This window comes from Oryx dammah, unplaced genomic scaffold, assembly GCF_014754425.2.
Source record: "Oryx dammah isolate SB20612 unplaced genomic scaffold, SCBI_Odam_1.1 HiC_scaffold_23, whole genome shotgun sequence".
Taxonomy (NCBI): Eukaryota; Metazoa; Chordata; class Mammalia; order Artiodactyla; family Bovidae; genus Oryx; species Oryx dammah.
The window spans coordinates 78,464,893-78,607,021 of record NW_024070207.1 but is presented as its reverse complement, the minus strand read 5'-3'; the positions used below and the strand labels follow the sequence as shown (position 1 = coordinate 78,607,021).

The 142,129-nt window shown below is 44.9% G+C and overlaps 6 protein-coding genes and 1 pseudogene across 10 annotated transcripts; 5 read left to right on the top strand and 2 right to left on the bottom strand.

Annotated features, from left to right (window-relative positions):
- The first annotated feature begins 2,476 nt into the window (after positions 1–2,476).
- LOC120882076 lies at positions 2,477–3,383 on the top strand (annotated as a pseudogene).
- A 19,762-nt stretch (positions 3,384–23,145) lies between these two features.
- On the top strand, positions 23,146–30,085 carry UXT (ubiquitously expressed prefoldin like chaperone). Its single transcript, XM_040265854.1, has 7 exons — positions 23,146–23,342; positions 23,529–23,635; positions 24,623–24,704; positions 24,838–24,905; positions 25,172–25,279; positions 29,711–29,774; positions 29,990–30,085. The coding sequence occupies exons 2-7, from the start codon at positions 23,538–23,540 to the stop codon at positions 30,038–30,040; spliced, it is 471 nt and encodes a 156-aa protein (XP_040121788.1). The 5' UTR covers positions 23,146–23,342; positions 23,529–23,537; the 3' UTR covers positions 30,041–30,085.
- A 1,081-nt stretch (positions 30,086–31,166) lies between these two features.
- ELK1 (ETS transcription factor ELK1) lies at positions 31,167–47,104 on the top strand. The gene is made up of 6 exons (XM_040265853.1): positions 31,167–31,396; positions 40,374–40,617; positions 42,983–43,426; positions 44,083–44,550; positions 45,509–45,610; positions 45,695–47,104. Exons 2-6 carry the CDS (start codon positions 40,408–40,410, stop codon positions 45,791–45,793), a joined length of 1,323 nt encoding a protein of 440 aa, XP_040121787.1. The 5' UTR covers positions 31,167–31,396; positions 40,374–40,407; the 3' UTR covers positions 45,794–47,104.
- Positions 47,105–50,916: 3,812 nt separating this feature from the next.
- On the top strand, positions 50,917–56,815 carry LOC120882073 (complement factor properdin). Its single transcript, XM_040265852.1, has 9 exons — positions 50,917–51,588; positions 51,671–51,821; positions 52,988–53,166; positions 53,640–53,810; positions 53,948–54,139; positions 54,323–54,496; positions 54,748–54,939; positions 55,096–55,207; positions 56,584–56,815. The coding sequence occupies exons 1-9, from the start codon at positions 51,516–51,518 to the stop codon at positions 56,732–56,734; spliced, it is 1,395 nt and encodes a 464-aa protein (XP_040121786.1). The 5' UTR covers positions 50,917–51,515; the 3' UTR covers positions 56,735–56,815.
- A 4,280-nt stretch (positions 56,816–61,095) lies between these two features.
- SYN1 (synapsin I) lies at positions 61,096–114,235 on the top strand. Of its 2 annotated transcripts, none has more exons than XM_040265846.1 (13): positions 61,096–61,716; positions 77,180–77,237; positions 77,342–77,433; positions 79,264–79,420; positions 79,593–79,682; positions 108,001–108,063; positions 109,116–109,258; positions 109,358–109,432; positions 109,533–109,635; positions 110,901–111,047; positions 111,425–111,512; positions 111,612–112,203; positions 113,193–114,235. In XM_040265846.1, exons 1-13 carry the CDS (start codon positions 61,340–61,342, stop codon positions 113,218–113,220), a joined length of 2,013 nt encoding a protein of 670 aa, XP_040121780.1. In that variant the 5' UTR covers positions 61,096–61,339; the 3' UTR covers positions 113,221–114,235. The 2 variants fall into 2 exon arrangements, with proteins under 2 accessions (XP_040121780.1, XP_040121779.1); XM_040265845.1 differs by having other exon boundaries at positions 61,206–61,716; positions 113,155–114,235.
- TIMP1 (TIMP metallopeptidase inhibitor 1) lies at positions 100,431–104,118 on the bottom strand. Its single transcript, XM_040265851.1, has 6 exons — positions 103,878–104,118; positions 102,874–103,002; positions 102,042–102,121; positions 101,733–101,859; positions 101,361–101,485; positions 100,431–100,695 (listed from the first exon to the last, which is right to left on the bottom strand). Exons 1-6 carry the CDS (start codon positions 104,011–104,013, stop codon positions 100,525–100,527), a joined length of 768 nt encoding a protein of 255 aa, XP_040121785.1. The 5' UTR covers positions 104,014–104,118; the 3' UTR covers positions 100,431–100,524.
- ARAF (A-Raf proto-oncogene, serine/threonine kinase) lies at positions 114,230–124,817 on the bottom strand. Of its 4 annotated transcripts, none has more exons than XM_040265847.1 (16): positions 124,636–124,809; positions 122,780–122,934; positions 122,533–122,636; positions 121,653–121,755; positions 121,415–121,569; positions 121,204–121,302; positions 119,665–119,821; positions 119,533–119,560; positions 119,308–119,453; positions 119,011–119,213; positions 117,202–117,378; positions 117,054–117,100; positions 116,450–116,568; positions 116,083–116,214; positions 114,983–115,117; positions 114,230–114,793 (listed from the first exon to the last, which is right to left on the bottom strand). In XM_040265847.1, exons 2-16 carry the CDS (start codon positions 122,873–122,875, stop codon positions 114,659–114,661), a joined length of 1,836 nt encoding a protein of 611 aa, XP_040121781.1. In that variant the 5' UTR covers positions 122,876–122,934; positions 124,636–124,809; the 3' UTR covers positions 114,230–114,658. The 4 variants fall into 4 exon arrangements, with proteins under 4 accessions (XP_040121781.1, XP_040121783.1, XP_040121782.1 ...); XM_040265849.1 differs by having other exon boundaries at positions 119,665–119,806; XM_040265848.1 differs by lacking the exon at positions 124,636–124,809 and adding an exon at positions 124,299–124,317.
- Positions 124,818–142,129: the final 17,312 nt, after the last annotated feature.

Here is a 142,129-nt window from a genome sequence, read left to right as displayed (position 1 = left end):
CAGAGTACATCATGAGAAACGCTGGGCTGGAAGAAGCACAAGCTGGAATCAAGATTGCCAGGAAAAATATCAATAACCTCAGATTTGCAGATGACACCACCTTATGGCAGAAAGTGAAGAGGAGCTAAAAAGCCTCTTGATGAAAGTGAGAGAGGAGAGTGAAAAAGTTGGCTTAAAGCTAAACATTCAGAAAACGAAGATCATGGCATCTGGTCCCATCACTTCATGGGAAATAGATGGGGAAACAGTGGAAACAGTGTCAGACTTTATTTTTCTGGGCTCCAAAATCACTGCAGATTGTGATTGCAGCCATGAAATTAAAAGATGCTTACTCCTTGGAAGGAAAGTTATGACCAACCTAGATAGCATATTAAAAAGCAGAGGCATTACTTTGCCAACAAAGGTCTGTCTAGTCAAGGCTATGGTTTTTCCAGTGGTCATGTATGGATGAGAGAGTTGGACTGTGAAGAAAGCTGAGTGCCGAAGAACTGATGCTTTTGAACTGTGGTGTTGGAGAAGACTCTTGAGAGTCCCTTGGATTGCAGAGATCCAACCAATCCATCCTAAAGGAGACCAGTCCTGGGTGTTCATTGGAAGGACTGATGCTGAGGCTGAAACTCCAATACTTTGGCCACCTCATGTGAAGAGTTGACTCATTGGAAAAGACTCTGATGCTGGGAGGGACTGGGGGCAAGAGGAGAAGTGGACGACAGAAGATGAGATGGCTGGATGGCATCACTGACTTGATGGAGGTGAGTTTGAGTGAACTCCGGGAGTTGGTGATGGACAGGGAGGCCTGTCGTGCTGCGATTCATGGGGTCACAAAGAGTCGGACATGACTGAGCAACCGAACTGAACTGAACTGATATTTGCACTTAGTAGACAAAGACTTCAAAACAGCTATTATAAATGAAAGAAACTATGTTTAGAGAATTAAAGGTAAGTTTGATGGCAACAATTTATCAAATAAAGAATATCCATGAGGAAAGATAGTTATTTTTTAAAGCACCAAATGAAAATTTTGGAGCTAAAAAGTACAACTGAAATGAAAATTTCACTGTAGGATCTCAACAGCAAACTTGACTTGGTAGAAAAACGAGTCAGTGAATTTGAAGATAGACCAAAGAAGAATGAAGAAAAATGAAGACAGAACCAGAGACCTATAGGACAACATCAAATGTACCAATATACATACAACAGGAGTCTCAGAAAGAGAAGAGAATGAATAAGGAAGAAAAAATATTTGGAAAATTATGTCCACTAACTTTCTAAATTGGATGAAAAACATTAACTTACTCATCCAACAAGCTCAACAAACTCTAAGAAGGGAACACCCAAGCAGACCCACACTTTTTATATACACCATAGTTAAATTGCTGAAGGAGGAAAACCAGGAAACTGTAAAGAAAAAAACAACAGCACAGAAAAAAATGAACCACAATGAAATTAAAGCTAATGTCATCAGAAACAATGCAGGGCAGAAGGCAATGGAGTAATATTAAAAGTGCTGAAAGAAAAACACTGTCAATCAATAACTGTATCAAGTTTTGTGCTTCAAAACAAAGGCAAAACTGTAGTTTCAGGGCAAGTTGTATGGGAAACCAGGATTTTCATGCCTGCCCTGAAGTAATGAGACTGCATCTCCTTATAATGCTAGCAGACACCTAGACACTCTGCCAAGGAACCTGGACTTCACACCCAGCAGTAACAAAGATCCTACCCACGGGTGTCAGTGGAGGCCACATGGGAAGCAGCAATGAGACCCTGACCCCTTCCTAGCCAGGACAGTGTCTGCAGAGGCTTAGTGGTTAGTATTAACTCCCATCTCTACCCAGCAGTAATGAGGTACCCCCATCCAGAGTATCAACAGAGGCTATGGGGTAACTGGGACTTTGACCACAACCTGGTTGTAATGAAGTAATACTCCCTTTTTGCTATCTCCATAGTGTCTCATACCATAATACCAGAAAGTGAAGGATGCAATGGAAAATCACTAGGAATACTAGGAAAGAGGAAAATCTTAAGTTGAATGAAGAAAAATAATCAACAGATGCCAACATCAAGATGATATAGATGTTAAAACTGTCTGACAAAAATTTTAAAGCATCCACCATAAAAATGCTTCAATTATGAACACACTTTGAAACAAGTGAAAAAAAAATAGAGAATCTAAGCATAGGTAAAGAAACAAAAGATACAGATAAAAACCAAACAAATTTTATAACTGAAAAATACAAATTGTGGAGAAATTGAACCTCTTCTGGGTATTTATCCACATTAAATGTGTAAATTGTATCTCAATAAAACTATGACCAAAAAAGAAAAATACAATAACTGACTTAAAAAAGAAAAATAAAACAACTCAAGGGGCTTTCACCGTTGCTGCTGCGGAGCAGAGCTGAGCCCATCAGATCAAGGAGCACGGTAACCGGGCTGGCTGGGTCTAAGGGTCGCTCTGTGGGCTGCTCAGCCGGCTGGTGCTTTTTTATCAGGCCAAGCTGTGTACCATGGCGGGGAAATTTAGGCAGAGCTCACACTATTTGCAATGGATTTTGGATAAACAAGATCTGCTGAAGGAACATCAAAAGGAGTTAAAGTTTCTCTCAGTAGAAGAGTTAAAAATTACAGATATTTTTTACAAATGTTATCCAAGCATTAGGTGAACATCTTAAATTAAGACAAGTTATTGCCACTGCTACGGTCTATTTCAAGAGATTCTATGTAAGGTATTCTCTGAAAAGTATGGATCCTGTATTAATGGCTCCTACCTATGTGCTTTTGGCATCCAAAGTAGAGGAATTTGGAGTAGTCTCAAACACAAGATTGATTTCTGCTGCTACTTCTGTTTTGAAAACTAGATTTTCATATGCTTTTCCAAAGGAATTTCCTTATAAGATGAACCATATATTAGAATGTGAATTCTGTCTTTTAGAATTAATGGATTGTTGTTTGATAGTGTATCATCTTTATAGACCTTTGCTCCCGTATGTGCAGGACATGGGCCAAGAAGACATTTTGCTTCGCCTTGCATGGAGGATAGTGAACAATACCTACAGACGGGATCTTTGCCTTCTGTATCCTCCTTTCATGATAGCTTTAGCTTGCCAGCATGTAGCCTGTGTTCTACAGCAGAAAGATGCCAGACAGTGGCTTGCTAAGCTTTCTGTGGATATGGAGAAGATTTTGGAAATAATCAGGGTTATTTTAAAACTGAGCAGTGTAAAAATTTTGATGAGAGAAAAGAGATGGCAACTATTCTTAGTAAGATACTGAAACCAAAAACTCCCCCAAACAGTGAAGGAGAACAGGGTCCAAATGGAAGTCAGAACTCTAGCTACAGCCAATCTTAAAACATTCTGAAGAATTTCATAGTGGACCAGTTGGAAATAAACCACTGGACAGATTTCAGTGGTTTCAATGGAACACAAATGAATAGCTTGTTTCTGTCAAGCATGTTGGGAAGTTATTTTATTTTGGCAAAATGTTTTTCTTACCTAATTTGATTCTAGTACATAATTGATTAAAATCTATTGTTTATGAAAGTTTGGAAAGGTTCTAAGGGGACCTACAGAGAGACATACATAGACTTTTGAAAATTAATAGCTTCTGATTAGTAAAATTTTTCTTAATTTGGATAATAGAGATCGTAGCTTTTTGTTAAGCCAGAAAATATGAAGCATAATTTGTTTAAATTTTGAAATGCTGGGCAAACATTTTTAAAAATTGCATTTAATTCAGTTAATCAGGAATTTTGAAAGCTAATTGGAGAAAAACTGTAATATGGTTGAAATTTGATAACATTTTAATGTTATTTTTACTGTGGAGTTTTTTATGTGATATACAAACCCTAGTTTATTTTTGTGTCTTAATGTGGACTTACAGGGCTTACCTGATAGTTCAGTTGGTAAAGAATCTGCCTGCAATGCAGGAGACACCAGTTCGATTCCTGGGTTGGGAACAGATTTACTACCGGAATCCTGAGCCAGGAACACAATCAGGTTTCAGGCCAGTTAGATACTGGCTGTTTTTAATTCTCATCTGAGTGTAGGACTTCAGACTAAATGTTACATCAGTGGGACCTTGCTGCCTGTAGAAGTTATTAAATTACATGATTGTTTTCTTCAGACTTGAAGGAGAGTGATAAATAAAATTTGGAGTCATAGGATATTGATATACAATTTTAAGGATTAAAGTTTTTCATAAATCAACTGTGAAAATGGATTATTAAATTAAATGTTGACTTCCTAGTATAAAACTGCAAGAATAAAAGTAAATTCTCCAGCTTAAAAAAGAAAAAACAATGGATGGGGTAAAAAACAGAATAGAGAAGACAGAAGAAAGAATCAGTGAACCCAAAAATAGAACAATAGAAAATACCCAGTCTGAAAATAGGGAAAAAATAGATTAAAAACAATGAGTAGAGCCTCAGGAACTAATAGAACTCCAACATTTGTGTCATCAAAGTCCTGGAAGGAGAGGTGAAAGAGGGAAGCTCTGAAAAACTAAACACAAAAATTATTGAAAGCACAGAGAGAGAAACAATACTTTATATACATGGGGAAACAATTTGAATGGCAGTGAATCTCATCAGAAAACATGGGGACCAGAATGAATTGGCATAGCATTTTTAAAGTGATGAAGTAAAAGAAATCTCAACCAAGAAGTCTTTAACCAGCAAAAAATATCCTTTAGGAATAAAAGGGAAATTGAGACATTTTCGGATGAAAAAAAATCTAAGAAAATTTGTAACCAGCAGACCTGTTTTGAAAATATGGCTAAAGGAAATCCTTGTAACACAAAAGTAATGATTAAAAAAAAGAAATCTTGGAGCACAGGAATGGAAGTCAGAACAACTGAAGGAATAAAAACAGGATAAATAAAATAGATTTGACATCTTTTGAGTTTTCTAAATCATGTTTGAAGCAAAAATTATAACATTGTTTGATGTGGTTTTCTATATGTGTAGAGGAAACACTTAATATTGTAAAAGGAGTAGTATAAAGAAATAAATGGAGATAAGGACTTTACATTTTACTATACTGGCAAAGTAGGGGAAAAGCATGGTACATACACACAATGGAATATTATTTAGCCATAAAAAGGAATAAAATACAAATAAATATTAAAACATGGATGAATGAACCTTGGAAACATGATAAGTGAAATAAACTAGATACAAAAGGTCACATATCACATGTTTCCATTTATATGAACTGTCTAGAATATGCATCTCTATAGAAACAGGAAATAAATTTGTGCTTGCTTAGGGCTGGAGTGGCCTGAAGACTGGGCGCAACAGTTCAATTTGGGGTGTTGAAAATTAGATTGTAGTGATGTTGCACAACTCTATGAATATACTAAAAACCATTGAATTGTACACTTCAAATGTATGGATTTTATGGCATGTGAATTATATCTCAGAAAGGCTGTTTCTAAAAACATTGTGAACTTAAGTGTAAAACATAACACTACACAACTTTTAGAATAAAACACAAGAAAAATTCTTTGGGAGCTAGGCTTGTGAAGACGTACATCAAAAGCATAATCCAAAAAGAAAAATAATCAATAACTTGAACTTCAAAAATTAAAAACTTTTGCTCCGTGGAAGACTCCATTAAGAGCACAAAAAGAGAGATGGAGAAAATATTTGCAAACCATATAAATTACAAAGGATTTGTATCAAGAATGTCTAAAGAACTCTGAAAACTGAAAAGTTGGAAAAAAAATATCTAATTAGAAAATGAGCAAAGGATGTGAAAAGACATTTCACCAGAGAGGATATATGAATGAGAAACAAGCACCGGACAAAATGTTCCACATCTTCAGCTATCAGGGAAATGCAAACCAAAGCCACAATGAGATTAACAGACAACTATTAGAATGGCTAAAATTTTTTTTAATAGTGACAACACCAAATGCTGGCTTCCTTGGTAGCTCAGATGGTAAAGAGTCTGCCTGCAATGCAGGAGGCCCAGGTTTGATGCCTGTGTCGGGAAGATCCCCTGGAGAAGGAAATGGCAACCCACTCCAGTATTCTTGCCTGGAGAATCCCATGGACGGAGGAACCTGACAGACTTGGCGGGCTACAGTCCATGGGGTCGCAAAGAGTCGGACACGACTGACCAGCTAACACTTTCACTTCCAGCACCAAATGCTAGAGAGGGTGCAGATAAACTGGGTCATTCATATATTGCTGGTGGGACTATGAAATGATACAGCCACTCTGGAAACACAGTTTGGCAGTTTCTTAAATAAGTTGAACATATACTACCATGCAATCCAACAATTGTATCCCTGGACATTTATCCTAGAGTCATGAAAACTTAAATCTACACAAAAACCTGTATGCAATTGCTCACAGCAGCCTTATTGGTTATAGACAAAAATAGGAAACAACCTAAATGTCCCTCAATAGGTGAATGAATGTTGTTTTTGTTGTCCAGTTACTAGCTCGTGTCTGACTCTTTGCTACCCCATGGACTGCAGCACACCAGGCTCCTCTGTCCTCACGATCTCCCTGAGTTTGCTCAGATTCATGTCCATTGAGTCAGCGATGCTATCTAACCATCTCATCCTCTGCCACCCACTTCTGCTTTTGCCTTCAATCTTTCCTAGCATCAGAGTCTTTTCCAGTGAGTTGACTCTTCCCATCAGGTGGCCAAAGTACTAGATCTTCAGTTTCAGCAACAGTCCTCCCAATGAATATTCAAGGTTAATTTCCTTTAGGATTGACTGGTTTGATCTCCTTGTTGTCCAAGGGACTCTATGAGTCTTCTCCAGCACCACAGTTCGAAAGCATCAACTCTTCAGTGCTCAGCCTTCTTTAGGGTCCAACTCACACATCCATAAATGTCTACTGGGAAAACCATAGCCTTGACTAGATGGACCTTTGTCAACAAAGTGGTGTCTCTGGTTTTTAATATGTTGTCTAGGTTTCTCATAGCTTTTCTTCCAAGGAGCAAGTGTCTTAATTTCATGGCTGCAGTCACCATCTGCAGTGATTTTGGAGCCCAAGAAAATAAAATCTGTCACTGCTTCCACTTTTCCCCCTTCTATTTTCCATGAAATGATGGGACCAGATGCCATGATCTTATTTTTCTGAAAACTTTTTTCTGAAAAAGTGAAGGGTTAACACACTGTAATACATCCAGACCAGAGAATATTACTCAACAACAAAAGAAAGGAAGTATTGATACCAGCAACTACTTGGATGGATCTCAAGGACATTACATTGAGTATATAATTCCATTTATAAGACATTCTCAAAATGAAAAAAAAATTATAGAAATGGAAAACAGTTTAGTGGTTGCCAGGAGTAAACAGATACTAGGGAGAGAGGTGGATGCAACTGGGAAAGGGTGACATGAGGCAGATAATTTCAACAAGAGGATATTTCTGTATCCTGGTTGTAGTAGAGGTTATTGAATCTGCACATGTAATAAAATAGCATAGAACTATATACACACATCATAGTGATGTCAGTTTCCTCTGTTTGATATCATACTATAGTTACATAAGGTTTAACCATTGCAGGAAACTGGATGAATGTGCACAAGACCTCTCTGTGCTATTTTTGAAAATTCTAGTAAATCTACAATTGTTTTAACATTTAAAAAATTTAACAAAGACAAAATACATTTCTAGAGAAAGAGAGACCAAGAGAATTCTTTGCTGGGTGATCTGGCTCACAAGAAATCATAAAAGAAGTTTTAGAATTTTATTTTTATACTTTATTATTTTGAGGCCATGTTGTTGAGTACATACAGGCCCTGGATTATAATTTTCTGGTTAATTGTTCATGTTCTGTTATATAGATGTACCTTAATTAGACCCATCCTCCACTGATGGGCACTTAGGTTGTTTCTAATATTTCTCTAATACACACAATGCTGCTATGCATGTTTTGACTATATTTAAATACATAATAGTGCTAATATATCTGTGAGATAAATTCCTAGAATTGGAATTGCTGGGTCAAAGAGTTACATGTGCTTTAAAGTTGTTAAAGATGTTCTAAATGAAAAAGTTCTGGAGATGGATAGTGGTGATGGTTGTAGAACAATGTGAATGTACTTAATGCCACTGAAGTACATTTTTAAATAGTTAAAATGGTAAATTTTATGTATATTTTACCTCAATAAACAAAATAAAATGTTAACATTAAATATATATATAATAATATATAATATATATATTATATAATATAATTATATATATATATGCATATATCCTGGACTTCCCTGGTGGCTCAGTGGTAAAAGAATCCACTTGCCAATGCAGAAGACAAGGGTTCTATCCCTGGTTGGGGAAGATCCCACATGTCACAGAGCAACTAAGCCTATTCACAACAACTACTGAAGAAGAACTAAAGAGTTTTTGATGAGAGTGAAAGAGGAGAGCAAAAAAGTTGGCTTAACGCTCAACATTCAGAAAACTAAGATCATGGATGGCATCCGGTCCCATCACTTCATGGCAAATAGATGGGGAAACAGTGTCAGGCTTTATTCTTTTGGGCTCCACAGTCACTGAAGATGGTGATTGCAGAAACATGAAATTAAAAGATGCTTACTCCTTGGAAGAAAAGTTATGACCAATCTAGACATCATATTAAAAAGCAGAGACATCACTTTGCCAACAAAGGTCCGTCTAGTCAAGGCTATGGTTTTTCCAGTAGTCATGTATGGATGTGAGAGTTGGACTATAAAAAAAAAGCTGAGTGTCGAAGAACTGATGCTTTTGAACTGTGGTGTTGGAGAAGACTCTTGAGAGTCCCTTGGACTGCAAGGAGATCCAACCAGTCCATCCTAAAGGAGATCAGTCCTGGGTTTTCATTGGAAGGATTGATGTTGAAGCTGAAACTCCAATACTCTGGCCACCTAATGCGAAAAACTGACTCATTTGAAAAGACCCTGATGCTGGGAAAGATTGAGGGCAGGAGAAGAAGGGGACGACAGAGGATGAGATGGTTGGATGGCATCACTGACTCAATGGGCATGAGTTTGGGTAAACTCCGGGAGTTGGTGAAGGACAGGGAGATCTGGCATGCTGCAGTTCATGGGGTCACAAAGAGTTGGACACAACTGAGCGATTGAACTGAACTGCATATATTAATTTTATGTACACAATGTACCAATATATTCTCTCAGGACTGGATAATTTTGTTATGATTAGAAAGGACTTCACTCTAAGAAAACAATAAAAGAAAGATTCTTTCATTTTTTTCTTTTAGCATGCGCATAGTTTTATTTTTACATTTAAATCTTTAACCCGTCTGGAATTCATTTTAGTGTAGGAAGTGAAGGAGAGTTTTCTTTTTATAGTTTCCCTGCTGAGTGCCATGAAATATTTGCTTCTGATAAATTGGTATGATTTCCCTTTATAAACAATACAAATCACACAACCAGTGAGAGAAACTTTCACACACTGAGGTATAGAGAAGTCATTCTGATTTATACATAAGTTAACTTGAATTTTATGCTAACTAATACAGCTTGTTTGTGGCCTATCAAACTTACATTGTGCATCTGCTTCAATTATTAAAGAAAAGGGCACATTGACCAGAAGTAAAGAATATCCAGATAAGATAAAGACTAAATGCCTCTCTTCCTGGGATGCCAGTGCTGGTACTCCTTCAATGATAAGACTCCCTTCCCAGGTGCCAAGAACATACAGACTTGCTGTATACATGCTGATCTGTTATTTTTTACAAACTTTGAAGAAAGTATCCCTGACTTGTTTGATGTTCTTTGTTCTGACAAGATATAAAACTGGGCTGAAAACCATGCTGCTCCAGAGCAGTTCTTCAGAGCTATCTGAGAGAGATTGCCTTCCAGGCTATCATCCTCAATTTGGCTCAAATAAAACTCTTTTCTATTCCTGTTATAGATTGTTTATTGATTATTTTCGTCAACATAACTGACCCTTTTTGCTACAGCTGTAAGAAAATCAGAGACAAATTCAGAGCTACACATAGATGTGAATTTCATGCCTACGTCCCAGTCTTCTCTGATGTTAATATTTTGCTTGCTTTGTGTTTTCTGTGACCCTACCTTTACTTTTCAATTTAATGGGATGTATTTTTGTCAGGTTCCAAATATCCAGTGGAAAATAAAGTAGGTGGTGAATGAACAACTGCACTATAACTCATCTGGGTTTCAGTCACTTCTTGCTCTTCTTGGGTAAAGGCAAAGGCAGAGATCTCTAAGTCAGACCTGTGGGAGGTTACAGGATAGAAGGTTGGATGGGAGGAAGAGAAAATAGAGATATGAGAGCCTCATATCTCCCAGAAGCCTGAAAACATCCACCCATAGGCTAGGTAACAGGTTGCAATGCAAGTTAAAGCCAAGGAGACCCACGTTGCTTATAGCTCCAACCTATGTATTGATATGATTGATATAATTGATATGATTGTGTAAAGCTAGGGATGGAAATTTTTTCTGGAATGGGCCAGATAGTAAATACTTTAGAATTTTTAGGCCATATGGTTTCTTTGGCAACTACTCAACTCTGCCATTGTAGTGACAACAAATTGAAGTTATAATGAAATAATCACAGTTTGCATGCTAAGTCACTTCAGTTGTATCTGATTCTTTGCTACCCTATGGGCTGCAGCCTGCCAGGCTCCTCTGTCCATGGGATTCTGCAGGCAAGTATACTGGAGTGGGTTGCCATTTCCTCCTCCAGGGGATCTTCCCCACCTAGACATAGAACCTGAGTCTCTTATGTCTCCTGCATTAGTAGGCAGGTTCTTTACCAGTAAAGCCACCTGGGAAGCCTGTGAATAGGAATAGAAAAGAGTAAAATTGAGCCAAATTGAGCACTGCAGCCCAGAAGACAGCCTCTTAGATAACTGCAAGGAACTGCTCTGGAGAAGCTTGATTTTCAGGGCAGTTTTATATCTTGTCAGAATAAAGAACATCAAACATGTCAAGGATACATTCCTTTAAAGTTTAAAAAAAAAAAACAAAAACAGATGAGCGTATACAGAGCAAGTCAGTAATGGCCTTGGCACCTGGGAAGGGAATCTTATCATTGAAGGAGTACCAGCATTCAGTTCAGTTCAGTTCAGTTGCTCAGTCGTGTCCAACTCTTTGCGACCCCATGAATCGCAGCACACCAGGCCTCCCTGTCCATCACCAGCCTCCCGGAGTTCACTCAGACTCACATCCATTGAGTCAGTGATGCCATCCATACATCTCATCCTCTGTCATCCCCTTCTCCTCCTGCCTTCAATCCCTCCCAGCATCAGAGTCTTTTCCAATGAGTCAACTCTTCACATGAGGTGGCCAAAGTACTGGAGTTTCAGCTTTAGCATCATTCCCTCCAAGGAAATCCCAGGGCTATCTCCTTCAGAATGGACTGGTTGGATCTCCTTGCAGTCCAAGGGACTTTCAAGAGTCTTCTCCAACACCACAGTTCAAAAGCATCAATTCTTCAGCGCTCAGCCTTCTTCACAGTCCAACTCTCTCATCCATACATGACCACTGGAAAAACCATAGCCTTGACTAGACAGACCTTTGTTGGCAAAGTAATGTCTCTGCTTTTCAATATGCTATCTAGGTTGGTCATAACTTTTCTTACAAGGTGTAAGCATCTTTTAATTTCATGGCTGCAATCACAATCTGCAGTGATTTTGAAGGCCAAAAAATAAAGTCTGACACTGTTTCCACTGTTTCCCCATCTATTTCCCATGAAGTGATGGGATCAGATGCCATGATCTTCGTTTTCTGAATGTTGAGCTTTAAGCCAACTTTTTCACTCTCCTCTCTCACTTTCATTAAGAGGCTTTTTAGTTCCTCTTCACTTTCTGCCATAAGGGTGGTGTCATCTGCATATCTGAGGTTATTGATATTTCTCCCAGCAATCTTGATTCCAGCTTGTGCTTCTTCGAGCCCGGCATTTCTCATGATGTTTCTGCATATAAGTTAAATAAGCAGGGTGACAATATACAGCCTTGACGTACTCCTTTTCCTATTTGGAACCAGTCTGTTGTTCCCAGAAAAGGAGGTATTTAATATTTATCTTATTTGCATTTTCTTTATTTCTGGTCAGTGTGCCCTTTTCTTTAATAATTAAAGTAGATGTACAATGTAAATTTGATAGGCCATAAACAGGCTGTTTTAGTTAGCATAAAATTCAAGTTAACTCATGTATTAGCCAGAATGACTTCCCCATACCTCAATATGTGAAAATTTCTTTCATCAGAGTAAATGAATGAGTGTGGCTATGTTTAAAATTTTATTATTGGACACTGAAATTTGAATTTCATATAATTTTCATATTGTAGAGTAAGGGAATTAGAGAAAGTGAGGTTCGGAGAAAGAACAAGACCGGCACTTTACAGGAACAGATCACCTTTAATGAGGCAAGAAGGGGCAGCAGTCAGAATAGTGAGCTGCTGCACTAACCCAAGAAAAGAGTAAGTATATATAGGCATATATGTGGAAATCTACTGTCTTAAGGGGCCTGTTCTTCTCCAAGGTTGTTCGGATTAGTTATCTCTTAAACGGCTAGGGCAAGGAATTCTGGAGATCGACCAGAGGCTGGGACCAGCTGGGAGATGGGCGTAATCAACCTTACTGTCCATTTTTTTCTTTGGGTGAGAGTTCTTCGTTTTGCATAGAATGGTGGGGAGGACCCGGAGGGGAGTTTTAACTCCAGGCTATTTTGAGCCATGTAACTTTCCTTCATTCCAGACCCTAAGGAATACATATAAAAAGAGAAAGATAGGTGGGAGTCATTAAAGTTCAGGGCTTCTTCGTGCTGATAAATGAGGGTCAGGGGTTTGTGGTCTGGGAAGAAGGAAGTCTAAGGCCCATAGTGTTGATTTTCTATTCTAGCCATCAGGATCTCGAGCAAAAGAACAGTCTTGACTTGGTCTCAGGAAATGGCTCAGATTTGGTCTTGAAGGAATCCCTGAAAAAGATTAAACCAACAAGGCCCAAGGGTGAGTAGGAGGGTGATAAAAATGAATGGTCTGAGAAGGGGTAAAAGTTATTAAAGGTTCCCTGTAGCCACAGGTGAAGATGTAAATCTTCAACGTGTTCAAATGTGGATCCTTGAGCACTTGAGACCCAGATATCTGCCAGAAGTTGTTCCAGGAATAATTGAAGCTGTGAAACCAACAGGCTCATCCGTAGCCAGGTGGGGTCAGTGGAAGCCATGAGAACTTTAGACTTGAAGGGCTTGTGTGAGAAACTTGATAAGTATTAGTCTGGCAAGCATTTTCATCATTGGACTGCATAACCTTTTTTAGCCAAGTGATGTGTACCCAAGGGGTGATTTCTTTTGATTTTGCTGTGGTAGGGGTCAGCAGAATTACCGTGTAGGGACCTTGCCATTTTGGGGTTAGATATGAGTGGAACTGAGTTGTCATATAGACTTTGTCTATTTGAAAGGATGGGTATGGAAGATTGGAATGTGGTTGAGGGAGTAAGTCATCCATATGTTGCCAAAGGGCATCTCATATCTGGACAAGGAAAAGGAAGGTGGTATGGCAGTTTGGGAACGTCTTGGGAGGGGGGAAGACCTAAAGGTACTATGGGCCTCCCATACATGGCCTCAAATGGACCGCTTTTAAGGGTTGTTTTTTTTGTTTTTTGTTTTTTTTTTGGTAAGGCCCAGACCTTTAAGAGGGTTAAAGGGAGGAGTTTTGTCCAGTCTTGATGAAGTTCACTCGTTAATTTGGTGAGAGTTTCTTTTAGGACTCGGTTGGCTCTCTCAACCTTACTGGAAGACTGGGGATGATAAGGAATGTGAAACCTCCAAGGAACTTGAAGCACTCATGCAGTATTTTGGGTGATTTGGGATGTGAACTCAGGCCTGTTGTCAGACGTGGGGTGGGGGGGGGGAAGGCATTCCAAACCTGGGGAGGATTTCAGTAAGAATAAGGCGAGCCACAGTAGGGGCTCTTTTCATTTGTTAGTAGTCGGAAAAGCTTCAATCCATCCAGAAAATATATCTATGAAGACTAGGAGAAATTTAACCCTTTTTACAGTGGCATGTGGGTGAAATCTGCCTGCCAGTCTTGTGCAGGAAGATGCCCGTGAATTTGGTGGGTGGGGAAAGGAGGGGGCGAAGGTTAGATTTAGGATTTGTCTGCTGACAAATGGCACAAGTTTGGGTCAGATTATTTAAATAAATTACATCATCCTTAGTCAGTTCAATAAAGTTCTGAAGGAAAGCCTTAAGTACCTTTGCAGAGGGGTGGAAAAGGGAATGTAAATATGGAAGTAATGTGTAGATGTTAGGCTCATCAATTTGGGCTATAGTAAAGACAGGACTAACAGAGGCAGCCTGCCGCTTTGCTTCGTGATCTGCTATATTGTTATAAAAGGAAATAGGACCATGTCGCTGATGTCCCCGGCAATGTATTACAGCAGCTTGTTTTGGGAGCTGAGCCTCATGGAGGAGTTCAGAAATAAAAGCATTGAGAATAGGTGTGCCCTTCTGAGTCAGGAATCCCCTCTCCCTCCAGATTATAATGTTAGAATGTAATATGTTATAGACATACTTGGAGTCAGTGTAAATGTTTCTCTTTTGGTCTTTGGCTAGGGTCAGAGCTTGTGTAAGAGCTATCATTTCAGCCTGTTGTGAGGATGTGTGAGCTGGGAGTGTGACTGATATGATGAGGCAAGGGGGGATAACTTTGTCAGGCTGTCCCTGGACTATAGTATATCCAGCCCCAAATGGGGCTTGTTTCTGGGCACTGCCATCTATGAACCAGGATGGGACTTTGGGGTCAGTAAGGGGCTGATCGGTTATATGTTCAAAGGGATTAAGTGTCATATCTAAGGTCTGAACACTGTCATGAGATAGGTGTTCTGCTTCTGGATCTGGGGTAGAGAGTAAGCTAGTAGGATTAAGAGGTTTACAAGGCATAAAAGAAAGGGATGCGTCTAGAAGGTGTGTGTGGAAGATCTGTAATTGAGCAGAGGGCAGAGAAAGGAAAGCCTGATGAAAGAGTAAATTTTTGAAGGAATGAATGAAGTGAGCATACATTTAGAGGAGCATTTCAGGTTAATTTTTGGGTTTCAGGTATTAAGAGGGTAGTTGCAGCTGAGGCCTGGAGACAAGGTGGCCATCTGAGTATGACAAGATCTAGTTGTTTAGATAAGTAAGCTAGAGGCCCCCATACGTCCCCCCTAAGTCATGTCCTTGTCAAGAATGTAGAAAAAGGAAAAAAAAAGCTTGGCATAATCAAGTAAGTAAAGAGAAGGGGCCTGTAGTAAGTGTTTGATAAGAGTCTGTATTGGGGTGTGGAGAGAGGTGGGGGCCAATAAGGGTTCATCTAAGTTTCCTCGAGTAACTTGGTAGAGAGGTTTTGCATGGAGGGCAAATTTTGGGACACATATTTGGAAGAAGTTTAATAAACCTAATAGAGAAAGAAGTTCCCTCTTGGTTTGGGGCCTGGGGGTCTGTGTCAAGGCTCCAAGTCTCTGTGCTGGAATTATTTTGGATGTGGGAGTGAGAAGCAATCCCATGTAACTGACAGTGGTGAAAGCAATTTGTGCTTTGTAGAGCCCAACTCTGTAGCCCCAGTTGCCTAAGGCATTTAATACTGTTACAGTGTGGACTAGGCAGTTATGGCAAAAGGAACTACATAACAATAAATCGTCTACATATTGGAGTAAGGTAGTAGAGCCTAGGTCTAAAGTTTGTAGGTCCCTTTGAAGGGCTTGACCGAAAAATGAGGGCTATCTCTAAACCCTTCAGAAAAGGCAATGGCAACCCACTCCAGTATTCTTGCACGGAAAATCCCATGGATGGAGGAGCCTGGTAGGCTGCAGTCCATGGGGTCGCTAGAGTCGGGCACAACTGAGCAACTTCACTTTCACTTTTCACTTTCATGCATTGGAGAAGGAAATGGCAACCCACTCCAGTATTCTTGCCTGGAAAATCCCAGGGACAGAGGAGCCTAGTGGGCTGCCGTCTATGGGGTCGCACAGAGTCGGACACAACTGAAGCGACTTAGCAGCAGCAGCAGCTAAACCCTTGTGGTAAAACGGTCCAAGTTGATTGTTGAGATTGATATGTGTCTGGGTTCGTCCAGGTGAAGGCAAATAGGGGCTGTGAAGAGTGGTGTAGAGGTATAGTAAAGAAAGCATCTTTGAGGTCCAATACCATGAAGTAGAGTGTGTCGGGGGAATATGCGAGAAAAGGGTATAGGGATTAGTGACCATGGGATGTACAGGTATTACGGCCTCATTGACCTTGTAAAGATCTTGGACTAGATGCCAGGAGTGGGGTCCCTTTTTGACTGCCAGTATAGGAGTATTATGAGGAGAATAGATAGGCCACAAAAACTGGCTTTGAGCAGGTGGGAGATTATTGGTTTAAGTCCTTGTTGGGATTCTGTGGTCAGGGTATATTAAGTTTGGGTTATTACCTGAAAGGGATTCTAAAGAAAAACCTGTATGGGGGAATGGTGTCAGGCTACTGATGGGGCTTCAGTGTCCCAGACCTGAGGATCTATCGGGGGAAGGTTAGTCGGCAGGTTTTGGGAGTGAGGGCTGGCCAAGGGTTTGGGTGCCATTTGGATGCAAAGAATTGATAGGGGATCTAAGAATGGGAGGTTTATAGAAGTTTGTGGCTTAGCCAGAAGATCACGTCCCATCAATGCCATTGGGCATTGAGAAACTACTATAAAAGAATGTGTTAGTGTTGCCTTACCAAAGAAACAAAGGAGAGGAGGGGTTATTTTGGGATAAAAGGGGGTGCCGGAGACCCCTTCAATGGCCACTTCTGAATGTTGGAGAGGGACCTTAAAGGAGGTTACAAGTGAAAAGGCCGCTCCAGTGTCTATTAGGAACGAGACTTGGGGTATGGCCACCATGCCAATTACCTGAAGCTCCAAGTCCATCTGTACGGGGCAGACTTGGAGTCTGGAGCTTGGGCTCCGTCACTGGAATAATTCAAGCACAACTGGATCATCTCCCACCTCATCCAAGGAACCATGGTCTGGGGTGTCAAGGCCCCCCTGAGTCTGGTTTCTGGCCCATTGTTGTTGGGCCTGGGGATGGACCCCGAGACTTGGTGGGTAGTGTCTGAGGGCAATCCATTTTCCAGTGGCCCCATTGTTTGCAGGTGGGGCAGGGTTTGGTAGGTGGCCAGGGGTTTGGGCAGGACTTAGCCCAGTGTCCCATTTGGTTACATCTGAAGCAGGGGCCTGAAGGGTAAGGTCCTATATGGGTGGGCCTAGGTTGATGGGCTAAAGGGGTTGAATTTTTTTCTTGAATAGCTGCAGCGAATAAAGCATATTTGGCCATTCTTTCCATTTCTTTTTCTTTATTTTTCTTTCTTTGCTTCTTCCTCCCTATTGTTGAAAACTTTAAAAGCTATTTCTAGGAGATCTCACTGAGGGGTTTTGAGGCCCTTCTCTAACTGGCGTAGTTTTTGGTGAATATCAGGGGCTGACAGGCTTATGAACTAGACGTGTAGGTACAGAAGTCTGGCAGGGGTGGAAATATCTAAATTAGTATATTTCTGGACTGCCTCAGTAAGCCGTGAAAGAAAAGAGCAGGATTTTCATCTTTTTCTTGAGTCACTTCCCTAATCTTATCATAGTTAACATGAATGTGAGAGCTTTTTAGCATTCCTTCTAATAAACAGGTAATCATATGATGCAGGTACCGGATGCTGGCATTACCTGCTTGATATGTCCACCGTGGCTCAGTTAAAGGGACTGCCTCATCAGCCACCAGATTAGTCCTATCTTGGTTGTGGAGCTGATCATCATGAGTCTGAGCTGCCTGCCATATCCGTTCCTTTTCATCAGGGGTTAAAGTGGCATTTAGGATGTAGTAAAGATCATTCTAGGTTAAATGATATGCTTGTGTAAGGCGGAGGAATTCTTTTCTATATGTAGTAGAATTTTCTGAAAAGGATCCCCATTTTTCTTCAATTTGGCTCATATCAGAAATTGAAAAAGGCACATGAACCCGTGTAGGGCTCTCCAGTCCCGCTACCTCTCTGAAAGGAAACATATGTTTGCTTCGGGTCGTGGTCAATGTCGGGGGTGGGGGAGCGGTGGAATTCTCTTTTGGGGTTTCGGAGTCATCGCTTACTGTTTTGGAGGAGGAAGGGCTAGAGGATGGGATCTCATCTCTGGAAGTTTCTTCTCTAGGGCGGTAGGGAGGAGGCTCATCTGCCGGGTCAAAATCGGGGCCTGAGGGTTTAGGGGGCCTTTTAGGGGCTTTAGATTTGGATTCTTTTGTAATGGAGGGAGAAAGAGAGCAGAGGAGGATTTGATAGGTAGAACAGTCCTTGCAGAGAGAAGGATGGCTTCTAAGATCCCAGAAGGCTTGAATATAGGGGACCTCCAACCATTTGCCATTCTGTTTGAGGAAGTTAGTGAGATCTGATAAAATACTCAAATCAAAAGTCCTGAACTCAGGCCAACGGTTTTGGTTATCTAGTTTGTATTGAGGCCAAACGGGTACAAAGTGACTCGAGTTTATGAACCTTGAGATCGGTCAAGAGTAGAGGTTTGAGGTTTCGTTTTATGCAGGCCAAGGGAGAGGCCCATGGGATGGACTGGCTTGACCCCATAGCAAATGGCTAGTGACTGTCCAGTCGAGAGAAAAGATGTCACCTAATCTTTTGACTAGGCAAAGAGAGAGAGAGACTCTGAAGGAGGGAGGGGCATCCCCCAAGTACCTCCCCAGAGGGCCTTTTGGCTGGAGGGTTCCCCTGTAACTGGGAAAGGACGATAGTCTATGGTGCCCTAGAATTTACCTGGGCTACTGGGTCAGGCGAGAACTCGTGGTGGATGGAGGGAAGTCGAATGGCAAAAGGCCTCTATCCTGGAGTTGGTTGGTCTCAAGAAAAAGAAAGTGTAGAGAAAAGAGGAAGAGAGAGAGAGAGAAAGACCAGTATTCCTCGGGTACATGGAAAACCAATAAAGCCCTTACACACGACTTGTACCACTCATGAAGGCACAGGGCATCCTCTCGAGGAGGTCTTCAAAGCCCAAGCAGAACAGTGAGCTCGGCAGGCTTCCATGCTCCGAAGAGCTGGCCATGGAGAATGAGAAGTAACCTCAACCTCCCGGGTTTCGGCACCAAAAAATGTAAGGTAAGGGAATTAGTGAAAGTGAAGTTCGGAGAAAGAACGAGACCGGCACTTTACAGGAACAGATCACCTTTAATGAGGCAAGAAGGGACAGCAGTCAGATTAGTGAGCTGCTGCACTAACTAACCCAAGAAAAGAGTAAGTATATATAAGCATGTATGTGGAAATCTACTGTCATTCAAGCTGGTTTTAGAAAAGGCAGAGGAACCAGAGATCAAATTGCCAACATCCGCTGGATCATGGAAAAAGCAAGAGAGTTCCAGAAAAACATCTATTTCTGCTTTATTGACTATGCCAAAGCCTTTGACTGTGTGGATCACAATAAACTATGGAAAATTCTGAAAGAGATTGGAATACCAGACCACCTGACCTGCCTCTTGAGAAATCTGTATGCAGGTCAGGAAGCAACAGTTAGAACTGGACATGGAACAACAGACTGGTTCCAAATAGGAAAAGGAGTACGTCAAGGCTGTATATTGTCACTCTGCTTATTTAACTTCTATGCAGAGTACATCATGAGAAACGCTGGACTGGAAGACACACAAGCTGGAATCAAGATTGCCGGGAGAAATACCAATAACCTCAGATATGCAGATGACACCACCCTTATGGCAGAAAGTGAAGAGGAGCTAAAAAGCCTCTCGATGAAAGTGAAAGAGGAGAGCGAAAAAGTTGGCTTAAAGCTCAACATTCAGAAAACGAAGATCATGGCATCTGGTCCCATCACTTCATGGGAAATAGATGGGGAAACAGTGGAAACAGTGTCAGACTTTATTTTGGGGGGCTCCAAAATCACTGCAGATGGTGATTGCAGCCATGAAATTAAAAGATGCTTACTCCTTGGAAGAAAAGTTATGAGCAATCTAGATAGTATATTCAAAAGCAGAGACATTACTTTGCCAACTAAGGTCCATCTAGTCAAGGCTATGGTTTTTGCAGTAGTCATGTATGGATGTGAGAGTTGGACTGTGAAGAAGGCTGAGCGCTGAAGAGTTGATGCTTTTGAACTGTGGTGTTGGAGAAGACTCTTGAGAGTCCTTTGGACTGCAAGGAGATCCAACCAGTCCATTCTGAAGGAGATCAGCCCTGGGATTTCTTTGGAAGGAATGATGCTAAAGCTGAAACTCCAGTACTTTGGCCACCTCATGTGAAGAGTTGACTCATTGGAAAAGACTCTGATGCTGGGAGGGATTTGGGGCAGGAGGAGAAGCGGACGACAGAGGATGAGATGGCTGGATGGTATCACGGACTCGATGGACATGAGTCTGAGTGAACTCTGAGAGTTGGTGATGGACAGGGTAGCCTGGCGTGCTGCGATTCATGGGGTCGCAAAGAGTCGAACACAACTGAACTGAACTGAACTGAACTGAACTGAACTGTCTTAAGGGGGCCTGTTCTTCTCCAAAGTTGTTCGGATTAGTTATCTCTCTCTCTCTCTTTTTTTTTTGCAATGACTGACAGCATTTATTTAACAACCTTTTTACCTAGATATGTCTGTGAGCCTCCCGAAAGGAGGCAATAAAGTCAATATATTAGCACAGTGCATTTCTCAAGGCTCTTGACTTATTGGGCCCCTTCAGGGCCCAGGTTCCCAAAACTAGGGAAGTGGGGAGGTTTAATTAACTAGAATAGGTGCGGGGGCAGGAAACCCCAGCTGGAAGTAACTCCACCAGCTTTGGTTATCTCTTAAACAGCTTGGACAAGGAATTCTGGAAATCTGCCAGAGGCTGGGACCTGCTGGGAGCTGGGCGTAGTCAACCTTAATGTCCTTTTTTTTTTTTTTTTTCCTGGTGAGAGTTATTTGTTTTGCATAGAATGGTGGGGAGGACCCAGAGGGGAGCTTTAACTCCAGGCTATTTTGAGCCGTGTAACTCCTTCACATATGTCACAAAATACTCTTTCTATTTTTTTTCAAGCCTCTAAAAGATGGAAATAGTACGCTTAGCTTGCAGACAGTAGTAAAACAAGGGTCAGCAAACAGTGGGCCACAGTGTGCTGACCTTGATGTAAAACTTGGATGAAGAAGTTTGTTATTGGAAGTAGATATACAATTGTCACTTAACACTTGCTTTACAATGCAATGATCTCCCTTAGATCAACAAATTAAGTTCTAGAAGTTTGTCACAAGAAAACAAACATGGTTGCACACAAAATTTTGAAAACAAAGACTGCTTTCTTATTCTGGATTATAACAATGAAAAAAACTGGACACATCCAAACATCGAGGAACAGAAGACTGGCTCAAAAATCTGAGGTCATCCAAAAGATGGAATGCTATGCAGCCATATCAACAATTATTGGATGGTCTGAAACAAGAGAAAGCAAATGCTGTCAAATATTAACATTTGGTGAATCTAAGTAAAGGCTATATGGGCATTCAGTGCCAACTTTCGTGTAGGTTTGACATTTTAAAATGAAGTTGAAAACGTTTTGAAACAGAAAAAAAGTTTTTAAAAAAGAAATCTTACATGGACTCCATAATAAAAAATGTTTTTTTGTGAAATGTAAGGTAATAAACCATCTCCAGCTCATCAGAACTCTGTGCTCTCCATGTTAAATAAAGATAATAAATTTAACACCCTTTTTCTCACAGGAAAATTGTATAGATTAACTCAATAATATTTGTCTACCTACCTACTGTCTCTTTTGATCAAACTAAATATAATTGCAACTATATGTAACATGAGATGATTTACCAAAAATAATTTTTTTAAACTCACAAAGTTTTCCTTGTGATCATCTTGTTCTAAGGGTAAAGAAAAGTTTGACTTGCTCAGGTTTTGAGCATTTGAAACAAAGCTTGGTTTTAGACTGCAAACCCACAAATTATCTGGGAAAACTTCCCTGATATGGTGGGCGCTCTAGGGCCTGCAGCCAGGAGTATCATTTGGGGGATCCAGCATTGGAGTTCTTCTTCAGGCCTGGACTTACTGAGTTAGATGCTATTATTTGAAAATCTAACATAGGAAATAAATCCATTCGGTAATTTGAGCACATAAAAATAAATAAAAAGCTTACACATTTAAATAAAAACATAGGAACTCTTTCTAATGACAAGATAACCTATCTTGGGCAGAGGACTTCAGCAACCCTCCATTTGACACCCCAAGTAAATGACGTGATCAGCCATGAAATTAAAAGACGCTTACTCCTTGGAGGGAAAGTTATGACCAACCTAGACAGCATATTCAAAAGCAGAGACATTACTTTGCCAACAAAGGTCCGTCTAGTCAAGGCTATGGTTTTTCCAGTGGTCATGTATGGATGTGAGAGTTGGACTGTGAAGAAAGCTGAGCACAGAATTGATGCTTTTGAACTCTGGTGTTGGAGAAGACTCTTGAGAGTCCCTTGGACTGCAAGGAGATCCAACTAGTCCATCCTAAGGGAGATCAGCCCTGGGTGTTCTTTGAAAGGACTGATGCTAAAGCTGAAATTCCAGTACTTTGGCCACCTCATGCGAAGAGTTGACTCATTGGAAAAGACTCTGATGCTGGGAAGGATTGAAGGCAGGAGGAGAAGGGGACGACAGAGGATGAGATGTCTGGATTGCATCACCGACTCGATGGACATGAGTTTGAGTGAACTCTGGGAGTTGGTGATGGACAGGGAGGCCTGGCGTGCAGGCCTCATTCCTGGGGTCGCAGAGTCGGACACGACTGAGCGACTGAACTGAACTGAACTGATTAGACATAGTGCGTTATCAACCTCTGCTTAAACCCCAGTCATGGACTGCGGGCTACAGAGCTGGAGTCGTCAAAGGTGCATATCAGAAAATTTGTCTCCTTTTCAAAACTTATGTTAATGCTGACATTTATTTCCATTATTGGAAGTCAAACCGAAGCTTCCCTTGTGAAAACTCAAAATCCAGGGCGATGCAAGGATATACTTTCCTTTTTACAGACCACATTCATAATCTTTTCTTGCCCGACTGCTTCTGAAGCTCTGACTTTCAAAGACCAAAAGCTCTACTCGCTCTGTGTGTCCCGCCACCTCCGGAACCCGCCAAATCCCATTAAACCCCACCCCCAGCAACAGTACACTATCCCCATAGGCTTGTTGGGCAGTCCAGGTTCCCACGCTCTTCAGCCTTCCTTAATCAGCGGATTTCTTCAAGCCCCGCCCTTTCCATCTCTCCGGCGTTTTTTTCCGTTCAGGACTGCCTCACCCACCCTGGTTATTTGGTTGGCCAGCGCCCCCGCCATACGTCATTTACCCGCGCCACCCGGAAGCCACGGTTCTTACTAACAATTCTTTTTGCCGGCGGCTTTCAGGTAATGCCCGCACTTGGGTGTCCCTGTGTGATGGGGTCCCAGAGCTGGGAGGGGCGGAAGGCTGAACCCTGGGCATAAGCCGGACGATCCAACTCCCAACGCTGAAAAGGTGCAGTTGTACTGTGCTTGAGACCAAACTGAGACCAGTGGTCTTCAACGTGGTCTTTCTCCCTCCCCATTCCTCAGGAGCCCATCATGGCGACGCCCCCTAAACGGCGGGCGGTGGAGGCCACGGCGGAGAAAGTGCTGCGCTACGAGGCTTTCATCTCTGACGTGCTGCAGCGGGACTTGCAGTAAGTGACAGAACGGGGGGCGGAGCGATGGGAGCGGTCCACGTGGTGAACGGGGCGTTCAGTCAGGTCCTGGCCTTCTGATTGGTGGGTGAGGCGTTCAGAGCCCGGCCCCGTGCGCCATTCGAGGAGGAAGGAGGGGCGATATCCAGGGTGCAAAGTGGGGTGAGGAGGGAGACATGGTGATTTAATGGTGCCTGTGTACACGTATGCGCGGCTTCCGATGACCTTAAAGGGTTAAGAGAGTTCTGAAGCAGAGAGTTTTCAGGTTCGAACCCTGGCTTGACCATTTTGCTTTCCGTGTGAATACATACTTCGCCTCCACTTTCTGTGCCTCAGTTTCCTCATCTGTGAAATGGGGAAGTTAATGCAACCTTCCTCACGGCAGTGGGTTTGTGTTTTCAGTGTATTCAGTCCTTGTAAAGGGTTTAACTTGGATACTAGAGGCTCAATGAGTATAAAAACTTATTATTACTATCATTATTAATCAGAGCAGGAGGGAGAGTGTTCAGGTCTAGGATTATGAGCTCCTAAAAGAGACGGAGGATTTTTTTCTAGGGTGAGAATGGCATATTCTGATTGGAGGGAGGCATTCGGAGTAGAGTGTAATAATAATACTCGTAAATAAGAGCTAACACATATAGAGAACTTTGTTTGGAGGGCACTATTCTAAATGCCTTATAGTAAATACTCATTTAATCCTCCTAATGACTCTATGAAGTAATACTCCTCATTCCTATTTTTAAAATGGGGAAATTGAGTTCCAAAGAGGTTACTCACTTGCCAAAGTCACACAGCTAGTAAAATGGAAAGCCTGGATTCAAACCGAAGCAATCTGACCCAGAGTCCAAACCTTGACTTCTGCACTAAAATTCCTGTTTAGACTCTGGTGACAGGAGAGTCTCAGGGGGTCATGGTGTGAGATATTCCAAGAGGGACAGGGTTTCCTCTTGGTCACCATTTTACTCTTGTCCAATCATGTCCCATCAGGAAGGTCCTGGACCATCGCGACAAGGTGTATGAGCAGTTGGCCAAATACCTTCAACTGAGAAATGTCATTGAGCGACTCCAGGTAAAGATGCCAGGGTTAGGTAGTCTTTTTGTGGGCAAAGGAGGGAGAAGAGAGGAGATACCCAAGACCAAAACCTGTCACCTGACCTAAAAGTTAACCACTGATCCCTACCTCTTTTTCCCTGGCCCCACAGGAAGCTGATCACTCGGAGTTATATATGCAAGTGGATTTGGGCTGTAACTTCTTCGTTGACACAGTGGTGTGAGTGTCTACCTGCCCCTCTGAGCCCACAGGGTTCAGCTTTCCTTTTCCTTCATTCAACAAATATTTTTGTTAGTATTTGCTATGAACCAGACACTGCTTGGTGCTGAAGATGTGACAGTAAATAAAATAGGACAAATTCTCTGCCCACCCTGACCTGCAGTTTGGGGAAGGTGGGGGATGGGGAGTAAAATAAATATTAAACTGTGTAGTATGCTAAACAGTGACAAGGACTTCTCCACTTCTGATCACCACTGTTTCCTTAGCCCAGACACTTCACGGATCTATGTGGCCCTTGGATATGGTTTTTTCCTGGAGTTGACACTGGCAGAAGCTCTCAAGTTCATTGATCGTAAGAGCAATCTTCTCACAGAGTAAGTCCGTTGCATGAGGATACTGTCTAAAACAACACCATTTGTAACATCCTTCTTCCCCCTTTCACCCTGGCTACCTGGGATGGTACCTAGGAACCACTTTCCCCTCTCTCTAGGGGAGAGAACAGTGGGGATGCAAAGCTTAGCCCCAGGTGTAGCACATAATAAGTACTCAATAAATGGTCTCTGTATTGTTCACTCACACAAAAATTTATTGGGCACCTGCTGTATGCCAGGCTCTGTGCTTGGTGTTGGGGAGGCAGTATGAACAAGACAGAAGAATTCCTTGAAAGCTTACATTCTACAAGGGCTATAACTGTTACACATCAGCACAGTTTTGACCAGATCCTGGAGGTCTCAGCCTGTAAATCAATAACAGTAAAACAAGTTACCTCTGACTTCACCTCCTGCTAATTTTCCTGCTCATTCACTGTGCTCTCATCACACTAACCTTCACAGGCTTCTTTAAATGCCCACAAAGTGATCCCACCTCAGCACAATTGCAGTAACTCTTCTCTGTCTGCCTACAGCACTTTCCCCCCAATACATGCATGGCTTCCTTTCTCCTTATTCACTTGAAGTCTTGCTTAAATGTCACTTCCTATAACCTAACTTGAAAATTGCAACCCTTGCACTCCTGATTCCCCTCCCTTGTTCTACTTTTTCTTTTTTTCCGTAGCACTTATGACCTCCTAATGTTTACTATGTGATTTACTTTTTTATAATGTTCATTGCCTGCTCCCATTAGGATATAAGCTTTGCAAAGGGAGAGATTTTCTCTACATCTCGTCACTAGAATAGCACAAAGCATATAGGAGGCACCCTGTGTTTGTTGACTGAATTTCAAAGCATATGCTGGAAATAGATTTAAGTGGGGATTGAAGGATTAGTAGATCTCTGTTGGCGGTGATGGAGGTAATGTGGGGATAAAGGATGAACTCTGACTGAGTGTAAGGTTCTATGCAGGGAAGGGGAATTGTGATGGTGGAGAGACTTCTGAAATGAGGCCTTCCAGAGGAAGCAGCATTTGAGTTACTTGGTTGAGTGAACAAACCATAGGGCTTTCTAGGGAAGAGCATTCCTGGCAAGGGGACCAGTGTGCCTGCCATGATAGAGGAACTGCTGAGAATGGTGAGCATTCAGTCACTCAGATGGAGTGAGTGAGGGGATGCTGAGCAGATACACTTAGATTAACATCTCCTCACAAGTGTGAATACTACTGATCTAAAATTCTACCTTCTAGGTTATATTTCCCTTTATGTCTCATTCATTTCTTCCACAGTTGCCTACCTTAGGTTTCAGTAATTCTTCTCTTTTCAGACCTTTTCGAGGTTTCAGTGTTCATAAACTCAAATGAGCCTCAGACCTGTGGAGATTTCTAAATCTTAGTGATCAGATCAGTTGGTGAATAGTTTGATTGAGGGGCCTGCTTTAATAGGCCAGTATAATTCTGAACCAGCAGCCATTTACACCAAGTCTGTTTTTTTTTTTTTTTAATGACAAAGCCTTCCTTATTATGTCACCAGATTCCTGAGCCTTTCAAATAGATTTTAATATTTTGAGACTTGATGTCTTTCCCCAGAGTGAGGTATTTGTCATTGTCTGCCCCATTTGGTCTTTCTGATTTATTGATCTGGTCTATTAGTGTGATGAGAAATGTGAATTCCTTACTGTGCTAAGTCGCTTCAGTTGTGTCCAACTCTGCAACCCCATAGACTATAGGCGGCCAGGCTCCTCTGTCCATGGGCTTCTCCAGGCAAGAATACCAGAGTGGGTTGCCGTGCCCTCCTCCAGGTGATCTTCCCGACCCAGGGATCGAACCCACATCTCTTACATCTCCTACATTGGCAGGCAGGTTCTTTACCACTAGCACTACCTGGGAAGCCCATGAATCTGTTATTACTTTATTATAATTAGTAGGACTCCCTAGTAATTGAATCTTTCTAGGAGATGAAGATTTGAGTCTGTGTAGCTCATTCTCTTCTTTAAAATGTGTGGTTATTTGAGAAACACTTTAAATAACTTTCCTTCAGGTTATTTTATGTAACCAAAATGGCCTATCAGTACTTCCTGTTTTTAGTCTGTGTCTCTGGGGATCAGGTCTCTGTATATATTCTTTCTGATAACATAGAAAGGAGTACACATGCACACCCATAAGTAGACATGATTACAGAAAAAACAGAATAACCATTTGACTAACACAGCCTTACATATTAAATCAGTAGCAATAAATTAAACATATCCCTTTTGTTACAACTAGCATTTGGTGAACTTTATGCTTTTCTCCTTTTTTTAAGTGCTGAAACCTTTCATAGACTAAGCTTATACACTGAGTGTATACTATGTGCCACATCCTTTTTGGTTCCTGAGAATACAGGAGGGGAGCAAAGCTGACCAAATCTCTGCCCACACAGCTTACATTCTATTCAGACAAACAATAAACAAGCAGAGGATATAGTATGTCACAGGTGGACAGTGGTGCAGAGAACAGTAAGGACTGGAGACTGGAAACATTGCCTGGGATGGAGCAGTTGCAATTATCAGTAGAATGCTCGACTGGAAGTGGGGTGTGAGAAAAAGGAGTCCAGGTCTTTGGCTGAGCAAAGGATGGAACTGCCCTTTTATGAGATGGAGAAGATAAGGGGAGAGCAGATTTGGAGGGGAAAATCAGGAGTTCAGTCTAGGACCTGTTAAGTGTGAGGTGATCATTAAACATTGAAGTAAGTTTTCTGAGGATGTAGTTAAAACTCCCAAGGCTGGAATTCGGGAGAGAGGGCTAGACTAAACATACAACTTTGAAAAAAAAAAAAATACAACTTTGAGAGATAGTGATATATAAATGGGTTCATAGTATTTTTTTTCCAATTTAATATCCTTTGTTGTTGCCTTCTACTTTTCTTAACAGTATTTCATTTCCCTGAAACTGACTCTTACATTGACAGATAGCTCAACACAGTAAAATCCATATTCCTCTCATAATATCAAGATTACATGATCTGTCCCCTACCTACCTCTTGGATCCTAACTTGTGCCACTTTTCTTCCACCATTCACTTAGTTTCTAACACTCTGGCCTCCTGATTATTCCTTAAAAAGCTCTTTCCTGCCTTTTGGACTTTTTGTGGAAAAGACTATATCCTACTGTTTTACTCATTCTTCAAAGGCCTTCCTTGATCCTTTGGGTGAATTAGGATTCTTTGGGTGAGACTGGTGCCAGTTGGCATAGAGAGAAAAAAGTGACTGGTTCGTGTAAATGGCAACCCGCTCCAGGATTCTTGCCTGGAGGATTCCATGGATGGAGGAGCCTGGTGAGCCCCAGTCCATGGGGTTGCAAAGAATTCGACATGACTGAGCAACTAACACTTCCACTTTTTTTCTTTCATGTAACTCAACAGCCCAGAGCCGGCATGGTTTCAGGCAACTCTGGCTTCCCAGTCACTTAGGCCTTGGTATCTTCCTTGGGTTCTCTTTCTCACACCCAACACCCTCCTTTGGTAAATCCTGTTGACTTTACCTTCAAAATGTATCCCAAATCTAGTCATTTCTCATCACCTCAACTGCTGCCACTGTGGTCTGAGTCTGCTTCTCTCACCAGGACTGCCTCCTCACTGGACTTCCTCTTCCACACTGGCTGTCCTTATCCCCAGTTGTTCTCCACACAGCAGCCAGATGGATCCTCTTAAACCCTAGTCATTTCACATCCCTTCTCTGATCACAGTCCTCCTCTGGCTCCCACCTCACTTAGAATAAAAGCCAGAGTCCTTACCATGGCCTGGTAGGCTTTACATGATCTTTCTCCCCTGCTTATCTCTGTGACCTCACTGTCTACAACCCCCCTTCACTGATCCTTCTCCAGTCCTGCTGGCCTCTCTGCTGTACCTCAGACATGCCAGGTGCATTCCCACCTCAGAGCCTCTGCATTTGCTGCCCCTTGTGTCTGGAACACTCATCCTCCATCTAGCCACACAATTTGCTTCTTCATTTTAAGTCCTTACTCAAACGCACTTCTCGGTGAAGCCATCCCTAAGCACTCTAATTAGAATTACAACCCCCACTCCTGCACTCGTTATTCTCTCTTAACATTTAATTTTTTCATTGTACTTATAACCATATGACATACTGCATATTTTATTCCCATCATTTGTTCCCCATAATGAGAATTTGAGTTCCACAAGGCCAAGATTTTTGTTTGCTCTGTTTGCTGCTATCTCCCAGTACCTAAAACGACCTGGTGTAGAGTAAGCATTCAATAAATGTCTCTGAATCAGTGCAGTCCAGATGGCAGCCAGGCATCTCTGCATAGGAGCAGCTCAGGTAGTAGGATGTCCTACCACCTACCGTGTGGAAGTCATACATAATGTAGGTAGTTCTTGAAGTGATGAAGAAGCATAGTTCTCCTGCCCACTTCACCCTTCTTGTTTCTTTTCTCCAGGCTCAGTGACAACCTCACCAAGGACTCCATGAATATCAAGGCCCATATCCACATGTTGCTAGAGGTGAGAGCAGCTCACTCCATTCCCAGACTCTATCTCCAAATGTTTAGGGTGGTGACCTGAGAAGGAGAGAGAGCCAGAGATGGGAAGGACCATATTTTCCTCTAAACTGGAGTCAAACTGGAGCCAGGCTGGCTCGGAGGGAAGAGAGTTCTGAGCAAGCCTGGGATGGGGCCTGGACCCAGTCTCTGTTAAGTCTCTTATGTTCTCTTTTTCAGGGGCTTAGAGAGCTACAAGGTCTGCAGAATTTCCCAGAGACTCAGCACTGACTTCTTCCTACCTCCCCTGACATTAAAGAGCCTGAATGTCTTTGAGTCACACGGCCCTTCTTTCCCCCCTTAACCCCTACTGTTTGCTAAAGTGCCCTGTTTCTAAAGCACAAAGTACTAGGAGGCCCAGAAATCCGGTCTGTGTGGGACCATTAATGCACCACTGAAGTCCTGCTATTTGACTTCTGTGCCCTCTCTACCGTTGCCTTGGCAACCTGGGCCCCCACCTGACCCATTTCTTTTCATGTACACTACTCTGAATTACCAGAGAATGGGCCGATTTATGGTGGAGGTTTGCTCCCCAAAGCAATTCAGCCTTTCACTCCTGGCTGGAAGGTTTACCTTTCTCCCAACACCCCAGTCGTTCCTCAGGTACGTTAAATTACACACACGCCCATCTAGGCTCAACCTTGGCCTTGCCCCAGCCGCTAAGTAATTCCAGCTTCCAGCAATGGGTCTAGGGCTGATCCCGCCCTCCCTGGTCTGGTCTCTATTCTAGGTTGAGTCCAGCTTCCGCCAAACCATGCAAAGCCAGGTTCCGCCTGTTTGTAACTGGTTGCAGCTCGACCCCTCCCCCGTAGGTATTTCGTTTCCGCCACTCAGCACACACTTTTGTATGTCTGGCAGCTGCTCCGTTCTAAATTCGTCTTTTCCAGCCAATCACTACACAGTTACCCTGCCCGCCTACGCAGTACCCAGACCTCCTCCCTGCGGGCTGGTATGCCTGTGTACTTCTATACAAGTCTTGCTTCCGCTGAGCTGCGTGGAGTTCGGCACCACCCCGTCGGGGTTTTGGCAGCCGTCTAGGAGTCGCTCGGTAGCCAATCAGCAGAAAGCAGGACCTAATCACCCGTATCCTCAGAGGCTGGCTGTCTTCCATCAATCTCATATAGGCCAATCCATGCGAGGCAGGCGCCCCAAAACCTTGTCAATCGCCCCCGGCTTATCAGTCTGTCTTGAGCCAATCAGCGTGAAGCACCGCAGGGCCGAGCTCTCCTCTTCGGAACCCAGGCGGCCATCAGCGTTCCATCAGTTCCCCTCGGGCCAATCACAGCATAGGTCTGTGGAGCAGTGCCCGCCTCGCCAGCCCTGGAAGCCGCGCGGTCGATCCAGGGTACTTTGGCCAATCAACGAGCGGCAGAACGCTCGGCTCCTCCTTCACTGGCCCACGTGAGCGGTGAAGAAACGCAGGGGCGGCTTCTAGGTGCTGCCGCTGCCGCCGCCGCCGCCGCCGCCGCCACCTCCGCCGCCGCCGCCGCCGCCTCCGCCTCGGAGCCCAGGCCTGGGGGGCGGTGGGGCAGCGCATGGAGCCCCCGCCCCCCGGAGCTGCCAACACCGCCGCTGCTCTACGCACAGGTGAGTCCAGGGCCTGGAGGTTGGAGGGCCTGGTCCATGACCCCAAGTATCCTTCCCGCCCCCGCGGGGTGGGGGGGGAGATGTGGCTTGGCCCAAGCCCTGCTGGTGTTCGGCTCCCCACCGCCGCCACTACGGCTGGTGGACTTGCCTGTGGCATTGTCCCCTCCCATCGCCCCTTGTAGTGGATCTGACCGTGGCCTAACCCTCCTTTCTGTTTTATAATGGATCAGTCTTCGTGCTTGTGTTTCTCCCCACCCCACCTTACAGTAGACTGGTCTGTGGTCTTGCCCCCCACCCCACGCTTATAGGGAACCAGTTTCTGGCAGTGTCCGACTCCTTGACCGTAGGTGCATCTGAGTGTTTGTATTTCTCCTGTCCTCAACTTTCAGGGGCCCTTTCTGTGGCCTTGTTTTTCCACCCTTACTGTTCCTGTAGTTAGTCAATCCGTAGCGTTGTACCGCCCCCCCCACAATGAGTTAATCTGTGAATTTGTATTCGTGCCTCCAGTGCATCAGTTCATGGATTTATCACACACACACCACTTTACAGTGGATCCGTCTACATGCTTGTTTTTCACGTGCCCCTGCATAGCCCGTTGCCCTATTCTCCCTTTTTTGTAGACTGTCACTCCAGTCCTTGGGCTTCTCCCTTCCTTAAGAGTGGATCAGTTTAATGCGTTTTATCTCCCCATTTTCAGTAGCCCAGTCCATGGCCTTGTCCCCCTCTCCTTTTAATCAGTTTGTGGGATGGCTCTCCACTATTGTGCAGGAGTCAATGTGCTTTCTGATCTCATTGCTCCTAGTAAATAAGGTGAGCCTTTACACACATACACACCTTTACTGTGGATCTGTCCATTGGCCTTCCTGCCACCCTTGTGCTTGCGTTCACACCCTTCCCTTCTAGTATAACATCCTATGAGTCCAGTGCCTTGTAATCCCTCCAGGAGGGTCAACATGTGTGCTTTTATTTTCCCCCTCCTTTCATGGTGGTGGATCAGTCCATGGCCTTCCCTGCCACCCTCCCTCCTTAATCGTGGATCGGCCTGTGTGCTTGTTGAACTTAGGTCTTTTTTACCCTAGAACACACTTTCTCATACACACTTTTAACCACTGAGACATCCTACCTCACTCCAGTAAATGAATACATTAGTGATAGTGATATTACCAATAGAAGCTAACATTTATTGAGTACCTACTTGTACCAGGCAAAATGCCTTATGTTAATGAGCTCATTTAATCCAACCTTTAAGATAGGTACTGAGGAAAGTTCAGCATAGAGATACCTTACTCAAAGGTGATCCAGTAGGTATCAGATTAGATTGCTCCTCAGAACATAGGATAATTTTTGATGCTTTCCTCTCTCACTTCATCTCACCCCACTTGAGGCCCCATTCTTTAAAATACCAAATTAATTCCTATCTCCACACTTTGGTTTTTGCTGTTCCCTCAGCTGTCTCCATTCCACACCTTGTCTCAGGACATATCCACACCCGATCCCAGCAGCTATGTGACCTTTGTGATTTAACCACTCTCTCTCTCCTCGTGTTTCCTCATTGGTAAAGTGGGGGAATCAGAACTAGAATCCCCTCCAGGGTAAATAAAGAATGTTTGTGTGGAGTTGCTCTGTCATGTCCTATTCTCTTGCGACCCCATGGACTGTAGCCTGGCAGGCTCCGCTGTCCATGGAATTTTCCAGGCAAGAATACTGGAGTGGGTTGCCTTGTGAATTAATAAAACAAATAACTTCTCTGACCTTACCTCCTGCTGCTGCTGCTGCTGCTAGGTCGCCTCAGTCGTGTCTGACTGTGTGGCCCCAGAGACAGCAGCCCACCAGGCTCCCCTGTCCCTGGGGTTCTCCAGGCAAGAACGCTGGAGTGGGTTGCCATTTCCTTCTCCAATGCATGAGTGAAAAGTAAAAGTGAAGTTGCTCAGTCGTGTCCGACTCCTAGCGACTCCATGGACTGCAGCCTACCAGGCTCCTCCATCCATGGGATTTTCCAGGCAAGAGTACTGGAGTGGGATGCCATTGCCTTCTCCGGACCTTACCTCCTACCCACCCCTAACTCTCTTCCAGCCACAATGACCTCACTCGTCCTCAGAAACACCAGGAGAAATCCAGCCTTGGGGTCTTTGCCTTGGCTATTTTTTCTGCCTGGAACAGTCTGCCCCCATCTCTGCATGGTTCCTTTCAGGACTCTGTTCAAATGTCACCTGTCCCTGACCATCTGAACCTGCACACCTAGCAGGACTCAGGCCCTTTTTCTGCTTTATTTGTGGTTTTGCCCTTTATCACTGTCAGGCACTCTGTTTACCAGTTTATCATATTTATTGTCTTTCCCTGTTAAAATGGGAGTCCCATGAGGAACTCTTTCTGTCTGCTTATTCACTGCTAGGTCTCCAACACCTAAAATTCTTACCTAGTACTTGATAAGAATTTATTACACAAATGAATGGAGAAAATAACAATTTCAGACAAATCAGAGTTGGGGACAGATGGAGATGAAGAGGGCATAAGAGAGTTAGTTAAGAGGCTAGTTAGTCAGGACTGTTTATTCAACAAACACTGAGCACCAGGCATTCTTCTAGGTGCTGGGGATATGAAAGGGAATAAAACAGGCAGAAATCCCTGCCTTTGTGGAACAGACATTTGCTAAAAGTGCAGACTATATAAATAAGTCAGTCTAATTAGTATGTTAGACAAGTGCTAAGGAGGGATAGTGAAGAAGGGAAGGTTGGAATAGAGTATCAGGGTGGTTGGAATCTTAGGCACAGGGCAGGCCTCATTTAGAAGGTGACGCTTGAATTAAGGCTTGAAGGAGTTCAGGAAGGGACCCATGATGTGTAAGGGAAGAGTGTACCAGGCAGAAGGAACAGCCAATGCAAAGGCCCTGAGGAGGGATTGTGCCTGGCGTGTTCAAGGGCCATGAAGGAGGCCAGCGTGGCTGGAGCAAAAGTCCCTTACATATCAGTTCAGTTCAGTTGCTCAGTCGTGTCCAACTCTTGGTGACCCCATGAACAGCATGCCAGGCCTCCCTGTCCATCACCAGCTTCAAAGAGTTTACCCAAACTCATGTCCATTGAGTCAGTGATGCCATCCAACCATCTCATCCTCTGTCATCCCCTTCTCCTCCTGCCCTCAATCTTTCTAAGCATCAGGGTCTTTTCAAATGAGTCAGCTCTTCCCATCAGATGGCCAGAGTATTGGAGTTTCAGCTTCAACATCAGTCCTTCCAGTGAACACCCAGGACTGATCTCCTTTAAGATGGACTGGTTGGATCTCCTTGCAGTCCAAGGGACTTTCAAGAGTCTTCTCCAATACCACAGTTCAAAAGCATCAATTATTCGGCACTCAGCTTTCTTTATAGTCCAACTCTCACATCTATACATGACTACTGGAAAAACCATAGGCTTGACTCGATGGACCTTTGTTGATAAAATAATGTCTCTGCTTTTTAATATGCTGTCTAGGTTGGTCATAACTTTCTTTCCAGGCAAGAATACTGGAGTGGGTTGCCTTGTGAATTAATAAAACAAATAACTTCTCTGACCTTACCTTTAATTTCATGGCTGCAATCACCATCTGCAGTGATTTTGGAGCCCCCCAAAATAAAGTCAGCCACTGTTTCCCCATCTATTTGCCATGAAGTGATGGGACTGGATGCCATGATCTTAGTTTTCTGAATGTTGAGCTTTAAGCCAACTTTTTCACTCTCCTCTTTCAGTTTCATCAAGAACTCTTCAGTTCTTCTTCACTTTCTGTCATAAGGGTGGTATCATCTGCATATCTAAGGTTATTGATATTTCTCCCAGCAATCTTGACTCCAGCTTGTGCTTCATCCAGCCCAGCGTTTCTCATGATGTACTCTGCATATAAGTTAAATAAGCTGGGTGACAGTATACAGCCTTGACGTACTCCTTTCCTTATTTGGAACCAGCCTGTTGTTCCATGTCCAGTTCTAACTGTTGCTTCCTGACCTGCATACAGCAAGAGGCAGATCAGGGGTCTGGTATTCCCATCTCTTTCAGAATTTTCCATAGTTTATTGTGATCCACACAGTCGAAGGCTTTGACATAGTCAATAAAGCAGAAATAGATGTTTTCCTGGAACTCTCTTGCTTTTTCGATGATCCAGCGGATGTTGGCATATACTGACATTTAATCCTCCTGGAAACCTTTCAGAGTAGGTGTATCTTGAAGATACCGAACTTTGAGATTGGCATATCCCCCATTTTATAGGTACAGGAACAGACCCAGAGAGGTTGAGTAACTTGCTCATGGTCACAGAGCTAGAACAGGATAGAGGAGTATGGGGCTGGCAAGCCGGAGAGAAGAAAGATCTGCTGGGGTAGACAGGTTATTCATCACACAGAGGAAGAATTAATTCTGCCTGGGAGATCTCAGAACTTGATGATGTGTGTAATAAAGGGTTCATCATATGTTGAAAAGAGGGAAGGACACTCCTGGCAGGGAGAATAGCACATGCATATCCTTAGAGATGGGAACTGGATGAACTCAGGGTGCCCATGATGTAACATGCCAAGCTTCAGTCCACCTCAGAGCCTTTGTACAGTCTGTTCCCTGTGCTTGAAAGACCCTTCCCACAGATGTCAGCATGGCTTGCTACCTCCCCTCCTTCAGATTTCTACTTATATGTTACTTCCTCAGGGAAGCCCTCCCTGAACACCCTGTGTAAAATAGCATTCCTGTCCCCCTCAAGGATCTTACCCTTCAGTTTTGCTCTATGGAGAGCTGGTGGAACAAAGTGGCTAGGATCACTGCCTAGAGCCAAACTGCCAGAGTTTGATCCCTGTCTCTTTGTGATCTTAGGCAAGTTATATTACTTCTCTGTGCCTCCATTTCCTCATCCGGAACATGGGAGGGTAATAAGAGAGCCCACCCATGATGTTGGTTTGAGGATTGAATGAGTTAAATGACTAAAATGGTAAGGGTTATGTGGCTGGTTCCTGTTTTTTAAATTGGTGATATTATTCCTGGCATACATGTAGGTGTCTCAAAGGCCTCTGAGACTGACCATCTCTAAATCTGACCCCATGTTCTCCCTTCAAAACCTGCTCTCCCACAGGGCCCCTATCGCAGGTGATCAGGCCACAAACCTAGAGTCACCTCTCACCCCACCCCACCCCCAGTGCTATCTGTCAACAAATTCCATTCGTTCTGTCTTCAGGTTTTATCCAGAACTCAGCTGCTTCTCACCAGTTCCACTGCTAACACCACCATCTCTTACGTGGACTATTGCAGTAGCCTCTTCAGCCCCTACAGCTGGTTCTCCTCACAACAGCCTGAGGGTCTGTTAAAATCCAAGTCACAGCCTGTCACTCCTCTGCTCACAGCCATCTCATGGCTCCTATCTCATTCAGTCAAGTCAAAGCCCTTCCTGGCCTAAAAGAGCCTCACACAGTCTGGCCTCTGTTGCCCCTCTGCTCTCAGCTCCTACTGCTGATACTTTCCCCTCACTGTTTTCTCTCTGACTGTGCCAGATTTCTTTGCCTTCCTCTGACCTGCCAGGCTCTCCAGCCTCAGGGTCTTTCACCCGAGCTATTTGCTCTGCCTGGATGACTGCTTTCCAGGTTGTCACAAAACTGACACCTTCACCTCTCTTAGGTCTTTGCTCAAATATCACCTCCACAGTGAATACCTTTTCAGAAAATAACTTCTCCCTGCTTCTTTGTTTTTTTTCCAGAGCTCTTATCACCATCTGAAGAATTCTTGTTTATCTTGCTTCTTGTCTGTCTTCCCCACTAAAACGTGAGTTATGCCAGAGCAGGGATTTTTGTTGTATCCACTGCTGTCTCCCCAGCACCTGGCCCACAGCAGGCCCTCCATAAATGCTTGCTAAATGAATGAAATAAAGAGAAGTAAATGCATCTGAGAGAGGCATATGACTAGAACTCTTGTTAGGGATTATGTGGGAGATGTGATAATAAACAAAAGACAAAACCTTGTGTGCTGCTGAGGCTTGAAGCCAACTGTCAGGTTTCACCTTAAGTGATAGATTCTGTGGCTGCTGAAAGGGGAACTGGTAAAATTGCCTGTTGTCACCACCAGGAGTCACAGTGGACTCTCTGCCTTTGAAACAAACAGGCCTTCCAAATAAACCCAGCAAGGTTTCTGATGATGGGACTGTAATCTGGATACTTTGTGGCCTTATGACTTACATAATTGCCTAAAACTGTGTCTGCCAAATGAATTTCAAAACAGCTCAGACAGAAGAGGATCAGACTATATTTCATTACAGATTAAAGACTCAAGCTATAAATTATAGAAAGAAGTTCTTTCTTAACCCAGCAGTCCCAGCTGGGTGATTGATGAAAACTCTTCCCTTAAGGAATAGGAAGTTCATGTTTATTTCCAACTCACACTCAGCAAAAGAAGCAGTTATAGGTTGGGGGGAAGAAGGCCAGGGAAGGTCCTATTCTGTGCATGACATGCTGAGGGAATAGTCAGTATGAGAGGCAGTTTAGTTTAATGGTTGAAAAGCTCAGACAACTGGAACTTGGCTGCCTGGGTCCAAATCTTGACTCTGCCACTTAGAGCTGTGTGGTATGTAAATGTCATTTAGACATTTTGTGCCTCAGCTTCCTCCTTTATAAATTAGAGATAATAAGAGTACCTGTTTCCCAACATTGTGATGAGAGAGAAATGAGTCAATAGCTGTAAAAATAGCAATCGAGGTCTACATGCCCTTATCTAAAACCCTTGGGGCCAGATGTGTTTCACAATTTTGAATTTTTCAGATTTTAGAAAAGTAACAAGGTACACATACAAGATGTTACATAATACTCTCAGTGGGCTCTGTAATCAGCTACATTCAGATTTCTGTAGCAAGATGTATCACACCAAGTGAAGCTCCATAAAGACCACAAAAGGCCTTACTTTGTTTCAAATCAGGTTTTAGAGTAGCAGACAAGGAGTAAGGAACAAATTAGAAATGGATATTTTGTATAGCAGATAAAGAATTAGGAATAAATGAGAAATGGATATTTTGTAAGAGCTTATCATATCCCAGGCATAGTATATTTACTGTACAATAACCCTGTGAGCTAGGTGGTATTACCATCTATTTTAGAGATGGAAAAAATGAGGCCCAAAGAGGTTAAAGAACACACCCAGGGTCACACTGCTAATAAGTAGCAGAATGAGGATTCCAGCCCTGGCAGTCTGGCTCTGGAGCCTGGGTGATTGTCCAGTAGGCCATATTGCCTCTAATTGGTACAATGCCTGGCACATATTTAGCACTCAGTAGATGTTCATTATTGCTGTTGTCAAGAAGGAGAATCAGAAGGAAAGGAACAGGTCAGAGGAGCATGGGGTAGACAGACAGGAGAGAGCAGACATTTCAGTGTCAGGAATTTTCATAAAGTCAAGGCTCCTTGGGGCTGAGACTTGAACAAAGGAGAAGACTTGAAAGCAGAGGAAGGGAACCCAGCGTGGAGTAAACAGCCTTTATGAGATGCTGACAGAAGGAACCTCCTGGGAAACTTGGTATTTAATGTGGTAGACGGTGCAAATGAAAATATTCAGGTGAGGGGCATTGCTCTGGTTTTCTATTCATGCTGTAACAAATTATCACAAACTTTTATTATCACAAACTTTTAACTGCTTTCAGTTCAGTTCAGTCACTCAGTTGTGTCCGACTCTTTGCAACCCCATGGACTGCAGCACACCAGGCCTCCCTGTCCATCACCACCTCCCAGAGTTTACTCAAACTCATGTCCATTGATTGCATCGGTGATGCCATCCAACCATCTCATCCTCTGTCATCCCCTTCTCCTCCCACCTTCAATCTTTCCCAGCATCAGGGTCTTTTCAAATAAGTCAGTTCTTCCCATCAGGTGGCCGAAGAATTGGAGTTTCAGCTTCAACATCAGTCCTTCCAATGAATATTCAGGACTGATTTCCTTTAGGATGGACTGGTTGGATTTCCTTGCAGTCCAAGGGACTCTCAAGAGTCTTCTCCAACACCACAGTTCAAAAGCATCAATTCCTTGGCACTCAGCTTTCTTTATAGTCCAACTCTTATCCACACATGACTACTGGAAAGACCATAGCTTTGACTAGATGGACCTTTGTTGGCAAAGTAATGTCTCTGCTTTTTAATATGCTGTCTAGGTTGGTCATAACTTTTCTTCCAAGGAGCAAGCATCTTTTAATTTCATGGCTGCAGTTACCATCTTCAGTGATTTTGGAGCCCCCCAAAATAAAGTCTGTCACTGTTTCCACTGTTTCCCCACCTATTTGCCATGAAGTGATGGGACCAGGTGCCATGATCTTAGTTTTCTGAGTGTTGAGTTTTAAGATAGCTTTTTCACTCTTCTCTTTCACTTTCATCAAGAGGCTCTTTAGTTCTTCACTTTCTTCCATAAGGGTGGTGTCTTCTGCATATCTGAGGTTATTGATATTTCTCTCAGCAATCTTGATTCCAGCTTGTGTTTAACTGCTTAAAACAACACAAATTATTCTCTTAAGAGTTCTGGAGGTCAGAAGGTCAGCACAGGTCTCACCAGGCTAAAATCCAGGTGTTAGCAGGGCTACTTTCCTTTCTGGAAGCTTCATGTGATTAGATTGAGCTCACCCAAACATCTCTCTAGCTTAAGGTCCATAACCTTAAATCCATCTGCAAAGTTCCTTTTGCCATGTAACATATTGACAGTTTCCAGAAATTAGAACGTGGACATCTTTGGGTGGGGGACATTATTCTGCCTAGCACAGTCTGCCCTTTGGCCCCCAGAGGTTCACATTTGTCCCACAGGCAGAACGCATTCACACTATCGTAACATTTCCAAAATTCTCATCCCACCCTTCCATCATCCAAAGCCAGGCTGAGGGTACTCAGGGAATGATGGTGGTAGCTGGGGACAGAGGTGGAGGCAAGGTGGAAAGAAAGGAATCTTTCTCCTATTGACCTCTTCCCCTTTATGTACTCACAGCCTCTTAGTTCTGAGCTGTCTGCCCTCCAGGTACCCCTGGGATGGCGTGAGTACTTCCCCAGCGATGGACCCTTCTGTGACGCTGTGGCAGTTTCTGCTGCAGCTGCTAAGAGAGCAAGGCAATGGCCACATCATCTCTTGGACCTCACGGGATGGTGGTGAGTTCAAGCTGGTGGACGCTGAGGAGGTGGCCCGGCTGTGGGGACTGCGCAAGAATAAGACCAACATGAATTATGACAAGCTCAGCCGGGCCTTGCGGTACTATTATGACAAGGTAAGGTGTCTGAGACCAGGGCTGGGAACCCACTCCCCCGCCCCCCACACCAGCAAACATTTATACCAGTTATTTCATTTTCTTGTCTTAATTTGATCTAGCTCTAGTTTTGAAAACAGTATTAAAATTTACCATTTTTTTTACCCCATCCTCTGGTACTCTCAGACCAATGTTGGGGCCCCCAAGCATTTATTCCAGTTATTTTATTTTCTTGTATTTTAACTTTGGCTAAAACCTTCAAAGCAACATTAATACTGACCCCTACTCACTCCATTCTTTCTGAGATGCCCAGAGTCCTTCTGTCCCAACCACACCCCACACAACATTTCATTTTCTTGCCTTATTCCTTATTCCTCTGACCAAAACTTTTGAAAACACTATTAATAATGAGTCTTCCTCATCCTGGGACAGTCCTGGGTTCCCCCAGGTATTTCATGGTCTGCTCTTATCCCAGAATAAGAATTCTAGAATAGCCTTATGCTTAGAATCAAAGCCTCCATGATAGCATTATCCTAACCTTTGCTTATCTCATCCTCCAAGACCCTCAACATTTTTATCAATTCTTTTCATATTTGATTTCGTTAGCTAAGACCTCCAAAACAACGTGTATAATGCCCACTCCACACCCCATCCTCTTGTATTCCCAGAGCAACACTAGTCCTCTCCAATATTTATATCAATTATTTTATCATCTTATTCCTGTAGCTAAAATTGTAAATTTTCCTTATCTTTTCCTCTCAGACTGCCAAACCAGTGCTAGACATCCCCCCCTCACATTTATACCAGTTATTTCATTTTCTTATTTCTTTACCTGAAACTTCCAAAACAATGTTTTTCTTCTTCTAGTTTTATTGCAGTATGATTGACACACATTACTGTATAAGGTGTACAGCATAAAGATTTGACTTGTATACATCAAGAAATAATTATCACAATAAGTTAAATGAACATCCACCAGCTCATACAGATACAAAATAAAAAGGAAAAAAAATTCTTTACACTCTTAACTTTCATATATAACATACAGCAGTGTGAATCATATTTATCATGTACATTACATCCCTAGTACTTACTTTTCTTATAACTGGAAGTTTGTGCCTTTTGACTGCCTTCATCCAATTCCCTTTCCTCTCACCCCACGCTGAAACTTCTCAGACAATCTTAATGAGTCTCCCTTTTCATTCCTTTTCTGAGAAACACAAACCCACCCTGTGACATTCATGGCCAACATGAAGATGTCCTCAGGGTGCCCTGATGCCCCCCAGATACCTCTTGTCCCTCAGAACAGCCCTAGACTGGTGCTGCTGCCCACCCTTAACTCACTTACAGCATTTATTTCATTTTTATATTTTAATCCTTTAGCTCAAACCTCCAGAACACTATTCATAATGAGTCTGCCTCACTCTATGCACTGAAACCACCAGAACATCCCTGAGATCCTCCAGGACTATCCTGAAATAACCCAAACGTGCTCTGTGACCCACCCAAGCCAGCCTTAAGATTCCCACAGTATTTATACCAGTATTTTAAATTCTTGTTAGTTGCTATCGGTTACTTCATTTTCCAATTGTCTCAGCTTAAACCTCTCCAGTGGTATTAAGAATAAGGCTCCTCATCCTGTCCACCCTGATGACTTTGCCCTGTTTCACGGCTGTGTCAAGAGCTTTAAATCATCCTCTAATAATTCATATTTATTAACAATTCATCACCATATTCTTCCATATTCATTTAGTCTCTTCCAACATTTATACCAGTGACTTCATTTCCCTGTCTTACTGCATTAGCTAGACTCCAAAACTGTGTCCTGGCAGCCACCCCCAGGGCCTGGCCCTGTTAGCCCACAGACACCCCTGGTTCCAGGAGCCAAGAGGAAAGCCTGTTCCTAGATCTACTTCCCTAGTTGGGTCCCAGTGTGGAGAGGAGCCAGTGGGTGTAGCCATGTGTATCTCAGGTGGGGTGGGGGAATCGAACAGAAGGAGATGAGGAGAGTATGACAAAGGGAGACTTGGACGGGGGTGGATGGGATTGAGATGTGGAATGGAGAAGGGCAGTAGACTAAAGGAAAGATTATGCAGTGGGGAGACAGAGAAGGGGAAGAAGCTGGGGGAGAAGACAGGGAAATCGGGTTGGGGAAGAGTATTAGAAAGTAGGGGAGAAGGGAGGAGGCCTCAGATTAAGAGATGAGTGAGATGTGAAAAAGCTGGGAAGAGGACCGTATGGGGACAGAGACACTGAGCAGGGACAGTGTACATGTAAAAGGACAGGAGAGGCATGAAGGGAAAAACACAAGGAGACACTCCTCACCGTCCACTCTCTCTAGCCCTTTCTTCTAAGACACACTATCCTGTCTCTTCCCCCTTACCAGAACATCATCCGCAAAGTGAGCGGCCAGAAGTTTGTCTACAAGTTTGTGTCCTACCCTGAGGTCGCAGGGTGCTCCACTGAGGACTGCCCGCCTCAGCCTGAGGTGTCTGTCACCTCCACTCTGGCAAATGCAGGCGCCGCAGCTGTACACGCCATCCCCGGGGACACTGCCTCTGGGAAGCCAGGCACACTCAAGGGTGCAGGAGTGGCAGGCCCAGGCGGCTTGGCGCGCAGCAGCCGAAATGATTACATGCGCTCAGGCCTCTATTCCACCTTCACCATCCAGTCCCTGCAGCCACAACCGCCCTCTCACCCTCGACCTTCCACAGTGCTCCCCAACACTGGCCCTGCAGGAGTAGCAGTGCCTCCCTCGGGGAGCAGGAGCACCAGTCCAAACCCCTTGGAGGCCTGCCTGGAAGCTGAGGAGGCTGGCCTGCCTCTGCAGGTAAGGACTGGAATATGGAATTTCAGCAAGAGGAGGGATGTACAGTTCCCAAATGAAGAGAGGGACTGGGAAGAGGAGGGACATAATGTCCTGTTAAATATGATATAATGGAAGGAGAGACACAGAAGTCCCCTTGAAGAAAGAGATGGGGAGGAAAACTATTCAAACCCTGGGAAGGAAGAAGGGAATTGAGTGCACTACAATTAGCAGTACACCCAATATGTAGTAGGTGCCCTTGAATGTATTTGCTTAATGCACTGGCTCTCACACTTTTAGCACTCATCAGAAAGCACTTGGAGGGCTTTTTAAGCCAGAGGTGCTGAGGGACACCCCCAGAGTTTTTCTTTATGTGAGTCTGGGGATGGGCCCAAGAGTCTACATTTTTAACAAATTTCCAGATGAGGTGTATGCTGCTGGTCCATAAAGCAAATTTTTGAGAACCACTGCTTTTATAAATAGGGGCAGTATCTCCCGGAGTCCCACCCCTGAAGGCAACCCAGATAGGAGGACCAGAAGAAGCCCCATTTTCTTGGCAAAGTACCACATCTTGTTAAAGGACCTGCCCCTATTCTCAGGTCCCACTTTCCATGGGAAATAACTGGCTTCACTACCCCAGCAATCCTTAGGCATCCCTTCTGCACTCGTTCCTCTCCCAGGTCATCCTGACCCCACCCGAGGCCCCAAACCTTAAATCCGAAGAGCCAAATATGGAGCCTGGGTTGGGCCGGCCACTGCCCCCAGAAGTCAAAGTGGAAGAGCCCAAGGAAGAGTTAGAAGCTGCAGCCAGTGGGGAGGCGGGGTTTGTGCTGGAAGCCGTCAAGGCCGAGCCCTTTGAGCCCAAAGTCGACCCAGAAGTCCCTCCAGCAGAGGGCGTGCCAGCCCGGCTGTCCGCTGTCGTAATGGAAACTGCGGCGCAGGTGGGCAGCCTCACGGCTTCCACAACACCCAGCACGGAGATTGCCCAGCCTCAGAAGGGCCGGAAGCCCCGGGACCTGGAGCTTCCACTCAGCCCGAGCCTGCTGGGTGGACCAGGACCCGAACGGACTCCGGGATCGGGAACTGGTTCAGGTCTACAGGCGCCAGGTCCAGCGCTGACGCCTTCCCTGCTACCTACGCACACATTGGTGAGAACTTTCGAAGGGGCGGGGCTGGCACCTGAACAAATGGGATTGGGGCGGGGTGGCGCGGGGTGGGGGAGGGAGACTTACAGCAAAGGCCAATGTTATTACCTCGGAAAGAGTGAGAGGGTGGAGCCTTCGAGTGGGATTGGCTGCATGGAGGGACAGGCTTGATTGCTATTGGATGGAGGAGTCTGCAATGCCAAGGATCAGGTGTCCAAAGAAGGGCAGTTCTGGGGAGTTTCGTGGGCAGGGACTGAGAGGCTTTCTGCAGGAACTGTTCCTGGGTTGAGGCATGGCTTGAAGAACCTGAGGGGGGCTTTGGGGTCTGAGATTTTCTCAGCGGGTTTCCTGTGAGGTTATGCAGGTCAGCGGAGAAGGCAATGGCACCCCACTCCAGTACTCTTGCCTGGAAAATCCCATGGACAGAGGAGCCTGGAAGGCTGCAGTCCATGGGGTTGCTGAGGGTCGGACACGACTGAGCGACTTCACTTTCACTTTTCACTTTCATGCATTGGAGGAGGAAATGGCAACCCACTCCAGTGTTCTTGCCTGGAGAATCCCAGGGACGGGGGAGCCTGGTAGGCTGCCGTCTATGGGGTCGCACAGAGTCGGACACGACTGAAGTGACTTAGCAGTAGTAGCATGCAGGTCAGGGATAAGAGTTGGAAGTTGATTCTGAGCTACTGCGATTGTGAGGTTTGAAAACAGCATGTGGGTGGGCTCTTGGAGGTGGTCTTGCCTAGTGAGGCTGGGGTGGGCCCTCTGGAGTTAGAGTTGTCTGTGTGAAGTCAGAGAGTTGTCACAGACATGGCCTCAGTAGTTATGGTCTAGGCCTGTGCACTTTTGAGGAGTGATCTTGGAAGTATGAGTGGGAAATCAGGTGGGGCCAGAATCAAGTTCCTTTGGTTTTCCCACAGCTGCCCTCTTGCTCACTTGTGCTCTGACCACCCCTTCCCCACAGACCCCGGTGCTGCTGACGCCCAGCTCGCTGCCCCCCAGCATTCACTTCTGGAGCACCCTGAGTCCCATTGCACCCCGTAGCCCGGCCAAGCTCTCCTTCCAGGTAGGATCAGCTCCCCAATCTCAGAAAGGGTGAGTGACCCTAGCACGGTCCCCATCCATGACCTCTCACTATTTCTGTCCTCAGTTTCCGTCCAGTGGCAGCGCGCAGGTGCACATCCCTTCCATCAGCGTGGATGGCCTCTCAACCCCCGTGGTGCTCTCCCCAGGGCCCCAGAAGCCATGACTATCACCACCACCACCACAACCACCACCACCCCTTTCTGGGGTTACTCCTTCCATGCCCTGAACTTCTCTCCAGCCAGCTGTCTCAAGGAGAAACATAGTTCAGCTGACAGACTCGTGCTCCAGTTGTGGTTGGGTAGGGATTCTTAGGAAGAAGGATCTCTGAATAACCCTTCCACAAAAAAAAAAAAACATACAACTTCTCTCTTCTTGATCAGTCGCCCAGTGGCCGCTCTTATACGTCTCCTACTGCAGTGGTGGGGACGGTTTATTTATTTATTTTTTGAAGGCCACTGGGAGGAGCCTGGCCCAACTCTTTTGGAGGGGGTGGCAAGGACATCTCCCCCGTGTTCCACATTTTTTCCCCAAGATGAGACAATCGGGGTCTGGCTTGAGACAGGCCTTTCTTTATTTATTTCTCAGCCTGCCCTTGGGGAGCTGAGGGAGCCCTGTCTTCACTTTGGGGTATGGGTAGAAGAGCTAGCTTGTCGTAGTTTATTATTCCTGGCCTTCCCCGAGGGTCCAGGAAGAATTTGTGCCATTTAATGGTTTGGGAGTCTTGGCCAAGGAAGACTCACACCCTTGGAGATGGGAATTTCCACCTCCCCAGCCTTTCTCTCAGACAGGTTGTCCTTTCTCAACCACCTTTTCGGCCAGGGAGGAATGCCCCTTTTGTTCTTCTCCCCCTGAGAAGCCATTCCTGTGTCTGCCAAACTCCTGGGGTCCTGCCTGTTACCTCCCAATGGAGGGATTTTGGGGGAGTGGTCCCCGTCTGGGGGGCCCCTCCAGCCAGTACTCCAGGTCTCCCTGTCCCCCACCCCCTGCCATTTTGATAGTATAATCTATTTTTAAACAGGGCTTTTCAATAAGGGAGAGGGAGGTATCTCTTCCTATATCTGAGATGGGGTGGGTGGGAAGGAAGGGATTTGGGGGATCTCCCTGCCACCCCCAAGTGTTTATTTTTGATACCAAATGTGTATTTTCAACTCCCTCCCAGCCCCCCAATTTTCCTGCGGGCGGGTACAAAGGACCCTTTATGTGTCCCTGGAGTTGGGAGGGAGGAACAAGGGACATAAAGCCTGCTCAATCTGAATTCCAGGCTGGAAGACGGTGGGTTCAGAGGACTCCTGGGTTCACCTCCCATCAGCACCGTCCCAGCCCGGGCCTAGGGACCTGGGTCTTGGTGATTTGGGGGACGGTGCTATACCTGTCTCCACTGTTTGTTTTACTTCCTCCCAAATGGATTTTTTTCTAAGAGTCCCAGAGAATGGGGAATTGTTCCTGTAAATATATATTTTTAAAGGTGATGCTGGAGGCTGGTAGCATTTTTTTCCTTGAAGCTGTTGGGAATAACTGTGTGCAAAGGCACAACTTTGGTGAAAGGCTATAATGGTGTGAAATTGACCATGGGAGAGAGAGCATGATGGTGTGTGTCAGAAAGAGTAAAGATTACAGATTGGTAACCAGGTGTGTGAAAAAGAGAAAACTCTGGCAAGCTGTGATTGCACATGTACATTTGTGAAGTCATGTATTGAGAGAGTAGAAGTTGTAACCACAAACTTGACATTGTGTCTATGTGAGAAATTGTGTCTGGGTGGCAAAAAAACACAAAGGCTGAATGAGTGATTAAGACACCATGCCAGAAACTGGTGCTTTGTGTGAAACAGTGTTTACGAGAAGGAAGTGGGGACTGCACATCACTCACTGTTGGACAAGCTGATGGTGAGCAAGAGAGAATAACCAAAACAACATGTGAGAGCCTGTAGAGGCATGAAAGTGCAGTGGAGATTGTCAGGGACAGTGCATAGGTGAGAAACTTCATTGTAAGTAAGCAGGTGACTCAGTGTTTAGGAGATGGGTTGTGTGTGAAACCGTTCATGCAAGGCTGTTGGATCAACTAAAGTAATGAGAGCGTGTGTGTGAGAGGTTGATTGTATGAGAGAAAATAGCTGTGAGGCCACATGAGTGCCTGAGATTTAAGATACCAGAATGCATGATTGTATGTATGAAAACTTTCTGTGAGATTAAACTAGCAAAGACTGCATGAGAAACAGAAAAAGTGGCTGCAGCTGGGAGAGCGTGAGAGGCTGTAATTGTGTGTGTGTGCATGTGTGTGTGCGTGTGTGTGTGTGTGTGTTCCTGAGTCTAGTGGCATATGGATGCAGTTACTACTCTAATCTAGCCAACAGGTTCAGGGACCATGGAAGTATAAGAGAAGATGATAGTGAGACAGAGTGAGTGGAAGTGTGCTAGAGACCACTTCACTGTGAGTGAGAAGCGAGGAGTAAAAAGAAGGAAGTCAGCGCCACATGAGAGAAAACTGATGACTGAGCAGTGTGTGAGAGTGGAACATTTCATATAGTAAACCAGAGGTTACATGCTGGTGAAAAACAGAAAATGAAGCTGAGCAAATGAGACACTGAGAGACTATGTGGTCAGTTTGTGCAAGAAATCGGGGAGGCTCTACTTGTGTTTGAATGTACCGGATACTCTGGCTGGATGGTGTAAAACAGCTGAGATGAGCTGTGAGAAACTGTGTGTGAGACTTGCAGAGAGCCTAGTAGCAGTTGTGAATGAGTGACTACAGGATGTCAAAGGGTGAATGAGGGCAAGTGACTGTGACACTGAACCTGTGACAGAATGTCTGACAGGCTGAGGGTCTGTGAAAAACTCTAAAAGAGACTTTAAAGACTGTAGAATAAAGACTGGGCATGTTGGAAGCTGCTTGCAAAGAAATGTGAGACTAGGTGACTAAGACAGTGTCTGAGACACTGATTGTGCATGAGTGAAATTCAGCCTAGTCAGGGACTCTAGGTGTGTGAAATGGGCATGAGTATGGAGAGGTGGGAGAGAGAGTGATCATGTGTGTTCAAGGAACTTCCAGGGGGACTAGCGGTGGCTATAAATCACCAAACATTTGTGTATATGAGAAAATGATGGCCCGAATGAGCAGTTGAAACATCAAAACACATGACTGTGGGTATGTACAAAGCTGACCGGTGAGAGTCATTGTGGCCTTGGCTGAAGGAGACAGGCTAGATGATGTTACTGTGTGGGAAACTGTTCTTGAAAGAAGACCACAGTCAGGCTGATGTCAATGACAGCAACTGACTCCCTGAAAGAGTGGCTGAGAGAGGCTGTGTGTTCAAGTATGTATGTGATTTTGTTTGTATGTGGCTATGGTAGAAGTTGTAAATTCTGAAGTGTGTGTATAAATATGTAAAAAAAGAGATATCAAGAGAGAATGACTGAAACTGAATTAGTGGGTGAGAGCTGGTGGATGGATTGTGCCAGGCTTAGAGGAAAGCTCTCTTCTGTCTGTCTTCTTCCTCCTCGGCCCCTGGGTTGGCTTCTCCCAGTTCTCCAAAAGGTGAAATGTTGGACTTTCCCAGGGCTTAGCCTGGGCTTCCCTTCCCTCTTCTCACAAGCCAAGCCCTCTCCAGATTGATCCAGTTCCAGCACTTGAAACACTGCTTCTCCCCGCCATGATGATCACATTTTTACCTCCATTCCAGATTATTCCTCTAAGCACTTTTCAGAATCTTGAAAGCACTGTTTATTGCATTTACTTACTCATTCAGCAGATGTTGATTGAGCACCTACTGTTTGCTGGTGCCCATCCATGCCCTGCAGATACAGCGGTTAATAAACCAGACACAAATCTCGCCTTTGTGGAGCTGGCATTGTGGTGGGGACAACAGACAAGAAACAAATGCATCGTGGTGGTGTTGCAATGATTACATGAGATAAGACTCTCAGTCTTTTGTTTAAATAAGAAATCTGCAGTCATTTTATTGCCTAAACGTGTGGGAGAAGATGAAAGTAGCGACAGTCCTCTTCCCAGGGGAACCAGTAAGTAGGTACAGAGTTTAGGAATAAATGAAGTATCGATTATAACATCATTACCAGGGCAACAGATGATTAGATAAAGCAACCAACCAGAATTACAAGTTTCTTGAGGAGTTTGTTTTCATAGGATAACAGCACTGAAGTCCTGGAAACTTAACAAGACTGCTTTGTTCAAAGACAGGCTTATGTTATCAGAAAACAGCACATCTGTAACGGATATGCATTGTCAACATGCCTTATCACCCATAAAGTAAGACCAATATTCTTGAGAAAGCTCTGTTTGAACACACCTGACTGAATCACATCATTCAACCTTGTTTTAATTTGCAGAATAGTGCTCCTGCATGGATGCAGAGGAAATGAGACATTGCCTTCCTAACTTTCTTAGACTCCTTTTTGTTAATTAAAAAGATTTCTGTTTTTAAAGCAGGCTCTGGAGTTTCACTCATTAGGCTTATTAAAAAAAAAAAGCTCTGTGGAGCTTAGGCTGAATTGGAATTAATTATTAACAGTAAAATAAGGACTACAACAAACCGTTTTCCTACATGAGACCCACAGAGAAAAGGGTCAGGAACTAGAATGATGGTTCTTAAAGTGTGGTCCCCGAACAGCAACATCAGTGTCATCTGGGGCTTATTAGAAATTCACCTTCTTGAGCCCCACCTCAAACCTATAGGATCAGAAACGGGTGGGCCCTGGCAATCTGGATTTAACGAACCTTCCAGATGATTCTCGTGTACTTAGATTTGAGAGCCTCTGGGCTAGAGAGTGACAGATACTCTTCTGTGAGGGAGGTGACCTTGTCTCCCTCTCTTAGAACAAAAGTCCTTTGAGGGCTAGCATTTGGGGCTTCTTATTGTCTGCTCCATCCAATGCCCAGAACAGCACTTGGCACCCAGTAGTTGCTCAATAAATGTTTAATCAATGTATTTAACAAACAGCACCTGCTGTATGCCAGGCACTAGGCTAAGGACTTTTAAATACCTTAACTCCAGATCTGCTCAAAATGCCCTATGATGTAGGCTATGTATGGGTTGGGGAGGGGGGCAGTTATTACCTATCCAAGATAGTTGATGGAACATGGCCAAGCCAACCACCCCCTCCTTGGGACCTGAAGGTACCCCCAGCTGCCCATGAGGCAGTGGATAGCGCCAGTTCAGTCCTGAATTCTCCCCGCACTCTTGCCACTTCCCCTTCTCACTTCCTTTGTGTTGACCTCCCCCCCACATTGCTGACCACGAAGAACCTCACTTTCAGGAAAGAGGAGGGTGGTGTTGAAGGCAGGATGGAGGATAAAGCAATTACCTCGATGCCCGCTCCACCCAATGAGGCAGGACATGCTGAGCACACCGTGCTCTCTTCACTAATGTTCAGCACCCCCATGGGGTTGGCCCTGTCATTGTGGTAGAGGGCATGCTTTTTATAGGTGGGGAAACAGGCTCAGAGAGGTTCAAGTGACTTGCTCAAGGTCCCACAGTAAGGAAGTTCTATCTTGCTTCCAACTGCCAGGCTGCATTTCCCCCTCAGAACTTGTCCAAGGTGCATTGATTGAGTGTCCATGGGCTGCTCGGCGGGGCCTGGGGTGCTGGGGATAAGGTGACAAACACAACAGGACCTCACAAGAGTGAGGCAGGAAGTAGGGAGGGGAGAGGATAGAGGAGGAAGCTCAGGGACAGAGGTGGCCGGGAGAGTTTGGAGCTGAAGAGACCAGCACAATACCCTCCCCTTCCCCCACTCCTCCCCTCCCACACTGCCCTTCGCCCTCCTAGTTCCTCCTGCCCCTGGTTCCTCTTTTCCACTAACTCTGGGAGCAGGTCAGCCCACATAAAGCCAGGCCTCCTCCCTGGCGGGGCTGCAGGGGTACAGTGCTCAACATGCCCACCCAAGCGCAGGCCCTACTGCTGCTGCTGCTGCTGCTGCCACTGCTGCTGCTCACCCCAGCCACAGGTAAGTGGGTGGGGGCCCAGCTGGCCCCCAGGGGTGCCTGGGCCCTTCACAACCCTGACCATGCTCCCCCACCCTGTTACAGGCTCAGACCCTGTACTCTGCTTCGCCCAGTATGAGGAATCTACGGGCAAGTGCAAGGACCTCCTTGGGGGAGGGGTCAGCATGAACGACTGCTGTCTCAATGCTGGCTATGCCTTCCAGAAGCCTGGCAGCAAGCTCTGTATGGCGTGCAGGTCAGGGGGAGCCTGGGGTTTGCGGGAGGCAAAAAGGACTGTATGCGGGGTAACACAGAACTTGGGCTCTTGCCTTCTCAGATTCTCCAGCATGGCTCCAAGGCCCTGATCACAACTGTAGCTCCAGGTCTCTCAGCTTCGGCTCTGTTGACACTTAGGGGCCAGAAAATTATTTGTTGTGGGGGGCTGACCTGTGCAGGGCAGAATGTGTTATCGCATCACTGGCCTCCCACTAGTTATCAGTAGCAATCTGCAGCAACTCAAGTGTCTCCAAACAGGTGAAAGACCCCTGGTTGAGAACCAAGATGGCTTACACATATTGAGCACTTCTTGCATACCAGAAGCATTGTGGGTGGGTTGCTGCTTGGCTATTTCTGAGGGTAGCTCAAGGTGATGACAGCTCATAAGGCATGTTCATACTGTATAGACACATTGCAGGAAGGGAAGTGTTTGGGCAATTCTGAGGGCAACTCCAGGCTCAAAATTAAAATGACACTTCACATTCATCGACTACTTCCAGCATCCCAATTCACTGCAGATGTTGGGAGTAGTAGAGGATTTTTGAGAGTAGCTCTAGTCTCTTAATCATAATGCCCGGTGACATATATTGAGCCCTTTCTGTATGTCAGACGTATTTTCTAACTGCTTGCTATATATCCCAGATACAGCACCAGATACACACAGCTACAGGGATGTGTAGCTTGGGGATTTTTGAAGGCGGCTCTAGGCCCCTAGTTGTCAACAGGTCTCATCTGTTTAGCATTATGCCATGGTGGGGGTGGGGTTTCTGAGCTCATGGGGATGATGGCTGCTATTTATTAAGCACTTCCTGTTTGCCTGCTGCCATGCATAGTTGTGGCCTGGTGGGCTTTTGACAGCAGTTCTGGGCCCCTAGTCCTTATCCTGTTTACTGCATGCCTGGCACTGTCCTTGGGAGACTTCAAAGGGTAACTCCAGATTCCTGATCATGAAGGTAAATGATAAGTGTTTACTGTGTGTTCACCTCTTCCTGTTCAGTCCCCCAACATCACTAAGAGGTAGGTACTCCCATCATTCCATTCTGCATACATTTATCCTGCATTCCCGCCTGTGCCTACACACACTCTGGTCCCAAATATCATCCTTGCCAGAGTGTCCCAGGGTGGGATGTGTGCTTCTCCCTACAGGCTCCCACAGTGGTCACCGTGGTCCGCATGGACTCCCTGCTCAGTGACCTGCACTGAGGGCTCCCAGCTGCGGCACCGGCACTGCATAGGCTGGGGTGAGCAATGCTTCCCCGAGAAGGTGGAGCCTGGAACCCTCCAGTGGCAGCTACAGGCCTGTGAGGACCAGCCATGTTGTCCTGGTGAGGAAGATCAGCAAGGCGGGCGAGCACTGTCAGTTACCTGGCACTGGGAACAATCAAGGCAAAAACCCTGAGGGTGGGACTGTGCTTGATGTTTGTGAGGTGTCAAGGAGGAGGCCAGTGTGGTTGGAGCAGAGTGATGAGAGGTGAGGTCAGAGGGGGACTGACCCCTGTAGGTCATGGTGAGGATGTCAGCTTCTATTCTGAGTGATGTAGTGATGGCAGAAAAACGTGATCTGATTTGGGTTGTGACAGATCCCTTTTGCTGTTAGGAAGACAAACTGTATGCACTGAGTAGCAAAGCAAAGGGACCGGTGTGAAGGCTACTGCAATAGTCCAGATGAGCAATGATGGTAGGCCAAGTATGGCAGAAACTGTGGGGATAGGATAAGCTGATGTGGGGTACATGAGGAAGCCTGGACCCCTGAATAATACTACCACCTCCATCTTGTTCCTTCTTTTCTCTTCCACAGTGATGGGTGGCTGGTCTGATTGGGGACCCTGGGCAGCTTGCTCTGTCACGTGCTCTAAAGGGACCCGGATTCGTCGTCGAGCATGTAATCGCCCCACCCCCAAGTGTGGGGGCCATTGCACAGGAGAGGCACAAGAGTCAGAGGCCTGTGACACCAAACAAGTCTGCCCCAGTGAGTGAGGCCAACCACTGGGCAATGATGCGGGCACCCAGGGTGGGTCCGGGGGTTACAGCAGGGAACTTCCATGTTGTGAAGACTTCGACATGCATGACCACACTCGGTATCTCCCCACCCCCACCCCATCACAGCACACGGGGCCTGGGCTGCTTGGGGCCCCTGGGGCCCCTGCTCAGGCACCTGCCAAGGTGGACCCAATGCAGCTGTGGAGAGACGAAGCCGCGCATGCTCTGCACCTGAGCCCTCCACACAGCCTCCTGGGAAGCCCTGCCCAGGGTCAGCCTATGAGCAGCGGGTCTGCACCAGCCTGCCACCTTGCCCAGGTACTGGGGTATGAGACCTCTGCTCTTAACTTACGTGGAGATTGCTCTGACATTTCAAGAGACAGAGATCTGAGACCATGTGACCATGGAGCTTTTCGTTTGGGAGCAGTCTGCCTCATGGGTCTAGCGGCTGAGTCAGGGAGATTAAGGTGGACTTTCTCCTCACTTCTGTCCTCCCAACAGTGGCTGGTGGCTGGGGGCCATGGGGTACTGTGAGCCCCTGCCCTGTGACCTGTGGCCTGGGCCAGATCCAGGAACAACGGACATGTGATCACCCTGTACCCCAGCATGGGGGCCCCTTCTGTGTCGGTGATGCCACCCGGACGCACGTCTGCAACACGGCTGTGCACTGCCCTGGTCAGCACCCCAAGATGCCCGATTTCCATGCCTAAGGCGCCCGGACATCTCTGCTGCCCAATTCCTGCTGTTAATGACTTGTTCCTGCCTCTAATCCCTCCATTCCTGGTCCCAGTGCCCTGATTCCATGTCTGATCCCCCTTTCCCACATCCAATCCTTCCCACTGTCTTCCTCAGCCCCCATTCCTTCCTCTGAACCTCCTCACTGACTCCCTTCTTTGGTGCAAGCCCAGCTGCCCCTGTCTCTGCAGTGAATGGACAGTGGGGGCTCTGGGGAGAGTGGAGCAACTGCATCCGCCCAAACATTAAACAAATCAGCTGCCAGGAGATCCCAGGTCAGCAGACACGCTCCAGGATCTGCAAGGGCCGCAAATTTGACGGACAACGATGTGTTGGGAAACAGCAGGATATCCGGCACTGCTACAACATCCAGCGCTGCTCCTGTGAGTGCCCCCAGGGACCATGCTGCGAGGGTGGGGCAGCCCGTGCAGGGCCAGCGGCTTTCTGACTGCCGCAGACCCCACGTCCCTGAAGCCTCTCTCTCACAACCCCCACCAAGACCTCTAATTCTGATTCAGGAACCTCTCCCCTCTTTGCAGGGAGAGGCTCCTGGTCAGAGTGGAGTACCTGGGGGTTGTGCATACCCCCATGTGGACCCAACCCCATCCGCACCCGCCAGCGACTCTGCCAGGCCACGCTCCCCAAGTTCTCGTGAGTGAGGGGGCAATTTGCCTTGGAGGGGGTTATGATAGTGATATGTCAGCAGATAGGGCAGGAGGGTTGGTCACCACCAAACAGGGCTTCTGTCACTGGGTCCAAGGTGCCTGCCTGGCTGAGTGCCATCTTCCAGTTGTAGGAAGAGGGGAGAAGCTAAAGAAGCTGAGAAAGAGGATGTTGAGGGGAGAATCAGTAACATCTGTGCCCTTCAGTCACTGCTTCAGTCACTCAGCCATTCTCCCATTCACTCTGTCCTTCTTGTGTCCATATGCTTTGCTTCCTCAGTTACCCAAGCTTTGATTTGCCCATTCAGTCACTCATGCCTCCATTCACCCTCTCATTCCCTCTGTCACCTGTGCCCCAAGACGCTCTAAGGCCTTTTTGGCAACAGTTGCAAACACACAGAACCCAGATCCCATGGGTTCCCCTAAGGGATCCAGGCCCACTCCACCCTGACAGAAGACATCTGAGGAATGGTTGGCATGTTGGGTCTGGGTCCAGGAAGCTGATTGGGCATCCCCTGGCAGGAAGGGGTTGGGAAACACTTTCCCACCATCAAAACTGTGTGAGCAGAGTCCTGGACACAGGTAATCAGCTGCCTGAAATGTTTCCAGATGGCCAGGGTGGCCCAGGTGTTGGAGAGGGTTAAAACACTTATCCTTTCCTTATTTCCACGAACATCAAACTACTAGGGTAAGTGGCCTCTTCCCAACTCGTGGAAGGCCTGCCACCTGGTCACCAGGTGTGGGGTTTAGAGTGGGTCTGGAAGAAGAGTTACGGGTGTTGAATGGAGGCACAAAGGACTTGACAGAGGGAGGGAATGAATGGAGAAAGGACTGATTGAGAGAATCAGGATGGGAGTGAATGCAGGAGGGTTTGCCTAAGGGAAGAAATAACCCAGGCAAAGACCATTTTGGACATGGGGCTTAGTCTAAATAAAGTGGAAGAAAGAACTAGAGATTAACCTGGGGGCAGAGATTTGGGCCCAACAATAAGGCTTTGAATGCCAAAGCAAGGCATTTGGATTCTTTCCAGTGGGCAATGGGGAAAGAAATAAAAGGTTTTAAAGGTAAGAGATGGTAGTTCATATCAATAATTACCAACATTTATTGAGCACTTACTGTGTACCAGACATGACTCTGAGCACTTTACTTGAATCAACTCATTTATCCTCACTCAGCCCAGTGAGGAGAGTATTATTATACCCATTTTTCAGATGAGGAAAACTGAGGCACAGAGGAGCTAAATTGCCCAGTATCTCCCAGTTAAAAATATACGTATAAATGTATCCACTCAGTAAGAGTTTGTTGAACGCATTCTTGCCTTCCCTGAGCTTTTCCTCTTCATCCCCACCCCCACTAACGCACCAGGCCCACCGTTACCACAGTCGAAGGTCAGGGTGAGAAGAATGTGACCTTCTGGGGGAAACCGTTGGTACTGTGCGATGTGCTGCAGGGGCAGAAGGTGATGTTGGAGGAGAAACGGCCATGTCTACACGTGCCTCCCTGCCAAGAACCCTGAGGATGAGAATTCTTACATCTCTCTGTTCCACTCTGACCCCCTGACCTCTCAGACTTCAATAAACCAGCCTCTTTCCCAGGAGTGGGGCTATAGCATCTTCTAGCCAAAGAGCGCAGCACAGACAAAGTTTCAGTGGCCTGTGGTGGAAAACAGTATTTTCCACTGTGGCCATGGTGTGACAGAAGTGAAGGTGCGTATCCGAATACCCATCCCTGCTGTAGCCTTGATGTCTGTCCCCTTGTCTGTCAGTGCCCCGGGGCACCCAGCACGTCCCTCTGCAGAGCTCTGATTTACGAGCTTTCTGATTGGCTATATGCCTTGCCAGGCACTTTCTGATTGGCTGGCGTGCTTGTTTTCCTTCTCCCTACTAAAGGCTCCCTCAGCTGGCAAATTCCGCGTCAATCCGGCAAAGAGGTGTGGCTGGGGTTGGAGCCCCACAGAGCGAACATCTGCACCCACCCACTCCCAACAGCCCAGCTCCAACACCACAATTAGCGGTGACAAATAGCTCCGCAAGGCGGAGGTGGGGAGGTGGGGGACCGAGGAAGTGCCTATGAGGGGCTCTGAACTGGGACAGTAGCAAAGAGAAGGTATAGTCAGCATCTGCCAGGAGGAGCCCCCAAGACACTCAGACACATTTCTTTAGGGTTCATTCATTCATTCAACACTTATTAGCATCTACTACTGTATACTAGAGCTAAGTCTGGGCTTCCGGTGAAGGAAGGCTGGTAGAGAGGACAGACCAAAATGGGATTCAAACATTTATTTAACATTTATCAGTGCTTACTGTGTACTAACAATAGCGTTGGACATCATGGGAGATGGGGAAGAAGAGTCAGAGCGATACGTATTTCCCCAGTGAAGGGAGCAAGGATGTATGCCTGGTAGTGTTTTAAGACTTTACATAGCATGAATTCATTTAACCCACAACGAACATATGAGGTCAATATTATTATCTGCATTTTACCCAGGAGGGAACAGGCATAGAAAGGTAATGGGCTAGACATTTGGGAAACACCATGCCAGGAGCAGAGTTTAGGAGTTTGTCCTGTGAGTGGAGGGGTGCCTCTGTGTAGGAGGCTTCAGATGGGAGATCTGTGACACCCAGTCTGTCAGGCTGCTCACTTCTCTAGGTCAATTTTCCCTTGTGTAAAATGGATCAATTGATGGGTAGGGGTAAAGATGAAATCAATGAATATTAGTTATCGTAAGAGGAATGAGCCTAAGTGAGGGAGTCTGGTTGCTACTGCAGGGTATGAGAAAGTTATACGTCTATAAGAAAGTGGAAATTTGGCTGTATGTGTATATTATGAGGCACATATCTTTGTGTATGTGTGATAGGAAGACCTGTAGGGTCTCTGCAAGAATTAAGGATATATCAAGTATGTGTGGAGTGCATGTGAAGTTACAACTATGTGCACCATAACAATGTGTGAGTTATAAGGGTGTGGGGGTATATGTGTGCACATGCTCATACACACATACACAGGTGGCGTGGATATGTATTGTGAGTTATAAACATGGGTGCATGTGTGCTCAGTTGTGTCTGACTCTTTGGGACCCCCTTGGACTATTGTCCGCCAGGCTCTTCTGTCCATGGGATTATCCTAGCAAGAATCCTGGAGTGGGCTGCCATTTCCTCCTCCAGGGGATCTTCCCAATCCAGGGATCGAACCCGGTTCTCCCGCAGCACCTGCATTGGCAGGTGGATTCTTTACCACTGAGCTCCCTGGGAAGCCCATAAACATGGGTACAATACTGATTACAAACATATGTCAAGGGTGTGCATTTCAGAGTCATTGCTCATCAATGCACAACAAAGAAAAACATTCTTGGAGCCCCTTCTGTATGTTCCTTCCTGCTGGAGAAGATGAAGCTAGTGCAGAGGAGTTGAGACCTCTGCCACAGGGAGTTGAGACACTCCTTGGGGGTGGGGGTGGGAAACTCTTCATTCTTCTACAAAAAATTAATTTCTGGTAAATGAGCTACCTGGAGAAAGGGGATAACATTGAGGGGCATGGTACTATAAACCTGGCAACAGGGCCACTGGGAAGAGGCAGTCTAGAGGCAGACTGCTAAGGAGCCCGACTTCTTACTCCTAGAGGATCCAAAAAGGTCTGTAGACCTGCAGCTGCTCCTGTCCCTCAGAGAGGTCACCACAGACCCAGCAGATCTTGTTTGCTTCCATAACTGAGCAAAAACTTGGGGGCATATACTTCACAATGTTGGGAAATACCCAATTTCTGGGCAGTTCCCCATCTGAGGAACACTGGAATGTGGGATGCCAAAGGGCATCCATGAGAGAGTGAAGGAATGGCCAAAGCAAAGGCCTGCAGATGGACTGAAGCTGGCTGAGATGGAGGAGGGAGCAGAGGCAATGGACAGTAGGAGCCTAAGGGGAGAGGGGACTTCCTGGACACCTTGGCCAAAAGTGATCCTTGAGAGAGAAAGGCACAGCACTCCCCCAACCCCTATCTTTTAGAGTTGGTCAGGTGATTGTTTTTACAGGTGAGGAAGCCGAGTTTTGGAGATGTTAAGTCATTTTCCCAATAGTATAGTAGAGGGCCAGTTTGAACCCAGGCACTCTGACTCCAGACCTCACACCATGACCTTGTTTGAACAAGCCAAAGATTTAATAAATGGAGAATGTACAAATGAATAAGTGGATGATTCATTTGAAAGTCCTTCAGGCAGAAAAGACTCCAAATCTGCCTGGGTCTCTGTGTGTCCGTGTGGTGCCTCTGTGTGTGTGTGTAGGCGTATTCATATGCATGTATGCCCATGAGTATTACCCTGGGCTTGTTTGTGTCAGTATGGATACTTAGATTGGTGTGTTCTATCTCTGTATTTTCTTCAGGCAGAAAAGACTCCAAATCTGCCTACTTCTTGCCATATCTTCTTCCATCTCACTTGGTCCACCATCATCACTCACTATGGCCTACAAGGCCCTGCTCCATCTGGACCCTGCTAACCTCTCTGACCCCTTCTCCTGCCACAGTCTCCCTCATTCACTCTTCTCCAGCCACACTGACATCCCTTTCTGGCACATTCTTTTTTAAAAAGTATGGATCACAAAGTGAACATGACCCTTTGGGAATGAATTGGAGTTCTTGGATTCCATCTGTAAAATGGAAATCATATTACCCACTCCATAGTTTTATGAGAATTGGGTACAGTCAGTCAGTGAATTATTATTTTTAAATGAATTTGTGTCTTCACTGTAATCAGGATCTTATAGGAGCTTTCATAGCCCACCCCTGCCTAGACTACAAAGATCATTTGTGCATGTGGTGAACATTATTTGGCACCTACAGCTTGCATACCCTAGAATGGGTCTGCCTCTGCCTGTGGAAAGCTTTCTGGTACAGAGGATGATAGCCTTGGGCACTGACAATGCCAGGTGGATATCATGGTTTCTGACTGTGTCCAGGGCAAAAGGATGGAGGCTTGTTGGCCAAGTGTGTGTGGGGAGAGATGAACACACATCAGGACTAGACTTCAGAGAATGTGTCTGTATGGAGATCTGGGTTTGTCCATGATTGTGGGTGCGTTTTGTCCGGGGGTGCATGCTCATGTGAGTTTCCCTAGGTCTCTGTGTGTTTGTGTGGTGCCTGTGTGTGTGTAGGCGTATTCATGTGCATGTATACCCATGAGTATTACCCTGGGCTTGTTTGTGTCAGCATAGATACTTAGATCGGTGTGTTCTATCTCTGTACATGCCTCCGTATGTTTCCCTACTTTCGTGTATTTCTATATGTATCTCCACGTACGTGTCATTCCCAGTGTGCCTCCAGGACGCCCCCCAACCCTGGGCAAGAGTACACTCCGCCCAAGTGTCCACCTCCGCCTGTCTGATGCTGTCTACACCACCCGCGCATCCATCTCTCTGCCTATGTGGACGTGGGAAACTGATCTTGCAGAGTACTGCGTGTGGCCCTCGGCTCTCGCTGTGAAGGGGTTATTTCTCTACTTTTGAGTTTCCGAGTATAACTCCATTCCCACCCCCCAATGCCTCCTGTGGTGAATATCAACACTGGAAACCTAGTATCCGCAGAGGGTCCTAGGTGTGGGTGCGAGTGCATGTGAAGACCAAGATGAGACAGGGTGGGAGGCTTGCCTGATGCACCCACCCGACTCTCCGGACAGGCTCCCACCCCGCCCCCATCCCCAAATTGCGCACCCCCAATCTGAGGCGGGGGAGGGGAGACAGGATGCGGCGTGGCGCTTGCGCACTTATGCCTTCAGCACCGCGGACAGCTCCTTCGCCCCCGCCTGCCGGCGCGCGCCGCCGCCGCCCCAGCACTGAAGGCGCGCTGACGTCACTCGCCGCTCCTCCGCAAACTCCCCTTCGCAGTAGCCTTGGTCGCGTCCGCGCCGCCGCCGGCCCAGCCGGACTGCACCACACGGGGCGCGAAATAGGGGGTCACGGGCGCGACCAACCGCGCTGCGGCGGCGGCGGCGACTCAGCTCTGCCTCAGTCTGCAGCGGGCAGCGGAAGAGACGTGTCGTGCCTGAGAGCGCAGCGGTGCTCCTGGGCCCCTCGCGGTCCGCCCCCGCGGCTCCTGACCAGACTGCTCCTAAGACCCCCTGCCCCGCTCTGCAGCCATGAACTACCTACGGCGCCGCCTGTCGGACAGCAACTTCATGGCCAATCTGCCAAATGGGTACATGACAGACCTGCAGCGCCCGCAGCCGCCCCCACCGCCGCCCGCTGCCCCTGGTCCCGGGGCCACTACCGGTCCTGCGACCGCCACTGCCGAGAGGGCCTCTTCGGCCGCCCCCGTGGCCTCTCCAGCTGCCCCTAGCCCCGGGTCCTCGGGGGGCGGTGGCTTCTTCTCGTCGCTGTCCAATGCGGTCAAGCAGACCACAGCGGCCGCGGCCGCCACCTTCAGCGAGCAGGTGGGCGGCGGCTCTGGGGGCGCAGGCCGTGGGGGCGCCGCCGCCAGGGTGCTGCTGGTAATCGACGAGCCCCACACCGACTGGTAAGCCACTGCTGCGGACGTCCCCCCGCGGTTCTGGGTCCCCAGATCATCCCATGATGAGCAATTATTGAGCGCCGCTTGTTTGCCCTCTGTGTGCCCCCCTTGCCCAAACCCTCTTCCTTTAAATTATTATACAAAGCCCTTCCTGTGTGCCCCACCCTTGCCTTCCCGCTGCCCTCACCCAGGCCTTCTTGATCCATACAGGGAGCAGTTATCGGGCGCCTGCTGTGTGCCTCCATTCCACAAACCTGACTTCAGTATATCCTGTGAGCATTCAAGAGTCTGACGTGCCCTGCACCCCGCAACCCATGCCCCAAAGGTCTTGTCCTCTAATGGATCTTGTGAACATTTATCAAGTACCGGCAGTGTGCCTCAGTGGGGAGCCCTTCCTCAAGGCGTTTGGCTTACATGAATTCTGTGAACATTTGTTGGGAGCTTGATATGTGTTTTGTCCTCCTCAGTCCTTGCCCTAAGGCCTTCTCTGATCTCGTGAGTATGTATCCAGAGTGCACTATGTGCCCCACCCCAGCCCTCACCTCAAAAACCTTTTAAACTATTCACTGAACATTGAGTGCCTGCTGTGTATCCCACCCCAGCTTCTTGTCAAAAGCATTGCCTTTAATGGATCCTATGAGTTTTTATTGAATTCCTTCTGTGTGCCCCAATTCAGTCCCCCTAAGGGCTTAATTCTCCAAAGGATCTAAGAAGCATTTGTTAAGGGCCTGGTGTATGCCCCATCCCCAAGCCCTTTCCTCAAACATATTTTCCTTAAATGAGTTCTATGAGCATTTTTAAACCTACTGTGTGAGGCTTATCTTCACACTCTCTGCTCTAAATCCTTTTCCTACAGCAGACGGATCTAGAAGGCATTCATTTGAGTGCCTCCCCTACCGCCTATTCTCAAACTACTTCTTCAACGATCTTTCCTTTGGTGGACCCACCAAGCCTTTACTAACTGCCTGATCTAAAGGTGTGAGCCTTCTCTAAAGGCTCTTTCCTTCAGTGTATTCAGCAAGCATTTATTGAGTGCCCACTGTTTACATCACCCCAGACCCTTTCCCCAATGCCTTTTCCTCCAGTGGCTTCAGTCTATATATTGAGCACCATCTGCATGACTCAACCTCAGACCTTCTCCATAAAGACCTGTGCCTCCAATTAATACAGTGATCATATATCTGCACTTACTGTGTAGAGCATTTCAATCTGTCTTTCCAAATACCTCTTTAAAAAATCACTCCTGGAGCATTTGTGGAGTACCCACTGTGTGCCGATTCTGCGCCTTCTCCATAAAAGCCTTTCTTCCCAAGGATGGAGAATCAAGCTTACATAAATCAAGTTACTGTATCCCCATTTCTCTTCCCCCAAATACTTTTCCTCCAATGGATCCAGTGATGATATGCTCTTCCATAGCCTCCCCACCCCCCAATCTTCCCCAAAGACCTTTTCTTTTAACGGATGCAGTGAGCATTTGGTCACTGTCTGCCAGGTGCTTGATTCTAGATCACCTTCCCCCAAAGGCATTTTCCTCCAGCGGCTCCTGTGAGCATTTGTGTAGTGCTTCCTGTGTGCTCTATATTCACACCTCCTCCCCAAAGTGCTTTTCTTCCAGTGGGTGCATGAGCACATTTGCAGTACCTGTTGTGTGTAGGAAGTAGATTCCCCTTCTTTACTCTGAGGATAACCTGTGCCAGTCATACAACATTTCCACAGAGTCCTTTCCTTCGATAAATCTAGAACCAAATTTAGAAGAGTTACCCTTTTCTCACTCTCTTCAGTCTCCCTAGGATTTCCTCTCCCAATCTTAAGACCCCAAAGGGCTTTTTTTCTATTTAAGCCAATAAACACTTAACTGAGCACTTACTACATAAGAGACATTCTCAACTTCCCCTTTCCAAGTTTGGAAGTTCCTGCCCTTGTCTCAAGAGCTCTCTCTCCAGGGGTCCCCTTCAGCCTAAATATATTGAGTACCAGCTCTTTACTGGTTAATTACCTCTCCTCTGCCAGGAGCCCTTACCCAGCAGGCTTTCTCTCTATTCAGAGCCATTTATTCATTCTACAGATAGTTGTTACATACTTTCCATGTGTTAAACTATGGGAGGCATTTATTATGTACTACAATACTTTAGGAAGAAGCCTCCCTCAGTTTCTTTTCCTTCTAATCCCAACCACTAGTTGGATTCTTCATACCTTCTCCTCTACTCAGCCCCAACTATCTTTTAATGAGCACTTATTCTATACTACTGAGAACCCATAGTCAGTGCCTCTTCTCCCCCTCCTGTAGCCCTAATTCCTCCTTCAACAATCTACATCCTGCCTTTCACATGACACAATCTCAAAAACTCACGATGTGTACCTACTGCATTCTGGCTAGGAACCCTCTCCCATACAGTAGCCATCTTCCCCACTGCCCTTTCCGCCCAATTAATCCAAAAAGGATTTATCACTCTCTTACTGTGTTCTGCTCAAACAACAACATTCCCATCCCTGCAGCAGACTCCTCCACTCTCTTCTCCTTCAACCCATAAAGCATTTATTGAACACGTGTTTTAATTCCTTCACCAACACCCACTCGCACAGATGCCATCTTCCTGGCTAAATTTGCTCTATTGAAGTCAACAAACCTTATTGAAGCCCTTGCTGTACATTGGGGGCTTCCCAGGTGGCGCCAGTGGTAAAGAATCTGCTAGCCAATGCAGGAGATGCAATAGATGCGGTTCTGATCCCTGGTTTGGAAAGATCCACTGGAATATTTTAGTAACCACCCTCCCTTCGACTTACCTTCTTCCCTCCAACCCTCCAGGCAGGTTGCTGCTGCCTTTTCCTTCATTCCATTAAACATATATTAATTATTTAGAGACCACTGACAAGATCCTTCCCCTTTCCATAATCACAACTCCTGTATTTTCTACTTTTTCTTCTAATTTGTCTAGCAAGCACTTACTGAGCACCTGCTGAATTCTGTGAACTATCCTTCCCTTCCACTTCTGTATCCTGAAAACTTTCCTTTATCCCAGCAGTTGCTTCAGTCTTTTCTTCCAGTCAACCTAGCAACTATTTATTTAGTGTCTGGTATAGATGGGGTGGGATGGGTAAAGGGAGAGAGCCTGTGTACACCAGGTTTAGTGCAAGGAACAGAGACTCTGCATCACCAACTTGCAGACATTCAGAACCACACAAGCTTAGGGATTTCAGCCTGGAATAAAAGGAATCATACAAATTCTGTAATGGGGTTATACACCTAAGTACAGTCTGGTGCCTTCCCCACCAAACCTCACCACTCTCATTCCTTCCTGGGTCTTGAGTCCTGTGTGCTTTAAAGCTGAAAACTCAGAATTGAGACTCATCACCTCTTTTTACAGATCATTTAATCCAGTGTTTTTCCAGCTGTAGGTCACTTCTTGGCTTGTGACCAGTGTTTCATTTTTTTCATGAAATGAAAATAAAACTATGATAAATGATAATATTGATACATGAAAATAAAAAATGAGAGTACATTGTACATAGTAAGTGGAATTATTATTTAGTGAAACTGTTACTCTAATAAGAAATATAATCATTAATGTGTATACATATTATATGTATTATTACATATTATATGTACTATGTATTACATATGTATTAATGTAATATGTATCAATACATATTATATATATTCTGTAATATATTTGTTATACAATGGGTTTATAATACCACATACATATATGTGTATGTTTCTTTTCATGAAATGAATGTTTCTTTTCATGAAATGAAATAGAATAGGAAATATGACCCCATTGTACATATTAAAGGTAATTATTTACTGAAACTTTCATTCTACTATATGCATATTTATATACGTTCTAGATACTGCAACACATAATATATAACATGCAATATGTTATATAAGACATCCTATATTAAATTTTCTGTATATGTGTCTTATATAATATATATTATATATATAGAACATTCTTATTGTGGCTTCTTTTCTTAGACTTCCCTGGATGCAGACCCTGAGACTCTGAGATTTGTGTGCAGATTGATCGGGGAGAGCTCTTGGGAACAACGCGTGTTGCAGAGGAGGAGTGGGGGAAGCAGGACTTGGCAGATGGGAAGGTTGAGCAGCTGTGATGCTGTGCAACAATTGCTCCAGCCAATCCTCTGGGGAGCTCTGGAGATGGGATGACCCTTCAGAGTTGTCCCAATTGAGATGGGATGGCCAGGCTTTTGTAGTCCTGCATTAGTCAGTCAGTGACTACAGGTTGCCCTCTGGGAGGAGGCATGATCTTGCAGAAGGTGAGTCCCTGCTGTAGGGGGCAGTTCCCAGTGATGGACAGCACTGGGAGCCTTCAGCAGCAGATATTCCCGGAAGCTGAAGGACAGTTATGACAAGAAGGAGGGGCTTGAAGATCTGAGTAGAGCACATAGGCAACCCCCAGGACTTCTCAGATTCACTTGCTTTTCAGAAGTAAGTTCATTCCATCTGGGAACAGCGTTTCTAGGATTCTAATTGGTCTTGTTTTCTGGGGTGCACTTGAAAGAGCACAGTTAGTGGGACAAACTACAGCCTCCACTGTAGTTTGATAAATGTGGCATAAATAAATGATACATTGTTTCCTTCCTGTACTACACAATCTAGATTCCCCTTACCCTCAGCTAGCACCTCTCTTGGTCACAGTGGCTTACCTGGTGAGTGATCCATTCCCTCATCCTTGAGGGATCCCTGAGCTCCTGGTCCCCATCTGCTCAGGCTATGACTGCTGTACTTGTCCATTTGCCTCCAGTGTTGAACAAGAATACCAACAAGATGTCAAAGCAGACAGCCTGGGGGTCAGATATATTCCTCCCTGCCCCCCATTGTTTAATGGCAGCCCTATCAACTCCTGGGCTTCCCTGGTGGCTCAGTGGTAAAGAATCCACCTGCTAATGTAGGAGACTTGGGTTTGATCCCTGGGTCGGGAAGGTCCCCTCGAGAAGGAAATGGCAACCCACACCAATACTCTTGCCTGGGAAATCCCATGGACAGAGGAACCTGGTGGGCTACACTCTATGGGGTCGCAAAGAGTCAGGCACGGCTTAGCAACTAAACAACAGCAACTATCTCCTTCTGATGATCAGGGTCTATGGATCTGCTGAGACAGACTCATCTTCTTATCCATTGGCTTGTGAAACCTGAAGTGTCCAGGTAACAGTCAAAGCTTAGAAGGTAATGCTGTGTCCCCTGGTAGCAGTGTTCCCCCTTGGAGAATCAGGACCTTTAACCTTGCAGAGCCCTAAGGAAAAAGGAAACACACATTCCAAAAGTGGATCCAGGGATTGATGGTAAGCTAGGCCACTCCTACTTTCACCTCTGAGTTCCCAAACCAGTGTATTCTACCTGTAAGGAACACAGCCCAAACAATGTTCATTGATTTAGGGTGTATACTGTGTTTTGGAGGATGGTACCCCACATCTTGCACAGTATCACCTCCAAGCTGAAATCTTAGCTGTAGATATACCAATTTGTTCCATCACTCTGTCTGACTAGCAGCTTCTGTGTGGTGTGGCATAGAATGTCATCAGTATAAAATGTCAGTTGGTGACACTTCCTTTGCTGTAAAGTGTGTCCTTCAGTTTGTTTCACTGTTGTGTGGGATGCCAGACTGGTGGATCAAATATGTAAGCCCTTGGACAGTGATGCTGGCTAAGGTCTGGTAGTCAGGAAAAGCAAACTCACATATAGAATATTCCAGTCAAAATGAATCATTACTCTTTCCAGAGTAGAAGGCCCACTGTAGTCAGCTCACCACAGAGTGGCTGGTTGCCTTCCTAAGGGATGGTGCTGTGCTGGGAACCCAATGTTGGTCTTTGATGCTGGCAGGTTGGACATTCAGCAATGATGCCATAGGCCCCACACTCAGCCTCCATCTCTGTTACCCTTGCCACTTCATATGTGTGCCTATCTGCCAGTGCTGGGGCAGCTGATTCTAGAAACTGGCTGACATCATTTGGCTGAGTCATTCTAGCTACCTGGTTGCTTAGTGCCACTTTCAGGGTGGATGCTATCTGGTCCATTTCATCTCCAATCCCATTTGTCCACCCATATTTCGGTGTCCCAGACCTCCTTTTCCTGATCTTCCAATATTGTTCCTTCAGGGCCTCTGCCTAATCAGCCAAGCCATTTACCACTGCCCATCAGTGAATATGTATTTGAATCTTGGGTTGCTTCTCTTTCCCAACAAAATAGATAACCAGGTGCACAGACCAAAGCTCTGCCCCTTGAGAGTTTTGCCACTGTTTTCCAAGGCCACTCTGAATGGGGCTATAGGATCACCCCTGTTCGTTTTTGTCCATTCCACCCACATAGCAAGCCAACCCATTTGTGAACCAAGCTTAAGATTTTTCTCCCTTCGTCTGCTGGTTCTAAGGAGGTCTCTTAGTGAGCTGAGGGAGGCACTAACACAACAGTGTGGATGACACAGGCATCTGGGTTACTTGCTCAGACAGCTTGCTTGGTCCTATCTGGGATCGATCCTGGCTGCTGGGCCTGACTTCATTACTTGGTGGGCCTGGCACGACCCAGCTCATAACAGGCACCAGGATACGTGGTTCCTTGGTACCCTGTGGTCAAGCATTCTGTCTCACCCAGGGTCCAGTACTGTACCAGGATTTGTTTCTCAAAAGCTGTGTAATTCTTTGCTGCAGATGGCATGGCCTTGGTCCAGAACCCCAGGGGCCTCCCAGTCAGGCATCCCATAAGCTCCACACTGCATTTTCCCCACAATGCAGTATCGTAGGATCTGCTGGATCATATACCCTGAGTGGCAGGACTGCTTGCACCACAGCCTGGACCTGTTCAGGGCTAGCAGCCTTAGATGTCACCTGAAATATGGATCAGAGCAGTATTTCCAGGTGTGGAATATGCTGCCTCCAGAACCTGAGGAATCTTCCCATCTGTTGTGTTTTTATTCATCATAGTGGGAGGTGTGTGATGCGATGCTTTGCCCTATGATTTGGAGGGGCTGTTCTGGCATACCTTGTACCCCCAAATCCCTAAAAACTGTACTAATATTGCAGGACCTTGAGTGTTTTTAGGGTTTACCTCCCACCCTCTGGAGTGCATTTGTCTTATCAATGCAGTGTGCTAACCAACTCTTGCTCATCTTGCCTATCAATATGGTGTAATTGTTATAGTAGCCCAATGTGATAGTCCCTGGGATGTCCAGATACTGCATTCCTCCTTCGACTATATGATAACATAGGGTGAGAAAGATAACTTAGCCCTATGGCAAGACCATCAATGTATATTGTGGTCAGTCCCAGATGAATGTGAAACGTCTTCTGATCAAAATAGAAAAGGTATTCACTATATCAGTGGCCACCTGCCATACCTGAGATCTTTTCATTTGCTCCAGCGATGTCAGCATGACTAGTACTGCAGCTTCAATCAGTGCTACCATTTGGTTGAGCTTGCAGTAGTCTACATTCTCAAGGATCTATCCAGCCTCCTCAGGGCCCAAATTGGTTAATTCAACAGAGATATGATGGGACTGAGCTTCCCGGGTGACTCAGCTGGTAGAGAATCTGCCTGCAATGCAGGATACCCCTGTTCGATTTCTGGGTCAGGAAGTTCCCTTGGAGAAGGGATAGGCTACCCAGTCCAGTATTTTTGGGCTTCCCTGGTGGCTCTGATAGTAAAGAATCCACCTGCAATGCAGGAGACCTGGGTTTGATCCCTGGGTTGGGAAGATCCCCTAGAGGAGGGCACGGCAACTCACTCCAGTATTCTTGCCTGGAGAATCCCCATGGACAGAGGAGCGTGGCGGGCTACAGTCCATGGGGTCACAAAGAGTCAGACACGACTGAGCGACTAAGCACATATACATGATGGGACTAACACCCCTGCATCCTTTGGATCTTTCAGAGGGACACTAATTTCTACCATCACCCTTAGGATAGATACAATATTGTCTTTGATTTATAGCTTTGCTCAGGGAAGGCAGGAATAGTTTCCAAGGCATCCATTTGAACTTCCCAGCTACCATAGCTCTTCCCCCACAGGCCAAGGAACTCATGTAGGGGTTCTGAAAACTACAGATATGTCCATTCCAATTAGGTGTTTGTGGGCTGGGGAAGTGATCACTAGGTGGACCCGTGGACCCAGTGGACCCACTGTGAGCAGGACCTGGGCTGGGACTTCACTTATGACCTTACCTCCACTGTGCTTCTCAACATGTCTGCTGCTACTCTCACCAACGTATTCCTCATTTTTAATTTGGGTATATGCTTTGGGCCCTCCCGTAGAATATAGTCAGCTAGTTGGTTTTCCAGACTGGAGTAGTGTATCTTCTCTAACACATCAGCTTCTCTGAGCCCTTTGATCCTTTCCTCCACAATCTGCCATTGAAGTCTGGTATTTCTACTTCACTTGGTGTGGGCCACTGTTCTTGCCAGGCTTCCACAAGTCATCCAAAAATTGTATCAGCAACATTTCCTAGAGTCCTTACCATGGTTTTAAGTTCTGTGTCTTGGGACAGTGCTCCAAGTTCATGCTTCATTCCCTTGATCCATTGTCCTCAGCATCCAGTCTCAGGCTTGCTTTCCCAGTTCCTGCTGATACATGTTAGCCAGATTCTTCAGCTTCCACGTATCATTCCTTTTCTTTCTTTGCAAGCTGAGAACCTCTCCAGTCAGGTTGTGCTAGGATTTGACCCTGGTTATTGATCTGGTTGCCACGAGGGGAAGGGAAGTTGATTCTATGAGGAAGAACTGTTTTATAAGGCACATGCTTCACTCAAGGCCTGTGCATCATCTTCGAGCAAAGGGAAGGTCTATATTCTAACAAAGAGAAGTGGGCTACTTCTGCAGACCCAGTGGGTTCCGGTGAATCTGTAAGGTCAGGGTGTTAAATGCATCTTCCCAGATAGCCCCATCCCAGTCTCAGGGCTCCACTCATATCCTGTTAGGGCCCTGAGCATGGAATAGGGGATGTACTGGGCCTGAGAATTCAACCTTCTCTGAAGTTCTGCTACCCTTACAGTTAAGTCTTAAGTCTGATCTTCTCCTTCGTCTGCCCTCTGGTCACAGAAGATTGAGGTTTCCTTAAATACACCCAAATTTGCTGCCATATTGAGTGCAGCACTTTCACAGCATCATCTTTTAGGATTTGAAATAGCTCAACTGGAATTCCATCACCTCCACTAGCTTTGTTTGTAGTGATGCTTCCGAAGGTCCGCTTGACTTCACATTCCAGGATGTTTGGCTCTAGGTGAGTGATCACACCATCATGATTATCTGGGTCGTGAAGCTCTTTTTTATACAGTTCTTCTGTGTATTCTTGCCACCTCTTCTTAATATCTTCTGCTTCTGTTAGGTCCATACCATTTCTGTCCTTTATCGAGCCCATTTTGCATGAAATATTCCTTTGTTATCTCTGATTTTCTTGAAGAGATCTCTAGTCTTTCCCATTCTATTGTTTTCCTCTATTTCTTTGCACTGATCACTAAGGAAGGTTTTCTTATCTCTCCTTGCTATTCTTTGGAACTGTGCATTCAGATGCTTATATCTTTCCTTTTCTCCTTTGCTTTTCGCTTCTCTTCTTTTCACAGCTATTTGTAAGACCTCCTTAGACAGCCATTTTGCTTTTTTGCATTTCTTTTTCTTAGGGATGGTCTGATCCCTGTCTCCTGTACAATGTCATGAACCTCCATCCATAATTCATCAGGCATTCTGTCTATGAGACCTAGTCCCTTAAATCTATTTCTCACTTTCACTGTATAATCGTTAAGGATTTGATTTAGCTCAGACCTGAATGGTCTAGTGGTTTTCCCTACTTTCTTCAATTTAAGTCTGAATTTGGCAATAAGGAGTTCATGATCTGAGCCACAGTCAGCTCCCGGTCTTGTTTTTGCTGACTGTATAGAGCTTCTCCATCTTTGGCTGCAAAGAATATAATCAATCTGATTTTGGTGTCGACCATCTGGTGATGTCCATGTGTAGAGTCTTCTCTTGTGTTGTTGGAAGAGGATATTTGTTATGACCAGTGTGTTCTCTTGGTAAAACTCTGTTAGCCTTTGCCTTGTTTCATTCTGTACTCCAAGGCCAAATTTGCCTGTCACTCCAGGTACTTCTTGACTTCCTAGTCCCATCCAGTCCCCTATAATGAAAAGGACATCTTTTTTTGGTTTTAGTTCTAGAAGGTCTTGTAGGTCTTCATAGAACCATTCAACTTCAGCTTCTTCAGCATTACTGGTCAGGGCATAGACTTGGATTACTGTAATATTGAATAGTTTGCCTTGGAAATGAACAGAGATCATACTGTCATTTTTGAGATTGCATCCAAGTACTGCATTTCAGACTCTTTTTTTTACTATGAGGGCTACTCCATTTCTTCTTAGGGATGCTTGCCCACAGTGTAGATATAATGATCATCTGAGTTAAATTCACCCATTTCAGTCCATTTTAGTTCGCTGATTCATAGAATGTCGACGTTCACTCTTGCCATCTCTTGTTTGACCACTTCCAATTTGCCTTGATTCATAGACCTAATATTCCCAGTTCCTATGCAATATTACACTTTACAGCATTGGACCTTGCTTCCACCACCAGTCCCATCCACAACTGGATGTTGTTTTTACTTTGGCTCCATCCCTTCATTCTTTCTGGAGTTATTTCTCCAATGATCTCTAGTAGCGTATTGGGCACCTACCAACCTGGGGAATTCATCTTGCAATGTCCTATCTCTTTGCCTTTTCATACTGTTCATGGGGGTCTCAAGGCAAGAATACTGAAGTGGTTTGCCATTCCCTTCTCCAGTGGACCACATTTTGTCAGAACTCTCCACCATGACCTGGAAGAGGTCAGTTTTCATTCCAACCCCAAAGAAAGGTAATGCCAAAGAATGTTCAAACTACCGCACAATTGCACTCATCTCCCACGCTAGTAAAAAGTAATGCTCAAAATTCTCCAAGCCAGGCTTCAGCAATACGTGAACCATGAACTTCCACATGTTCAAGCTGGATTTAGAAAAGGCAGAGGAACCAGAGATCAAATTGCCAAAATCCACTGGATCATTGAAAAAGCAAGAGAGTTCCAGAAAAACATCTATTTCTGCTTTATTGACTATGCCAAAGCCTTTGACTGTGTGGATCACAATAAACTATGGAAAATTCTGAAAGAGATGGGAATACCAGACCACCTGACCTGCCTCTTGAGAAATCTGTATGCAGGTTAGGAAGCAACAGTTAGAACTGGGCATGGAAGAACAGACTGGTTCCAAATAGGAAAAGGAGTACGTCAAGGCTGTATATTGTCACCATGCTTATTTAACTTATATGCAGAGTACATCATGAGAAATGCTGAGCTGGATGAAGCACAAACTGGAATCAAGATTGCCAGGAGAAATACCAATAACCTCAGATATGCAGATGATACCATCCTTATGGCAGAAAGTGAAGAAGAACTAAAGAGCCTCTTGATGAAAGTGAAAGAGGAGAGTGAAAAAGGTGGCTTAAAGCTCAACATTCAGAAAACTAAGATCATGGCATCCAGTCCCATCACTTCATGGGAAATAGATGGGGAAACAGTGGCAGGCTTTATTTTTGGGGCTTCAAAATCACTGCAGATGGTGACTGCAGCCATGAAATTAAAAGACACTTACTCCTTGGAAGGAAAGTTATGACCAACCTAGACATCATATGAAAAAACAGGAACATTACTTTGCCAACAAAGGCCCGTCTAGTCAAGGCTATGGTTTTTCCAGTAGTCATGTATGGATGTGAGCACTGGACTATAGAGAAAGCTGAGTGCTGAAGAATTGATGCTTTTGAACTGTGGTGTTGGAGAAGACTCTTGAGAGTCCCTTGGCCTGCAAGGAGATCCAACCAGTCCATCCTAAGGGAAATCAGGCCTGAATATTCATTGGAAGGATTGATGTTGAAGCTGATACTCCGATCCTTCAGCCATCTGATGTGAAGAGCTGACTCATCTGAAAAGACCCTGATGCTGGGAAAGATTGAAGGCGGGAGGAGAAGGGGACGACAGAGGATGAGATGTTTGGACGGCATCATCGACTCAATGAGCACGAGTTTGAGTAAACTCTGGGAGTTGGTAATGGACAGGAAGCCTGGTGTGCTGCAGTGCATAGGGTCACAAAGAGTCAGACACGACTGAGCGACTGGACTGAACTAGATACACCCAAGGAGGTCTTTTGTCTTTTACATTTTGCTGTTTTTAAAAAATTATTTATTCGGCTGTGTCAGGTTTTAGTTGCAGCACATGGGATCTTTAGTTGCAGCATGTAGGATCTAGTTCCCTGAGCACGGTTTGAACCTGGGCCCCCTGTCTTGGAAGCACAGACTCTTAGCCACTGGACCACAGGCAAGTCCCTACATTTTGCTTTGAATTGGTGATTATTCATCCTAAGCATGTCATATATTTCTTCAGCTAATCAAATGGTGTTTAGTCCCCTGAGTCTGGTTATCATCTCCCTCACTCCTGTCGAGTACCAGCAATATTTCACCAGCTGGCGCATTCCCTTCCACTAGTATCTCATTACAGTCCACCATCAGTTAAGTTACTGCTGCTTCAAAACCCCATGGGCCTGCGCTGTAATTCTCCCACTCAGGAGAATCCACTCCATGCCACATCTTCTCCCTGAAGATATCTCCAGCATCATAGCCTTTGCTACATCTTATGGTGCAAGTGGCATCCTGCTTGTACCACAGCCCAGACATGCCACAGGGCACTTTGTGTTACTACAGCATGTCAGAGGCCATCTATGCTGCATGCATGCATGCTAAGTCACTTCAGTCATGTCCAACTCTTTGCAACCCCAGGGACTGTAGCCCACCAGACTCCTCTGTCCATGGGACTCTCCAGGCAAGAACACTGGACTGGGTTGCCATGCCCTCCTCCAGGGGATCTTTCCAACCCAGGGATCGAACCCATGTCTCCTGAGGCTCCTGCATTGCAGGTGGATTCTTTACCACTGAGCCACCAGGAAAGCCCTCATCTATGCTCCACCAGCACAAATGATGGCTCCTTTTTGCCTGCGGGCTGCTGGGTGGCCCAGCTCCAGAAAGGCAGTACAGTTTTCTTTGTAGTTTGACTTCTCTGACCCACTGTTTTAGGTTGAGATCTCTGAAACAGATTTTTCAGGCAGAGAATTGCATGCACAGGCTTATTTGGGAGTGCCTTTGGGATCAACAAGTGGTGCTAGTGGTAAAGAACCCACCTGCCAATGCAGGAAATGTAATACGCTGGTTCGATTCCTGGATCAGGAAGATCCCCTGGAGGAGGGCATGGCAACTCACTTCAGTATTCTTACCTGGGAAATCCCATGGACAGAGGAGCCTGGTAGACTATAGTTCACAGGCTCGCAAAGAGTCAGATACAACTAAAGCAACTTAGCACACATGCATTGGGATCAACTGTAAGGAGGCAAAGTTGAGCAGTTGGAGAAGTGGGTCCACAGTGCAGTTGCCTCTGAGGCCTCGGCTGATCCTAGGGAGAGCTTCTAGGGAGATCCTAGGGTAGTCCTTCAGAGTCAGCCTATAATTGAGGTGAAGAGGCTGGCTTTCATACTCACTCACAGACCAGACATAATCCGTGGGCTGTCCGAAATAGGTTGAACCTTGGGCAGGAAAGTTCCCTGTGGTAGAAGATAATTCCCCAAAGGACACAGCTGCAATCTGTCAACAGCTGATACTCAGGGTGCATTGGTCCTGAAGAGGAGACCCAAGAAGAGTACCATAGTATCCACTACATATATGGTCAAAAAAGTTTGAAAAAGAAAGTGGTGATATAGTCTACACTCATCATCATTTTCTAAATGAAAAATGCACAGGTCTAAGAGACTCTCTTCCAATATCTGTGAGGGGACAGTGTCAGAGATGAGGTGGGAGGTAGGAGGGAAGAGTGAAAGAGAGAAGAAAATAGCTTGCGGTCTTTGGGGTATGTCAGTGAAAACACCAGAGTCCAGTTGTGCAGCATGTATATCAGAGACCCTGATGGTGTGCATGTAGGCAATCCCAGGAGTGGCTCCTCCCCTCAATCCCTGTCTATGAAAAACCTGATTGGTGATGAGCTCCTGTTTGTGGACAAGCCTGTCAGATAGGAATCCTGGGCCTGGTGGAGAAGTCTAGCTGGGGAATGGGCCCAGGGACAGTGACTTAGCAATTTGTGATATGCCTACTCTTTCCTACCCCTCTTCCCTCCTGTAGTTTCCCCTTATCCTCAGCGGCATTTCCCTCCACCCTTATCATGGTTGACTCTGGCTTCTATTGATCCCTCACCAGCCTGCAGCCCTTAGTCTGCTCTTCCTTTTCTGATGCGGCTGCCCACTCATGGCTGCTGTGTCCCTCTCGGTGCACAACAACACATGGTAAATGTATTCCTCCTTGGGAAAGGACCCAAGCAAAGAGATGCTGCAGCTCACACAGACAGGCACTGACACATACTTGGACATACTCCATATATATATATGGTGGCTCAGCTGGTCAAGAACCTGCCTGCCAATGCAGAAATGCAAGAGACACAGGTTCAATCCCTGGGTTGGGAAGATCCTCTGGAGAAGGAAATGACAACCCAGTCTAGTATTCTTGCCTGGAGAATCCCATGGACAGAGGAGCCTGGCAGGCTGTAGTCCATTGGGTCGCAAAAGAGTTGGACACAACTGAGTATGTACACACACACACACACACACACACACAGAGAGATATAGATATATCCTCTAAGAATCTATGCCATTTTACAAACCTCCATGCTATTTCAAAATATGTTACAGTGTACAAAGCACTCCTTGTTTTGAGAAGTTTTTCAAATAGCACTGTGACAAGCAAACCATATTTTGGGAAATGCCTGCACTCTGTTTTAAGAACTTATAATTTACAGTGTCCTTTGACATTTAAGTCACCCTCGTGGCTCAGACAGTAAAGCATCTGCCTACAATGTGGGGACCCGGGTTCAATCCCTGGGTCGGTAAGATCCTCTGGAGAAGGCAATGGCAACCCACTCCAGTACTCTTGCCTGGAAAATCCCATGGATGGAGGAGCCTGGTAGGCTACAGTCCACGGGGTCGCAAAGAGTTGGACATGACTGAGCAACTTCACTTTCACTTTGGCATTTACAGGGCTTCCCTTGTGGCTTAGCTGGTAAAGAATTCACCTGCAATGTGGGAGACCTGGATTTGATCCCTGGGTTGGGAAGATCCCCTGGAGAAGGAAAAGGCTACCAATTCCAGTATTCCATGGACTGTAGGAGTCGCAAAGAGTCAGACATGACCGAGCAATTTAGTACCTTGATATTTACATACCTCCACAAGGATTATAACAGACTTCATTGTTCACAAACAACTGTTAGGTTTTTTCAAAATATTTCAACCATCATAAATCACTTTCTAGTTTCTGTAGTGGCACTGAAGGAGCAAAGGGGTCAAAGGACCAGTCTGGGTTTTGTCTTTCTGAGATTTGAGCATTGACAGATGTGCTCTGCTTTTCCTCTTCAGGGCGAAATACTTCAAAGGAAAAAAGATCCATGGAGAAATTGACATTAAAGTGGAACAGGTTAGTTGGGGCAGGTGGACCTGGGGGGTCAACTGTCCACACTGTAAACTGAGTGGCCTTTTGTGTGCACTGTGAGTGAATCCCTGATTTTTTTTCCTTCCTAGGCTGAATTCTCTGATCTCAACCTCGTGGCTCATGCCAATGGTGGATTCTCTGTGGACATGGAAGTTCTTCGGAATGGGGTAAAAGTTGTGCGGTGAGTGTAAAAAGGTTACCTTGGTATTATTGGAGAGACATAAGGGCTCCCTTAGAGCTGAGGGAGATTCCCCACCTCCTCTCCTATCTTTCTGTGAACAAGACTTAGGCACATTACAGTAGCCAAGATATGGAGACAACCTAAGTATCCATCAATGGATGAATGGATAAAGAAGAAGTGGTACACACACACACACACACACACACACGCACAAAGGGATATTATTCAGCCACGAGAAAGAAGGAAATCCTGCCATTTGTGACAACATGGATGGATCTTGAGGCCATTATACTAAGTGAGATAAATCAGACAGAGGAAGAGAAATACTGTATGATATCACTTATATCTGGAGTCTAAAAGACCCAAACTAATAGAAATCACCTTTCTAGACAGGTAATTGCTAGAGGCTGGGGGAGGGTGTGTAAGAATAGGAGAGATGTTTAAGAGTCCAAGTTTGCAACTGGTAGATAAATAAGTCCTAGAGATCTAATTCACAGTATGCATGATATAGACAATAATACTGTATCATAATCAGCAAATCTCCTATTATAAAAGACTAGATCTTAATTATTCCTACCATGAAAAAAAGAAATGATAATTATGTGTCATGGTAAGATTATGAACTAATGCTACAATGGCAATCATGTTATAATATATTAATATAAATGTATCAAATAACATGTTATACACCTTCCCTGGTGGCTCAGTGGTAAAGAACCTGCCTGCAATGCAGGAGACCCGGGTTCCATCCCTAGGTCAAGACGATCCTCTGGAGAAGGGATTTTCTACCCACTCCAGTATTCTTGCCTGGGAAATCCCATGGACAGAGGAGCCTAGCTGGCTACAGTCCATGGAGTTGCAAAAGAGTTGGACACAACCTAGCAACTAAATAATACATCTTATACTTATATTATGATTGACATATAACATGTCAATTATATTCCAATTTTTTTAAGAACTTAGGAACAGAATGAAAGGAGATAGCTTCTCTTCTGAAGAAAGGAGATAGCCTCTCTTCTGAAGAAGAGCCAAGGATCTCAGAAGACAACAAGCCAAATTTTTCAGCAACTAATTCAACAAGCATTTCTTGAGCATCTACTGCATACTGGGTGCTACTCTCAGGATTTCACATTCAACAAATATTTACTGAGTATCTGTTGTGTGCCAGGAGCTATTCTTCATGCTGAGGTCCTGGAAGTGAACAAAACAGACCCCAAAAAGACCAAAAAAAAAATCCTCTGCTCTCATGAAGCTTACATTCTACTGTGGAATACACATAATAAAGAAGAAAATGTCAAAGTGCTAAAAAATATATATATATGTATGTCAGCAAAGGGCTGTAGTGATTGTTGGATGGTGAAGAGTCTGCAGTTTGGTTGGTGTAGACCAAAAGAGTGAGAGAGATGTGAGGAAAGACCTGAAGGAGGTAGAAGAGTGGTGCATGCAGAAGTCTAGGGAGGCTACATTTCAGGCTGAGGGAATAGCCCATGTAGAGCCCTGAGGCTGGAATTTATTCTGGGCAGCATCCTTTGTGTACAGTGGTAGTCTGAGAGATTATGATGGGGAAACTGTGAGAGCTGAGTAGGCAAGTTGCAAGCTTATCTTGGTGAGGTAAAAGAGCAGGCAGGAAAGGCTTAAAAGGGGGTCACCAGATGAGGAGAGGTTAGGAAGGGTGCATGTGGTGGAGGGAATAGCTTGTGTATGTGGCTGAGGTAAGAAACCACTATGCCATTTCTAGGAGCCGTGGAGATTTCAAAACTTGACCTTTATTCTAAAGGTGGTGGGGAGCTTCTGGGGGGACCCTCAACACTCTTACCCTTGCTACCCCAGGTCTCTGAAGCCAGACTTCGTGCTGATCCGCCAGCATGCCTTCAGCATGGCACGGAATGGAGACTACCGCAGTTTGGTTATTGGGCTGCAGTATGCTGGGATCCCCAGCATAAACTCTTTGCATTCTGTCTACAACTTCTGTGACAAACCCTGGGTGGTAAGTGACAGGAAGGGTGCTACTGGCAGAGGGAATAGCTCATACATGCACGTGGGAGCTTGAACCCACTGTGATTTGGGGGAGTGGGGGAAGCTTGGAGCCTTGAAGTCCCAGCTTACAGACTCCCTCCAGGTGAAGGGACTTGCTGACTCATCTCTCCTGGCTCTCATAGTTTGCCCAGATGGTTCGACTGCACAAGAAACTGGGAACAGAGGAATTCCCTCTAATCGATCAGACCTTCTACCCCAATCACAAAGAGATGGTGAGTCTAGGGGAAAGGAGTGGGCAGGAGGGAAAAGCATTATGCCTATTGCAATAATATTGCCAATGGATGTGTTACTGGTGGAATGAATGCCATCAGAGAGTACAGCTGTGACACATGCACATGGAGGGGATGTTGCTTTGTGATAGGGCTTATTAATACCATACATTTATGTATGTAGTTACAAGTATGATTTAAATCATTGATCCTGCTATAGTGTCTATTCTCACCAGTATTAAGAAACTGATTTCCAGTGTAAACAGAATTAATGTAATGAATCTGATTATGTTACATATACAAATCAAGGCATTGTTACTAACATTATCAAATATTCCTCCTGATAGAAATGTTAACAGTGTTTCAAATTAGGGCTGGCAATAAAGATTATCAGTAGCAATGTTATAAATTAAATTGTATTCAAGTAGCAAATTTGACTGTTGGCTACTATTATCACAAATATAATCACTAACATTATAAATTATACCCATTATTTCAAACTATTCTTACTGATGTAAATTATGAGTACCAGTGTTATAAATTATAGTTCCAAATAGACGTAAGTAATTGTTTCTAGTATCACTGAAGATTATAACTATTATTTAAATTATTATCAATATATAAATTATGCTCTAATATAAATTATAAGTCCCTATTTTGAATTGTATCATACTTAATAATAAAAATTAAATTATCATTACTAATATCATCAAATATTATAACTAAGATTACAATTTATTACCAGTATTATAAATTAAGGTTATCAATATAAGTGATTAGAACCTATTTTGTGAATTAAGATATAATTACTAAAAGAAATTAACCTATTAGTACAAACATTGTAACATACTGTTATAAATTATTGCCAATGTTATAAATTAATATTACTAATATAAATTATGAATGTCTATATTTTGAGCTATCCTACACTTACTAATAGAAATCACTATTAATATGGTTAATAATCCTATTGATATCATAGTTACTAATATTAAAGTTATGATTACTAATATGCTATGAGTACAGCAGTTATTAATCAAATTTTAGTTCCAAATAGAAATTGAGTCACTGTGCCTAGTGCCATCAAATTTTATAACTAATTTTACAAATTTTTTATGATTTTACAAGTTATATTTACTTATATAAGTTATCATCACCAGTTTTATGAATTAAATTACAATTAAATATCAATATTGACCCAGCTTTATCAACTTAAATAAACGTTGATTAAAGTAGTAAAAATTCTTACAAGTATTACAAATTATGGTCACTGATACAAATCAGCACTGTCATGAATTAAGCTTACTTGTAGATGAAAATCAAATCATTACTTTGAAACCAAATTTGTTCATCATTATTATTATCTTATATTCATTGAGAAACTATGGTTAAGAACATAGACCCTGAAGTTAGAATTTCTGTGTTGTAATCCTAGCTCCACAACTTACTAACTTCTGAACATAAGAAACATTAGTTAAATGCTCTGCGCCTCAGTTTTCCCATCTGTAAAATGTGGGTAATAACAGTTCCTGCCTCATAGAGTTAATGTGAGAATTAAATTATTTAACAAACATAAAGTGGTTAGAACAGTGCATCTGGCATATATATAACTGCTACCTAGTGTTGATGAACACTTATTTGTTGTCCCTTCTGAATTTGAAGTGTTTTTATCGTGGAAGGATGTCGGACACTGTCAAATGTTTTTTCTGTGTTTATTAATATGATATGGCTCTTGGCCTTTATTCTATGAATATAGTGTATTACATTAATTGATTTTTATCTGAATTAAGCCACACTTGCATTCCTGGGTCAGATCCCACTTGATCTGACATATAATCCTTTTTATATGCTGTGGGATTCAGTTTGTTAGTATTTTGTTGAAAATTATGCTGTCAGTAATCATAAGGGACATTGATCTGTAGTTTTCTTATGATGTCTTTGGTACTGGGGTAATAGTAACCTCATACAATGAAATAGACAGTGTTCCCTCATCTTCTATTTTTAGGAAGAGTTAATGAAAGATTGGTGTTAATTGTATGTTAAATTTTTGGTATACTTTAACAGTGAAGAAATTTTTTTATTTACTGATTCAATCTCTTCATTTATTGTAGGTCTATTCAGAGTTTTCATTTCTTCTTGAGTTAGTATCAGAAGTTTGTGTCTTTCTAGGAATTTGTCTATTTCAGCTAGGTTTTCTAGTTTATTAGCATAGAATTGTTCATAGTACTCTCTTATAATCCTTTTTATTTCCATAAGGTTAGTAATTATGTCTCTTTCATTCCTAATTTTAGTAGCTAGTTTTCTCTTTTCTGAAATCTTAGTTTAAAGGTTTGTCTATTTTGTTGATCTTTTCAGAGAATCAATTTTGGTTTCACCAATTTTCTCTATTTTTTTTTCTATTTTCAACTTCATTTATTTCCACCCTAATCTTTATTTCTTCTTTTCTTCTGCTTGCTCTGGTGTTTGTTTTCGTTTTTGCTTTTTGTCTAATTTCTTAGGAAGATTATTGGCTATTGATTTGATATTTTTCTTCTTTTTAAGAATAGAAGTTTACAACTATGAATTTCCCTATAAGCAATTTTTGTATGTTGTCTTCATTTTCTTTTGTCTCAAAGTATCTTCTAATTTTCATGATGACTTCTTCTTTGACCCATTGTTTATTTAAGAGTATGTTGTTTACTTTCCACATATTTATGAATTTCCCAAATTTCTTTCTGTTATTTATTTCTAATTTCATTCAGTTGTAGTCAGAGAACATATTTTGTATGGTTCAGTCCTTTTACATTATTGAGATTTGTTTTGTTGCTTAACATATAATTTGTCCTAGAGGATGTTCTATGTACACTTGAGAAGAATATGTATGCCGCTGTTGTAGGATGGAGTGTTCTATAGACGTCTGTTAGGTCTGGTTGGTTTATAGTGCTGTTCTGGTCTTCTCTTTCCTTGTTTATCCTCTGTATAGTTGTTTTATGCATTATTTAATGTGAGGTATTAAAATCTCCAGCAATTATTGCTGAATTGTCCATTTCTCCCTTGCAGTTCTGCCTGGTGTTTTTGTTTCAATATGACTCTGTTGTTAGGTGCATTTATGTTTATAATTGTTAAATCTTCTTGATAGATTGACTCTTTTATCAATATAAAATGTCCTTTTTATCTCTAGTAACAATTTTTGTTTTAAAGTCTATTTTATCTGATGTTAGTATAGCCATGCCAGTCCTCTTTTGGTTACTGTTTGCACGGTAAATCTTTTTCCATTCATTTACTTTCAACTTATTTGAAAGTGTAGTTCAACTTGTTTCTAAAGTGTATCTCCTGTAGATAACATATATTGGGTCATGTTTTTCATCTGTTTTGCCTATCTCTGCCCTTTAATTGGAGTGTTTAATTAATTTACATTTAATGTAATTATTGATAAGGTAAAATTTATGTTTATAATTTTGCTATTTGTTTTCTATATTTCTTGTGCCTTTTTTTGTTCCTGTATTTCTCTGTTAATGCATACCTTCGTGTTAAATAGATATTTTCCAGTGTGCCATTATAATTCTCTTGATATTTCTTTTCCATATTTTTAAAAAAATATTTTCTTTGTAGTTTCCCCGGGGATTACAATTAACATTTTAATTTATACCACTCTCATTTTAATTAAAGCCAGTTTAATTTCAATAGTATTTAAAAAAAGTTGCCTCTTTATAGCTTTATTCACTCACTCTGCCTTTGTGCTATTGTTGCCATACAAATTACATCTTTACACATCATATGCCCATGAATATAGACTTATGAATTATTGCTTGATGCAGTTGTGTTTTAAATCAGATAGGTGGGGGAAAGTGTCAGAAACAAACAAACAAAAAAACCATAATGGTATGCATTCATACTGTTACAGGTGCTCATTTCTTCACGTTTTTACAACTTTGCTTAGCCTTCACTTCCTGCCTGTGCAGAGCCTTGGGGTCAGCCAGAGATCCTATTCAAGCACATAGCCTTATGCATGTTTATGGTTTTTTATATTCCTAGGAATATGTCAGAACTTTTCAAAGACTCCTATGGATGTCTTAGTCCCCAAATTTTTCTGTTAAGTCTTTTGGTCACCTTGTTGTTTGTCTTAACTGTAATTGTTGCCTCAAGAGCTGCTGTGTTAAATAATTGCTGCTGATTATTTTTGAAAAGCATCCCCGCAAAAACCCCTCACATCAGGTGAACTCTGAGTCAGGTCAAATAGACAAGTCCTGTGTGTGAAGTTTTCTAGGCAAGTCCAAGACAGGTCAAATAAAGATAGTTCTTTGGGAATGGGGCTTTGGAGGACTCCAACCCTGTTCTGCTTCTTCCATTGGCTGATAGCCTGCCGGTTTTCTTCAGCATTGCAAGACTGTTGATTTTCAAATCTGTTCAGGAGGTGGAAAGAAGAGAATAAGAACAGAAAAGTTCAAATGTCACAAAACTTAACTGTTCTTAGTGAGATTCAGCCTTTTTCTTGCATAAATACTTCTTGAATTACTGTAAACCTATGCTCAATTTTCAGAGTTCTGACAAAGTTCATTGTGACCACTTTTGCCAGTATTCTCATTGCTTTTACAGAGGAGAGGACTGTTATAGGTACTTATTCTGGCATTTCTGCTGACTTCTCCTCCAGGTATATCTTGTTCTTTTGCTACCCTGGGATAATGGTATTTCAAAGTCAGGATTTGGGAGCTAAGCTAGATCACTGCTACTGGAACGTCCTTGCTTCTAAATCATCTCATTGTGCCGAGCTAGGAAATATATTTTTGTTGCTGTTTAGTTGCTCAATCGTGTCCGACTCTTTGTGACCCCATGGACTGTAGTCCACCAGTTTCCTCTGTCCATGGGATTTTCCAGGCAAGATTATTGGAGTGGTTTATGATATATATACATATGAAATTTTATATATACACATGTATGAAATTATTTGCAGTGTGCTCATACTGATACTTTTATTTTTTGCCATGCCACACAGCTTCTGGGATCTTAGTTCCCCAACCAGGGATCGAACACAGACCCCCAGCAGTTAAAGTGCCAAGTCTAACCACTGGACCACCAGGGAATTCCATGGATACTTTCAATTCTAATCCAACACAATATAAGGTTCCTTCTAGCCTTTCCCCATTCCACATTTATATTTCTCTTCTCTAACATTGAGAGCCCTAGCTTCCAACATCATCAACATATTTACTCATTTGCTCAATCTTACAATACACAAAAAATATTTTTAGAATTTCAACACCCTTACCACTGTAAAAAAAACAACCGCAGTAAGGTATAACTTGAGATTTGTTTGCCCTTTTTATATCTTTAGATGAGAATATACAAAGTACTATATTCAAATGCTACATGGTTTAGTTCATTTTGTCATTCAAAAGAGTTGTGTTACTCATTTTATTTCAAATATCGTTTGTTTCCCTTTATATTAAATTTTAGGTTTTTTACTATCTATACTGACTTAATTTTATGTATTTAAATATAATATGTTAGCATGATTCCAAAAGTCAAAATATAAAAAGGCATTCCCAGATAAGCCTACAGGAAATGGATAATTTTCTAGGGGAACACAGTTTACCAAAATTTACCCCATTTGAGCTTACCACAACAATTTCCATAGAATTAATAGCAAGGAGAGATAAGAAAGCCTTCCTCAGTGATCAATGCAAAGAAATAGAGGAAAACAACAGAATGGGAAAGACTAGAGATGTCTTCAAGAAAATTAGAGATACCAAGGGAACATTTCATGCAAAGATGGGCACAAGAAAGGATAGAAATGGTAGAGACCTAACAGAAGCAGAAACTATTAAGAAGAGGTAGCAAGAATACACAGAAGAACTGTACAAAAAAGATCTTCATGACCCAGATAATCACGATAGTGTGATCACTCACCTAGAGCCAGACATCCTGGAGTGTGAAGTCAAGTGGGCCTTAGAAAGTTTCACTATGAACAAAACTAGTGGAGGTGATGGAATTCCAGTTGAGCTATTTCAAATCCTGAAAGACAATGCTGTGAAAGGGCTGCACTTAATATGCCAGCAAATTTGGAAAACTCAGCAGTGGCCACAGGACTGGAAAAGGTTAGTTTTCATTCCAATCCCAAAGAAAGGCAATGCCAAAGAATGCTCAAACTACCACACAATTGCACTCATCTCACATGCTAGTAAAGTAATGCTCAAAATTCTCCAAGCCAGGCTTCAGCAATACATGAACCATGAACTTCCAGATGTTCAAGCTGGATTTAGAAAAGGCAGAGGAACCAGAGATCAAATTGCCAACATCCACTGGATCATGGAAAAAGGAAGAGAGTTCCAGAAAAACATCTATTTCTGCTTTATTGACTATGCCAAAGCCTTTGATTGTGTGGATCACAATAAATTGTGAAAAATTCTGAAAGAGATGGGAATACCAGACCACCTGACCTTCCTCTTGAGAAACCTATATGAAGGTCAGGAAGCAACAGTTAGAACTGGACATGGAACAACAGACTGGTTCCAAATAGGAAAAAGAGTACATCAAGGCTGTATATTGTCACCCTGCTTATTTAACTTCTATGCAGAGTACATCATGAGAAATGCTGGGCTGGAGGAAGCACAAGCTGGAATCAAGATTGCCGGGAGAAATATCAATAACCTCAGATATGCAGATGACACCACCCTTATGGCAGAAAGTGAAGAAGAACTAAAGAGCCTCTTGATGAAAGTGAAAAAGAAGAATTAAAAAGTTGGCTTAAAGCTCAACATTCAGAAAATGAAGATCATGGCATCTGGTCCCATCACTTCATGGCGAATAGACGGGGAAACAGTGGCAGAGTTTATTTTTTGAGCTCCAAAATCACTGCATATGGTGACTGCAGCCATGAAATTAAAAGATGCTTACTCCTTGAAAGGAAAGTTATGACCAACCTAGACAGCATATTAAAAAGCAGAGACATTACTTTGCCAACAAAGGTCCATCTAGTCAAGGCTATGGTTTTTCCAGCGGTCATGTACAGATGTGAGAGTTGGACTGTGAAGAAAGCTGACTGCCGAAGAATTGATGCTTTTGAACTGTGGTGTTGGAGAAGACTCTTGAGAGTCCCTTGGACTGCGAGGAGATCCAGCCAGTTCATCCTAAAGGAGATCAGTCCTGGGTGTTCATTGGAAGGACTCATGTTGAAGCTGAAACTCCAATTTTTGGCCACCTGATGCTAAGAGCTGACTCATTGGAAAAGACCCTGATGCTGGGAAAGACTGAAGGCAGGAGGAGAATGGGACAACAGAGAATGAGATGGTTGGATGGCATCACCGACTCGATGGACATGGATTTGGGTGGACTCTGGGAGTTGGTAATGGACAGGGAGGCCTGGTGTGCTGAGGTTCATGGGGTTGCAAAGAGTTGGACACAACTGAGCAACTGAACTGAACTGAATGAAGAAAGTTATTAAGAAACTACCTCCTTAAAAAAGCATCAGGCCCAAATTATTTCAAAGGGGAATTCTACCAAACTGTTAGAGATCAGTTAATCCCAATGGCACATAAATTATTCCAAAGAACATAAAATGAAGAGAAACTTCCACATTACTTTTCTAAAGCAGTTATAACTTTGACAACAGAAAAAAGAAATGCGTAGGCAATTTTCAGTCATGAATATCAATGCAAAATCCTAAAGAAAATGTTAGCAAACAAATCCAAAACTATATTAAGAAAATAATATAACTGTGTAGTAAGTTTCCCCCTTGGAATGCAAGAATGATTTGTTATAGATAATACACTGGGTTGGCTAAAATGATCATTTGGGTTTTTCTCTACCATCTTATGGAAAACCCAGAATGAACTTTTTGGCCAACCCAATATAATACAACATATTAATTGATCTGAGGAGAAAGTCATGTGATCATTTCCATAGATATTTTTGAAGCCTTTAACAGAGTTTAGCACCCATTCTGATAAAACCATTCAAAAATAGAAATCAACTCATGCCTTCTTAACATGATCAAATTTGTATACCTCAATCCAAAAGTTACTGTCAACTTAATAGGACAAAATTGAAAGCGTTTCCATTAAGGTGAGGAGCAAAGCAAGGTGCCCACTCTTTCTACTCCTTTTTAGTACTGTGTTTAGAGGTATTGTTGTTGTTGTTCAGTCGCTCAGTCTTCTCCAACTCTTTGTGACCTCATGGACTGGACTCCAGAAAGCGAGGCTTCCCTGCCCTTCACCATCTCCTAGAACTTGCTGAAACTCATATCCATTGAGTCAGTGATACCATCCAACCGTCTTGTCCTCTGTCATCCCCATCTCCTCCTGCCTTCAATCTTTCCCAGCATAGTGTCTTTTCTAATGAGTGGGCTCTTTGCATCAAGTGGCCAAAGAATTGGAGCTCCAGTTTCAGCATCAGTCCTTCCAATGAATATTCAGGATTGATTTCCTTTAGAATGGACTGGTTGGATCTCCTTGCAGTCCAAGGGATTGTCAAGAGTCTTCTCCAACACCACAGTTCAAAAGCATCAATTCCTTGGCACTCAGCCTTCTTTATGGTCCAACTCTCACATCCATACATGACTACGGAAAAAACCACAGCTTTGACTATATGGACCTTTGTCAGTAAACTAATGGCTCTGCTTCTTAATATGCTGTCTAGGTTGGTCATAGCTTTTCTTCCAAGGAGCAAGCGTCTTTTAATTTCATGGCTACAGTCACCATCTGCAATGATTTTGGACCCCAAGAAAATAAAGTCTGTCACTGTTTCCATTGTTTCCCCATCTATTTGCCATGAAGTGATGGGACCAGATGCCATGATCTTTGTTTTTTGAATATTGAGTTTTAAGCCAGCTTTTTCACTCTCCTCTTTCACCTTTATCAAGAGGCTCTTTAGTTCCTCTTCACTTTCTGACATAAAGGTGGTGTCATCTGCATATCTAAGATTATTGATATTTCCCCCGGCAAACCTGATTCCAGCTTGTGCTCCATCCAGCCTGGCATTTCACATGATGTACTCTGCATAGAAGTTAAATAAGCAGGGTGACAATATACAGCCTTGAAATACTCTTTTCCCAATTTGGAACCAGTCCATTGGTCCATGTCTGGTTCTAACTGTTGCTTCTTGACTTGCATAGAGGTTTCTCAGGAGGCAGGTAAGGTGGTCTGATATCCCCATCTCTTTCAGAATTTTCCACAGTTTGTTGTGATCCACATAGTCAAAGGCCTTAGTGTAGTCAATAAAGCAGAAGTAGATGTTTCTCTGGAACTCTTTTGCTTTTTTTATGATCAAACAGATGTTGACAATTTGATCTCTGGTTCTTCTGCCTTTTCTAAATCCAGCTTGAACATCTGGAATTTCTTGGCTTATGTACTGTTGAAGCCTAGCTTAGAGAATTTTGAGCATTACTTTGCTAGCACATGAAATGAGCCATTGTGCAGTAGTTTGAGCATTCTTTGGCATTGCCTTTCTTTGGGATTGGAATGAAAACTGACCTTTTCCAGTCCTGTGGCCACTGCTGAATTTTCCAAATTTGCTGGCATATTGAGTGCAGCACTTTAACAGCATCATCTTTAAGGATTTGAAATAGCTCAGCTGGAATCCCATCACCTCCCCTCGCTTTGTTTGTAGTAATGCTTTCTATGGCCCACTTGATTTCACATTCCAGGATGTCTGGCTCTAGGTGAGTGATCACACCATCATGGTTATCTGAGTCATGAAGATCTTTTTTGTATAGTTCTTCTGTGAATTCTTGCCACCTCTTCTTAATATCTTCTGCTTCAGTTAAGTCCATACCATTTCTATTCTTTATTGTACCCTTCTTGCCAGGAAATGTTCTCTTGGTATCTCTAATTTTCTTGAAAAGATCTCTCGTCTTTCCCATTTTATTGTTTTCCTCTATTTCTTTGCATTGATCACTTAGGAAAGCTTTCTTATCTCTCATTCCTGTTCTTTGGAACTCTACATTCAGATGCTTATATCTTTCCTTTTCTCCTTTGCCTTTAGCTTTTCTTCTTTTCTTAGCTATTTGTAAGGCCTCCTCAGACAACCATTTTGCCTTTTTGCATTTAGAGGTATTAGACCAATGCAATTAGACTAGGCAAAGCAATTATAGATGTAAAAATGGGTAAAGGAAATGTAAAAATATCTCTATTTATAGATTACATGATAGTATACCAAGAAATTCCCTGGAGATTCAATAACAAATTCAAACAATAATAGTAACAGCAGAATATAAAATCAACATACAGAAATCAGTAGTTTCCATATATACAACTAACCAGACAGAAGAGAAAACCCCATTTAAGGTAACAACAAAAAAAGATAAAATGCTTCAGAATAAGTTTAACAGATATGTGCAAACTTATATGAAGAAAAATTTAAAACACTCCTGAAAGACTCAAAGGTAGATTTATACAAATGGGAAGGCATTCCTTATTTGTGGATAGGATAAGTTAAGATCATAAAGATATCAGTTTCCCTTCTTAGGTCTCTACTTTTTAATTATAAATGTAATATGATCTCCCCAAATATACATAATAAGCTATTATCTGGAGCTGGATAAGTTGATTGTAAAGTTCATATAAAAAAGCAAACATGCAAGAATAGCCAGGAAAATCCTGAAAGAGAAGAGCTTTGAGGGGGGACTAGCCTTTCCAGTCTACAAGGAGTTTAATGCTTTTGCAAGCAAACATTTTATGAAGCTTTCCTAATTCAAATATGACACACGTGGATAGACAGAGTAACAGACTAAAGGAAGAAAAATGCAAAGTCCAGATTTAGATCCATGTACAATGGAAATTTAATAGATGATACAAGGAGAAAGCTTTGTTTTTGACATTTAAATTCTTCATCCATCTGAAATTGATTTCCTTTCTCTTTTTAGCATTCTTACAAACATCTTTATTACATTTCTTTAACACTTCTCTACATGCATTACAGAATGGCTGTTGCATCCATTCACTTACATAATGCTGTTCTGAATATAGCAATCCTAGCAATCTTCCAAACATCTTTATTACATATGTTCTTTAAAATGGATTTTCATATACAGTATGAGATAGGTAGGGATCCAGTTTCATCTTTTCCTTTATAGATAACCCTTTTTCCCCACTGATCTGGTATGCCACCTCCATCATATCCTAAATTCCTATGTATGTGTGGGCAAGTTCAGGAGTCTGTTCTAGTCCACTGGTCACTTTCTTTATACCTGTTTCAATTCAGTGCTATCTTAATAGCTATATTTCCTCATTAATTCCTGATAGTACCTCCTGGCTGTTTTGTAGCTATACAAAGGCTATTTTTGTCAGGGACAGAAAGAACAGGCCTTCAGAGGAAGACAGTTAATGGTGGGTAATGGTGGCAGGTGATGGCAGAAACATTAGACATTTTGTCAGCCAGCTTGCCTCCCCTATTTCCTCTTTTCTCAACAACACTGTACAACATGGAGGGGTAAAAGGTGGCCCTGGATTTGTGGGAACAGGCTTGCCCAACCCCACACTTGGAAGCTGAGATGGCAGACACATCAGAACTCTGGCCCCGCTACCTCATCTATTCCCATCCAGTTTGCAGACCACCAGGAATCCTCTAAGATGCTTAGCTCAGTGTGTCTAAATATTTACCATTCAAGTGTGGGGTACAGTTTGACTTCTCTTCACCCAAACTTCCCTAGCCTGGTGATCTACTTACATCAACTTGGTTATGCAGACCTAGAGGGTGGGTTGCTATGGGAATAGGGACTTCTCTTTCCTTGCTACCTGCACTCCAGGTGATTTATGGCTCAGCAAATGTTTGTAGAGGGTTCATGATGTGACAGGCAGAGTCCGAACCCAAGGCCTCTCTGGATCCAGTCCCTTCTCAGGGCCCAGGATTCATGGTCCCTGTGATATAAGGAAAGAGAGGGTGCTTCACAGTCAGAATCAACAGGGTAAGTGACTTTGGGATTGTGTGAAAGAGAGAGTGCAGGAGTGAGGGAGCAATTGAAGGAAAAAGCAAGGGAGATATGTTAAGAGGGTGGGGGACTTCATTTATTCCCTTTCTTTTTTAACTTATTTTTTAAGTGAAGTATAAGTTATTTACAGTATTATATTAGTTTTAGGTGTACAACATAGGGATTCACAATTTTTCTTGATTATATTCCATTTATAGTAATAATAAAATATGGCTATATTCTCTGTGCTGCACAGTATATTTTTGTAGTTTACAGGGTTTTCTTTTGAGGGGCCAATTTCATTGAAGTGTAACAAGTTCAGAAAAGGGAACATATCATAAGTATATAGCTCATTGAATTTTCACACAGTGAACATAGTCCTCTCTTCTGTGTCCAGATCAAGAAACAGAATGTGAACCAGATAGAGCCCCAGCACAGTTAGGAGCTGGGAGTTTTTTGGAGGTTTGAGGAGGTGGTGATTGGAGGTTGAAGGGCTTAGACTGGTTTATGATGTTGAAGGTGAAGCATCCCCAGCCCACTGTGGCTGAGTAGAAGTCTGGATCCAAGGCCAGAGGCTATTGTACATGAAAATTCAGTAGCAGATATCAGGTCACCAAGGAAGACAGCAAAGTTTATGCCTTCATATCATTGCACTCAGGGTCCCTCCACAGGGATTGTGCAAAGTTGATACTCAGGTATGTGACTTTGCAGGGGTGGCAGGGAGGCACCTGGGGGTGATTGGGCAGAACACTGCTCCACGTGCTTCTCTACATAGCTTCTGCTTTTGGAAGAGAAGGGCCGCAAGGATAAAGGATAGGCCCAGACACCAGGGACCTGTGAAAGGAAATAGCAAACAGCAGTGAAACAAGGAAGAGTGTGAATCAGGAAGAGCGTGAGGAGAAGGTACAGGAGTGAAGAAAAGGATAAACATGGAGAAGGAGCAGGAGCAGGGGACCAGGAGAGGAAGAAGGGACCAGCAAACAAGAGCAAGGGACAGAAAGAACAGGGAAGAGCTGGATCTGTGTCTGCAGGCATTTTGTTGCTCAGTCGCCAAGTCGTGTCTAACTCTTCGTGACCCCATGGACTGCAGCACACCAGGCTTCCCTGTCCCTCACCATTTCCCAGAGTTTGCCCAAGTTCATGTCCATTTAGTTGGTGATGCCATCCAACCATCTCATCCTCTATCACCCTCTTCTCCTGCCTTCAATCTTCCCCAGCATCAGAGTCTTTTCCAGTGAGTCAGCTCTTCCCATCAGGTGGCCAAAGTATTGGAGCTTCAGCTTCAGTATCAGTCCTTCCAGTGAATATTCAGGGTTGATTTCCTTTAAGATTGGTTTGATGTCCTCGTTGTCCCAGGGACTCTCAAGAGTCTTCTCCAGCATTACCGTTCAAAAATATCAATTCTTTGGTGCTCTGCCTTCTTTATGTACAGTACTCTCACATCTGGAAAAACCATAGCCTAGACTATACAGACCTTTGTCAGCAAAGTAATGTCTTTGCTTTTTAACATATTGTCTAAGTTTGTCATAACTTTCCTGCCAAGAAGCAATCTTCTAATTTCATGACTGCAGTCACCATCCACAGTGATTTTAGAGCCCAAGAAGAGGAAATCTGTCACTGCTTCTACCTTTTCCCCTTCTATTTGCCATGAAGTGATGAGACCAAATGTCATGATCTTAGTTTTTTAATATTGAGTTTTAAGCTGGCTTTTTCACTCTCCTACTTCACCCTTGTCAAGAGGTTCTTTAGTCCCTCTTCACTTTCTGCCATTAGAGTGGTATCATCTGCATATCTGAGGTTGTTGGTATTTGTCCCAGAATGTTGATTCCAGCTTGTAACTCATCCAGCCCAACATTTCACATGATGCACTCTGCATATAAGTTAAATAAACAGGGTGACAATAAACAGTCTTGTTGTACTCCTTTCCCAATCCTGCACCAATCAGTTATTCCATACAAGGTTCTAACTGTTGCTTCTTGACCTGCATACAGGTTTCTCAGGAGACAGGTAAGATGGTCCTGTATTCTCATCTCTTTAAGAGTTTTCCACAGATTGTTATGATCCACACAGCCAAAGGCTTTAGTGTAGTCAATGAAACAGAGGTAGATGTTTTTCTGGAATCCGCTTGCTTTCTCTGTGATCCACCAAATGTTGGCAATTTGGTCTCTGGTTCCTCTGCCTTTCCTAAATGCAGCTTGAACATCTGGAAGTTAGTTCTCATTTCACATAATGCTGAAGCCTAGATTGAAGGATTTTGAGCATAACCTTACTAGCATGGGAGATGAGTACAGTTGTCCGGTGTTTTAAACATTCTTTAGTACTGCCCTTCTTGGGAATTGGGATGAGGATTGACATTTTTCAGTCCTGTGGCCACTGCTGGTTTTTCCAAATTTGCTGACATATTGAGTGCAGCACTTTAATAGCATCACCTTTTAGGATTTTAAATAGCTCTGCTGGAATTCCTGCAGGCATACCTGTAGATGATCAGGACCCCTCCCTGATATACTCCTCCCTGAGCCCCTTCCAAGACTACACAACTCAGTGCACTTTCTCATCCATCAGAGAGCCTAAATGGGGTGAATGCCATTCCCTGATGGTCAGTAAAGTGTGACCAGATGTCCCTTGGCTGGGACAGATTGTGATCCCCAAGTGCTCAGTCCCAAAGATCCAGGACACCATGGGTTGGGGACAGAATTTTCTGTGGATGGCTGAAATTAGGAGCACAGCATGCTGGGATTAGGAGTACTTGGTGGAAAATGCTCCAGGGAGGGGACACTTTGTTCTAGGGCTGGGACAGAGAGAGGCCTGAAGATGCAGGGTAGGGACATGCAGGCTGGCCTGAGATAAGGAATTCCTAGAAGAAAACTTCTCCCCAGGGATGTCACCACTGCTGTGGTGTGTAGATAGATAGATATAACCATATTGCTCTTCATATTTGAGTACTTTCATAACCCAGAAACGTTGATTCTGGGTTTTTTAGAACATTGATTGTCTGTGAAGGGGGAAAGGGAGATGGACCCTGGGACTGAAGAATACTTAGTGGATGAGGGGTTGGGTCTTAGTATCACGTCCCTAGTTTTGGGGCCTCAAAGACCCACCCTATTCCCTCAGCCAGAAAAAGGTCAGAGGCCTGTATTTTGGTGAGGAGACGGATATGGGGAAGGAGGTGAGCAGGGTGCCTTGATGTTTTGAACTCATAATGCTTCATGGTCTCAGTAAGAAGACCCAGGAATTAAGCCACAGGGATAAACGGCGGGAGAAATGTGTCTGGGGATCCCTTGAGTTTCAAACATTCAAGATTTTCCCCGTCCCAAGACTTGGGGAAAAAAAGGTTTGCGGAACAACTGTTGTTTAGGTTCAACCACCTCACAGGGCTTTATCCACTCTTCTGGAACCTCACTGTGAGTCCCTGCATTAGAGGCCTTCCTGAAGTCTGCCCAGACTTACCCACATCTGAGTTACAATAAATAGTGTGGGGGTGTGATTGGTAGCACCTGAGGGCCAGCCTGAGGCTGGTCAGGGACAGAGCCAGGAACAAAGCAGGGACCAGCAGGAAGTTGGGACTCATGGCAGGGACCTGGAGACACAGTGAGGGTGAGTGGAGTTGAAGCATGAGCTTTTCCTGGCCCAGCTCACCCTCAGTCAGGAGAGGATTCAAGGAACATTTAATTAATACTACTGCTTTCCAGGGGCCTGGAGTCAGAGGAAGCCCTCATGATGTGATGGGAGGAAAGGACACTGAGACTTGCCCTCTGGTACCAGTGGCCCCACCTCCACCCATCAGAGCTGTAACTCTTCAAAAAGATTCAGCATGAGGCCCAGGCTCAGTGGTGGATAAATAGTTAACAACAAAGAGGTGTGGCCTGGGCATTCCTGCCCACATGAACTCTCTATTTTGCTTTTTAAAGCGCTCATATCTTCAGCCTTCTATTGCAGTGGGGACTGGTATTTGGAGAGTGTCTGGGATTCTAACAACTTCCTGTGCAGACTTTCAACTAATCTCTTTTTTCAAGCTCCACCTTCACCTCTACATCCAGAGAGTATGTGTACCCTAATCATTTCCTTTGGTGGGTGCTCTATGGTATAACTAGGGTTGGTCCTCAGATTTCATCACTACTGGCATAGGAGGTGTCCCAGGCTGGAGAGTGAGACCTAAGAGTCAGTTGGAATTGATGAAAAGGAAGAATTGTTCTACCTCTTCATCTGTCATTGGGAGTATGGAGAGATGTTTCAACATATAGGGTAATATATTGAGAGTTGTTACAGCAGGGAGATTTTCCAACTAGAGATATCTAAGGATGGGGAAATGTGTCAGTGGGGAAGGGTGGTCAATCAGTGGGGGCTATATGGATGGATGAGGCTTTATGAATAGAAAGACTTTTCAGGTGAGTTTAGCAATGAGGTAGATATCAATGGTGAGTATTTCCAAATGGTTCTGAATGGTAAGATTTGACAATGAGAGCATTTTGATAGGCATACCTGAATGGGGAGATATGCCAGTAGAATGTATTCTTGGGAAGATTTGTTGATAGAAGTTGTCAATGAGAATTATGTCATAGAAAGGTATTCATGAATAGAGAGATTTGCCAACTAAGTGGTCATAGGAGATATGCCAACGGATTGGGTAATCATCAAGAGAGATATTTGTCACTAGAGTCCATCAGTGGATGATAGATTGCTCCTGGGTATTTGTGAATGGGGAGATTTGTCAGTTGGAGGTCATCAATGGAGATACATCAATCAGATGTTTATGAATAAAGAAGGTAGCTCAACAGAGGTATTTGTTACTGGGATATTTGTGGAAAAGGGAATTTGTGCAGTGAAGAGAGGGGACATTTCAAAGGAGAAATATGCCAAGGGCTTAGACTTGTCACCCATAGTTTTGGCAGCAATAGAGATTTATAAATGTGATGATTTGTTCACAATGAGGACTTCATAGTGGGCAACGTTATCACTGAGGGGAGGGCTTGTCCTCAGAAGTCTTTGAAAATGTCAGTATTTGTAAGTGGGGTGATTTGGACGCTGGGAAGCAGTGTAAAAGTCTGATATAATAAGAAAAAATAACACATGAGCATATTAAATATTTGTTACATCTCTGGGAAAGATTATCAGGATGATGAGTTAAACTAAGATTTCCAGGGTGCATTCAATTATTACTACTAATATTTTACATTATTTCTAATATTGTAAATTATCATTCCCAACATTAAACATGATTTTCAATATCGTAAATAATCATTAGTGATACAGATAATCACTATTAAACATTAAATTACATTTATCATACTACTCCTAATTAATACTTACAAGTGCTATGTACCTAGCACTGTTCCAGGCACTTTACACGTAAAGTTACATGCCTATGAGTTAGGCATTCATTTTATACCAATCTTACAGAGGTGGAAACTGAGGTATAAAGAGGTAATGTAATTTCCCCAAGGTCACAGAGCTAGTACATGTAATGGGCAGGATTTGCATGCAAATGGCCTGGCTTGAGTGTTTAGGTTCTTAATCACTACACTACACTGCTGCTGCTGCTGCTAAGTCACTCCAGTCGTGTCCGACTCTGTGCGACCCCATAGACGGGGGCCCCCTGTCCCTGGGATTCTCCAGGCAAGAACGCTGGAGTGGGTTGCCATTTCCTTCTCCAACGCAAGAAAGTGAAAAGCGAAAGGGAAGTCTACCGGTCTAGAAATTTAAATTACTGTAACATTATACAGGAAGTTATTGTTATGAGAGTTTCATGTGTTTTGACACCCCCAAAATACCCAGTGGGTGAATGTACTCATTAATCATCCTCTAACGCTAGCACAGACTTCAGAAGGATTCTGGGTAGGGACTGTAAGGCCCATCTTTCAGGGAGATGCTGGGAAAGGTTGAGGGCAGGAGAAGAGGGTGTCAGAGGATGAGATGGCTGGATGATATCACCAACACATTGGACATGATCTTGGGCAAACTTCCAGAGATGGTGAGGGACAGATGCTGCAGTCCATGGGGTTGCAGAGTTGGACACAACTGGGCGATTGAACAACAACAACTGAGGCTTGGGTGAGAAGGGCCAGCCCCCAGGCTACCCGTGGAGCTGGACCCCATGCTGCACACCTCTCCGGACTGCCACCCGCCCTGACTTGCTTCTTCTCAGCCATCAGAGTCTCTTCCAATCAGAGGTTCACACACAGACATGTGGAATGCTAGGGGTGAAGGGCAACTCAGTTTACTCACTTTAGTGGATTTTCTTTTTTTTGGGGGGGGGGCGCTGCAGTGCAGCATGCGGGTTCTGAGTTCCCCAACCAGAGATCGAACCTGTGGCCCCTGCATGGGGAGTGTGGAGTCTTAACCACTGGACCACCAGAAAAGTCCTTTAGTTGATTTTCCAGAAGAGTGATGGGGGGTGTAATGACCCCAGGACTACATGTATCTTGCCTGGAGCTCCTGCTGGGGTCTGGGGAAGGTGATCTTGTATGCTGAGACTCTGTGAAAAGGGCTGCAGTAGGGCCTGGTGGTTATCCCATAAAGTATTGAGTCCTGATCCAGGGCACTACCTATAGGTGGACAGGTTGGCAGGAGAACCATTTCCACAATAGGCTTCATCCTTCTACTGCCACTTTCCACTTCACCTTCTTCCCAGGGGTAAAATAATGGAGAGCTCAGGGTACTTCCCAGGTGTCTCAGTAAAGAATCTGCCTGCCAATGCAGGAGAGGTGGGTTCAATCCCTGGGTCGGGAAGATCCTGGGAGAAGGACATGGCTACCCCCTGCAGTATTCTTGCCTGGAGAATCCCATGGACAGAGGAGCCTGGCAGGTGATAGTCCATGGGGTTGCAAAGAGCTGGACATGACTGAACATACATGCATACATGCAGAGAACAGGCCCTGGGGTCAGGAAACAGTGTAAGAGTGCAGGGAGCTGGTACTAGGGTTTAGTGAACTGTCAGAAGCTTCCAGACTCTTGTAGGCAGCTGAGCCAATAGAGACAAGGCCACCAGAGCCCAGGTCCTTTCTTTGTAACCATCAGCAGAGGCTGCCATTTGCCCCTTTTGGTGGACAGGGTTCAATCCTCCCAGGGCATAACCAACATGTAAATATTAAGACACAAATTGTTGCTGGAAATATCTGCACATCCATCCCTGGGACATACCTTGAGACCTGGCAGAACCTTCTAAGAGTACAAAAGGACATGGACCAAGAGGATCCGGGGGGCCATACTAGATGACCCAGAATGTCCTGGAGGAGACCTGGGTTCTTACTGGTAGCACCAGTAGGTAGTCTGCTGGGAGGGAATTTGGAAGTCTTTTCCTTCGACAAAGTAAAAATGTTAGTCACTTAGTTGTGTCCAACTTTGCGACCCCATAGACTATAGCCTGCCAGGGTCCTCTGTCCATGGGATTCTCCAGGCAAGAATACTGGAGTGAGTTGCCATTTCCTCCTCCAGGGGATCTTCATGACTCAGGAACTGAACCTGGGTCTCCTGCATTGCAGGCAGATTCTTTACCACTGGGCCACCTGGGAAGCCCTTCCTTTGACAAAGATCTATGTAAAGCAGATTCCGGTCAACAGGACACTTGAGTGTTCTGCTCAATGTTTGCACCAATCTGAAAGCCCAGTTCCCAGGGGCCTCACTTCAGTTGGATCTTTGGAGTGTAAGGGGCAGGTTCTAGGGACTGAGAAGGGCCTGGGTCGAGCTGTGTAAGCAAGAAGTCATGAGGAAGGGAGTGTTTGGAAGGCCTCTCACTCAGGTTTTTGGGAGGAAGATGAACCGGAAAGGTGAGGCTTGAGTCTTAGAGGCCTGAGTTTTGGTGAATGGACAGCTGTGTAGGGGAAGGTGGAGGTGCGGGTGGGCTAATGCACCTGGTTGGTCCTGATTTTGGACCCTAGCTGAACTTCACTGCTTCAGTTGATCAAAAGAGTGAGGGGAGCAGAAGTAGGGGGGAAGGAAGAAGGGCAGAACTTGGGGATTTTCAGATCACGCCTTCTCCCCCTCCCTCCTTGTCCCCAAATGAACACTTCCAAGGAATCTCCCATAGGCCGTGGGTGGGAGGCAGGGCTGCCCTTTCTTCCAGAGGCCCTGGCTGAGTTATGTTGATGGGGGTTGGGGGGGACCTCTGGGCCTACTGGAAGTCTCCCTGTTCACTCAAGTCAGACTCACAGTACAAAACCTAAGGTTGCAACAGTGACACCCACAGGTTTGGATGGGGTAAAACGTCCTCCCTGGATGACATCAGGACAGCACCTGAAGCGAGGAGAGCTGTATACAAATGATTGATAGGGCATTTGTCAATGAGCTGGTCCACTGGAGGGATTTGTGAATAGGGGAATTTGCCAGAGAGGTTGCCATTTGGTATGCATGCATGCGTGCTAAGTCACTTCAGTCATGCCGGACTCCACGACCCTATAGACTGTAGCCCGCTGGGCTCCTCTGTCCATGGGATTCTCCAGCAAGAATACTGGAGTGGGTTGCCATTTCCTCTTCCAGGCGATCTTCCCGACCCAGGGATTGAACCTGCATCTCTTACATCTCCTGCATTAGCAGGCAGGTTCTCTACCACTAGCGTCACCTGGGAAGCCCATGCCATGTGGCAGCAGTAGGATAATTTCTGAACTAGAAAGCTCAGTGCAGTAGGACTACAAATTAGTCTGGTAAAATGCTTTAAAGTATTGAGTAGAGAGATAATCCAGTAAGTCATGGTTGGTAAGGCAGGTTACATGACAGCAGTGCTAATGCCAATGTAGAGAATAATTATCAATACCTCAAACTGTATATAAAATATAAAAAGTAGTGGACACCTCTCACTCCTCAGCATTGGTCCCAGGGTACCCCGACCAGGTCAAGTGACATGGGTTTGTTCCCAGACACTACACAGGGAGACTGCCTGCTGGGTGGTAGTTCTTTATTTCATCCTCTTGAAGAAAGGTGGGAGTGGAAACAGGTGAACACTGTGCAAGCTCAGCTTCTGCTGCGCAGGGTTCAGGCCCCCCGGGGCCGCAGGGACTGCCAGGTGCACATCCCTGGCTCCCGGGGCAGGCAGGCCAGGTGGCGGCTCTGGAACCCCTTGTCAGAGCCTGTGAGCAGCTGGTCCGTCCACAAGCAATGAGTGTCGCTCTGCAGTTTGCAGGGGATAGATGAGCAGGGAAACACCTGGAGGAGGGGAAGGAGGAACAGCTCTGAGGGCTTCTCCTCCTGCCCCTCCAGAGAACTCTCCACTCCTCAGCTGTTAACACAGAGCTGCTAGGGAGACCTGGTGTCACCCGACGTGGGTACAGACTCAAAAACAGTCCCTCCCATTGTGGGGAACAGTCAGGGCTTGGTGAGATGACAGCAATCCATGTCAAAGATCAGTTTCCTGGAATGGTGGTAGGGGAGCAGTCAGGCAGGTCACCTGGGGGGACCTGTCCCATTGGATGGGAATAGCTGGCAGGCAGGAAACTTAAGCCTAAGAAAGAGACATGGGGCTCAAAGACAGTCACTGGGGTCAGAGGACTTCCAGGGCCATCAGGGAGCAATCCTGGAACCCTCAGAGTGGCAGAGCAGTCACAAGAGGGAGTGAGAGGGACAGAAAGCAGGCAGATAGCCTAGGGAACTGTGAATCCCCAGGTATCAGACACAGGGCAAAGGAACAAACAAAATGTCCGGAGGAACAGTCTCGGATTTGAGGGAACAGCAAGAGAGATCAGGAATATCCCTACGGTTTGGGGAGCAGCCATGGGGACAAGGAATAGCTAGAGGGAGCAAGAAACAAGCCATGGTTTGGGGACAAGCCCAAGGACTGCTCTCCAGGAGGTGGGCAGGTTCCAGGCACTCACTGTGCATTCCTCACAACCAGCAGCATAGGTCTTGGTGAATCCCCGGCGCTGAGCAGAACTCATACTGTTCCAGGGAGCCACAAAACTGCAGGTGGTGATGTGCAGGTGCCCATTCGACAACTGTCCTGTTTGGGGGGGGGTCAACAGGCAGCTTCTGATTGGCTGAGCCAGGGACAGAGTAGCACCAGATTGGTGTCCCAGGACCACCGACACCCGCTGGGCAAAGCCCCAGCCTTCTGATAGGCTGAAATTGGGGCATTCTTCATTTCAACAGGGACCATTCTTTTAGAGCCTCCCTTCCCTTGCATTTGCACAGTTGCCAGGCAGAAGTGGAGGGTTGGCGTGGCACAGGGCGATAGGGTGGGACCTCACCAGCTATGAGAAACTCCTCACTGCGGTTCTGGGACCTGTGGAAGTATCCACAGACGCTCTCCATGGCAGGGGTGTAGATGAATCGGATGTCTGGGGCATCCCTCAAGGCACTGAACCCTTTGAACATCTGTCAGTGGATGAGGGGAAGAGTCTTTTACTGACACAGTCCTCGCACTCCACATTCTTCCCTGAAGTCAGATAGCATCCTGAGATCACAGCTAACTTCCCCGCCAAACTGGTGGCCATAGGCTTTTATTCTGACGGGGAGGAAGATGTTAGGAACTGCTGGGGCAAGAACTGAAGGGTTACCTTAGTCATCTTGATCTCATAACGCTGGTATAAGGCAGTCTCATTGACTTCTGCGGTCCCCACGAACTTGGCCCTGATGACTGCAAAAGAAGAGGGGAAATAAAAAAAAAAGTCAAAGGGACTGCAAGGGGCCAATACAAATAATCACAATAATACTAGCAAAGCACATACTTAAATAGGGATTGCTGAATGCCAGACAGCACCCTAGAGATTTATACATTTGTTAATTGCTTCATGTGTATGTTGAATGCCTATTCTTGGCCAAGCACTGCTTCAACCCTTTTTCCTATATTCATCCTGTGTTCGTTCACACAACAAATATTTTAGAGCACCTGCTCCATGCCAGGCACTGTTCTGGGTGTCAGGGACACAGCAGGGAACAAAACACAGAAATCTCTCCCTTTGTGGAGCTCACAGTCTAGCTAGGAGAAGAGAGACTAAACACACGTGAAATAAGTGTATGGGAAGTTAGGTCATAAGTGTGATAGAGAACTTCAGAGCTGGGTGAGGGGGATCAGGAGTACTAGGGGACAGGGGTTCAAGTTTTGAATAGGGTGGTCAGGGAAGGTCATCCTGAGAAGGTGACATTTAAGGCAGCCACTTATGTGGATACCTGGGGGGATGGGTATACCAGGCAGAAGCAGCAGCCAGTACAAGGGCTCTGAGGTTGGTCTGGGCCTTGAGTAATCAAGAAAGCGTGAGGATGCAGAGCAGCTAAAGCAGAGTCAGTGTGCTGAGTGGAATTGTTCTAGAGGTGGGCACCCTCGTGCACCCCACTGGACTGAGAAGGAAACCAAAGCCGGGAGTGTGTGGGCAAGGTGGGCACACTCACCAACTTCGGAGTTGCAGAAGGCCGTCTGTGGGTGGGGTGGGACGCAGGTACAGGCTCGGCTGGGGGCCGTGAGCCACAGCAGCAACAGGATGCCAGAGGCCATGGGTGCAAAGAGGGCCATGGTGGTTTCTGTGGGGGGTGGGGAGGAGGGTTCAGAGGGCCCCCAGCCCAGCTGATCCACATACCTGGGCAGGCCTCCCACCCCACTCTACACCACACCCCTCCACACACACACACACAGTGAGGATTTTAAGGGGCTTGGGGATTTGAGAACCCAGGAGAGTCTAGGGGGATAGGGAGTTAGGAGAGTTTAGGAGTCGTGGAGTTTAAGCAATTTAAACTTTGAGCACTAAGTGGATGAGTTATGGGGCTGCAGTGTTTAGGGGGCTGGGGGAGTTGGAGAATTTTGGGGTGTTAAAGAAGTGGGAGGGTTGAAGAGTTGGGGCTGAAGAATTTGGGGTTAGGGGAGCTGGAGGAGTTTGCGGGGAGGTTGGAAGTTTGGGGGTTGTTCATATTGAGTGGTAGAGGAGGTGGGGCAGTTGAAGGAAGTTGAGGAATTTGGAGGAGCTTGGGGTATTAAGGAGTTGACAGAGTTTGAGGGCTTAAGGGGGTGGGGTGCCTGAGGAATTAGGGTGCAGAGAAAGCTTTGAATTTAGGGAGTTGGGAATTTGGGAGGCTGGGGATTGTGGGGGCTGAGGGAGCTTGGGGGGTTTGGGTTGCTGGAGGACAAAGAGGGAATTTAGGGGAGCTGGCAGCTTGGGAGGCAGCTGTGACTTTAGGGGCTCGTGGCTTTCGGGGAGCTGGGGATGGGTGCCAAGGGTTCAAAGAAGTTGGGAGTGTTGGGATTGAAAGAGCTATTCCAGCCCCCCTCCCCCGCCCCCGCCCTTTTCTCCTGCTCCAGCCGAGGATCCTGGTACCCGCCGGCCAGGATGAGCAGCCGAGTATCAGGCAGGAAAGCTCCAGCCCAGTTCCAGGCCCCGCGGGCCGCCCAAGCCCCTGCCTACCTCTGGTGTAGCCTCTCTGGGCGCTGGGTCTGCGGCGATGGCGGCAGGGCCTGAGCTGCGGAGGATAAATATCCACGCGAGGGCGGGGTAGCAGCAGCGGTAGGAAACCACAGGCCTCCAGGCTTCCTGGATGCATTACTCATCCGCCCACCATCCGTGGAGGCCAAGGGGCGGGCCCTGGGCTGCCGAAAAGGAGATGCATCCTTCTCCTCTCCCTCCCCCAGAGCCTCGCCCTGACCACCCCCTCCCCCGTCTCCACGTCAGGCACCATCCCTCCAGGCGGTCTCAGCCGAGGGTTACAGGCAGGATTCCGCCCAATGCAATTCCCTAAAGTCTCCACAATCTAACTGATCACCCACATCCCCCCAAACCCCTCATGGGTGAAGCCCAAATGGTTCCTTCCTTCAATAAACACTTTGGTATGCAACTACTGTGGGGGAAGGCAGAGAGCAAACAAATAGAAACAGTGGAGGGATATAGGGCAGGTGAATGGAGGAAGGATACAGTGGGGAAACTGAGGCACAGGTGGTTAAATGATTTATCCAAGCTCACAGTTAATAAGTGGCAAAACTGGGATTTGAACTCAGGTCGTAGAGCCAAAGCCTGGGTCTTAAGCCCTCTCAGAAAAAAAAAAAAAAAACAGGCAAACAATAAGCATTTATATAGCACCAACTCACTTCATGGAAAAGGAAATGGCAACCCACTCCGGTATTCTTGCCTGGAGAATCCCATGCCTGGGGTCGCAAAGAATCAGACACAACTGAACAACTAACACAACTCACTTCAAGCTCATGATAAGCCTCTGAGATGGTTATTGATATTATTCCCATTTCCCAGAGGAGGCACAGAGGAACTGAAGAACTTTCCCAGGACCACAGGGCATGGCTGGGATTTGAACCTAGGCTAACTAGTGCCAGTATCTTAACCCAGGCAGAGCACAGTCCTGGCAAGCAGGGAAGCTGCCAGTGAATGAATGAGCATTGGGGTGGGGGGAGCTGAAAGGTGGTGAAAGAGGCCAGTGAGTCAGTAGAAAACAGATCCCCTCCCATCCTGCCCTCCCCCTTCCCCACCAACCTTCCCATGCCCCTGGTGGGGGGTGGGGTGAGACAATCTGTCCAACAGCTTCCAGATGCTGCCTGGATCTTCCCTGGGGTCCTGGGAAAGGGCTCTGAGGGCCAATTAACATCCTTGGTTAGTCCAGGGAGGACAGGCCAATAATAATGATGATAGCAGCCTCTTCCGGAGCACTTACTATATACTGTGCCCTGAAGCCTTCGTGTAATTCTGTCATCAGATCTCTGTTACCTCCTTGCTAATTAAGCTTGATTAAGTCAGCAAGGTTAGCACAACCATTACCATCGCCAATACCACCACAACAGAAACTACTGCCAGCACTAGGGAGTTCTTACTATTACTACACATCAAACACTGCTCTGAAATCTTTGTAGCTACTCTGTCATCAATCCCGATTACCTCCTTGTCAATTAATAATGGCTAACCTAGGGATGTTAAAACCAATAATAATAATAATGCTCAACACTTTTTGAGGATGGAGGCTTCCTGTGTGCCAGATACTAAAGCCAGCACAGGCTTTAGCATGCCAGTGCTAAATGTTTTGTCTGAAATAGCTGTTGTGTTTCCTCACAAAATCTGTGAGTTAGAGACTGTTCATGTTCTCATTATCCTGATGAGGAAACAGACAAAGGGGTCGAGTGATCTGCCCAGGAATGAGAGTGAAGAAATGACTCTTTGGGTTAGGGGGGAGGTGGTGGTGGGGGACTAGATAAGGGGGAAGAGACATAAACCAGGAATTTGGAGAAGCTGATTGTGAAAGTGGGGAGTGAGAGTGATGAGACGGGGGCTGAGTAAGTCGGTCGTGGGGCAAAGGGAGAAGTGAGGGCAGGGGAAGTCCTGCAGCAGCCCCTCGCTAACCCTGCTTCCGACGCCAGCTGTTAGTCTGAAACCTGAGTCAGCACAGAGTTTTGCCCACTGTCTACACGTGAGGGGTTGTATGGATGCGGGTTATTGTGCAGATCTCAAAACCAGTGGAGTTTCCGGGATGGGTAGTCCAGCTGGTGTAGCCACCTGGTGAGGTGGGTGTGGGGGATGTGGGGTTCAGCTGGGTGTGCAGACACCTGACAGTCCTCCCACACACCGAGTGCTTGGGCCTGATTGTGCCCTACGTACAGATCAGGAAACTGAGGCCTGGAGGGGGTTTAGTGACCTGCTTGGGGTTAAACATGGCCTTAGGAAGAGGAGAGGCCAAGATTCAAACCTAGGGCTGGCTCGGGGATCCCAGTGTTCAGAGATCCCTACAGGCACAGCATGTGTGGGCACACACATACACACAGTGTTGTGTTCAGGCTCAGGTCCAGAGAAAACAAGGTTTATAAAAGGGGCCTAAAGACTTCAGGGGGTAGTGTGCATGTGCGCTTACACACAGCATCCTGTTGTGTCTCTGCTTCTGAGGGTTGTGTGTGTGGTTTTACATGGTGTGTGCTCCTCTGTGTGGTGTGCGGTATGTGTGTGCTGTGTGTGCGGTGTGTACCTGAATGCTTTGGATAGCCCACTATGTTTGTGTTGCTTCTGGAGTTGTATCTGCCTCTGTAAAGCAGGTCTGGGTTGCACGTGGAATTAAGGGTTTGCTGTCACCTCTGAAAGCTGGGTGTGTGCCTGTGTTACATCACCTGCCATTTCTGCCTGGTTTGCCTGGAATGCTATCTAAAGCATCCTGGCAACAAGATAACGACTCAGTGCTTCTCAGTACCCCATCGTGACGCCCTCATTTGGGAAATGAGGAAGGTGGGGGGGGGCAGTGGAGGGAGGGTGAGGCCTGAAGGTCAGTCGGTCACCCTGACCTTGCGGGCTTCCTGTGCCTGTGTCGGGAACTGAGAACCGCCACCACCCCAGCAGCCCCTCCGGGAAGGCTGCTCTCTACCCTGTCGCCCGTCGACACGGCGGAGGGAGGGCACAACCCTGCGTGTGCACCCATGTGTGGTGAGGCTGGGGTCAGCTAACTCAGTTCTCTCTACCCTGCCCAGGGTCGGGGGAGACTTGAGGTATCCCCACACCTAAATGTGTGTGTGCGTGCACATACACACCCCAGAGTGTTGTTCATGTACTTAAGAGTTGTGGGTGTCCCTGGTTGTGTACATGCCTGTTTGTATATATGGCAAGGCACGTTTTGTATGTATGTGTATCCCTAGATACATTTTGTTTGTGTCCAGGAGGGTGGTGTGTCTCTGTTGTGGGTCTCAGTGCTTCTGTGAATACCTAGAAGTGTGTGCACCTCTGGATGCAGGTGGGTCTTTCCGTTTGGTGTGCATATGCCTAGGAATATTGCATGTGAGTGTTGAATATGTACCCAGTTCTGTTGTATGTGTCTGTCACACTTGTGTGTGCCTCTGAGGGTTGTGTCTCAGTGTTGCACAGGTAATCTTCGTGTTATGTGCCCCTCTGTTACATGGCTTTGGGTGAGGAGGGCTGTGTGTACGTCTGTGCCCAAAAGTATGGACTGCATGTCTACAAGTGTTGAGTGTATACTGCTGGGCTGGCTGGCTGGCTGTGTGGCCAGAGAGCAAGGCGTGCTCCAGAGATTGTGTTGGCGGTGGGTCTTTCCATTGCCTGGGTCTCAGTGTGTGTGGGAACCTCTGGGTGTGGCAGTGGAGATCTGAGTTCTGAGGGTTTGTGGGTCTCTGGGTTGTGTATGTGTGTGGAAGAGATGCACACACAAGGCCTCCTGGCTGAGGGGTCCAGTCGCTACATGCTCACCACCACACCCCTACACACACACATGCACATACTCACTTCTCTATCATCCATCCATTCACTGTAAAAATAAACTTTCCCTTTTCCGGAAAAGTCCCCCACCCCTTACCCATGCCTCTGCCCAGGAAAGCAGAGGCGGGAAGTCTGGGACTCGGGGGTGGTGGAGGGAGGGACAGGCAGCCAGGGCTCTGGGTTGGAGTCTGAGCTCCCAAGTGCTGTGTGACCCCCAGCTGCTAGCTGGCTATCCCTGACCCACCTCTTGTGGGAAAATGGCTCTCAGTGTGGCTCCCACTGGATGGGCTCCCCTCACCCCTGCCCTGACCACTGACCACACTCTGCCTTTCCACCCTACCAGCTCAGCAGCACAACGTACCCTGTGGTTGTGAAGATGGGGCACGCACACTCTGGGATGGGCAAGGTAAGTCCCCAGGTGGGGTTTGGACCTGTGTGCTTGTAAATGATGCATGTTCCTGGCACTGTGCAGGTGTAAGTACAGGCATACCTCGTTCTATTGCACTTCCCTTTATTGCTCTTCACAGGTACTTTTTTTTTTTTTTTTTTTACAAATTGAAGGTGCATGGCAACCCTGCATTGTCAGATGATGGCTAGCATCTTTTAGCAATAAAGTATTTTAAAATTAAGGTATGTACATTGTTTTTTTAGATATGTATTGCACTTAACAGAATACAGCATAAATACAACTTTTATACACACTGGAAAACCAAAAAATTTGTGACTTGCTTTATTATGACCTTCACTTTACCACAGTGGTCTAGAACTAAATCCACAGTATCTCCAAGAAAGTATGCCTATAGAAGTATATTGTGTATTCAGTGAATAAAATAATTCTGTATGTGTGCCCTTTATCTATTTGTATTTTTCCACATATGCTTACATTTGTTGGCCCATTTTTCTATCCTGCACTCAGCCAGTTTTGTGTGTCCTGTTATCTGTTAGTGTTTCCAGCACTGTCTGTATGTGGGCAGGCCTCTGTTGAACACATACTATGTCATCTTTTTTCAAGGGTCTCGGGGTCCTATGTGCTGGCTACCCATCTGATTTTGTCTGTGTGTCCATAGAAAGCACACTTGTAATTTTTATGTTTGTGTCCATGCTTCTCTGTTTATATATTGTATATACAATGGATTTTGTGTCTGGGTGCCCATATTCATATACTGTATATACACACAATTTTCTCACAGCTTTATTGAGATATAATGCACATACCATAAACTGACCCATTTAAAGTAAGAGTCTAAAAATCGGGTTGTATGTACTCATACCCCATGAGGTATCTGCATGCACATGTAAAAACCAGGAGACCCAGAATTAATACATGCTTGACTGTCTTGGGGGTATCCACTGAATTTCTGTGCACTCATCTCACCTGTGTCTTTTGCCCCAAGGCACCCCCACTGCCCACTACCATCCCATCCTAACCAGGCCCTGACTCCCACCCCACTCCCACAGGTCAAGGTGGACAACCAGCATGACTTCCAGGACATCGCGAGTGTCGTGGCACTGACCAAGACGTATGCCACCACCGAGCCCTTCATTGATGCCAAATACGATGTACGCATCCAGAAGATTGGGCAGAACTACAAGGCCTACATGTGAGTGGAAAGACCAAGGCCTGGGGAGGGGGTCCCCCTGCCCTGCCTTGTGCAGCCCAGGCCCCTTGAGCCTCTCTCCTGTCTCCTTTTATTCTCCAGGAGGACATCAGTGTCAGGAAACTGGAAGACCAACACTGGCTCTGCGATGCTTGAGCAGATTGCTATGTCTGACAGGTGGGCGGCCTGATCTTGGTGGGGGCTGATGGGGGGAAGAGTGGAAGTGTGGCTGCCCAGACCAGGTACTGACAGGCTTCCTTGCCTTGCATTTTGGCAGGTACAAGCTGTGGGTGGACACGTGCTCAGAGATTTTCGGGGGACTGGACATTTGTGCAGTGGAAGCGCTGCATGGCAAGGATGGACGAGATCACATCATTGAGGTGGGAGCACCCCAGAATTTGGTGGGGGCACAGACGCACTAGCAGGTGCAGGGCAGCAACACTCTGTGAAGCATGCCAGGGCCCAGAAAGCCCTGAATGAATGGCAATATGTAAAACTGTGAAGTGCCTTGTGAACTGGGATTTCCTTGGCAAGTGGCAAAATTATTAGCAAATTCTAAACTGCTCTGTGAAACTTGGACATCTTTAGTGAATAGCAAAATATTTGTTCAATTATAATGTCCTCTGTGAACTGAGACACCATGGTGAATGACCAAGCACTTAGTAATCTTTAAAGTATTCTGTGAACTTTTACTTGGCTGACAGCAAAGAACTTAGTAAGCTATAAAGAACTTCACAGAAAGTGGTGGCTGATACTAAAGCATTCTGTGAACTGTAAAGTACCTTAAGAAGGTACTGCTTCATGAATAGCAAAGTGCTTTTAAAATTCTAAAGCTCTTTGTAAGCAGCAGTGTCCCCAGTAAACAGTAAAGCAATTCGTAAGCTGTAAAATACCTTGAAAGTTTAGAGTGCGCGGTAAATGGTAGAGCTTTATAAATGGTAAGCATCTTGTAAACAGTGGTGCCCTTTGCAAAGTACTTTCTAAAGCCTAAACACACCATATATGCAACAGTCCTTTGTCAAGGGCAAGGAGCTTTGTATACTGTAAAGCAGCACATAAACCACAAAGTTCTTTGGAAAGGACAAAGCACCTAGCAAACTATAAAGCAGGGATTGGCAAACTTTTTCTACCAAGGCCAGACAGTGTGTATTTTTGGCTTTGTGGGCCATATAATGTCTGTTGTAGCTCCTCAATTCTACAAGAGCAGCCACAGACAATATGGCAAGAACGTAAAGGGGGTTGTGTTACCATGAAACTTGGTTTATGGACACTGAAATTTAAATTTCATATAGTTTTCTCAGAACATGAAATCTTTTGGGTTTTTTCCTCAACCATTAAAAAATATAAAACCCACCCTTAGCCCAGGAGGCAGGGGGGCGGAGGGGACTGTACAGAAACAGGTGCTGGGCCAGATTTGGCCGGTAGGTAGCCCTCATTTGCTCACCCATTTGTATATCCTAAGCTGTAAGGTATCTCGTAAAAGACAAGCCTTCCCACACTGCGTAATCAGTGCCTCTCAAACCGAAGTTTGTTTCCTGGGCAGCTGCCAGTCATGCTTCTTTCCAACTTTTCAAGCACTCTGTCATCCTTGCCCTCCCATGCACTTCCTGCTTCTCTCCTCACCGGATCCCTTCTCCTCCCCCAGGTGGTGGGCTCCTCCATGCCGCTCATCGGTGACCACCAGGATGAAGACAAGCAGCTCATCGTAGAGCTCGTGGTCAACAAGATGGCCCAGGCCCTGCCCCGGCAGCGGCAGCGGGATGCCTCCCCTGGCAGGGGCTCCCACAGCCAGGTCAGGCCCCTGGCTCTGGCCCTCAGGGGCTAAATGTGGGCAGGCCAGCCCTTGGTCATGCTGTGTCATAGGGCTGATAACCAGCAGGCTAAGAGTAACACAGGGACACACATGTGTTGCGGCAATGACCAACTTTTAAAAATTGCCCAATATTTTAAAAATTGATAAATAGTTGCTACCCTGACTTCCCTGAGTACCTCCTGACCCCTCCCCTGGGAAGAAATCCCCCCCCCCGCACCCCACAACCTGCCATCCCTCAGCTCAGCCACAAATGCGGCAACACCCAGCATACAGGGAACCCGTGTCATTCTGATTGGCTGATGCCCCACTGGCTGGTAACTATTTTTAACCTCTCCTGCTCCACTCCTCTGCCGCAGACTCCATCCCCAGGGGCCCTGCCCTTGGGCCGCCAGATCTCCCAGCAGCCCTCGGGGCCCCCAGCTCAGCAACGACCCCCGCCACAGGGTAAGTGAGGGGCCAGCTTCCTGGGCCCCGACTCTGCCTGGCAGCCTCCTACCTCTCAGTGGCTCACTCTCACATGTGCACTTTCTCTCTGTCCCTCAGGCGGCCCTCCACAGCCGGGCCCAGGCCCCCAACGCCAGGGACCCCCGTTGCAGCAGCGCCCGACCCCACAGGGCCAGCAGCACCTTTCGGGCCTTGGACCCCCAGCTGGCAGCCCCCTGCCCCAGCGTCTACCAAGTCCCACATCAGTGCCCCAGCAGCCTGCATCCCAGGCCACACCGCTGACCCAGGGTCAAGGCCGCCAATCCCGGCCAGTGGCTGGAGGACCTGGGGCACCTCCAGCTACCCGCCCACCCGCCTCCCCATCTCCTCAGCGCCAGGCGGGGCCCCCACAGGCTACTCGTCAGACATCGGTCTCTGGTCAGGCTCCACCAAAGGCCTCAGGAGTTCCAGCGGGTGGTCAGCAGCGCCAGGGCCCACCCCAGAAACCCCCAGGCCCTGCTGGCCCCACACGCCAGGCTAGCCAGGCTGGTCCCATGCCCCGCACTGGGCCACCCACTACGCAGCAGCCGCGACCCAGTGGCCCGGGCCCCGCTGGACGTCCCACCAAGCCACAACTGGCCCAGAAACCCAGCCAGGATGTGCCACCACCTGCCACTGCTGCTGCCGGGGGACCCCCACACCCCCAGCTCAAGTAAGAGGACCCCACAGCAGCCTTCACCTTGCTGCTCACAAAATGGGCTCCTGCACGTGGAGGGCAACCCTGGGATCCCCGGCTCCTCAGACCCCGGTCCTGCACAGGGTCCTAACAGCTCTCTCTCTGGTTCCAGTCTGAGCCAGACCCTTCCCCGTTCACAGAGGCTCCTACCCTCCATCCCAGAGAATCCCCCTTTCAGTTCAGAATCCTCCCTGTAGGCCCTGGGAAAGCCCCCCAGCCCAGCTCCTCTTGGCCTACCCCAGAAGCCTTGCTAACCCTTCTTCAGTACTTCCCTGCCCAACTTATTCTTCTCCTACCCAACCTCCCAGCAACCAAACCCCCAAACTCCTCCCAGCCCAATCCACAATCCTCCTAAGTTACTTCACTTTCCAGTCGTCCTCCTACTTTCTCTAGAGTCTAGGCTCCCTTCTGGTCCATCTGAGTCTCCTCCCAAATCACACTATCCTCTCTGCCTCTTCTGGTCCATTCCAGACCTCCTCCATTACCTCAAAAGCCCTCCCTGCCCCATCCAACTGCTCCCTCATCAGATCTTTACCTTCCAGCCTGTCCTTGGTCCAAGCCTTACACCACCCCTCTTTCTGGACTCCTTACCCTTGGACTAGAAACCTTCCTGCCCATCATCACGTTATATCAAACACCTCCCAATCTGGTCTAGAATTCTGAGAAGATTCAGCCCAGAACTCTTCCCATACATCTCAGGCTTCCTCACCTTGGATCCAGATCCTCCCACCCAGCCCAGGACTCCCCATCTCCTCCTGAGAATCCTTCAGGGTCCAGGCCTGTGCTGCTGGGTGGGAGGGTAACAGGCACAGCCCCAGGACCAGAGGGGCAGGGCTGGGGCCGGGCCTGGGGTAACGTTGTGTTTCTCTCCCCCTCCTCCCTTCCTCTTCCCCCTTCCTCCCACGCCTCCACCTTGTTTCTCTCTAGCAAATCCCAGTCTCTGACCAATGCCTTCAACCTTCCAGAGCCAGCCCCGCCCAGGCCCAGCCTTAGCCAGGACGAGGTGAAAGCTGAGACCATCCGCAGCCTGAGGAAGTCTTTCGCAAGCCTCTTCTCCGACTGACACCTTACCCTGAGAACCCCCAAATCCCTGGGCAACCCCTGTCTGGGCCTTGAATTTATTTCTCACTTTTGGAAATCTCATCCCTTGAGAAGTCCTCTCCTGGATCGTCAAGATCCCTCTTCTCACTCCTCAGAATGCTCAAGTCCCTGGGGAAACCTCACTGCTCGTCCTAAATCCAGTCCTCACATTTGGAATTCCCATGTCCTTTGACAAACCCACTCTCAGTCATCTCAAGAACTACTTCTCAGTTTTACAACCTCCAGATCCCTGAAGACCTCAACCCCTGGTGCCCTCTGAGTGCATTTTCCTTCCTGAAAGCTTCCAAACACCAGGCAACCACTCCTGGAGCCCTGAAATTCCTGGAAAACCCCACTTCTGCCCCCAAATCTCTCCAGCGCACCTTGTTCCGCAGCAAAATTTCCCCAATCCTTAAGAAACCCCTCCCTTTGATACCCTTTCTTTGGATTTCCCATCTCTGGGGATCTACCTGTACAACTGTCCCCACCAAGCCCCTCAAGGTTTTCCCTTCAGTCCTCCCCCCACCAACCCCATTCAACACACTGAGAGCTCCTCCCACTGCTAGGACCCCTCAGTTCCCCAGGGACCCCTGCCTCACTTTCCTGCCTCTGACAGCTGTCTTTAAATATGCAAACTCCACCCATCCTCCCAGCATCCTGTGCACACAGAAGGCCAGTGGTCTCCCACTTCCCCACCTTTGCCGTGATGTCTGTGTCTGTGACTGACGTGGCCTCCTCTCGTGCCCGTGCTTGGCATATGTGGTCCTCGTTCATCGTGCCGCCTGTGGTGATGCGTGCAGTGGCACTGTTTGTGTGATCCGCACCTCCCCCCAAACTCCACCCTTGCCTGGACTCACCCTCACCCCTCAGCGGCTCTGAACCCCATGAGAAGAGTCGGGAAGCAAAATAAACAAGCAAAGGCCCAGCAGAATTCTGTGCTTCTTGGTGAACAAAGAGGGGAGTCCTTGAATGGTGGAAAGGAGACAGACGGGACCCCCAAATCCACATGGGGTGCTGGGACCCCAAAATCCAGTGGAAGGCACATCAGGCACAAATTACAGAGAGGTGCTCAGTGGAATTCTTGCCACAAATCCCAGCCATTGGAGATGGAGGAGCTCCTAAATTTAAAAGTATCCCCAAAGCCAAGAGGAAACCAAATTATGCGTTTGGTCTTCAAGGGTCCCTCAGTTCCAGAGGAACTGGAAAAGTACATGGGCACTCCCTCATCTCCCAGGGCAGGGATGGGGGATCCTGAGGCAGTATCAGGGCAGAGGCAGAACATTGATTGGTTGGTGGGAAGGGCTCCTTGGCGGGAAGCTGAGATGGGCTCCCTGGTGGCTGGGGGTGGGGCCTAAGGCACAAGGCGGGCTGCGCTGAGTAGGCAGGCAGGCAACTCATCAGCCTGGGTACGGTGCAAGGAGGGTTCGGAGGCACTCCGCTCAATCTTGGGGAGTGACCGCTGCAGCAGCTCAATCGTGGCCAGGATCTGGGGGCAGGGGCGGGTGAGGAGGGGGTGTCCAGAGCCACGTGGGCATCCAAACACCCCCAAACCCCAGTCTTAAGGGGAAACACCCACACACACACATTGTACACTTTGGAGCCTTGAACACACACAGTTCACATTTGCTCCTCAGAGGCTCCCTCCCCAGGGTGTCCAGCCCTCCTCCTCGCCCACCTGGGGAAAAAGGGGCCGCTCCTCTCGCTGGAACTTCAGGCAGTCAGACAGCAGGCGCCTCATGGCCTTGGGGCAATTGCTGGAGATTTTGCTGAGGTCCGGGGACAGATAGCCACGGCCCACCATAAAGATAATCTGGGAAAGGGGACAGGAATGGGGTGATCTGGGCTGGGAAGCCCAGGGAATTCTGGGTCTTGAGCGACCTCGGGGACTCCTTTTGGGAGAACTGGGGTATTCTGAGTATTGGGGCCCAGAGGACTGTGGGTATCTGGTGGATCTAGAGATTCTGGGTCCCTGAGGACTTGGAAGGATTCTCTGCTTAACAGAACAGAAGGACTTAAGCTTGGAGGAATCAAAGATGGTTAAGTGTCTGGGGCCCAAAGGATTATGGGTCCACAGGTTTCTAGGGGGCTTAGGGGCCTGGAAAGAACTGAGCCTGGGGGAAACATGAAGTTCTGGGTCTGGAGGGAGTTAAAGGCTGGTAGTCCTCAGGAACCTGTATTTCTGTAGCGGTCCAGGGCTGAGAGGACTATGGGTCCAAGTGGTCTGTAGGACAGTGAGTGTTCAAGAACCAAAGACTATTGGGACCTGGAGCCTAGAGGATCTTGGGTTTCTGAGGGCCTGGGAGATTCTAGTCTTTGAACCTGGAGAAATATGAGAGTCTGGGGCCTAGAGTATTATGGATTCAAGGGCCCTGGAGCTTGACAGATACCCAAGGCCTCAGTGATTATGGGTATCTATGGGGATTCCAGAAGCACAAAGGGATTGTTTCTGGGAGAAATGGGATTCTGGGCTTTGAGGAGTTTGAGTACCCAGGTCAGAGGACTGTATGTGTCTAGGGGGACTTTTGGGGACCTGGGGAATTCTGGGTATAGGGGACTCAGGAGATTCTGGACTTTGAGGACCCAGAGAAGTGGATATGAGTGAAGGAAATAATTCTGGGTACAGAAGACCCAGAGGAGTCTGGGAGTCCTCAGCTCTGAAAATTTTGGGTTTCTGGGAACAGACTGGTGTTCGTGGTCTGTGCAAAGGAGATCCGACGCTTGGAGACTAAGGGGATCCCTTGGCCTGGGATAAAGTGGGTAAGGTATGGGGCTCACCTGGTCTCGGCTGCCAATGTGGCTGTAAGGCAGTGAGCCGGTCATGAGCTCATAGAGCACAACCCCATAGGCGTAGACATCTGACTGGAAGCTGTAGGGGTTCGGGTCCTGCATACGGATCACCTCAGCTGCCTTCAGCAGACCAGACCGGGCAGGAGGAATGTACAGGTCAGCGAGTGACTGACCTGCAGGCCCAGATCCCACCAGCCACACAGAGTATACCTCAGAGCCGCCTCCACGAGGTGAAGCATGAGTGATCCAGACACCCACACCTGGTGCAGGAAACCCTGGCCCCACTCCACCTTCCACATCTTAGCCCAGCAGCCCATGTCCCTGTACACCCCCAGTCCAGCCTGGTCCAACTCACCATCCATAGCACAGAGCCCGAGGGTTGCTCCAAGGGCTGGGCCCCACTCCACCGCGTCTTTACTGTGGCCAGGCCGAAGTCCCCAATCTTCACCGTGAGCCCCTCATGCAGGAAGATGTCCACTGGGGTTAAGGGCCACTACAGGGTCTCCCAATAGCCATGCTTCATGCCCTGACTGGGAGGCTCTCATTGACGCCTCCACACCAGTCACTGCCTCTAACCCTGACCGGAAGCCCCCCAGTGTCACACAAACTAGCTACAATCTTGACTTGGAGGGGAGCTCTAATTAACACTCCCTATACCTGGCTCCCCTGCGACTCCTGACTAGGAAGCTCCTCTCATGGCACCCAAACTCACCATGCCTGTGACACCAATCAGGAACTCCCATAATGCCTTCCACCACTGTCACTCCTCAGACCCTGACCAGAATCCCAAAGACCACCACCTGAACCAGCCACAACTCTGGCACCTGGCAAAGGGAAATGCAACAGGTGCCCCTCCCTGTTTGCCCCCAGAAAGGCCCCCCACAAGACCCATCCCTCTAAGTCCTCATCCTGTTTGATGCCGCCTGCCCCAGCCCAGCCCCAGAGGGACAGGTAGATACTGTTAGACTTGAGATCTCGGTGGATGATGTTCTTGGCATGGAGGTAGCTGTAGGGGTACAAGCAGGTGTCAGACTGTCTGGGGGCTACCTCATCTCCCTACCCCCAGCCCCATAACCCCTTCCCTAGTCCCTGAGCCAGAACACTCACTCCATGCCCTGAGCAGTCTGGCGGGCCACATCAATGAGCTGGACCATGTCGAAGCGTGTGTCAGCCACATGCAGGTGGTGGTAGAGACTGGAGCCCTCACACCACTGTGTGATGATGGCAAATCCTGGCCGGGTCATGAAGCCCATGAACAGCAAGATGTTGACGTGACGTGTCTTCCTGCAGGTGGGGCAGGTGGTATCAGGGCAGGGAGGGCAAACAGCAACTTTCTAAGCCTTTGGAAGGGCGCTATTCACTGCTGCCTTCTGCCATCATTTCCACCCTGTCTTTCAGGAGGCTCAGATGGCCAAATTCAGTGAATTTGTGAGATATGTTTACTGGGCTGAGCATTTATGTCCTGAACTTCCTCATCCAAATCTCCCAACAAAAGCAGGAGGGAGGGATAACCCTTCACTGCCTACTGACCAGGAGCATCTTAATCATCAAACTTGCCATACCTCTGACCATGACCATGACCTGAGCCTGTGACCATTTGAGATAAGATGAGAAAATGGAATGCCAACCTTCATCAGCAATATATCAACATAACATTGATAACTGCTGGGTAAAAACATCACTGATGTGTGACTATGTCCTGTTAACCATGAGAGGCTTAGAGGTAAAGAGTTTGGGGTTTGGACTAAACTTATGTTCTAATCCATGCTTCCTCAGATACTCACTGTGCAATCTCAGGGAGGACACTTAAGCTCTCTGTGCCTCATTTTCCTTAACTGAAAAACTGATTATTCTATGAGATACCTAGCACGGGTTTTGGGAGGACTACATAATAACCTGTAAGGTGCTCTGAATGGCCAAACACAAGCAAGCACCCTAAAACCACTGTCCCTGCTGTTATTGCTACTGGGTACCTGGATCTACCTTATAGAAACTCTGCCATGTACGAACAGCCACCCTCATTTAGAAGAAAATTTTCATTCCTTATAGAAGGTTTAACTATAGTTACAATGGTAACATACATGCAAAGAACATCAATGATGGTCCACAGTTCTGCACACATCAGAGTGGATAATAGCACATGAGTTCTTCATAGTAGTTAGGTTATGGTTTCAGTACAAACACAATGCAAATTCACAGCCTGTTCAAATCACTGCCATTTGACAGAAAGGAACAGAGACTGAAAACATCAACTCTGCAACATAATTGTGTCCATTTGTCAAGAGGGGAAAGCCCACACCAGCAACCCCAAGAGTGGTAGTAACTAGGGTGACAAAAGGGAGCACCAGGGCTTCTTGGTGTGAATGAATTAATATAGTAGGAATGATATATTAAGTAGAGCAATCACAATCATTAACCAAACAATGATTAAATTATGCTTCTAATTATAGTTTTAATACTGTTCTTTAAAGAATAGTATTGTTATAATTAATAACAAGAATATAACACAGTAAACACATACTAATGGTGCAGAACAAGCAGAGGAGAAGGAAGGCTGCTAGCCTGCCAGGCGATGCAGTTAACTAACATTATGCTATTGATGTCAGTACATACAATAACACTGCAGTGATACTCATTTCACAACAGGCAAGCAAAAAGAGTCACATTTTGGAGGCAGGGCCATTAATTAATATCAGTATTTACACAAACAACAGCCTCATCAGAGGTCCTTTAAACATACCCGTTTCCCAGAGGGGAAAGGCACTTCTCTGATAAAGAAACAACTTACTATTATGGTTATAACACAACATAAACATGGGGGATGTGAGGAAGCGCCCCCAGCAGGGCCTTTCCCCAGAGACGCACGGAGGCCGTGCCTGCCGCCCCCGCCCCATCCACACACACGAGCAATCTCACCTGAGCACCTGCATCTCGTTCTTGAAGGCCTGGGCCTGCTCAGCTGTGGGTTGGGCCACCTTGAGCACCTTCACGGCCACATCGCCATGCCACCGCCCGCGAAACACGGTGCCAAACGAGCCCGTCCCGATCCTCTTCAGCAACTGCACCTCACTGGGTGGCACCTCCCAGTAATAGCCCGAGTCCCGGTACCCCAAATTCTTCTGTGGGCCACATGTGCGGCATCTCAGGGGCCTGCCCACACCCCTCATCACTTAGCCTGTGGTGCCCCCACCAAAGGTGTCCCCTGGAGCTCACCACTTTCTTCTTGTCATCAGCCAAGGACTTCCGTTCCCGCTGCTCTGATGGGGACTTGGAATGTGGGGACTTCCTTCCCGAGGACACGCTGGCTGGGCTGGGGCTCCCCCGGGGGGCTCCATCGCCACCACATCTATTCCCAGCAGCTGTAGTTACAGAGAGGATGTGAGTGGAGCTGGGTGGGGTGGGGTTGGGGGCTCAGGGCACAGGCAGCGGGGGGCTCACCATCAGTGTTGAAGTTCTGGCCAGTGAGCTGGAAGAAGAGGGCTGGGAGTCAGAGAGAGGACATGGAGGACAACAGGAATGGCCCTCCCCTCTGCCTCGTGCTCCCTGGTGACCGCCTGCCTCAACACCAACCTGGATGAGGCCGGAGTCCATGGGGGCTGTGGTGCTGACCATGTGGACATTGGGGGTGGATGTGGAGCGGATGCGCTGGAGGGGGGTGTTGGCCTGGGCAGGGAAGGAGAAGTGCTCGGGGTCGCGGTGCTGGGTGCAGGAGCTGGCAGGGGAAAGGCTGTGAAATCACTGTTGAGTGAATGAGAGAACCAGTAGAATGCCTCCCCCAACCCACTGCCCCTTCTTAGGTATGTGTTTAGCTCGCATAGAGTAAATGTCCACTGTCATTACATTATGCATTTGTTTAAGAAACACTGACTAACTGCCGGCTGTGTGCCAGATACCGTTCTAGACAGTGGAAATAAAACTGTGGACAAAACAAATAAAGGTTCTACACACATGCTGATTTGAACTGTACTAAAAATTTTAAATTAAAAAAAAAAAAGAAATGAAAAACAAACGTTCTCCCCCTCATGGGACTAACTGCAGTAGGGAGAGAGACAAATAAAAAACAAATAATATTTCATAGAAGCAATAAAGCAAAAACTAAAGCAACATAAGAACACAAGAAGTGTCCCTGATCATGTCAGGAAAGGCTTCTCTGAACAAGCGACATTTGAGCAAAGACTTAAAGGAAGGACAGCAAGCCACACAAATAGTGGGGGAAGAGCAATATGTAATATTGTGTAACTATATGCAGTACTCAAATATATTATGCATTATGTAATATACAATGCTATCTATATTAAAATGGCAATGCTTTACATGTACATATAATAATGTTAATGTTACATATATACATGTGTTATACATGATATATATTAAATATGTCATAAAAATATTTTTTAATGTTTCCTTCACTATCCTGAAATGCAATTCATAGGTAATTAATTCAAATGTGCCCATAATTAAAAATAACATAATGCCCTAACTTTACTATTTTATATATTACATAAAAGTATTTAATATTCTACATTATATGAAAATATTATCAACATAACACATAATACAATAGCATAAATATCATATAAATATTGACATTATAAAATACATATACATATAAAATGCATATCATATAAACATGATATATTAGAGTGATAATATATTTCAATATTGAAATATAGTATTATTATACTTAAAGGAGAAGTAAAAGTGAATTTATGAGAAAAATAATATGTATTCCAAAGTGGAAAGGCTTTGAGAATTAACAAAGTAGTTAGATAATATATATATAGATATATATTATAATTAATAAGAAGAACTTATCCTGTGCTAGATCATGTTCTAAGCATTGGACCCACCTTAACTTATTTAATCCACACCAGAACCCTCTTATGTGGTAAAAGTATCATTATCTTTTCCTTACAAATAAGAAAACTAAGGTCCAGAGAGACTAGGGAACTTGCCTGAGGCCCCATAGCTCCATGCCCTTACTTACACTTGTAGGCGCTCACTAAATGTTCATTGAGTAGACAAAAGAATTAAGTATGGCTTGGTCTCTACCGAGGCCTCCAGATCTTTTTCTTCTGACAGTAGCCCTTCAGCTAAGGCATCCCCTACCTGGGACTCTGAGGGGTGAGCGGCTCATTCAGGGGGCGGTTTGAGGGAACCTCATGCTGTCTGGAGCTTCCGGACAAATCCTGGACACTGTGGTAGAACCTTGAGGGCATTTGGGGTATAAAGCAAAGAAACATGGGTCAGCTATCTGTAAAAGCCTTGTGGCTGGGCCTCTGTCCTCCCCATCTCCCCACCCACCCCAGGCCAGGCTCACTGTCGGCGGTTGGTACTCATGTCGACACAGACTGTGGGGACCTTGGAGGAGCAATGCTGGTGGAACTTGTATCCACAGGTTTGGCAGCGGAAGCCATGGAACAGAAACTTAAGGCAGAAGTCACAAAAGGCCAGGCTGAAGAATGTCTTCCGTACCTGCTGCCACAGAGTAGAGAAGGTTGAAGCCTGGTCACGGACCCTCCCGCCATGCCCACAGTCTGCCCCCACTCTCCACTCACAAAATTGTGCATGGTCAGGGGGACGTCTTCGAGGACCTCCACAATGAGCTCCTCGCCATCCAGCGGGGCAATGGCTGTGTCCCAGGCAGTGACTGTCTTTCGCCTGCAGAAGGCATGGAAGGGAGTGAGTGGGAGGGTGGCCAGGGGCCACAAGGAGAAAGGAAATCCACCAAAAGTCCTTCCAAGCCTGCCATCCATGGAAAAATAGATGACATGTTGCATTTTTAGTATGGCAACTCTAGGAACTAGTACTATCCTTACCCCTATTTATGTATGGGAAACTGAGGCAAAGAGGGATGACATGATTTGCCCAGAGCCACAAGGGACTGTGAGTGGAAGGACAGTGTGAAGAGTCCATGTTATTAGCTACAAGAGGAGGAGGAAATGAGACAGTGAAGAAACAACTAAATCTCCGAGGTGCTAAGCAAGCCCCTGACAAAGCAGCTGGTGAGGCACTGAAATAACAAATAAAAAGCAATGTGTGGGAAAAAAAAAAGCAACATGTGAACTGAATACAAAAGTTCAGGAACTCTAAAACAGAGGAACAAATGGAAGGTCAGCAAGGCCCACACAGCAGACAGAGAATGAGGAGATGGAGGAAGGAGAGAGTTGACAAGTTGATAAAACAGTGAAAGAATGAAACAGATGAATTCCAGGAGGAGACGATGGAGCATGGTGAGGACTTGGGATCTAAGAAGAAAATGATTCACTGACCTTACAGGCCAATGAACTAATTAAGACAAAAGCTGGATGGACTCATGGATTCACTAAGTGAAGGGAAGACTAACAGAGACTGCACAGCAGAGTGGAGGAGTTGGATGACTCTGAGAAGGGGGTAGAAGGCTGGGCACCCAGTTGAGGGTGGGAGAGCCACACTTACCCCTTGATGAGCCGGTAAACCACACAGCAATCTTGATTGAGACCCCGCACCTTGAGGGCCTTGTCTAGAGAGTCATAGACACTCATGCCGTCCCGGACAGTCACCTGTGTGTGTGTGCACACATGTAAGGAGTCAGCACCCAGAGGGGTCCCCAATGGACTCTCCCAGCCCTTGTCACCTTTCTTATCCCAGATTTACAACTAGGTCCATGCCCACCCCCGGCCAGTTTTGCTCCCATCAGACTCACCACCGTGCGCTGCTTGTTGGGCAGGTACACTTTGACGGTGCCCACTGACCGGGAGGGCTCGGCCCCGTTAGCAGGGGGGCCCCGTGGTGGCTCCATGGAGCCTAGGACTTTGTCAAGACGGGCTAAGGTGGGGCTGGGCAGGTGCCATGGGTTTCCTAAAAGACAGAGGAAGAATTCAGAGGTCCTATAATGATAGTATGGAAGCAAAGTGGCAGAGGACAAAAAATTCAATCTCCAGATTTCATGTCACCCTCTGTAGCCTAATTTCCACACAGCTCAAGGGATCCAGTTCCTCCTCTGCTCAGCCCCTCCAGTTGTTTGTCTCACGCTTAAGTGCCAAGGTCTCAGATTCACTGCACAGGGCGGGGTGGGGTGGGGTGGGGGTAGGACATAGTGAGAGGCAGCACACACTGTCCCGCAGGGCATAGGAGTACATAAGTCTCTGTGCTGGGGACTAATGGGGAAGTCAGCACGCACTACACTGGGGCGTGTCAAGTACATAATGGACATGAACAGGCTGTCCTGGCTTTTGAATGGAGAAGGGGGTTACCAGATACTGTGGTGTGGGAGGAGTCAGACAGGGTGATGGGGAACTAACCGAGGATCATCAGACACTGCCCTTAGCTTGGGGAAAATAGGAATTGCACCAAACAGTGTTTGTAAGGACACTGTGGGCATCCCAAAGCCCTGGACTGTAATGACAGTAGGTTCACGGGTACTGTGCCAGGTGCCTAATGGGAGTCACCAGACTGTGATGGGGAGTTCATAAAGGCTCAAAGACACTATGCTGAGGAGAGATGTAATAGTCATCACTAGAGACTGTAAGGAGTCTGTAAGGAGTCCCCTGGACTGCAAAGAGATCCAACCAGTCCACCCCAAAGGAGATCAGTCCTGAGTGTTCACTGGAAGGACTGATGTTGAAGCTGAAACTCCAATGCTTTGGCCACCTGATGCGAAGAGCTGACTCACTGGAAAAGATCCTGATGCTGGGAAAGATTTAAGGCAGGTGCAGAAGGGGACGACAGAGGATGAGATGGTTGGATGGCATCACTGACTCAATGAATATGAGTTTGGGTAAACTCTGGGAGTTGGTGATGGACAGGGAGGCCTGGCATGCTGCAGTCCATAGGGTCTCAAAGAGTCGGACACGACTAAACGACTGAACTGAACTGAGAGACTGTAATGAGAAGGAGAGTGGATAACAGGTATCACCAGACATTGTAATGGAGGAAATGAGGGTTATGGAGCATCACCAGATGTGGCTGAGGTGAGATAAGCAGGGGTAAAAGCATAGATGAGGCAGAGGGCACTCCAAAATTCTCCTTGACAGCTAATGAAAGGATCGCAGACATATTACTAGTGATAATGGATGGAGGCTGGAGAGGGTTAAAGAGGAGGAATGTGAGAATCCTCAAACATTCTCCTATTGGGTTAGACATTGATCCAGAATAAGGAAAGCGAGGAATAAGCCGTGTCTTCACGCATTCCCCGTTGTTGGTAAGGAATGAGCATCAGATACCTTAAAGAGATTAACAAGAACTCCACAAGACAGATACCACAACCCAAGCTACAATCGGCCCAGCTCCGCCCACCGAGGGCCTTTCAGCTTTGCGCAGGCGCGCTGCCACACGCGATGGGCGAAACCATCCCCCGCAGCCTTGCACCCATTCCAATCCCCCCACCCCCGCTGTCGACAATGGTTTCGCCCCGGGTCAAACCACTCCTCCGGTTCCGGGTGGGGGGCGTCAGGGCCCAGGCGCAGTCATCCTCATCCTGGAGCTGAGCTTTCGTTCCCGGCTCCCTACCCGTGCCCGACAGTAGCTCCAGAAACCTAACCCTACCGGGCCCGCCCTCACCTGTCACGCCGCTACAGCCGCCGCCGCCTCCATCTTGGGCCTGTCTTCTTGTTTCCTTACAGAGTCCACCTCCACCGCCCCTCGGACTTTGGCCATTGGCTCCGGAGGATTCGGCCCTCCATCCTTATTGGATTAGGTACACGCCTGTCAAGGCAGGGCTGGCGGAATGTGGGTCGTGTTCCGGATTAGGAGAGGCTGCCTGAAACGTCAGGGTCTAGGGCAAATTCGCTCGTCCGGATTCGCGCAGGCGCAGTCGGGAAAAGACCTGCGTGCCAAGGGTTTTAACCCCAATCTTGCCGTAATGGAATAAGGCAGGGCTCTTATTTTTTTGGTCACTTGGCGCTGACTTTAGGGGTTCCCGAAAATGGGTGGGGGATCCTTAAGCACTCTTTTTGCTCCAGTGACCCAGCGCCCTAAGTACCATTCCTGGGTCTCAGTTTTACCGTCTTTGAAATGGGTTGGAATCACACCAAACATCTGCAGCGTTTTCCAATTGAGAGACTGTAGTCATAGCTTTTGATAACAGCCAGTCTCTAGTGTGGCCGAGGCTGTAGGTCTTACCCTAGGAGTGGCGGTCTGCTGTTTGAGGAGGCTTCCTTCCTTTAGGAATGGAGTTGATAAGGGTTTTGAAAGACTAAACCTAGACATGTAGGGGAATTGTGGACCTGGAATGGTGCATAACGCTGGGAAGCATGTGGAGGTATTGTAGGGTAAACACAAAGTTTTTAAAAGTCAAATTGTCTCTGGTGTCACAAATGAGACTTTCCATCTTCCCTTTTCTTGGTGTAGTTCCCTTAGAAAACTTTAAATTGTAAATTTTTTCTCCCTCCCTTCAAGATGTATGTAACTCCTTTTAATAAAAGCCAAATAGGCCTCCTGCCAGTTTTACAACTCAGGAATGTCGTTCTTGAGGCCCTGGGAGCCATCTCTTTGAAATGTAAATGTCAGCGGAGATAGCGCCCTATCTTCTGGTCCCTAGGAATTTGACCTAGCCGGCTGGCTCCAAGTCGCTGTTTGTCAGAGAGATATGTGTTTTGTTTTTCCTTTGCCTAAAGGCAGATGACTACACCAATAACCAGGTAAATTTGAGATGAACTGTGTAGCAAATAGTGCTGTCAAGTTCTCTTGAAGGCAAGTTATCATGTCTTAAGAACATGTATGAAATGGGTTGTATCTGCCTGACTATATAAAAGGATGAGGTTACTTTCTCCTAAATCACTTTAGTGAATTGTTTGTGATACACTTCACTGTCTGTTTTAATGCTTACGCGATAATAAAACCAGTTCATTCTTTTCTACCTTTGTGGAGAGAATTCATTGAGTTGGCACGAGATTTTATTTTTAATTATTCCCCAACATCATGAACATGGCCTGTTCTGTTTGAAGTGACCACCTTCTCCCCTTGGTAGCATCAACATTCCTCTGCAGTGACATGGGAACATCAGAAAAAGGGTATTATGTGAGGGGATCTCAACATGCTTCTACTTGTATTTATTTGAGGGCTTTCTCCATCTGTAAGAAGAGAAAACAAATGTATGGCTTACTGGGCTGCCATATAACCCCCATTTTCCATCACCCCTTTTCTATTCAGATCTTCATTCAATGGCTAAGATTAAGACTGACAATACCATGCACTGATGAGAATGTGGAGCAACTGGAACTTTCATACGTTCCTTTTGGGAGTGTAAAATGTTACACCACTTTGAAAGCAGTTTGGCAGCTTCATATAAAGTCAAACATAGATACATCATGCAGTCCAGAAATTTCACTCCTAGGTATTTACTCTAAAAAAAGGAAAAAACAGTGAAAACAAATATGTCTGATGGTGTGCTGGTAAATGTTTACCAACCAGCTCTCCAGGGGAATAAAGCTCTAATTTGTAGCGATTGCCAACTATGGTATAAATACTCCCATCTTGGCTTATTTCAAACTGTGTACTAATATGATATCACAGAACCAGAGTTGAGAAGAGATTGGCAAAATTGACTGTGGTGAGCCAGCCACAGCATACTACTGCAATATGTTCACACACAAAAAAAACTTGCACTCAAATGTTCATATTGGCTTTCTTTTTAAAAAAATGTACATTTATTTGATTGTGCCAGGCCTTAGTTGCAGCACGTGAGTTCTTCTATCTTCGTTGTGGCAGGCGAGATCTTTAGTTGTAGCATTTGAACTCTCAGTTGCAGCATGTGGGATCTAATTCCCCAACCAGGGATGGAACCCGGGCCCCCAGCATTGGGAGCGTAGTCTTTGCCACTGGACCATCAGGGAAATCCCACATTAGCTTTCTTCATGATAGCAAAAAACTGGAAACAGAAGTCCAACGACTTAAGAACTGACAAACACAACAATGGGATCATAGAATACTATTTACCAAATGAAAGAGACAAACTACTTCATATGTCTATGAAGCTCATAAACATAAGGTTGAGTGAAAGAAGCCAAAGACAAAAGAGAAATGCTGTTATTATTCCGTGTGTATGAAATTCTAAGCCAGGAAAAGTAATCTGTAGTGAAGGAAATCGAACTCGTTGTCTTGGGGAAGAATGATTGGAATGAGCATGAAGGAACTTTTGGAGGTGATTGGGGTGTTCAGTATGCATTTGTCAAAACTCATTGAAATCTGTACTGGAAATGGGCATGTTTATTTATTATATTTTAGTTTTATTTTTGGCTTCATCAGGTCTTAGTTGCTGCACATGGGAACTTTGTTGGGGCATGCAGGCTTAGTAGTTGAGACACACAGAGTCCCTAGTTGTGGCTTGCAGGCTCAGTAGTTGTGGCCCTGTGGGCTTCGTTGACCCTCACATGTGGTGTCTTAGTTCCCTGACCAGGGACAGAACCCACATCTCCTGCACTGGAAGAGGGATTCTTAACCACTGGACCACCAGGGAATTCCCTGAAAATGGGCATATTTATTGTATGTAAAATATACCTTGATTTTAAAAAATTCATGGCAAAAAAAAAAGGCTTCAAACGTAATTCTAAACATTTGATTTCTTATAAATTCTAATTGGTTAGAGGATTTTTTTTAAAAATTCTCTATTCTGAAATTGAATCCCTGGACAAGGCACCCCATTTCACAGTGCAGGAGCCCTGGTGGCAACCTCAGCACCACATAGGGTCAGGAACAACTTCAGTTGGAGCTCAATGAAGGGCTCTAAAATGCTTACCAAGAAAAAGAATAATTTCATAGATGGGGAGAGTGTATTTTAAATTTCATTTCATCTAAATATTATTTACTTTGTTTAAAAACTTTAATTTCTAGGCAGTATTTGAACACAGATTTCTGACTCCGTTGCTCACCATTTAAAAAAGATGAGCAAAATTCCAGGGTAAGCTCACTGCTCACTGAAAACCCATCCCAAACTAACACTTCAGTCATGTACCTCATATGTGACTGCGTGTACATTTTGCTGAGCGACAATTCAAAATTTGCTAGGTGTCCCAAAGCCCTGACTCAGCGCCCTCAACTGTTGGCTCTTCTGAAGGGAGTCACTTTGAGCCCCAGGCCTCTGACAGGCAGCGAGATCAACTAATGGCAATGGAGTGGAGGGCGGGCTTTGGGATGCCGGGGGCCATTGATAAGCCCTACCTCACCGCCAGCGTTTAGGAGTGAAAAGAGAGAGAGGCCCTCCAGACCTAGGAGCCACTGACAGACCAGTAGTTAGGCATAGGAGGTGGGTTTGGGGCGGTCCCAGCCAATGGGAGGTGGTGCTGGACTGAGACTTGCTACTAGCCAGCAATTTAATGTTGCTTTTAAATGAGTGCCAATGCAATTGTAGTTGTTCCATCTACAGCAGAGTATGGAAATTTCCACTTCTGAACATTCCTTGAAGAGATTTTTTTTAATGTACAACCTTGGGGTCAGAGGTGTGGGAAATTTACAAGTGAACTGAAATGCTACTTGTAACATTAATATTCCTTATTAAAATGTCCTACAAAATGCAATGGGTGGTAATTTTAATTTGCTATCTCTGTGAACCAAATTGATGGAAACCACACAATTAAACCAACATACAGTGTTCTTAATTTTTTTTAAGTTCTTTATATTATATATATATATATACTTCTGTGTTTTTGTAAAATCAAACGTGCAGTTTTATATATTTCCAATTTCCAAATGCAAGGATCAGATGAGTTTTTAATAAGATAAATTATTTCTCAATAAAGCTGGGTAAAAAAATAAACCAAATAACAGCCTTGTAATTTAAGTTTACTCTGATAAGGAAATCCTTTGGTGGATATGTTTATTTCTCAGAAATAAAGCAAAACTCAAATATGAAAATACTTAATAGTTGAGCAAAGGGATCAATATAAATCTACAAACTGATCAGTGGAGCCATCTTTGAGATGCCATAAACAGTGACACATACCTCTGACCCTCCATGGTAGCTCCCTCCGTAGGGACTGCAATTCAATATTGTCAGCAATTATTTTTTTTATTTTAATCAATTAATTAAACAAACAAAAAGCAATTTCCCGAAAGGAAGTGGTCCTGAAATGTCTGCTTTTGGTTTTGATCAGAAATGCATTTGGTAAAAAAATTCTCAAGGTTAGCATATTTATTCCAAACACATGTACGCTGATCCACAGGCCCATCAAGGGTGAAAAAAAAAGAGTTTAATATCTGTAGGTTTACCTCACAGTTATTCAATAAATTTTTATTCAATTTGTAAAACCTTTGTAAATTAGATTTCAGATAAATATGCTCCAAATAAATTTTCATTATTTCTGCATAAATGACCAACATGTGGTCTTTGCTATATCATTCTTGACATATGTATTATATTTAGTCATTTGTGTATATAAAAGGGGATGGCTTCCCTGGTGTCTCAGACTAAAGAATCCACCTGCAATGCAGGAGACTTGGGTTTGATCCCTGGGTGGGGAAGATCCCCTGGAGAAGGGAAAAGCTACCCATTCCAGTACTCTTTCCTGGGAAATCCTGTGGACCAAGGAGCCTGGCAGGCTACAACCCATAGGATCGCAAAACGTCAAACATGACTGAACCCATTTAGCACACACGTGTATATAAAAATTCCTCATAGTTTTTGTGCTACCCATATAAATGTTGTGTCACATCATGTGGTATGAGAAAATCAATTCTGAAGTTACCCAGAATGCCTTAGGAGTTGACCTTTTGTCTAATCGGAGTGTGTGAGTATCTCCATGTCCTGGTAAGTAATAGCGTGACCTTGGATGAATTATTTCCTTTCTCTATGTCTCGGTTTCCTTATCTTTAATATATTTTTAAAAAGTACTTCCGTGATAGAGTTGTTGTAAAATTCTGTGAACTAATCTGTATCAAACTATATCAAGTGCCTGGTGCATACTGGCTGTGCAGTAATTGTTAGCTATTCCTATTATCACTATCATCACTGCTGATATTAATAAAATATCAAAGCAAAGATCTTTGTCCCTTGGCAGAACTTGATGTATGATCCAAGTTCAAGGATTCTCACAGGATTACAATAGATTAAATATCTCCAAGAATCCAGTATGAAGGCTAGTTTCATTTCAGAAGCCTCATTCCCAGCACTGACAGATGTTTTAGCAATCCTGGTGGCTTGCAGTTACCCTGCTTAGCCAGTGCTATGGCTTTCAGAAGCTCTGCTCCTTTCTTTCCCTTTCCTTTCCTTTTCCCAGATACCCTATAAAGTTTCCTGTTATCCTAATTTTCTTGGAGATTTTATCAAAATAAGTATCAGATTTTGTTAAATATTTTTCTGCATCTATTTAGATTATTATGGTTTTCTTTTCTACGTTGTCATTGTGGTAATTGTGAATCACATTAATTGCTTTTCAAGTGTTTTAAACCAATTCTCCATTCTTGGGATAAATCCCACTTGGCCACAAGGTAATACAATTTTAACATATTATGGAATTCTATTTGCCAAAATTTTGTTTACAAATTTTGTGTCTATATTACTGAGGGATATTAGTGTGTAGTTTTCTTTTCTGATAATGTCATTGTCTGATTTTAATATGAGGATAATGCTGACCTTATAGGATGAGTTGGGAGGTATTGTCACCTCTTCACTTTTTTGGAAGAGTTATTTCCTCTTTACTATTTAGTTGATTCACCAGTAAAGTCATGACCTGGAGATTTTCATTTTTCTATAGAAACATTTTTAACTACAGTTTCGATTTCTTTAAGGCTACTCAGGTTATCTTCTGGAGTAAGCCTTGGTAGTTTATGTCTTTCAAGGAATTAACCCATTTCATCCATGTTGTCAAAGTTATTGCCATAAAATGGTTCATAATACTGCCTAATTATCTTTACTAATATCTGTAGAACCTGTAGTTATGTCACCTCTTTCATTCCTGATTTTTGTAAGTGGTGCCTTTTTTTTCTCAGTCTATCTAGAGGTTTATCAAGTTTATTGATCTCAAAAAAAAACTTTTGATTTCATTGTGTTTTTTTCTAATTTTTCAGTTTTCTGTTTCATTGAGTTCTCCTTTGATCTTTACAAATTTCTTCCTTCTGCTTACTTTGGGTTTAACTTGCTCCTCTTTTTCTAGTTGCTTAAGGTGGAAGCTAAGCTCATCGATTTGAGATCTTTCTTCTTTCCTAATATAGGTTATTTCCTCCTAAATACTGCTTTTGCAGTATCCCACAAATTCTAAGATTAAAAAAAATTTCCTCTTGATTTCCCTTTGATCCATGGGTTATTTAGAAGTGTATTATTTAGTTCCCAAATATTGAGGGATTTTCCAAGGATCTTTTAGTTACTGGTTTCTGCCTATTGGATCTGTCCATTTCTGAAAGAAAGGTGTTTTAAATCTCCAAACTATGATAGTGGATTTAGAGGACGCAGTAAGAAGATGGCCATCTGCAGCCAAAGAAAGAGGCCTCAGGAGAAACCAAACCTGCCAACACCTTGATCGTGGACTTTCAACTCCTAGAACTGTAAGAAAATAAATTTATGTTGTTTAAGTCACTTAGTCTTTTTTTGTTATGGCAGCCTGAACAGAACAATACAGTTGTTGTTCACATCTACTGTATTCCTGTTAATTTTCTGCCTACTTGTTCTATCACCCTTTGAAAGAAACATATTGAAATTTCTATTTCTTCTTGCATTTCAATCCGTTTTTGCTTCATGTGTCTTGATCCATGGTTATTAGGTACATAAATGTTTAGGATTGTTATGTTCTCTTGATTGACTACTTTATCATTATGAAATGACCTTTTCTGTGATATAGTATTTGCTCTGGAATCTACATTGTGTGATATTTATATAGTCACTCCACTCGTGTTCACTAGTGTTAGAACAGTGCATCTGTCCCCACTCTTACTTTTAAACTATTTCTGTTTTTATATTTAAAGTGTGTTTCTTGATACAAATGAACTTACTTACAAAACAGAAGAGACTCACAGACTTAGAAAATGAACTTATGGTGGCCGAAGGGGAAGGGATAGTCAAGGACTTGGGGAAGGTCATGTACACACTGCTGTATTTAAAATGTATAACCAACAAAGACATACTGTATAATACATAGAACTCTGCCCAGTGTTATGTGCCAGTCTGGATACGAGTGGGGTTTGGGAGAGAATGAATACATGTATATGTATGTCTGAGTCCCTTCACTGTTCACCTGAAATTGCCACAGCATTGTTAATTGGCTGTACCCCAATACAAATGTTTTGGTCTTAAAAAAATAAAAATTTTTTAAAAATAAAATGTGTTTCTTGTAGGAAGCATATAGCAGTGTCTTGCCTTTTTACCCAGTCTGACAATCTGTGCCTTCTAATTTGGCTGTTTAGACCATTTATGTTCAGTGTGATTATTGACATGGTTAGGTTGGAGTCTATCCTCTTGCTAATCATTTTCTATTTGTCTCTTTTTCTTTGTGCCCTTTTATCTCTTTTTCTACCATCTATTGGATTGATAGTTTTATGATGATTCCATGTTATCTCCTTTGTGGACTTACCAGCTATAATTATTTATTATTTTAGTGGTTGCTTTAGGTTTCAGAGTAAACATATTTAACTTATCATAGTCTACATTCAAGTTACAATATACCACTTCATACAGAGTATAAGAACGTTACAACAGTATACTTCCATAACCTTACAACAGTATACTTCCATTTCTGCCCTCCTGAAATTTATACTATTGTTGTCATGCATTATATTTTTACAACTGTTATAAACCTCAGCATGTATTAATATTTTTGCTTAAACAGGCTGCTGCTGCTAAGTCACTTCAGTCGTGTCTGACTCTGTGCGACCCCATAGACAGAAGCCCACCTGGCTCCCCCGTCCCTGGGATTCTCCAGGCAAGCACACTGGAGTGGGTTGCCATTTCCTTCTCCCATGCATGAAAGTGAAAAGTGAAAGTGAAGTCGCTCAGTCGTGTCCGACTCTTCTCGACCCCATGGACTGCAGCCCACCAGGCTCCTCTGCCTGTGGGATTTTCCAGACAAGAGTACTGGAGTGGGGTGCCATTGCCTTCTCCAGCTTAAACAGGCAGTTGTCTTTAAAAAAATTATTTATGTATTTATTTTTGGCTGTGCTGGGGCTTTGTTGCTTCAAGGACTTTTCTCTAGTTGTGGTGAGCAGGGACTACTCTTCATTAAAATGTATGGGCTTCTCACTGTGGTGGCTTCCCTTGTTGCAGAGTATGGGCTCTACGGCGCAGGCTTCAGTAGTTGTGGTTCCCGGGCTCCAGAGCACAGGCTTAATAGCTGTGATGCAGGGGCTTAGTTGTTCTGCAGCATCTGGCATCTTCCCAGACCAGGGATTGAACCCATGTCTCCTGCATTGGCAGGCAGATTTTTTACCACTGAGCCACCCCCACCAGGGAAGCCCAGGCAATTGTCTTTTAAAGAGATTTGAATATGCAAAATCTTATATATTTATATATGTAGTTACATGTTCAGTGTTCATCATTCCTTTGTGTAGGTCCTGATTTCCATCTGACATCATTTGCTTTTTGCCTTAACGACATGCTTTTAACATTTCTCATACTACAGGTCTACTTACGATTAATTTTTTCAGCTTTTCTATATCTGAAGCACCTTTATTTCTCTTATTTTGAAAGTTAAGATTTTTAAAACTTAAAATTTAAGACAAATTATCTTGAGATAATTGTAGATTCACATGCAGTTGTAGGAAATAATAAAGAGAAGTCTGTATACCCTTTTTCCAAATTTCCCCCAATAGTAATATCTTGCAAAACTGTAGTACACTATCACAACCAGGAGATCTTTTCAACTCAAGGAGTCTGTTGGGCTTCATCTCTTTCTCTGATGGTTTGCTGGGCATGGAAGCTCTCTCAAGGCAGTAAGGTAGGGCAATCACAGGTCTCACCTTATGTTCCATATCTCATGGATCATTTTCCTTCATTGCCTGATAGCCAGTGTCTTAAAACCCATTGTTTCATTTATTTTATCCATTTTCATTTATATTGTTTCATTTATTCTGGTTCTGTCAGATGGAAGGTTATATCTATTATGAGTTACTTCATCTTGGCTGGAATAAGAAGTGCCTGCTCCTTTTCCTAGTGGCTCCACGTAAACCCCTAAATCAAAATCTTGGAGCTTTCCCCAAAATAATGATATAAGTCTGGTTAAAGTCTCTTTAGAAGCTCTGTTTCCCTGAATTTTTTTTTCACGTTGACAGAAGAAGTTTTGCTACACACAGCATCTTTCCTCTCGAAAAGACCTGTCTGTTATTCTTGGGTTTAATTCTAGGTTAGCAGTTAAATGCTTAATATAGAAATAGTCTAGGTATATAACATGCTTCAGCACAATAGTTCTGTTAATCAGCTCTATTATAGGAAACATAAATACCTTTAGGCATAGAAAGAATATTCTGAGCCTTCTGAAATAATTTTCTATGCTGTAAAATTCCATTCTTAGCTTTAATATTTAAAGAGATTTTACCAATATACTTATTAAGAACAAGTATATCAAGTACATTCAGCTCCTTATTCATGGAAGAGAATGAAGGCATCTTCATCATATGTTAGGGAGTGAATGTTGTGTTGCCTCAAAATTCACATGTTGACGCTAATACCCAATGTGCTATATTTAAAGATGCAGCCTCTAAGGCAGTAATTACAGTTAAGTGAGATCATAAGGGGGCCTCCCAAGTGGCACTGGTGGTAAAGAACCGGCCTGCCAATGCAGGAGAACTAAGAGACGTGAGTTCAATCCCTGGGTGGGTCAGGAAAATCCCTGGAGGAGGGCATGGCAGCCCACTCCAGTATTCTTGCCTGGAGAATCCCATGGACAGAGGAGCATGGTGGGCTACAGTCCAAGGGTCACAAAGAGTCAGACACGACTGAAGCAACTTAGCAAGCATGCATGAGGTCATAAGGATGGAACCCTGATCTGCTGGTTTAGTGTCCTTATAGGAAGAGACATCAGAAAGTGCTCATGAGCTTTCTCTCTCCCTCTATCTCTTCTGTCTCCCTCCTTCCTTCTCTTCCTATCTCTCTTCTTCTTACTCCCCTCCTCTTCACAAAGAAGAGGTCATGTGAGCACACAGTGAGATGGCAGCTGCTTAAAAACAAAGAGGTCTCAGAATGGAACTCACTTCACAGGCAGGTTGATCTTAGACTTCTAGCCTCCAGAACTGTGAGAAATAAATTTCTGTTGTTTAAGTCATCTAGTCTGTGGTATTTTGTTATGGCAACTCCAGAAGCTAAATATACCATATTTCTCATTCAAGGATAAGGATCTGGGAACATTTCTTTCCTCTAAATTGCACAACATTTTTGTCTCTGTTTCATGTTCTCAGCAAATACGTGAGCAAAGATGATGTTAGCGAAGGGCATGGAAGGAAAATATTCAAAACATCTTCTTATCAGTGTTCCCTTGAGAAATCACTGAAAAATAGCAATTCTTGGCATTCACAAATGCACACACATTTGAAAATCTTTACAATTTTATAGATGATGCCAAATTTTCTAGTCTAAATGTTATTCTACCTCATGGGAAGCCTTTTTCAATGCAAAAGAGAAAAGTGATGTCTTAAGGCACTAATGTAGAGTGAGGTGTCCTAAGTTGGAGTCAGTCTAGGCAGAGGCTGGCAAACATGAAGTTGGAACAAGTGAGAAGAATCAGATCCCATTTCCTCCCTCCCTGGTCCTAAGTATGAGGAGGCCAAACTTCCAGGGACTAAATGAGGGGGCCTAGATCTGCCTTTCCCAGCAGGGCCTAGCCTAGCTTTCTAAACCTGTGTCCACTTCTTTATTCCCAATCTTGCTCTTAATGTAATTTGCATCATAATATTAGGAGAATTCTAACAGATGCTAGAGACAGTGCCAAAGCTTTTAAGATGCCAAAGAAGGGTGAGTTTCTTTTACATTTTATTTTTTAAAATACTTAATTTATTTGGCTGCACCATATCTTGGTTGCTGCACTCAGGATCTTTAGTTGCAGCATGCAAACTCTTAGTTGTGGCATGTCGGTCTAGTTCTCTGATGAAACCCAAGCCTCCTGCATTGAAAGTGTGGAGTCTTAACCAATGAACCACCAGAGAAGTCCCCAAGGGCGAGTTTCTTTTAACCTTTTTTCTTTAAAATTTCAGGCTCCCATGAGAAATGGTACTTCTTAATTCTGAAGAGCAATATTGGCACTGTTAGGCCCTAGGACATTTAAGATCCTTCCTGTAACCCATCAGCTTCCCTGATGGCTCAGAGGGTAAAGAATTTGCCTGCAATGCAAGAGACCCAAGTTCAATCCCTGGGTCGGGAAGATCCCCTGGAGGAAGAAATGGCAACCCACTTCAGTATTCTTGCCTGGAGAATCCCATGGACAGAGGAGCCTGGCGGGCAGCAGTCCATGGTCTCAAAGAGTTGGACACAACTGAGCAATTAACACACTTTGTAACCCATCAACACTTAATCCTTTGTTGTCACTATCTAACTCTCTCTGTATCTCTCTCTTTCTTATTTACTTCATGCAGGTTATTTTCTGTCTTAAAGTTTTTAAGGCTCTTAAAACCATCAATTGCTAAACCTAGCAATCTCTACTATACCAAGTGTTCCTAAGGTGCAGGCCCTCTAGTAAGTCAGTAAGTCAAGTCGCTCAGTTGTGTCTGACTCTTTGCGACCCCATGGACTATAGCCCACCAGGCTTCTCCATCCATGGGATTTTCCAGTCAAGAATACTGGAGTGGGTTGCCATTTCATTCTCCAGGAGATCTTCCTGACCCAGGGATTGAATTTCAACAAAGACTTAGGCATTTATATTGCACAAAAAAATGTCTATTTCAAAAAGATGCAGAAGGGACATATAAATTAGAGGTTTGGGATTAACAGATACACACTACTATATGTAAAACAGATAAACAAGAGGACCAACTGTATAGCACAGGGAAATATATTCTATTAATATATCTTGTAATAACCTATAATGGAAAAGAATCTGAAAAAGAATATATATGATATATATAACTGAATATATGTTAATATATAACTGAATAATTTATAGCAAAAATAAACAAGGGGGATCTGATTAAACTTAAAAGCTTTTGCACAACAAAAGAAACTATAAACAAGGTGAAAAGACAACCCTCAGAATGGGAGAAAACAATAGCAAATGAAAAAACTGATAAAGAATTAATTTCCAAAATTTACAAGCAGCTCATATAGCTCAATAACAGAAAAACAAACAACCCAATCAAAAAATGGACAAAGACCTAAAAGAACGTTTCTCCAAGAAAGACATACAGATGGCTAATAAACACATGAAAAGATGCTCAACATCATTCATTATTAGGGAAATGCACATCAAAACTACAATGAGATACCACCTCACACCAGTCAGAATGGGCATCATCAAAAAAATCTCCAAACACTAAATTCTGAAGAGGATGTGGAGAAAAGGGAACCCTCTTTCACTGTTGGTGGTAATGTAAATTGCTAACAGCCACTATGGAAGACAGTATGGAGATTCCTTTAAAAACTAGGAATGAAACTACCATATAACTCAGCAATCCCACTACTAGGCATATACCCAGAGGAAAATAAAATTCTAAAAGACAAATGTAGTCCAATGCTCATTGCAGCACTATTTACAATAGCTAGGACATGGAAGCAACCTAGATGTCCATTGACAGAGGAACAGATAAAGAAGTTGTGGTACATACATACAATGGAATAATACTCAGCCATAAAAAGGAATGCAATTAAGTCAGTTCTACTGAGGTGAGTGAACCTAGAGCCCATTATACAGAGTGAAGTAAGTCAGAAAGAGAAAAACAAATATCATGTATTAACACAAATATATGGAATCTAGAAAGATGGTACTGATGAACCTACTTGCAGGGCAGCAATGGAGACACGGACATAAAGAACAGACGTAAGGACGAGTCTGGGGGAGTGGAAGAAGAGGGTGGGACGAATGGAGAGAGCAACATGGAAGCATATACACTGTGCTGTGAGCTGTGCTTAGTTGCTCAGTCATGTTCAACTCTTTGCAACCCCATGGACTATAGCCTGCCAGGCTCCTCTGTCCATGGGGATTCTCCAGGCAAGAATACTGGTGTGGGCTGTCATGCCTTCCTCCAGGAGCATATACACTACCATGTGTAAAATAACCAATGGGAATTTTCCGTGTGACTCAGGGAACTCAAACCAAGGCTCTGTAACAACCTAGAGGGGTAAGATGGGGAGGGAGGAGGGAGGGAGGTTCAAGAGGGAGCAGGCATTTGTATACGTATGGCTGATTCATGTTGGTTATGGCAGAAACCAACACAATATTGTTAAGAAATTATCCTTCAAGTAAAAATAAATAAATTTTTTAAAATAAAAAATAATATATAGCTGAATATATATTAATATATAACTGAATATATATATATATATATATATATAAAACTGAATCACTTTGCTGTATACCTGAAACTAGCATAAGATTATAAAAAGTTGCAAATTTTTACTCTGAGTTTAAATGTTTCTATTCAGATTAATCTTAAAATTTATGTCACACTAAAATATAAGAAACAAAAAGGACTAAGATGGTAAAAACCATTTCACCTTCAATATGAAGTTTTAATTCAGATAAAATTCTTGTATTTCTAGAACATCAGTTTTTTTTTCTTTTTCTTTCTTTCTTTTTTTACAATGAATGGGAAGATTTGCAGGTTTAATCCAAGAATATGAATACCTTAGCATTTGTAAAACTAGTTGAAATCTAAGCTGAGTTAAATGATTTTTTTCCATTTATGTCTTCAAAATACACACATTTCACAGTAGGCTGAAGCTTTGCAACTTGAAGCTTTGCAACATAGAATATAGCTATGTTATATACACAAGTTTGTTGAAACCATATGCCTTGAAGCCATAGACTCATCCATCTGATCTGGTAGTTGCAATGTTCGTCATTTCTTTTAAAACCTGACAGCATAGGCAGCAAGATAAGAAGTTGATGTTGCAGGTGTGGCTCTCTAACAAGCACTCCCAACCCACGATGGAGTTAAATGTTCAGATGTTTTATACTAGAATGTTCTTGTTATTGGTGCATGTGTAGGGGAAGCAGAGAGGCCAGACTGGACAGAGGGACAAGTCTAGCTGTTCCTAAGATAGCTTTCATGATCATCCAGGACCTTTGATCATGTGGGACCTTTGATCTTTGTTTCGGCATTCAAGATCTTTTTTTTTTTAATCTGCTTATTTTTTAATTGAAGGATAATTGCTTTACAGAATTTTGTTGCTTTCTGTCAAACCTCAACATGAATTAGCCATAGGTATATATATATCCCCTCCGTTTTGAACCTCCTTCCCATCTCCCTCCCCATCCCACCCTTCTAGGTTGATACAGAGCCCCTGTTTGAGTTTCTTGAGCCATGCAGCAAATTCCCAGTTGGCTATCTATTTTACATATGGTAATGTAAGTTTCCATGTTACTCTCTCCATACATCTCACCTTGTAGCATGCAGACTCTTAGTTGTGGCAAGTGGGATCTAGTTCCCTGACCAGGGATTGAACCTCAGCCCCTGTATTGGGAGCACTGAGTCTTAGCCACTGGACCACAAGGAATTCCTTAGGTGGGTTGATTTTAACTGACACCTAGAACAGCAAGTTATTCTAATTGAGCATTCCCAGAGCAAGGAGAGTGAGCTAGCATTTGTTCAGGAAGGCCTCACTCTGGAAGGCTACTACTGGTTATTTATAGTCTCTCTGATCAACGTTTGAGGCTTTACCAATTTGTATAATGAATATTTAAAATGTCTTTTCATTTGCAAAACAAGTGCTTGTTATTAGCTTGTGGATGTTAGAAATAGGGTTTCAATGGTCAAATTACTGGGGTTCAGGAAATGTACACCAATTGAACTATTTAGGGAAATCCTTACACTTGCATGGATTAAACTGCTGCAGCCAGCCTATGGCACTTTATCCTTATGAATGACTCTGACGGAGATGTGTTTATATCTCTGTGTCACAGGGAGTATATATCCATAAAGTCATTAGATAAAGGTACAGTTTTTACAGTTCCATCAAACTTTAAAATGTTTGACAATCTCTTGAGTGGGTAGTGGCATTGTATTATGGTTTTAATTGACAATGTCCCTACTACTAGTAAAATAGAGCACTTTTTCATATGTTTATATGCCATGTCATCTGAAGTTCCTAGTTATGAATTGCCTGTATGCCCCCTTATTGTTGGGTCACCCATTTTTATATTGATTTGCAAAAACTCTTTTCACCTTTTCATAGCTATGTTGCAAATATTTTCTCCCATACTGTGGGTTATCTCTTTATTTTAATTACAGTATAATTTGATGAACAAATATCTTAATTTAATAGAGTAAAATAAATCACACATTTAAGATTTGTGATTTGGAGTTTTCATTTAAAAAGAAATTCCTTGCCACCAACTCATGAAAATATTCCGCTATCTTATCTATTAAAGGATTTATAGTTCTGCCTTTCTTATTCAGATCTATAATGCCCTGATAGTTGATGCTTAGTGAATGGTGTGAAAGAGGGAACCAGTTTCAGCCTTTTTCCATATAGATACACAGTTGGCCCAGAGCCACTTATTGAAAAGGCCTACCTTCCCCATTGCTCTGTAATAACACCTTGATCATAGGTTAAGGGTCTCTACTGGACATACTTTTATACTTTCCATTCAACTTCATTTATTTGCTTGCCTGCTATGTCACTTCAACTGTGTCCAACTCTTTGTGACCCCATGGACTATAGCCCACCAGGCTCCTATGACCATGGGATTCTCCAGGCAAGAATACCAGAGTGAGTTTCCATTTCCTTTGCCAAGGGATCTTCCCAACCCAGGGATCGAACCCACATCCCTTACGTCTCCTGCATTGGCAGGCAGGTTCTTTACCACTAGCGCCACCTGGGTTAGTATTTGCTTGCCTATCCCTATAACTATTAACATTGCCCTAATTTGTCAACATTCTGAAATCTGGTGGAACAAGTTTTCCAAACTTGCTTTTCTTCAGAAAGATCATCTACACAATTTAAGGCCGCCTCTATCAGATCTTAAAGCAAAAATGAAGATACAGGCCACATACTCTCTATATATGTATAACACACACACACATATATACACACACATGTCAATAATGCATATGTATATATATATGCTGCTAAGTCGCTTCAGTCATGTCCGACTCTGCTCCATAGACGGCAGCCCACCAGGCTCCCCCATCCCTGGGATTCTCCAGGCAAGAACACTGGAATGGGTTGCCATTTCCTTCTCCAATGCATGAAAGTGAAAAGTGAAAGTGAAATCACTCAGTCGTGTCCAACTCTTAGCGACCCCATGGACTGCAGCCCACCAGGCTCCTCCGTCCATGGGATTTTCCAGACAAGAGTACTGGAGTGGGGTGCCATTGCCTTCTCCAATATGTGTGTGTGTATATACACATATTTAAAAGATATAAATCTAACTAAAAATTTAACAAAACATGTTGTCTCTTCCAGTCTTGACAAACTTCATACTGACCAATGACAGGTTTTTTCACACTTTAAAAAATTAGTTTTAAATTTGCAGAATAGGGGACTTCCTTGGGCTGCTCCCTTTACCCACTAGTGGTAAAGAATCCGCCTGCCAATGCAGGAGATTCAAGAGATGCAGGTTTGATCCCTGGGATGGGAAGGTCTCCTGGAGAATGAAATGGCAACCCATTCCACTACTCTTGCCTGGAGAATTCCATGGACAGAGGAGCCTGGCAGGCTAAAGTCCATGGGGTCCCAAGGAGTCGGACATGACTAAGGAGCACTACTACTAGTGGTCCAGTCTAAGAATCCACATTCCAATGCAGGGGACATGGGTTGGATCCCTGGTCAGGGAACTAAGATCCCAGATGCCATGGGGCAACTAAGCCCAAGTGCCACAACTACAGAGCCCGCATGCTACAACTAAGATCCGATGCAGCCATAAATAACATATTTTTAAAAAATAAATTTACAAAAAAATTGAGCATGGAGTTTCATAGAGCCCTGTCCCCCACATCTCTCCCACCACTGATACAAGTTTCCTCTCTTATTAACATCTTGAATTAATAT

Bases quoted from the DNA above. Each gene is read 5' to 3' on its own strand.
- UXT (XM_040265854.1), top strand. From the start codon at position 23,538: ATGGCGACGCCCCCTAAACGGCGGGCGGTGGAGGCCACGGCGGAGAAA. The intron at 23,636-24,622 runs GTAAGTGACAGA...ATGTCCCATCAG, and splicing joins GTGCTGCAGCGGGACTTGCA to GAAGGTCCTGGACCATCGCG. The intron at 29,775-29,989 runs GTGAGAGCAGCT...TCTCTTTTTCAG, and splicing joins ATATCCACATGTTGCTAGAG to GGGCTTAGAGAGCTACAAGG.
- ELK1 (XM_040265853.1), top strand. From the start codon at position 40,408: ATGGACCCTTCTGTGACGCTGTGGCAGTTTCTGCTGCAGCTGCTAAGA. The intron at 40,618-42,982 runs GTAAGGTGTCTG...CCCCCTTACCAG, and splicing joins TGCGGTACTATTATGACAAG to AACATCATCCGCAAAGTGAG. The intron at 43,427-44,082 runs GTAAGGACTGGA...TTCCTCTCCCAG, and splicing joins AGGCTGGCCTGCCTCTGCAG to GTCATCCTGACCCCACCCGA.
- LOC120882073 (XM_040265852.1), top strand. From the start codon at position 51,516: ATGCCCACCCAAGCGCAGGCCCTACTGCTGCTGCTGCTGCTGCTGCCA. The intron at 54,497-54,747 runs GTCAGCACCCCA...CTGTCTCTGCAG, and splicing joins CACGGCTGTGCACTGCCCTG to TGAATGGACAGTGGGGGCTC. The intron at 55,208-56,583 runs GTGAGTGAGGGG...CTAACGCACCAG, and splicing joins GCCACGCTCCCCAAGTTCTC to GCCCACCGTTACCACAGTCG.
- SYN1 (XM_040265845.1), top strand. From the start codon at position 61,340: ATGAACTACCTACGGCGCCGCCTGTCGGACAGCAACTTCATGGCCAAT. The intron at 79,683-108,000 runs GTGAGTCTAGGG...CCACCCTACCAG, and splicing joins ACCCCAATCACAAAGAGATG to CTCAGCAGCACAACGTACCC. The intron at 109,636-110,900 runs GTGGGAGCACCC...CTCCTCCCCCAG, and splicing joins GACGAGATCACATCATTGAG to GTGGTGGGCTCCTCCATGCC.
- TIMP1 (XM_040265851.1), bottom strand. From the start codon at position 104,013: ATGCATCCAGGAAGCCTGGAGGCCTGTGGTTTCCTACCGCTGCTGCTA. The intron at 102,122-102,873 runs GTGAGTGTGCCC...CTTCTTTTGCAG, and splicing joins CTTCTGCAACTCCGAAGTTG to TCATCAGGGCCAAGTTCGTG. The intron at 100,696-101,360 runs GTGAGTGCCTGG...CCCCTCCTCCAG, and splicing joins CTGGTTGTGAGGAATGCACA to GTGTTTCCCTGCTCATCTAT.
- ARAF (XM_040265847.1), bottom strand. From the start codon at position 122,875: ATGGAGCCACCACGGGGCCCCCCTGCTAACGGGGCCGAGCCCTCCCGG. The intron at 119,214-119,307 runs GTGAGCTCCAGG...TGTGGCCCACAG, and splicing joins CTGATGACAAGAAGAAAGTG to AAGAATTTGGGGTACCGGGA. The intron at 114,794-114,982 runs GTGGGCGAGGAG...CCCTGCCCCCAG, and splicing joins AGCGGCCCCTTTTTCCCCAG to ATCCTGGCCACGATTGAGCT.